The sequence below is a fragment of the Glandiceps talaboti genome, chromosome 20 (assembly GCF_964340395.1).
Source record: "Glandiceps talaboti chromosome 20, keGlaTala1.1, whole genome shotgun sequence".
Taxonomy (NCBI): domain Eukaryota; kingdom Metazoa; phylum Hemichordata; class Enteropneusta; family Spengelidae; genus Glandiceps; species Glandiceps talaboti.
In genome coordinates, this window is record NC_135568.1 from 5,295,330 (window position 1) to 5,400,551 (window position 105,222).

Genomic DNA, 105,222 nt, shown 5'->3' on the forward strand with positions numbered 1-105,222 from the left:
CACTCAATATCTAAACTTGTCACTACACCAACTACTGATAATATTGACGAACTAGTTAACAGCTACAATGTCTTTTTATAAGTAACTGACCAAGTTTTAGTGAATATATATTCGGTTACTCGGTGACAAAAATATCCCAGTTGCTGCTAGTGTAGGTTTAAACAAGGATTGAACCATGCTTGTCAACAGGTGTATAATAGGGGACTTGGTAGGATAGAGATTGCTATGTGAATGCTTTAAATCGATGCACTTACAAAGGTTGCAATAGACTCTATGCCGTTACAAGTTCTAATTGCCAAGGTAATAACTCTAACGTTTTGACCATGATATGTAAAAATTAACACTACCTCGAAGTATCCTTTACTATCTTCTGCAGGGAAGAATCGAATTTAATAAAGATGGTGAGGTCTATGCCGACCACAAAGTACAACAATATCAAGGTACCTAATATTATTACAATCTTAAAGCATTCGAAGACAATCATTTCAATATCGCCGAAAATCTACGGTCCTTGAACCAAATTGAAGTTTTTAGAATGTTATCGTGAAATACACTCGGCTGTCGATGTTTTCAGACAAAAATAACAGGTTCGTGATTTGTATCAAAAAGCTGCCTTACAAGAGTTTTGGTACCACTAGAACGTTCCATGGTCTCATTGAACCTTTACCAAACGCGTGTGGGGTTAAGATCTCATTCGATTGGATGAGTTGATGTGAGGTAATTTGCACAGCACTCGGACGCTCACCATCACAGTCATTTCAGCAAGAGGACGAAGAGAGGAGATGCCAGCGTAGCAAAACTTGATTGGGCAATCCCAGTCACATGACCGTTGCATAGTAACCACAGTCAATTTTATGACATATAAAAATTATCGTATAACTGTCGTCTTAGATCAATAATTCATAACAATGGTAAAGTTTTTAAACGACAACATGGAAGTCATTAAAGTAAGTAAATGTTTACCACATGTAATCGATGCATACTTTTATTTCTTCATAAAGCTGGCGTGAAGATGAGAGTTGGTATTTTTAAATGGGGTGATGGAGTTATAGACCTTGATCCTGAAGTACCCATCATATGGAAAGGTATTTGTTACATTATAATAACAATGATACTAATGTTAGTTTTTTTAAAAATATATGTACTTTCCAATTGTTATGGTTGACAAACAACAGACGTTTAATCTCAGCTTGCGAGGTTACATTTTCGGTGCTAACAACATGTATTGATATATTCCCATCGTTGGTGGGGAGAGGAATGGACTTAAACCTAATCGCTGACAGACGTGTCAAGTTAATGAAGAGACTGCACTATACCAATACAAACGAAATAAAAAAGCTTCTGTTGGGAATTTATGTATACAATTATGTACTGAGTTGACTTCGGTAATTAATCTCTTGGTGTAAACGTAGGTTTGCCAGTTGCCCTGAACTATGCAAGAGTTATTCCGGAGATTACTTCCAACGTGCTCGTGATTTAGCTGCTATTTAGATAGTTTATCGTCTCAAAATCTGCATCGTTAATTGTTACTGCTGCAACTACTGAAGTTGGCAAATTGTTCCAAGTAGCCACTATAGGTGTTTTATATGACAACACGTTAATTATTGAATGTTATAAATTATTTATGTTCTCTATCATTTAGGTGACGGTCCCCCAGTTGATGCCATCAGAACATATTATATCATTACTAAAATAAACTCTTACCTTTACTACCTGATGTCTGTATTTGCAACTGTTGGCATCTCTTGTGGATTGGGATTCTTGGTGTTCAATTACAAGTACCGGAACATACGGTGAATAAATCCATAAATATCTATGACAAAGTAGAAGCAGAAACTAATCTTAGCCACCTCTGACAATTCGATAGCGTATTCATTTAAATTCCTTGTATATGCTCGTGTTCCTCATCCTGCCCAGTGTGTTGATTTCGTACATGTATGAGATACTTAAATTTCTCTTGAAATGGATAGATAGATATATATATAGATAGATAGATAGATAGATAGATAGATAGATAGATAGATAGATAGATAGATAGATAGATACAGGGAGAGAGAGAGACAGACAGACAGACAGACAGGCAGGCAGGCAGGCAGGCAGACAGACAGACAGACAGACAGACAGACAGACAGACAGACAGACAGAATGACAGGGCGGGACAATGAGACAAACAGACAGAGATGGTGACAGAGCAGAGCATCGCTAATCACATTTGTCCTCTTCACTACAGCATCATCAAGATGTCATCACCAAACATCAACAATATAATATTGTGTGGTTGCATTTTGACTTACACTTCCGTCTTCCCTGCGAATGTCAAAGGTTTCAACGTCGACCCTCTTCTGTGCTGTAAGGCTTCGATATATCTACTACTCCTGGGAGTTTCTCTAGCTTATGGAGCTTTGTTTTCGAAGACATGGAGAGTGCACGTCATCTTTACCAATAAGAAACTTCAGAGAAAGGTTAGGATATTTCTTTCGTTTTTCTAGAAAAGAAGAATGAATGCCCCGATAGGCAGGTAAGTCGTACACGCCCTCATTTACATATCATTTACATTCAGGTATGTAGTAATGTTTTCGGTATTGCACAGCAGTGCAAATACCACTAGTATGCGTGCGCACCGGTGCAAGTAATCTCTGGTACAAATGTGATAATGGTTCGCTATGCAGAATTAAAACCTTACGATCTCAGAGTCATTTACTTTAGTTGGTTCATGTTCATGTTTTAACAGAGATGAAGTTTCCCCATGATTTCTTTGCTTTTGATTAATTAATTGATTGTTTGTCTGTTTGTTTTGTTTGTTTGTTTGTTCGCTCTTAATATCAGGTTGTTCAAGACAGTCAACTTTTGATAGGAGTAGTGGTTATTGTTTCCATTGATATCATAACTGTGGCATTGTGGGAAGCACTGGATCCATTGATGATAGTGATTCGGGATGCTAATGAAATTGTAAGTTTTTTAGTATTCAGATTCGAAAAAAATATTGGAGTGAGAGACATAATAGCATGAAATTATTGGACATAAATCTGGTTTCACAGGAAACAAAATAGGAAAAATTTACCAATATATATTCGTGTCGGCAATTCAGAAATAATAACCAATCGAATATAACCAAAAATTCGACTAGTCTGTTTACGGCGCTTACGGGATATTCTGTTGAACAGCTTTTTTTTTTCTGGCCTAATAGGGTTTGACAATTTCAACGCCTAATAGCCCAATCAGCTTGTTCGTCACCATGGGGTATTTAAATGAAAGTATATGAGATGTGTGCAAATGATGTGCGTGCAGTTGAACACGTGCAGTTTAGTTGTGTGTTAACAGCTTTTTGCAATCCTAGCTACAAGCGTAAGGTGTGAGAGATTGTCGATGAACGGACTATACCGTAAGCGCCGTAAACAGGCTAAAATTCGACATCAGGTATCAGTATCATTTAATTGACGTACTAAATTACTGTTTTGTCATTTAAGCCCTTAGAAATAGGAGACAAAGTATTCATAAGCCAGATTGCGTACTGTGAATCACCTAAGATGACGTATTGGCTAGCTATTATATATTCTATGAAGGCCGTAGTACTGTTGTTTGGAGGATTCCTGGCATGGGAAACCAGGAAGGTTGGTCCATTTTATGTTGTTCTGTCCTTTCATTATCAAAGTGTGATAATTACACACAACAACTAGAACTGCACCCCGTTTCATGATCTCATAATTGCCCTATCCAAAGTACACTGCGACACTTGTTACAGTACTGGAATAATCATGCAGTGTAGTTCGTTAAAATTCCATTAATTATACAACATCCACAAGTCAGGTTGAACAAGATCGAACATACAATACAGGTGTTTATACTCTGGTCGTGCCAGAAATACTAAAAGGTTTGTCTGATTCAATATTGGTATATCGACTCGTAGTGACAAGGTCCCCTACCTCAGTCATTTGTATTTTCCTTTGCCGGATGAAGAAAAAATGTTGAGAAAACATATCTAAGTGTACTGTAACTTCAATCCTGATTCCTATATATGAATGTAAAATGTGCATACAGCATTACCAACATGTATGTATTGTAATGTATTGCATTGTATTGTATTGTATTGTATTGTATTGTGTTGTATTGTATTGCATTATGTTATATTACATTATATCATAATATTATATTACATTACATTATATCATAATATTATATTACATTACATTATATTTCACTGCACTGCATTATATTATACTGCATTATATATTTTCGTGGCACAATATACCTCCCGAGCTCTTGTAAAGATTAGGCACCTCCTGTGTTATTTTAGTAGTAGTAGTAGTAGTAGTAGTAGTAGTAGTAGTAGTAGTAGTAGTAGTAGTAGTAGTAGTAGTAAGACGCAATTTTGCAATGAATTGTCACAAGTGCTATGTAACTATTTTCTTATCTCAATATTCCCAGGTATCCATAGCAGTATTAAATGATTCACGGTATATCGGAATGTGTATTTATAACGTTGTGATACTCAGTTGTCTTGGTGCCCCACTAACATACATATTACGCTACGATCCGGTGTTATCGTATGGTATCTCCTCTGCTTTCATACTCTTAGGGACGACGGTTACACAGTGCCTTGTGTGCCTTCCGAAGGTAGGAGTAATTATAAATCAAAATTGTATTACCTATCAGAATTGTGTTCAGTAACATTTTAAAGTTGCAACACTTGTTGGATTTACGTCGACATTTCCTTGTTTGTAAGTGTTATCAATCAAGGTTTCGGTTTATCATGATAGACACAAACTAAAACTACATTGCCGTCATTTTGATATAAGCTATGGATGCCGTTGTTGTACATTCGGAGACTTCCAGTGTTTACACAGTCTTGATTACAGTGTGATTACATCCGAACGACAGGGGCGCCGCGCGCTATCACCCACCTGAGTACTCTACCACATCGAACCCAACAGTTGTAGTAAGCCGAAACCTTGATTGCCACTGTAATAATATCATTGTCATAATTGTCCTGCTGAAGTAGTCCTAAACGGCAACATGAATCGGCTGTCGTATGGGAGATATTTTCTATCCATTCCCTTATTGATTACTTCGTAGATTATGGCATACAGGGCCGGAGAAACTGTTACCCAAGGGACAAACAGCATTAGACCAACACACTTTACAGGGACAGACTGGACTGGTGGGACTATGGCGGGGACACGTTATAGAGGTCAACTGAAGGTCTTGAGCAAAGACAAGGGGACACAAACTGAATGGTAGTCAATATTGTCTTATTTTTAAAAAAAATGATAGTGTATAGTTTGAATTTACTATACTTATGTATCCATCTGTGAAATCTTACCAAGATTATTACATTATGTGAGGGTGAAATACGATTATAGTCGTTAAAAGCATAATATTATACATATAGTAACAACATATATTATTCAGGCATGTCAATGGATTAAAATGTAACAATTGTACTTGTGAATGTTTATTTTGAAAGATGATGACATGTAACAAATTATGTTAATGAGATTTTGTCCAGCCACACGATAAGAGATGTAGTAATGTTATTAAGCTATCTGCCAAGCTAGACAATAAAATGTTCCAATGTTACAAATATTTTTTTGCCTCATATAACGTTTCTACTGAAATGGTTTCAATTGTAAACTTGGTTGAATGCAATGAAATGAATTATTTATTTTGCTTGGATGGTGCTTGATTCTTAGACATCAAGATGATATGAATGACTCATTAACATACGCTTTTTACTGGAGTAGAATATAATTGTAGTATTTTCACTTGAGTAAAACGTATATATACAGGTTGTGCCACTTTAAGGAATGTAAACAACATTACAGTCATTGTAATAAAACGACGAGAAAATATTGCATTAGATGGCTCGTCTATTTTGGCTAATATTTTCCTTTATAGATCAATCTCTTGTGTTAATCACGTGCACCTGAGAACATTTCTACAGATCTTGAGCGAAGAAGTTATTCATATACTCATAAGTGGGTCAAAAAACTACAATAAAATGAACATGCAAACAAACTAATGTAAGGAAAGTATATGCTTCATCATCGTCGGTTTAGGCTAAATAAAGCGTCTTCATCTGTTTGTTAAAGTGTAGCTGAATGGAAGGTAGATAGATAATACATGCTTATTGTGCGAAAACCTATCATTCTAAATGACTTTTCACAAAGACTCACAATATAATAAAACCATGTATGGTTTTTTAAAAGCCACAAGTATTAAAGTTACAGAAAACTTAGCAATAAATGTGATCGAATATGCCCCAATGGGATGCATAACTGTACTTTCTGAAATTGAGTGTCAATCGCCCGCGAGACTATTTTCAAAAAGACACCTTTCCAGACGCATATTGCTCAATTCAGGATAGCACATCCTTCAACGTTTTACAATTGATGTACTCAAATAATAACATATTCTATGCTGAATTTCCTTTGGTGACCTTTTCATTCATTTATCCATTTAATCGCGTTGAGTGCTGCCCTCACAGTCTAAACTGTTACAAATACAAAGTCACACTTTCAGCACATGATCAGTCTCCTTTTGCCAATGGCGAATGGTGCAATACTAATATGATGTTGCTACAATATTCAAACATTTCCGCATTAAATTTTATAAATCTATATTTAAGGAAAAACTCCCTTGTAGCCATTCTTGCGTTCTTGTCGAACGTAACTGCATGATAGTGACACCTCGTTTAACATTAACGGACGCTAAAAATATCAACGTCAGTTAATACTTCCTTGGAATACTGTTTTAACCTCTAAAACATCACACATACACATGGTGCCAGAAGCCTAACCCCTGGAAGTCAACAGGTGTTCATCACCCTTTCCTTTTATCACCGGACATTACACGAACAAAATGATAGTGTTGACGATTAGCCTAGCAAAAGTGAATATCGAACTTCGGCATTCATATTTACTATAATGAATCTGTGATATTAGACTGGTTATACCGAATGCCACAGTGTATAGTCTCTAGATCTGTTACCCTGCCTCACCGTTGATGGCTCACTTAGAGTCTCGATAAGAAAGACGAGACAGTGTGTAGCAGATAGGGTGAATGGCGCATTGGCTAGACGTGAGGTGTGTGTGTGTGTGTCTGTGTGTCTGTGCATGTGTGTATCTATGTGTCTGTCTGTCTGTCTGTCTGTCTGTCTGTCTGTCTGTCTGTCTGTATGTATGTATGTATGTATGTATGTATGTATGTATGTATGTATGTATGTATGTATGTATGTATGTATGTATGTATGTATGTATGTATGTATGTGTCTGTGTAATTTTGTGTGTCATTATGTATGCTCATGTACCTCCTGAAACATGGTTATTTAATCATCAGAATTACATCTCTGTTTGGGAAAGTGTGTGGGAATCGTGTCAGACTAAATTGATTGTATTGAGTACATTTTTAGACATAAAACGATCGGTGGCATTCTTATCATAAACATACCCAGGCTGTTCAACCAGTACCCAATTGAACTATGATGATCAATACTTTGTAATAAAATGTTGCCACTGAGTTTTATCAACAGTTGACAGTTGAAGACTTTCGCTGTACATACAAGATTGAATGCCTTGTTCGTGATAACACAAACATTATACTCACCCTGAGTACACTTGCCTGGTCGAATTGTCATGAATTTATACTAACTTGGTCATGTAATTACACTTAGCTATGAGTTCAGAAAATGCCTCTATCCCACTCTCAAGGCTTGCGATGCACTTTCTATGATTACATAAGACTACTTACCCAGTGTAACATAGCTGATTGTGCACCAACTTATCCTTCAAATGGCGTTGAATAGGAAGTAGTGTCTTGTTGTTTTGAAAGCATCAAGTCGTGTTTCATGGCTAAAATGTATATCCAATTATAGTCTGACGAATTACACAAGGGATCCACATACATTAGCCCGTCCAGAGCTGTAAGTAACGAGGAGATGTGAATTATCACGGTTGGGCAAACTAAAAGGAAGGCTTTGGTAACGATGGTGATGTTATACACAACATTGTGACTCTAAAAAACATACAAAATGCTCAACATGTCTCTTGACTTCAATATATAATTTTTAATAAAAATCAGAACTGAGGATAAGCGAAACACACATCGTTATAGAGCAATTTCAGATACTCACTGCATATATATTTATTGCAAGCCGAGCTGTCCATTCTGTACACAGAGGGCGCACTACTGTTCCATATTAATATCAACTCTATTGCCATATTTATAGGTCGAGTAAGTTCGAATGTAACCTGGGTCGCAAACAAAATAGACAGGGATGACGTCACCACAATGTGATGAGCATTTGCTACATTGTTACCCGGGGGATTTCAAACAAACGACTTTACTTGACCAAGTCCACACCTACGTGCATGACAACTGTTTATGACTGAACACATGTAAGTTCACTGATATCAATATAATTTTACTAAACTGTTATTACCTTTTCCAAAAGTGAAAATGTCGTCTCCTTACTTGCAGTATAAAATCGCTTAAATGCGAATAGGAAATGTGTTATATTTCAATCACTTTATTAGAGAATATATCAATTTGATCGACCCTTTGATATACTTTAGAAATCGGTATAAAATGTCGACTGTGAGTTCAAAGGTAAAATGACGTATTCTACCTCTTCCTACTAGCATCTCTCTCTTTCTCCCCTCCCCCCGGTCGCGACCTGGGTTACAATCGAGCGCAGCCAAATATGTCAACTGTTCGTTTATATGTTGATAATATAATGACAAATGCAACCATTGTAAGAAATTGGCGACCCAATAGGCGATACATGCATCAATTGTTACATGATCTGGAACGGCCTTGGCTGTTGGCATGGTAGTGCACAGACTTTACATGTAAATAGGCCATACATATTAAGCAAATACAGACACACATTTTTTATCGAAAAACTTTTTGTATGAACACTTACAAGTTACAGCCAGGACAGTAGCCTCAGTGACAGCCGAAATGCTGTAGCGGGTTTCTCTGCACGTCATGTAATGAATGCTGCTACCAATGTACCATCAATTATTTTGACTTCCTAGTTCATTTTGTCAATTTCTCTTTCGTCCTCCTGCAGTGTGTAGGTTGCGTTGTCATGTACCGTCTATACCGTACAAAAAAGAGACTTACATTGCTCAGGAACTTCTTGAGTCACGCCGTCTGCTCCCGGCGTCTGCTATCAGAAGACGCCATGTTGAAAGTGTCGTTTACATGGGTGTCAAAAAATCCCCACAATGCATCGCTCATAACAAAGATGGCGCTATTTGCGAAGAGGCTTCCCGATGACCTAATGCATACGCCACTCTCCCTATATGTAGCACCTCTTTGCGGTCGTTATTCCCCCCCCCCCTCTCCTAGAAAAGGAAGAGGTTGAAGGGGTTGGCTTAGGGGAAAATGAAGAGTTGATATGGACAAGGGGAAGACTGATAAATTAAGCGTGCGATTTTGGGGTGGATCTTATTTTGCCCAACTGATTTTTTTTTTTTTTTTTTTGTGGGGGGGGGGGGTCAAGTTCTACAAGTTCACTCACAGTTGGGATATGTAATATTCAATTTCATTGGCAGTTCGGGCATGTAACAACAACAAAAGAATGGTGCAATTTCGAGAGTTACAAGGTATAGGTAGAAATCAATGTTCGTTTCATAGCATGACTAACATGGAGGGCGAGCTAGTAGGAAGAGGAACTGGGGAACGTCAGTGATCACTGTGTGTGACTTCAGTATAATCGCTGTCGCCGAGGAGTGTCTAGGCATGATATTAACGAGTGGTGAAAGCATGGCCAAGCAAGGTAAACAGCGTGCCGGCGGTATTGTTTGCGTGTAAATCCATGAGCGTAACCAACCGTGTGTTTAACTAAGAGGACAATGTGTTTGACGCGACTCTTCGATTGCGTTAACCGAACAGGGCTTACAAACTATCCATAATACAGGATCAGTACAGGATCTCTGTTGAAAACTAATATTATTTACATGTAACACTCAGCTTACAATCCATCTCTACCTTGTAACATTCACGACGTCATATATTTTTTAGTATAAAATTGTGTAATTAGACGGCGTATACAGACGAGACTTGTGCGGGAGTGTTTCGATGGAGCTGAGCTAGTTAAGTTTAACACGACCTTGTCCATTAAAGTCTGCACATCTTTTCTGATGATGATGATGATGATGATGATGATGATGATGATGATGATGATGATGATGATGATGACGACGACGACTTAAAGTTGAACACTAAATGGCGCACACACACACAGATATATATATATATATATATATATATATATATATATATATATATATATATATATATATATATATATACATACATATCTGTGTGTGTGCCATTTAGTGTTCAATTTCAATATATATATTGAAACGGTCCGTAGTGTAAATCCACAATGTAATATCAGACTCGTCTTCTTTCATTTTATGTATATATATATATATATATATATATATATATATATATATATATATATATATATATATATATATATATATAGGGTCAAACAGGTCAAAAAATATCATTTTTGTATGCAGTCATGCTTCATCGAGAAAGTAACTAATATTAATGGGATCTGTCTAGTCGTGGTTTGTCATCGATATACATCGTTACTCAGGGAGGTTTTAAAAGATAACAAGAAATACGTTCAGATCAGTATGAAAGACATTTTAATACAGCACGTGAAAATTACAAATAAGAGTGGCAGACGTGACTTTTTGTCGAAGAAGGTTTTGTTATGGTAGTATCTCAGAAGTGAGAGTGAGCTGGTTTTTTCAGTAGAGCGACTTTTTTGTCGAAGAAGGTTTTGTTATGGTAGTATCCCAAAAGTGAGAGTGAGCTGGTCTTTTCAGTAGATCTTTTTTCTTTTACCCTACAACAAATTTGTTCTGTTAAGTGTTATCAATGTAAGAAGTTGCCTTGCACCGCGCCGTCAATACTATTTTTATGTGATGTCTGGCTACGTAGACTGCTGTACGAGAACTGCAATTTGCATATGACATCATGGTCAGGACTACCATATACGACTAAGCCCTCTTTATCACAGTGCATTTTTTTTCAGCCCCAGAGGCAAGACAGGCTGTCTACTACACATACAGCTTTGGACAGGGTAAAGTGTTGGAGCTCTTCTAATTCTATAACTAGTCAGACTAAATTGAGTACATTGGATAGACCTTATAATCATTAATTATGACGTGATGTTTTCAAAAATACAGGACGCCATTTTCTATTTATTAGAACACAGACTTATTCTAAGTACATTTCAAAGATACGGTAGTCACGAACCAGTGGTGTCCAACAGCCAACTTTGTTATGGTGAGTAAATAATCTTATGTAATCATAGAAACGTATCGTAAAAGTGGGAAAGAAACCTTTTCTGAACTTACAGGTATGCTACTTGGACCAAGTTAGTATGCATTCATGACAATTCAGCAAGGCTGGTAAACTCCGAGATAGTCTAATGTTTGTGTGATCACGAACACGGTGTTCAATCTTGTATATGCAATATGAAATTGTTAAACTGTCAAATTTTGATAAAGCTACATTACACAGACCCAGTTGTGTGTTCACTGGACAGCCAGAGTATGGTTATAATTACTGCAATGGTGGCCATTACTATATAAAGTTGATAACACTTTGATCGATAGTAACGGCTCTGTCAAGCTAAGAATGCCAATGGGTGTTTTATAACTGAAATCTGTCCGATACTCTCAATTTAGTCTTAGTTAGATAGAGGCTTTAGCACACTTGCCCGTTCAAAGCTGTATTAATGATGTCATAATAGACATTGTTATTTTAAGCATTAGAGCTGAATAAGTTGTTTTAGTACCTCTTGTGGGAAGCAAACTCGGTGTCTTGTACAATGGGGTTTTTTTTATTTGCCAAATCATGATCACTATGAATGGATGTGGATTTTGAATTGCAAACTAGGGAGTACATATCTTTCATCACCCAGTAGTGGCAATGCTGCACAGTGCCAACATATCAAATAGTGACGACACCAAACAAGAATGATAGTTTTATGATCTAAAATTGGTAAACTAAGGTGTATACACCCTAACATATCTTATTCATGGTCTCAATAATGTGCGTTACAAATATATCAAAAATCAAGTTAGTGTGTGTTTGATGTCAAGTGAACATGTCGTGCAGCTAAGAGGTAGGGGAATTCATTTTTTTTTTGCTCACTGCTGTGTGCAAATGAATGACTTAACATAGTCTCGATTTGACGCGTATTATTACTTGGTATTATCAGTTATACATTATGTAAACCCTGTAATTCACTTTCAAAAGCACCTAAACCGCCAAACCGTGATGAAAATACTTATTATGGTTCTATGCTGTAAGACCTGTGATGCCGTATGCTACCGTGCATTTGTATTTAAAATAACCACTTTTATTCGTATTCCAGAAGTACATTTCAACAAATATTGAGAAAAAGCAAATGAGGAAATATACGCTAATAGTTTTAATAGAGAAACCAGTAGATTCGTTACTTTTCCTTATACCTGCAAGTAGGGTTACTATACGATGAACGATACGTTATCTTGTTCGACAAGTAGCAATCGACATTGCTCATAATCAGACTAAAACTTCGATCTTGGTTTTGGAAACGCGATTTCGTACTCAGGCTGTATCAATTTGCTAATTACTATCTTAAGGTATGTTGTCCTGTGTTGACCTTGACGCGAAAGTAGACCATTAGTATCTTAACTCGGCCAATGCTTTTACGGTTATGTTAAATATAAGTTATTAAGGATGCTGGCATCAACAAACCATTCTTAATCATGTCAGTGTTGTTCTTTCGCTTTTGCCCCATCATGGATAGATAGTTATTTTAGTAACAGAATAGTGGTGACTGATTTATACATGCATATGAAAAGGAAAACCGTGTAAGGTTAAAACATTGAGGAAGCAATTTCAAAGCTGGATCATTCACATGTCAAGTTCTTAAGGATACTGCAGTTGCAGAAGTGATAATCACAGCATTAGGATAATAGTTTGCCTGCAATTTGCTCATATCATATTCCTAACTCTTTGCTTACGATTGCAATTTATTGGTATGCCGTGATTTCAAGATAACTGCAATCAATTCAGTAATTTAGTGAGTTTGTTTGTTCAATCTCTTCCTACAATTACAGACAGTGCAATATCATTATTACCTGAATAATTGTAAGTTATAAAAACGATTCTGTGTCAAATAACTATGGCAAGATTGTCCAAAAAGACCCATATCTATTGATGCAACCCAATTGGTTCTAGCTTGTTACACAAACCCAGTGTTATATCAGACGATCAAAGATCATTGCGCCAAATTTCTCATGTAAAGTTACTCAAACTTTCCAACAACACCCGTGGCTTCGGTGAAGGTAAGGCCTTTTTATATAATTGAATACAATTATGCTGGAAGCTGCCTTGCAGTTTTATTCCGTTTCTTAAAGAAAATGTCATACAGCCTTATGTGATACGGATTGCTACATCTGCTTAAGGAATACCCTTTGAAAAGGACCACGTTATAACAAGCGTGCAGTTAAATTAGATAATGCTATTGGTCAAATTTTGTATTTTATATAATTGCGTATCTATTCGATGTTATGAACGTCACGAGTACACGTTTCTTTATCAATGTGCTTCGATTAATGATTAATATAAACATAATGTTACAGAGTTATCCTAGTTTGGGATCATACTAAAGCTGCCCTAGTTGAACGGACACGTTAACTGTTTGGCAAGATTTTGTCATTTCGTACCCTGAACAGTATTGAGTGACCCGTGAATGACGTATTTGTGTAGGCGTACACATAATATAGTACAAGAAATCCAATCAAATTAGTTGTTTGGTTCGCAGCAAAGTATCGGCGATCAAAATTCAATATGTTACTGTACTATTCATGAACAGTACAGTATATAATTATTGGTATTTTAAGAATTATATATTATATATATATAATATATATATGTATATGTATATGTATATGTATATATATATATATATATATATATATATATATATATATATATATATATATATATATACATATATATATATATATATATATATATATATATATAATGTGTCTCGTTCAGGTAGTTATATTTTCCGTTGTTTTCCATATGGCCTCGATCTCGATTTTATTGGTTTCGTCTCATTAGATGTAAAGCCATTGCGGATTAGAAGAACGGTTTTCTATTGTCTTTTTAAGTCTCTTCATCAATTATTTTTTGCGAGACTTCACAATATTCGCGATTTTATTACTTTCTCCTCGAATGTGTAAAAAAAAGTTTAGGGTCGGCGTGAAAAACTTCATATAGATGGCTGAACATGTCTTCTCTTTCAAGAGAAGACGAGCGCTTTATCGCAGTGCTCACGAGTACCGATGGGCTGCAGTGTTTCATATGGTTTTTATTTGTCAACTCTGTGAGTGCAAATGTATTTTGCCAATGGATAAATGTGAACGTATTCCAAGGATTTGAAAATGTATTGTAGTGTTGTTCATTCTGCTTCTCAACTAGGTAGACATATCTAGTCACGCATCGCAACAACGAACAAAATTCACATGACGGCCATTAGTTCATTCCACCATCATTGATAGCATTTAAGTATAGACACTGTCGTGAAAGCTCCTCCATACAAAGACGAAACGTCTTTGTAAGTGCTGAACGATGGGAGTAGTATTTTATTGCGCACTTAAAAACTAGAGGCAGCTGTAATTCATAGCTTGAGATTATGTCGTTGTGTATCAATTGAAAACACTATTAACTTAAATTCTGATGACTTTATAGTGGTGTAGATATAATATTGGGTTATATAACGTATCGTCGTAGTTCCAATTTCTGGAAAGGTTAATCGTTCACTGTTTAAATTTCTCAGTGAGGCTTTCAAGCTATCATTAATAGATACACTTGCACCTTGAGATCAGATTTCCTTGAAACCCACTGTAGCTTTAGCTATGCAAGACTTTCCCATGAAGATTATTGCTGTCCTTCTCGTTGAAATATTAACGACACTTGCGGGTTTCACGGTTTTTGTTTAAGAAATTGACGATCTTCTAGATCTATTTTTCAACAAAGGTAACATAGTAGTCGGGGGCCATTTGGGTTGTACAATTTATTTCATTTCATTTCCGATCCGTCTACTTCGGAATTCTTGAACACAGCAACTACAAAGGTTTACTTATTTTTAAGATGCATACAATTATATAGTTTGTATGAAGGTTTTAAAATATATACATTATCCCAGAATCGAATACCTGTAACGTGTAAAAAGGAGATTGCATGTCGTCAAACTATTTGTGCGCTCTTGTTCGTTTTCAAGCTTCTGAACTTAAAAATAGAACAATGTGTGCTTAGTAGTGAAATACAAAGTAAGGTAAGGATTTTATCTACAAGAATGTGCTCACTTTGATTGTAGTAGATTACAAGAATGTACACACTTTGATTGTAGTGTATTACCAGCATGTATACACTTTGATTGTAGTGGATTACAAGAATGTACACACTTTGATTGTAGTGGATTGGTAGAATGTACACACTTTGATCATAGTGGATTACAGGAATGTGCACACTTTGATTGTAGTGGATTACAAGAATGTGCACACTTTGATTGTAGTAGATTGGTAGAATGTAGACACTTTGATTGTAGTGGATGACAAGAATGTACACAGTCTAAGTTTAGGGTATTGCAAGCCTATACTTTGATTTCATACTGCATGTATAAATCAGCATCTGTATGCTATCTAGCGGTAGAATACAAAACAAAAGAAGAGTTTGACAGAGACTGTAGTTCGGGACAGGCGATAAAAGTACTTGTATCTTACATAACTTTTAGATGGGCTATCAGAATTGATCTATGAATCATGCAATATGTTCGAGATGGAATAAATCAAAAACTGCAAAAATATCAGGTAAACAAGTATAAGCTAACCCAACCCACGCTCAAGTACTTCAATTTTGTGTGTTTTCACAGTTATTGTCTTTTCGACATATGATTTACTGTGCAGGTATATACGTAGGTGGTTTATTTACTCAAACGTATAAATGATTCCAAAATAATGATAACAAAAACAAAAGAGAGAAGAAAAATGGGGAGTCAAGAAATAGCTTACAGCTAGTCTAGCCTGACCCCCGACATTGTACATTGTGAATGATAACAATAAGAGGGTTCAGCCATCAAGGGGACTGAAATACATACATAACTGATCTGGGAGAAGAAGAAAAAATATATGTACACACAAAGGTCTCGTTTACTACATGAAAAAGTCTAATACAATAAACGAAAAGTCTATACCTCTGTACGTTTACAATTTAATCACCTCTATTGCTCTATTAAATATCATGCTGCAAAAGTCCGGTTTAATGTGAAAGAGAACCTTCTGCTATTTTAGTTCGTTACCGCCTACCTTTCGCCTGCAGGTCTTAAACCATATTGTCATTCAAGCAATGTGCCTAGTAGAATCTTACGTGTAAAGGTAATACGTAACTTAGACATAACCATTTTTCATTTGAAGCTCGCACCAGATCTCGAAGTCCGGCGATTTTTATTCATCGCTTTGTAAATCATACTATGTTCTCTGTGCAATCTACCTTTTCATCTGCCTGCAGGTTTTTAAACGTATTGTCATTCAAGTAAATGCATTTCCCAAGTTTCTGGTGTAGGTACGTCAAAAGATACAATATCAATGTGTCTTGTAAAGCAAGCATTAGGCAAACGCGTGACCGGCGAACATACATTTTGCCATCCTTCTGAAATCAGTAATCACATGGAGTCACGATTTAGGTCTTTAAACGTGGTTAATCGATGATATTCGAATCAGTGTGCAGAAAAAAATTAGACAATTATGAAATATGGAGAAGAGGGTGGGCGAGGAAATGAGAAGGAGAGAGGATACGAGTATAAAATGACGCAAAGGAGAGTACACTAATGATAACCCAACAGCAATCCCAGGAAATTACTGTATTTATCGGCCACGACTCTATAAATGTCTGAACTAAATAACATCTCACCTTTTTTTCAAACGAACACGACAAGCATCGACCGCACCGTTATTCTGTACTCAGTAAAAGAGTTGACCTTTTCGGGAACAAGCACTACTGGTTCCTTATCAACGAGTTCTTCAGGCGTACCCAGATCGATCCAATACAACTATTGCAATCTGCACTTTCATTCGGAATGTAAAACTACGATATGCTGTTTTAGATATCCTCCGTTTAATAGTTAACAGAGGTTCAGACTACATAAACGCATTTCTTAAATAGAATAGTATTCAGCATACGATTCCACTATAGATCCTCCACATGTACACAGGATCCATGGTTCCACGATGAGTACTCTATTTGAAACGATGCTATAGAAAGTAGCTCTATTCATGAAATATGCTGTTCAACCGGTGAAGAGCATCATAAGATTTCACTTTGTAAATCTTTTGTATCACAAGAAACAGATTGCCTCAAAACTATAGAAATGCGGCCTGATTAAAATAAAATGTGTGAAATTATATGTCGGTTGCAATTGACAGTAAAAAACATTTACAGATTTCTAAGGTTCTGTTAGCAAAGGAGGCCTGACGAAAGATAACAGTTTCTCGCCTTATGAGTCTAAAATTGACTATACCCTATCATATGTAATCACTATAATGATACCTGTACCAACCTCGCTAAATCATGGCATGTAAAGAGCGTGAGAAGATGTTAAAAATCGGGTTATCATGACCTATAGCACTGCCCACATGTTAATTGCGAGTCTGTGTATAATTGTTATCCTTGATGAGCTAAACCTTGGTACAGGATACACAATTCCAGGACAACTAAACATCAATTAGCAAAGTGTTATCCGGTTGAGTTTTCCAAACAAACGTCAAGCTTTTCCTTTGCTTTATATTTACCTGCTATGTCAACATTTCGCCATTTTGGAAGTGCTGCAAGTTTACACATAAGAAAAATGTATGTATGTATGTATGTATGTATATGTATGTATGTATGTATGTATGTATGTATGTATGTATGTGTGTGTGTGTATGTGTGTGTGTGTGTATGTATGTATGTATGTATGTATGTATGTATGTATGTATGTATGTATGTATGTATGTATGTATGCTTGTGTGTGTGTATGTATGTGTGTATGTATGTATGTATGTATGCATGTATGTATGTATGTATGTATGTATGTATGTATGTATGTATGTATGTATGCATGCATGCACGTAAGCACGTACACACGCGTGCATGCATGTTGGTAGCTGTTTGTTTAATGACGACATTTAGAAACACCTAACCTTTCTTCATTACATTCTACAGGACTGCAAATCGCAACTGCATGTTTAAATCTTTGAACGTGAGAACCAATGAAGTTAGTACTGTTTGTGGCTTTACTGTTGACGTGTCGAAGTTGTCGGTCTGATAATGATAAGATACCGTTATATTTGGCCGGACTGTTTCCTATTGAAACACGCAGTTGGAATGGGGGAGAAGGTGGCTTGCCAGCGGCAGAACTTGGATTATTGCACGTTAATGCGAGGGAAGACTTGTTGCCTGGATACGAATTAAAAATGATATGGAAGGACAGTAAGGTATGTTCAGCATTCCATTCGTATTTCTGTATTGTATATACATCTCATACGCATGGATTAAGTTTCAGCTTATATCAACTCGTCAACTCAACATACGTGTGTTGCTGGTATGAAATTCATTGCCACCCACGTGAGAAGATGTTCAAAGGTCCTTACCAGCATAAGCTTTCGAGACATCCTCTGTTACAGTAATGTATGTTCTTACAGGCAGCACTTTAGGCACAGGGTCTTGAAATGTGTGCGTTCGTTAAATCGTATTGTAAAAGGTAAACACATCTACCCGTAACGATGTAGCTAAACATACTAACATTAATCAGACTATTAAACAGGCAAAAATTTAAGTGAAAGTTTGGACATGATCAGAGTCGACTAATTTCTGACTATTTTATGTTTAAGTAGTCGATTATATTCATTACAGATATACAATGCAATCAAGCAAAGGTCATTGAGCATTTTATATTGATGACAGTCATTATCATTAAAGGTAGTATTCTCCCTGGAGGAAGATTTCACTGAATTCGAAAATCAATGTTCTACAATTCTCCCCAAACTTGCCGAAAGAAATTTATTCTCTGTCGTGTGTTCAAAGAAAGGAAATCCGAAATCTTTTATTTTGAGATGGACTCAACACACTATTTGGTAGTCATATTGGATTCTGAAACTCAAGTTTGACATCACATTGACTTCTATTTCAAACATTTGTATGGTGACCCACGATTTTTATAATATTATAACTGAGAAAAGGTTGGAGTTTCTTCATCTGTGCATTTGATGGCACTTGACTAGTCATTGAATATCGGAACCATACTAAACATATATGAATAATAATGAGTCCTGCATTGTGCACTAGATACGAATATACAGTACAAAGTTAATATACAGTACAAAGTTAATAGCAAGTCATTATGATCATAAATAAAAATACTAGAACAATAGTCATTACTTTCATTAGCATAAATCAATACTAAAGTTCCACAATTTATGCAGGAAATGATTGCAGATACAGTATGATTTACATGTTGTGCTTTAGTCATCCACTTAACACCTATAACGCTGTACATCATGTCTAAATGTTTGAACGTTCAAACTGCACAACTTTTTGCCTGAATTTCCTCAGTTACGATAAAGTATATTTCGTCAAATAAACTTTCTTTTCGACTACTTGTATATCACAGTGTAACTCAGGCGATGCAGTTGATGCTATGTATAAAATGCTTTACGAAGAGCCACAAAAGATAATGATCTATGGACCTGGATGTTCTGCTGCCTGCCAGGGTACAGCTGCCTCAAGCCATCACTGGAGCGTTGTACAGGTAAGCTTTTAGACAATGTCTTTTTCATGATTTGTTTTGTATATTTAGTCAAAAAACGATCATTTACACATCTTTTCTATAAAATCTATTTATCTATCAACTGATACAATCTTCAAGAAATGAAAAAAAATTAGTTCACTGCGTTAACTATCAAAGAGTATATGGTTACTAAATTAATATATGATTAATGATGTGATATGATTATGATTAATATGAATTATATATATATACATATATATATATATATATATGTGTGTGTGTGTGTGTGTGTGTGTGTGTGTGTGTGTGTGTACATATACATATACATATATATTGATATATTGATGTCCATTTATCAGTACAACTTTGTATTTTCAACAGATGTCTTCTAGTTGTGCCATCCATTCTTTATCTGATAAGAGCATATATCCTTTGTTTAAAAGAATAAACACGCCTAATACAGCTGAAAACATTGCTAAATTGGCGTTGCTGCAAGTGTTCGGTTGGAAGATAGTGGCCACAATTTATGAAAAACATGACATTTGGGCAGAGGTAATACATAACATTCAGATTATTTCATTTCAATTTTGAGTTTTATTTCATGTTGCATATGTGAAGTATGTATACATACATACATACATACATACATACATACATACATACATACATACATAGATGCATAGATGCATATATATATATATATATATATATTATATATATATATATTATACATATATATATATATATATATATATATATATATATATATATATATATATATATATATATATATATATATATATATATATATATATATGTAGGGTGTCTTTACTGTTTAAGAACCCAAACATCTTGTTCACAATATTAGGTTAATACTGATCTGGTGACCAAAATGGAAGGGGCCAATATTACTGTTCTTACTACAGAAACTTTCCTTGACAACGCTGTGCTTCAAATGGAAAGGATAAAGGTACAACAAACCTCTTTATTTTTGTCAATCCGGTAGAATGCTCTGGGGACAAATTTCCATGGAAACCAGAGTTCTTCAATACTTTCTATTCTTTGCCATGTGAAAGCTTGTTTCGAGTCCATTTGGAATAATAGAAAGTGGAGTTCCACTGTCTTGTTTTCGATACTATACAGTTCACACTGTATTCAGTGGCCATATTGGATTATCAAATAACTAAATTTAGACATCATGTTGACCTCTATTCAAAGCTTGTATGACCATCCATTAGGTACATCAAATGATACAATAGCCTACATTAAAAACCCACCTTGAGAACAAATGAAAGTGTACTCAACCAACATCGCCAATACTAATTGAAATATTGCTATGTTATCACTGCCAAGCCCCTTGAAGCTACGAACACATCTAAGCTCTATATTTTACTTAACAGAAAAAGGGAGCTCGTATTATTATTGGCAATTTTTACAGACAAGGTGGTATCAAGGTTTTTTGTGAGGTACGTATTCAAGTAACATTGGCCTAACCTTTACTTTTCTGAAAACGCAAGCAAATTCGAAGATAAATTCAAAAAAAATTGTTTGTTAGATTGATTTTGGACGAAATGATAATAACCGATACAGAATATAAAGTTATTATAAAAGTTTATCTCTTCATAGCTTTGAATGAGAATTGTCCATTTCATTTCTATCTTACTTATGACCTGTCTGACGCTATGATTTGTGTAATATTTTGAGTAACTTAAAATAATGACGTTCTTTACGGGTTATGCAGGCGAATCATAACGTCACTAATATTAAAAAGTTAACACTACAGTAGAATATTGGAGTGAAAGTTACCATTTACCGCTGGTAAAGACCTCCCACAAATCAAATGATTTAGTGTATCCTTCTGACCTTCGATTCTCTCTGTCTCTGTCTGTCTGTCTGTCTGTCTGTCTGTCTGTCTGTCTGTCTGTCTGTCTCTCTCTCTCTCTCTCTCTCTCTCTCTCTCTCTCTCTCTCTCTCTCTCTCTCTCTCTCTCATAGGCCTATAAATTAAACATGTACGGAGCAAAATACGCTTGGCTAATAGAAGGCTGGTTTGCTCCGAATTGGTTAGAATCAACTTGGTATGATGACATTGTAGACTGTACGCCAGAACAAATATTGGAAGTAACGGAGGTAAGAAAAAATAAATATCAGCGATATTTGTCATTTGAATGTAGAGCACCTTCCCAGGGATTTTACATGAAGGACACTATAACGTTTTGTCTACTATCTATAAGACCCTCAGTGTATAATTACGAATTGGAAATTCATTCCATCAATAATATTCCTAAATCGCAGATTCCATATCCCATAAGGTTTTCATTATGTGTCTTAGTTGAGATGCACTGCAATGCTAATAACATAAACCACTGAAACCCTACAAATATTCAACAAGATGAACACTGAATACTAATTTGTAAGATGCGCATTCTCAATGTTTTTGAATATCAGGTATGTAGAAATTAATGTGGATCTTATACAGTGAATGTCAGAATGAAAGTTTAAGTACTGGATACCTTGTGATTTCACTAAAAACGTAGGTGTTATAGGATCTAATGAAATTCGAAGAAACCCTATAATTGCTTTTGTTTCTTTATCCTCTTTCAGGGTGCGCTATCCGTAGATACTTTCAAAAGACATCCGGATCCAACTAAAAGGGGAATAGCTAACCTGGTGAGATATCCTACAATATATCAAATATATTTTTGTCATTTGCTACACAGATTGTAACTGTTTTGGCAAACATAGTACTTGTATTGTTCAAGTCAATGTTGAAATTGATGGTTTCTTCGGTCACTAAATTTAAAGAGTGCTGGATACTTCCAACCATTTTGATTTTGTGATTAAAAGTGATGTAATTATGTATGGATGTACAAGCAATTAGCTTAATATTCTTTTCACAATTTCACGCGAGCTGGAACTTAACAACCACGTTCCTTTGATACATCTTTTCAAACCATTTGTGTTCATCTAATTCGTAACAAAACGTATTAGTGTATATTGTCAAAGCAGCTGGGTTTGATGTTATCTTTGGCAATTTCTCTTTGGCTCTTGTACGGTACGTTTGGCTTGTGCTCTGCATTTTTAGTACAACGACTAAAATATAGCTATTATACATTACAAGTTATCCTCATTTGAATGCTTTACTATCAACTATTTGCAGACGACAGATGAGTACTTTGAGATATATGACAAATATGTAAATTATACTGGTGAGAGTCGAACGGGCTATTCATCATCCACAAGAGCGTACGATGGCATTTGGGCAATTGCGTTAGCCCTGAATAATACCCATAACACTCTCGAAAAGATGGACAGTAAGTAATTCAATATAAATTACAAAATAGTGTACTTAAAAATACTTGAATAGATGGATAGGGGAAAAATGTTTCTAAAAACTATGAATTATAAGAGGAATAACATATTTCCTTTCACAAACTGTGTTTACAAAAGTGGCATAAACTGAGTTGTTTAACCCCGAGCGGTTTGTAAAACATATTGCTACATAAACCAATGTCTTTTGGCAAGCATGGCGTCATCAGTACATACATTTGATGAATGATAGGGGCTTCTCCAACACTTAGCATCTGTATACTAACCTATGCCATTAAATATTTACCAGGGTTCATTATGAATGTGTGCCAATAGTGAATGATGATTAAGTGTTTTTCAGTAACTACCTTTGGTCATTCAGCATAAGTTGCTTGATGAAAACGTACAAACTCGGCGTGTGTCCCTTTCTTTTGATTTCTTTTCTTCCAGATAACAAACGTCTCGAGAATTTTACGTATGGCGATGATGATATGGCACAGCTAATTCTGCAGAATTTTAATGACTTAACTTTCGACGGGACATCTGTGAGTAACGAAGTTTAAAATCTTTTTTAAAAAAACATCAAAATTTGATTTCAAAGCAGTTTAACTTAAGTTAACAAAGATATTAAGCAACATTTGAACCATGATTGTGCACTCTGTCAACATCAATTATATAGGACTGGTGTAGAATAGACTGGGTTGCCATGTCTATTACTTCAGTCCAATGCGTTACATCCTATGCTCTCCATTGAGTAGTATATAAATGACAATTGTGCAGTTATAGTCCCATACCAGAGATAATAACTGTAAAGTGCTTTGAGCAGTGTCGGCAGAGCTGTATAAATATTTAGCAACTTATTAAAAAGGACAACCACTTCAGCAAATAAAGCCATTTTCGTAAAGCTTGGGTTTTTGAGAATTATTTCATGATTTTATATCACATAAATTTATTGTAATTACCAGGAAATACCAAATGGAATCCTGTTTCACGTTCATTGTTTAGTGACTGTTTCCTGCTCAAGCTAACAAACATACATATGTATTTGATGAACAAAAAATATCCATAAATTATGAATAGTATTATTCATCTATTAAATGTACATGTACATGTCTGCTAACTTCTGTGGCGCAATGCTGGACTACTGCTATAACAATAAATCTAAAGCTAGTTTCAAATTGGTGTCTCATGGCAATGGCACGATCGTTAAGTGATATTAAATCATGGCCATGACTTTCCTGAACCCAGAGGTTATGGCAATCCTTTAATTTCATGGCGTGGCGTTCCCATTCAAAGCATGCACCTTGAAATCTCTTCTGGCCTCTCCTGTAGGGAAGAATCCAGTTTAACAAATATGGTGACGTCTTTGCCGACTACAAAGTACAACAATATCAAGGTACTTTTTTATTGATTCTTCATGTATTTCAATTTCGTTGAAAAACATTTGAACTAAATAGAAAATCTTTTGACCATATTGCATATGCCAGGACATCTTAGATCACTGATTCTACAAAAAACTCGATGAGAATTGAAACATTAACTTAAAAATCAGGCATTCGTATGACTTTGAAATCAAAATATGTGTAGTGTGTTATGTTAAGCGTTCCATGGCTTATTGCTTTCAATTTGTTGCTAAATTCAATATACTTATAATTTTTAATCAAGATACCGTGAAGGTAAGGGTTGGTATATACAAACTGGATAACGGAATTATTGAAATAGATCCTGAATCTCCAATTATATGGAAAGGTGAGTACTACCTTCTTCTCAAAGTTAAAGTACAGACAGAGAGAGAGAGAGAGAGAGAGAGAGAGAGAGAGAGAGAGAGAGAGAGAGAGAGAGAGAGAGAGAGAGAGAGAGAGAGAGAGAGAGAGAGAGAGAGAGAGAGAGAGAGAGAGAGAGAGAGAGAGAGAGAGACGGACGAAAATTTCATGTGCACATGTTATAAATATTTTGTATTCTGCTATCATTTAGGTGGTAGCCCCCCGGTTGATGCCACAAGGACATATTACATCATTGCTAAAGTAGCCCCTTACCTTTACTACATGATGTCTGTATTTGCCATTCTTGGCATCTCCTGTGGATTAGGATTCTTGGTGTTCATGAACAGATACCGGCACAAACGGTAAATAAATACAACAAATATTGTTAGATAATGTAGAAGCAGAAAATAATTTTAGCCAGATTTAATGATTTGAAAGCTTGTGCATTTAAATTCCTTGTGCATGTTAGTGTTTATTATCCTGCCCAGTATGTTAAATTTGTACATACATGACATAATTAAGTACTTTGTGAAACAGAGAGGGAAGGAGAAAAGAGGGATGGAAACAGACTGACAGTCATGGACAGAAAGAGACAGACAGAGACACGGGCAGGCAGGCAGGCAGGCAGGCAGGCAGACAGACAGACAGACAGACAGACAGACAGACAGACAGAGGGACGTACAGAGACAGGGGAGACAGAAAGAAACAGGAGAGCATCGCTAATTTCATGTATTAATTGAGTTTGTCCTCTACACTTCAGCATCATCAAGATGTCATCACCAAACATCAACAATATAATACTGTGTGGTTGTATTTTGACTTACATCTCCATCCTCCCAGCGAATGTCAAAGGTTTCAATGTCAATCCTCTTCATTGTTGCAAGGCTTCGATATACCTACTACTCCTGGGATTTTCTCTCGCGTACGGTGCTTTGTTCTCTAAGACATGGAGGGTGCATGTCATCTTCACCAATAAGAAAGTTCAAAGAAAGGTTAGCATTTGTCTTTAGTTTTCTAGCAGAGAGGAATGAACGTGCAGATTTTCCCCCTACATGTATGTACTTGTATTCGCACCCGCCATCTTGAATTAGCTGATGGTGCATTGTGGGATTGTGAAGATAAACAAGGGTCTAACGTTACGTAGTTGTAAGCAAGTAATCTTGATTTTCTTAACCACGGTTCCGGCAATACCTTGACCTTTGCAGAGGTATATTGTCTCGACAGATTAGGAATTACAGTAAAGTCACATGTACAATCCTATGCGTGTATATAGTGCTTTGCATGCAGTTTGGATGAAATGTTCCCAAGGCCTAACAAAAACAATTGTGTGGTTCCCATGACGCTCAATTTTAGAATAGGTGGGGTGATGAAAAATTTTGTTTTGGCACTGATGTTTTTCATATTCCAGCGTTTACAGAGATGGAGATTTTCTCAAGATTTGTTCGCAGCTAACTCTTTGTTGTTTGTTTGTTTGTTTGTTTGTTTGTTTGTTTGTTTGTTTGTTTGTTAATGACAGGCCATTAAAGATAGCCAACTTTTGATAGGAGTAGTGGTTATAGTTACCATCGATATCATAACTGTGGGATTATGGGAAGTGTTGGATCCATTGATGATAGTGATTCGGGATGCTAATGAAATTGTAAGTTTTTTATTATTCAGATTCGAAAGTCTACATTCTTCAAACAAAATTTGATGCAATATTGTCACTATAGTTAAGTTAGTTACATTTTGGAGTTAATCACAGAAAGAAAGGTATCAATTTCCATGCGAGTCGATGAGTTACTTATTCTTTTCAACTCAGAAATTGTAGTCAATTGAGAATAATTCAACATGCACGTTTGCTAGTTCCACACAAGTTTAAAGATAAGCTTGGTTGACAAAGTTAGCTTTTTCTATAAAGAACATTAAAAGATTTTTTTGAAAATGTTACAATACGTCACCATGGATTCCATATAAAAGTAAATTTACATTTTATTTCTTTTTGCAAATCAAGCCCTTGGAAATAGGAGACAAGGTATTCATTAGCCAGGTTGCGTATTGTGAATCACCTAAGATGACGTATTGGGTAGCTATTATATATTCTATGAAGGCCATAGTACTGTTGTTTGGAGGATTCCTAGCGTGGGAAACCAGGAAGGTTGGTCTTTTTTGTTTTCTCCGTCATTATTATCTAATGTTTGATAATTAAAAAACAATGATTTTACAACTCTGTCTGTACCTGCAACCCGTTTCATGATCGCCGCGATTCAATGAACAGGTGCAGTCAACGAAACCGTTCGGGCATAAAAAATCTTAGTTTTCATGGACTATACTTAAAAGGGTGTATTTTTATATTATTCCATAATGCTCTTTATTCAGCCGGGATGTATACGTACTCGTGACATAAGGTCTATCAGATTTCCTACTCGTCTGTTGACTTGGTGTAAAAAGTCTCATGCGCCATTCATATTTTTCTCCGATGAATGAAGACAATTATTGGGAATGATACATGTATCAAACTGTACTTTTATCTGACTTCCGTCTTGACTTCCGTTACCTCATCACTATAGGAAAAGTCAAATTTACCCACCTTTACACAAGCTTTACCCTACCTGTGACACAGCTAACCACCATCTCTGTCCAGGGGTAGTACGAGACGCAGTACCACTTGTGACTGACTACAACCCCGAGGGGAGAGATCACCGGGGTTAAATTGAGTCAAAGGTGGAACTTGGTCTCCTATCTCACTACTCTGCTCAAGATTTGCCCCGGTGGAAAGATATGGTCAAATATGATTTTTCGCAAAGTGATCACAAATAAAATAAGTATGCAACATTGCCTACATGATCAGTTACAGTATATATAAATTATATTTTGTTGTAGCACGAGACAATGTTCTACAACGCCTATCTGATAATCTGTCACTGTTTTTTATCTCAATATTCCCAGGTATCCATAGCAGTATTAAATGATTCACGGTATATCGGAATGTGTATCTATAACGTTGTGATACTCAGTTGTCTTGGTGCCCCACTAACATACATATTACGCTACGATCCGGTGTTATCGTATGGTATCTCCTCTGCTTTCATACTCTTAGGGACGACGGTTACACAGTGCCTTGTGTGCCTTCCGAAGGTAGGAGTAATTACAATTCAGAATTCCAATACTTATGGAATTTTAAAATGCCGGTCATTTTTAACTGGCTGGGGCCGTCATTTTAGAAAAAAACCTCTCTAGTAGGTTGGGGATCACTTTGGAAAACGACACTTGCATTGAGTTGTCTCTTTAGAGAACAATAAAATAAGTGCATTTGTCAAGTTCGGTGCCGTTAAATGGCAACTTTAATTTGTCCAAAATTGCTACGGGGGATACCGACACTTGTTGGCTTTATATTGCCATATTTTTGTTGTCTGTTATTCAGCTATTAATCATTACTGTTACTAGTAGTTAGATTAGTGCGCAGTGACTGTCGTAAACCCCAACATAAATCGGCTGTCAAATGGGAGATAGGTACCCGACTGTCGACATTATTTGTTTGTTTTTCGCCATGTATACCAATTTCAGTTCTTGCTTGCTTCGTAGATTATGGCGTACGGTGCTGGAGAAACTGTTACCCGAGGGTCAAACAGCATTAGACCAACGCAATCAACGGAACCAGATTGGTGTTGTGAGTCGCAGCCCACGGCAGGGCCGAGTGGTAAAAGTAAACAGAAGATGTGCACAGACAAAGAGACACAAACTGAATGGTAATCTGCTATAAAATGTGATCTTGTTTCATTAAAAGTTAATGTTAAAGTTAATGTTATCTTTGATTTTACTAAAATATATCGTTACAATCGTAGACTACTATAGTGAGTTACAATGCATGAAAGTCAGTTGAATACAAAACGTTGTCTGGCTCAGCAACAGAAACTACTAACATCCGTGCCTTCTCATAGCTGTCACATCAAATATCGTACTATAAGCACTGCGAATTATTGAGTGTTATTATTCAAGTGTTTGGTTTCTTGACTGTCAATCAATCATATGCAAGAATACTCCAGGTAGACTGCGCCTCTGGAACAAATTTGAAAGAAATTTGGCGTCCGCCATTTTGTTTTCAAGGAAACAGATAATCTTTTTCCGGTAGCGGATCCGGAAATATCATTTCACTTTATTCATCGGCCATATTGGATTCTAAAATGGCTCAATTCTGACGTCATTTTGATCTCTAATTCAAAGGTTTTGTACAGTAACCTTTGATTTGATTCCTAAATTTAATAGAGGTGGGTTGGCGTCACGAACACAGTGGCAACAAATTTAAAGTTTAAACTGTATTTCCGGGGCGCAGTTCATGTTAAGAAGTCACTTTTACCAAGCGCAATAAAGACGTCGCAAAGCCGCCAGGCTTTTAAGATTTTAAGATTAAAGTATTAATATTATATGTCAAATATCTTTTAGCGTAATTTTCAGTCATTTACCTTTCTCTTTACGTATATTATTCATTGTGTTCCTCTTCAATTATGTAGCTTTGCCCTTTTGCCAAATTGTTGTCTCTTTGGGTGAAGTTAATGGAACTGTGATATCGTATATGGATTGTTGAAATTAATGGAATAGAAATGAATACTGGCTATGATTTTACAATTTAGGATCATAAGGTACAATGAGTGTTAATTTAACAGTAGTAAGCTTTTGTAGGAGCTACTGATATAACTTTAATTACTAATAAATTTCCATTTCAAAGTTTATTTAAATTAGATGTCGCGGTAATTAATGACTTTTTAAATGAATTCAATTGACTTAGCTATTGTACTTTTATTTGGAATGTAATTTAATGAAACATTTGAGTTGACGTGTTATGTGCATATCTTTAAACCCTATAGTAACTGTTATGTAAAGTCTAATGTTTTATCTTCTATGAATGTATAAAAAGGCAGCATTTCTTGTGATATTTTTGAAGGCATTTTATGCACATATGCATGAGAGAGAGAGAGAGAGACAGACAGACAGACAGACACAGACAGACAGACAGACAGACAGACAGACAGACAGACAGACAGACAGACAGACAGACAGACAGACAGACAGACATACTGGTATGGCTTTAACAAATGTACGGATTTTTTTTCCACATACAGTGCACACGTCAATACAATTATATGAAAAGTCGCATCTTCCTTATCCTTTATGAATCATATTCATAAGAAATTCGTATTGCACAGAGTCTTTGTAAAGTATGAAATTTCGGATCATGGGACATAATTCAGTATATCATCAGCATTTAAGTTAATCTCTGTGAATACCCTTACAGCCTACATTATTAAAATAGGAAAGATGTCACGTCTTCAGTACATAGTCGATCTTAAAAAGGTAGTGATACATGCTATGATATCCTTGGACTTACCTTGATGGTTAACTTTCACTTTTATGGTGTCATGTATTTCGTAAAAAAAAACTTCCTTTAAGGCCGTTCCTATTACCGACCTTATCAGATGTGATTGTGTAGTAACACTTTTTCTTCGCGGGATCAATGTCATTTAAAAGTATTCCCTGGGACGAAAGCGCTATTTTTTGCCATTAAAAGTTAACGATCAATGCATACCGCACATTATGCCAGAAGCCCGACCCCAAGATAGTCTCCACGTGTTCACTCGTCTTTTCCTTTTATCACAGTCATTTAAGAAACCGCTTTCTTTGAAGATTAGCGATCCAAACATTAATTCACCCCTAGCATTTATATTTTTCACAATAAATCTGCAAGTGAATTAAACTTGTTCTGTCAAACGTGCGGCATATGGGGTTTGAGAAACATGGACAAAATCGGCACTGTATTACATTGTTTGTGTGTTACTACCAAACCAGAGTGACTATAGCATTTTAATCAGGCAGCACATCACTTTACTTCTCACACAACAATTTTGTTGCAAATTACATAAAGCAAAACGCACTAATAGCGTGGAAATACATAAAAATGATACGTTGATCTACATTTTATCTCACTGCGAACACAAATTAATCAACATCACTGTCCGATGAGATGAGGAAGATTCAAACACATAACTGTATATCTTTGTGTTCACAGCGAAATAAAATGTGATAAAATTGTATGTGTCTGGGTGCTATCAGCTTATAGCCTCTGTTTTGTAGCAGACAAATTGTTGTGTGAGATGTTTAAATATGGTACCGCCTAATTGAAATTCTACAGTCTTTCTGTTTAAATTGGTAGTGTATTCATCTCAAGAAGACTTGCAATACCCGTGCACTACTGATTCAGAAATATTCTTTAAGTTAATAATCGTCCAGCCAAGGAAAATACGAGTGACCTAAGGGGCCTTGTCCCTTGTCACTTGTATTCAGAATATCATAAATAAACTAAGTGATGACGTAATTTATGATAGGTATCAAGAATTTTCAGGAAATCCCTGCAATCAACTGTTCTGACAATGCCAATTGTACTGTCATAGAAGACATACACCGACATTTTCATTAAAAAATAATTATACTGGGATGAAGTTTTACTGTATTTTCATTTGAGTAAAAGGCTTATAAACTCAACCAGTGTCACTTTAAATAACGGTACGCTGGAAAAAAATATATTATTTACTAAGAAATTGGATTGTATGTGTTATTCCATAACTCGATCGTTATCTTACAAGTCGCATTTCTTGTAGACGTTCCCACGTCTACAATGTGATGAGAGTAGCAGGTAAACTTCCGTGGAATCAAATTTGTCCTCTGCTATATTGCGCCTGTTTTGAACTGGTAGCCATTATTTCCGAATAATTTATCTCAACAATACCTGTATTTAAAAACGACTTCCAAAATAAAGATTTGAATATTGAGAAACAGAAGGCTGAAGATAGGGTAGACGGATGGATGGACAGACAGACAGACAGACAGACAGACAGACAGACAGACAGACAGACAGACAGACAGACAGACATATGCAAGTGAGTCTGAATACCCTGATCACTACCATGGAGCAAGAATAATAATTCGGCGATATATTTCTCAATATAACAACCAAGTAGTATGTTAGGTGAATTAAAATACGTCGCCATAAAAGTGATCAAACTATAGATAGGAACGATGGAGCACTGCTGCATGAGCCGCTTATGAATATTAGTCCTTCAACCCTCGTCTGTTGACAGACTTAAAACTTGGGAATGAACTATGTGACACTGTGTCAAATGAAACCGAGCGACTGTCGACGCCGTCTTCTCTTTGAAATTCTACGATTGTCTGTATTTCGGCGACCCTTTGGTTCGAGATGTAATTCCTCGGAATCGGGCAAAATTGGACGTAAATACAAAAGGTCTCTTTTCTATAATTGTGCGTACGTACGTACGTACATTGGATTGAATTTTCTATGAAGACGATATTATATTTCAGATCCCCGGATAAGTGTTATCATCGCAAAATTACCGTATTTAACATAAGAGTCGTGTCTTTCTATTTAGCAACGTAAATTGCTTAAAATTGATCGATGCCAGTGAATGCATAACAACTCACATTTTTACTTTCAAATAAAGGCAATTAACGTTTGGCAAGGCTCGCCAATTACCCGACTCGCGAAATACGTTTAATGTAATGTGCTTCGGGACTATTTTTCTACACGTTGCCATATGGAAACTTGTTTCTGATACTTTTGAAGTGAAAACTTGAGTCTCGTCTTCAAGAAAATCTATACTTTTATATTTTCCAATAGAGTTAACAATGACCTTTATGTTCAATAAAATGTACCGTGACGGTTGATTTTTCCATTTTATTTTACATATGTAACTGACAATGGGTGTGAGCTTGTGCGAACAAACAGCGAAGACTAAATCTTTAATTTGTGATGCCCATACAACGTTAATAATGACGCTCAATAAGCGAATATCGTTCGTTTAGGACAATCCCCACCCACCCACCCACCCATCCATCCACCCCCACCCCCTCTTCTAAACGAACGTTCACAAGTGCGACATCACACGTTTATATATGATGTAAAAAATGATGAAAATTGTAGCGAAAATTGTAAACATGAAGTTCCAACCTTATGAACCTGTTTACTGAGATGATGGTAAACACATCAAAATACCACCAGAAACCAAGCACTGTATCTCACATTAGAAGTAATTAATTTGTATCACCTTATCAACATCTCAGTAGTAAATACAGAAGCTTTTATCACTGAAGGTGTGAAAGTTTTCGAAACTCAGTTAGGAGTGCGAAAATAAAGTTCAGCAATCGCATTGATGCCAGACCCCCTAACGAAGTTCACTTGTTGAGTTTGTGCAATTGTGTGACATTGTGTGATTATAAACTACGTGTATCTTCAGAGTGGCGTTTATAACAAGTTCAATGTACCGGTACACTGTGACTGAAAATGATCGTGTTCAAGTGCCACTTTACTTGCAGCTCTTGATCTTCGAGTTACACGTATACAGAACTAGCTGAAAATTTCAAAAGCAAAATCATGTCTTGCACAGTGGGTATCCCGGCAGTATTTCTATTAACAAGCGGTATTGCCTTGAACTCCCAGTGGATATTCTGGAGCAGTTACTTTATGTTCATGCTATACCTACAATTATTTAACCCCTTATGGCGTTATTCCTGTTTTTGATAAATTCTCATGAGATAGGTAGACCATCTGAATCTACTAGGATGGTGTCTGTGTGAGGTAAAGCCGTGCAAGCTAAATAACCCCCTTATGTGACTGAATTCTGTGAACCCCACCATTAGTATCTACAGGCTATCTGAGCATTGGAATGAAATGAAAATGCTACGAAGCAGCTCAGTTCCTGAATGCTACATGATACTATTATGAATCAGATGTAAACTAAATGCCTTCCATAAAGGCAAACCTTTAGGTTGTTGCTCATTCACAACATGTCAAAGACATGATATTGTATATCCTTTAAGTCACTACATCAATAAATAAAATGTAGCTTTGGAACTCTGGCTGACACATTACACAAATCCGCTTCTGCAAAAGTTTGGTGGATTTTCAACTCCTCATAACTTTTAGTAGAGTCCACCATTTTAGATACTGTAAAAACGTAAACCTCAACTGACATCTCAAATTTCATGAATTCTTATGTGCTTTAAATGACCATAGTAAAAAATGAGTTTCTTTGTGTACTGGTCCATTCCAGAATTTTCGGTAGAAAGAGGGGTATTTTGACCCGGAAGTTGAAACTGACCTGGTTAGACCGATGATCTTCCCACGCATGCTTTCATAGCAAACAGAAACATATTGGAGTGCAAACACGCATGATCAATGAAGTACAAACAAGATATTCAATTTTGATTGAGAATTAAATAGTGAAGAGATCATATGAATTTATCTCGGCCAATTCTCCAGCATGATGCATACCTACAGATGCGATCTTACAGCCAGCACAGCATGCAATGTGAAGCATTTATAAAACTTTGTGTAGGCTTCACCTTAGCTAGAATTTTAAAGATCTAATTACCAAACATATGCAAGTAACTTGTTAAAACTAAAAGCTACACCAATAATATTACGCTTTCGTATCACAGATATATCTACCAAATTATATTGAATTTGAAGCATGCATTCTTAAGATATAGCCTAATTACCGAAAACCATTAATTACTTAAATTGCTCATTAATATTCATGAAATTGTTACCAAAACTTAATCAGTTCTTGCCATTACCCTACAGAACATGTGCATCAAATTTTGTTTGAATTGAGTGAGCCAGTCGTTTTTGGGAAAATGGTAATACAGACAGACAGACAGACAGACAGACAGAATTGTCGTCCCCAATATATGACCTTCCTTACGGAAAGTAAAAAGGAGCTATCAACAAACTAGGACAGACACAAACTAAAAGTATTGTTGTTACATGCAATAGATTGGGAGATAGTGTGCATTGGTTACGTACATATATAGCTAAAATGATGTTGGCTTCATGTTTCACTCATCGGATATTACATTTTTGACACAAAGATAGACATATTTCAACTCTAGACTAACAATAATACAGTAACAATAAACACAGCAGGATCCTTCACCCAATCATGTTGAACACTGATAAATATTGCTACATCTTTTCACAGAGCAGTGAAAACAGGCTTCTAATGAAAACATTACACATGGACTTGGTGATTTTAATGGCTGCAATGGTTTATTTTCTAACTGATAATCAACATTTCACTACTTCTACATCCCCACTGTGCATGACACCTATGTAACTGTGTCTTCTGCATTAGAAGTTGCATGAGGGTGTGTAGTAGATGTCATGTTGCCTGAGTGAAACACTAAGCCTACATCATTTTAGCTGTAATCATTCTGTGCTGTAATCAAGATAGAATGTGTGGCTTCGAGAGGACTTTGCAATCTGAGTTGTCACCCTACTGCCTGTGCAATAACAACATGTCACACATTATTATTAGTTGGTGTATATCTTTGTTAGCTTATAGTTCACTTTCTGTGGTAATAATTTGTTGATACCTGACTTGTCCATTCCCTGGCATGGCAAGCTAAACTCTTAAAGCAATTTCAAGTCCTTGCCATTTTCTCTCTGATTGACAAAATTAATATCCTAGGTGTAAAATATAGCATCAAAACAGAGCTAAACAAGTGTTGAAGTAGTTCTTAAATTACTTGCTAAATGTGTCCTGATTCAGTACAAGCGAGTTCAGTGGAACACCTCAAATGTACAATATCACATTTTAACACTACAAACTAGTGAAATATTTGATATTTGCCAAAACATGGCAAATCATTTTGGTGACCCTTCATATTTCTGTATTTCTCATTTACCTGAGTGACCCTACACTATGAAATCTTACTGAATTTTATTAAGATGGCACCCTCTATGGCTGGATAAAGCAATTAGGACACAATGCCAAAAAAATGAGAAAAGAATGGTTTCTGGTCAGCACACATATCACTTAAATACCCATGCATCAGGCTTTTTAGTATGTGCATGTCCAGCTCACATACTCTGCAGATCTTTGGGGAAAACAAAAATAACCCTCCCTACTTCAGTGAAGAAAAACTGCAGAACCAATCATGAACAAGCAAATGACATCTGTCCCACATACACACTTGCTCTAAAGTAGTAAATAAAAAGAACAGTAACTGCCATAAATAGTAGATTGAGTGACAGGTTTGTTGAGAATTAAAAAAAAAATTCACATCATTGCACCACTTTAGACAAAATGCCCTGACCAGAAACAATTCTTATTTTTGAAACCAAGTGTGTTTCTGGGAAAATTATTGTTAATTTGATGATTTTCGAGACCTTTAATAAATCACAGTGGATCTTTATGCCTTCTGACTGTAAATTCTATATGGCTTCCAGACTGTTAAAAGTTGGAATAGGACTTTGAAAGCATCACCAACATGTACACACATTTAACTCTAAATGAACAGGTAAACACTATCAAAAGCATTAAAGAAATCCTCAATGTTTTAGGAAAAGCTTTTACTCTTCTGCAATATGATTTGTGAAGGAGTCCCGATTTTTTCATTTTTATCTTGTTTTTTTTTCTTGTTCCTTTTGTACTCATTTTTATCTTGTCTATTTATCTGTAGCTTTACTAAGGAGAAATAGTGTATAGAGACATTGAAATGTTTTACACATATGGCAATAAAGAATCTGAAATTGTGGAATTTTATGTTAACCGACTGTCTGACCAATCATCATTTTAAAAGTGTATATGAAGCATAGGAAGAGATAGGGTCACTCTAACATTGATACCGGTGCAATGTATATATTAACATAGATTTATAGACATCAGCTGTTATGACAAGCTGATACTGGTATACATTAACATAGCTAAATTTATGGCCATCTGCTGTTATAGCAAGTTGATACTGGTATATATTAAAATAGCTAGATTTATGGTCATCTGCTGTTATAGCAAGTTGATACTACAGGGGTGAACAAATCCACTGGTCCTTGGTCCCGAACTAGCGATTTTTTTGGGTGGACCACACAAATCTTACTTTGTTTGGTCCGTGAATATACAGATTCATATGTAAGATTTAATGTTTCACATTAGCGGGATCTGAGACCACTAATTCTTTCAGCAAGACCACTGGATTTTTTAAGGCACTGGTGCGGGGACCACCAGTTCACAAAATGATTTGTTCACCCCTGTTAACTGTTATATATTAACATAGATTTATGGCCATCTGCTGTTATAGCAAGTTGATACTGGTATATATTAACATAGCTAGATTTATGGCCATCTGCTTGCAATACAAAGCAAAATACAGCACAAATCATGCATTTGAGGTACCTCACACGCCTGCTAGAAAACTTATTTCAGTGAACAATGTAAATAAAAAGTTTGCACTTTACTTTATTTAGCTCTTTTCATTTTTTCAAGAACAAAGCTGTGCCACCTTTCTCAAGTGTATACAATACAATGTATTTCAGTATAGTGTCTACAAAGTCAAAAGTACAATATAAAAATTCCACTATGTCAGAAGTATCCTGTCCTCCCTGCTGCTGAATATGATCCGTACTCAACAAAAAAACCACAGATTGGGTGTAACACAGTACAAATAAGGCTACTGATAAAGAGAGACAATATATAAATGAAACATTTTGTCATTAAGCATACACTTCCTATTACTTCGGCTCAAAGGACCCAATGCTAGAGCAGTTTTCTTGCAGCCCATAAAATCATGACTGAATCTCATTCAATACACGTCTTTTCTTATCTTTTTTAATCAGATAGTTATACAAACTCTATTATCAAATCATTCCAAAATTGACCAAGTCTTCCAAATAAATCCTATTCCGTTCTCCACATCTTTCACAGAAATTTCAGTCGCAGTACTTTTCATAATGACCTTGTGAACTTTGACCTGTTGAGAGTACATTGTTTTATGACCTTGTGAACTATGAACTTTGACCTGTCAGTTTCCTTAATTGCCTTCTGTCTCAGCAACCTTAGGTTTCTCCTCCACCTTTGCAGCTGGTGTTTGTACTGCAGGTGGTACAGCTGCTTCCTTTGCGGCCTTGTTAGCTGCCTGATGATAAAAATGCAGAGAAAATACCTAGTGACATGGTGTTCTATCAATCACTTGTCCACCCTTTCTGTGTGATATCAACACTTTGGTTGTCTATACACTATCATGGCCCAGAGAAAACTGACCCCATGCATGTGTATACACTATCAGAATGATAACAATAATAATGTTGGTTTTTATACAGCACTTTCCCACTCTGTCCCCGAAGCACTTTACAATTATTAAATTGGCACAAATCTATAATGCCATATTGGCACAATGGCCTTTACTTCCCCAACTCCCTTGGAAACATACAATCCATTGCAGCCTCTATAAGTGCATAGGATTAAAGCATTCACATTGCAACCTACATCCTACCAGGTCCCCAATTATACAGCTGGGTTGACTGAGGCACTATTGTGGTTCAAATCTTGCCCAAGGACTTTAGCCATTCAGAAACAAACGACAGTGATGGGGCTCGAACCTGCAACTTGTAGATTCAAAGCCGGTCACTCTAACCACTCGCCCATCATGACTCCACAATGCACTGCATTTTGACCCAAACTTAAAAGCCCATTAAGGTGTGAAAATCAGTTGTCAGGTAATGCTACAGAAATAGGACTAACAATTTCTCATCTGAACAGCAAAAAGAACATCCAAATCAAATGTCAGCCCAATCTGCCAAGCAATAGTTAGGGACGATCGCACAATATCACACAAGCTCAACAAACAAACATTGTTCGTTTAGGTCAAAACCCACCCCCTCCCCTAAACGAATATTCACAAGTGCATCACCAAATGTTTATATATGATGCAAACTATGATGAAAACTGTAGCAGTCACACCACTATGATCAAAGTAATGTAAAAACTTGATTGTAAACACATTGAAATATTACAAGATATCCAGCACCATATCTCACATAAGTAGAAAATTTGTCTGAACTTATCAACATCTCAGTAGTAAATACAGAAGCTTTTATCACTGAAGGTGTGAAAGTTTTCGAAATTGGTTAAAAGTGTGAAAATGAAGTTCAGCAATTGCATTGATACCAGACCCCCTCCCCCCTAAACAAAGTTTGCTTATTGAGCTCGCCTGACATTGCACAATTGTTCCTTTATATTCTTGACATATTTTACATGTGTTCAACAAAAATTCACAATCAAAATTTACTTACTTTCTTTTTCTTTTTCTTGGCAGCTTTAGGATTCACAGATGTACTAAGAAGTGCCTAAAGGAATCAAATTTATTGCATGTTAATTTACATATACGGTTTGATTCAGATTATGCAAATTTCATATAATGTGTGGGTGGAGCATAAAACCTATTGGCTGTTGGATTTTGATATATCAGTAATGAAAGAAAATTCAGATTGTAAATTGACTATTGGGTAATCTGACCACATACAAGCTAATTATATATTGTGGGCATTGGGCATTGAGCATTCTACTCTCTCTTATTTTAGTCTAGCACATCTGATTAACTGCTGACAGTCCAGTCATCATCATTTTTGCATGCAGAATCCACCATGTTTTTAGTTCTCAATCAATGTCTGACACCACACTCCACCGTCGCCTAGTCTGAACTTATTACCCTGGTAGTTGAGCCTTCGGTTTTCTAAGATAGACACAAACTAAAACTATTGTCGCAAGATGTTGATACAACAGTTATAAGCTATTGAATGGACATTGGTTTAATTATAGTCTCAGTAGGGAGGCATCTCTGAAAACTAGTTTATTTAGAGTTCCAAGAACTTGCAATGCTGTTTTGGAACTTCCAATGTTTACACTATGTTGACCACAGGGTGATTAGAATTGCACAACTGAGGAACCGCGGTCACCCACTTGTGTAATCTACACCTTATAGAAGAACAATATATTTAGTTTGAGTTTATCTTAGTAAACTGAAGGCTGGATTACCAGTGTCGTATAATACTAACCTTTAGAAGTAAATATGAACTAATCTTATACAAATTTTTCTATGCTAACTATATGTCTGTAGTCAGTCTGAACTCTTACCTTTAGTTCAACATCTTCAACTTTATGTTCTGATTGATAAACCTCTGGATCAAAAGGACTTTCAGTAATTTTTTGAGGCCCGTTTGGCATTAGTAGAACTGTGAATTTCATCTGGGCTACAAATTCACCTATAATACACAACATACAATAAGAAAAATAGGATGATCTCAATAGAACATGTCTTTACAGATTTCTAAGTGTTTCACTTTGTCACAGAGTGTCTTTGGGTCTGCAAAATGCACCTGTGATGCATACACATCAGGGTGAACAAATCCACTGGTCCTGGGTCCGGGGCTAGCGATTCTTTGGGGTGGACCACACAAATTTTACCTTGTCTGGTCCATCGGACCAGTACCTTACTGTTAATAACTATGTTTAAAAAATCGTCTGAATATACAGATTCATAGGCAAAACTTAATGTTTCACATTAGTGGGACCTGGGACCCCTAATTCTTTCAGCGCGACCACTGGATTTTTTAAGGTACTGGTTCGGGGACCACCAGTTCACAAAATGATTTGTTTACCCCTGCACATGAAAAAATTTATTTAATCACAACACTTTTTCATGGATAAATGGATAAGTATTGTAGCCAATGACATTACAATTATGTGGATATCTCATAAATTGAACCAACAGAGAAGTGCCACTTGCGGATGATTTCAAGATAAACTAAGACATACTTTGATGTGTTGATGTTCTGCATTGGTCACATAACTGTATGTGTGGTTTTTGTTTTACTATAAGTTATGGAAAACATTTAACTAGTGCAAAATGAAGGCTGACTAACCTTCTTTTTCCCATAGGACAGGGAATGGATCCACTAACTGATGTTTGACGCATTCTATTACACCTAAACGTGCTTTCTTTTCCTCATCAAAGGCCCTAAAAGTAAAAATCAATTAATCAATCAATTAATACAATATGCGGAAGATGCCTGGCTACACAAGGATGGAGAAGATCTCATCAAACTTTTCCACCATCAAACCATTCTCAAGCTAAATTGTTGTTTGTTTGTTTGTTTGTTGCTTTGACTATATACAGTTTTTGTGATCATTCTGCAGTAAACTGTTTGCTCACATCAGACTGTGGACAAATGGAACCTATTACAAACAAGGAAAATAAACAAATGAATTGGATTAATAACACTTGACTCAGCATGTTGGAAAAGCGGAGACTTGTATTACACACATTGGTTTGATAAGAACAGTTTTATGGCCTCTTTATGTGTACATGAAATGCCAGGGGAACTGGAAATTGTTTGTGTATGTGAACTACTATGTAAAGTGGCCATACAACTGTTTTTATAAAATGATGAAAAGTAATACAAGTCTCTATACTTCCAGCATGCTATGCAAAGTGTTATTAATCCAATTCAGCTGTTTACTTTCCCTGTGTGTAACAGGTTCAATTCATCCACTGTCTGATGTCTGTAATTGTACAAACTAGACAAAAGTGTCCGTACATGTTTACACAAATAGTCATAGGATTTCTGACAAAGGTGGGGTTGATTTTATAGGTGTCAACATTTCTTTATGCTTACAGGACAGGAAAAGTCACCTTCACCTATCTGTATCATGCAACATCTCTAATCTAAATGAAACTGAATGTTCATGGAATCTGGGTTCATAGTTGCTCATGAAAATTCCTACCCCAGAGCCAAAAATTTTCTAGGAAGCAAATTCCACCAACGTCTGTCAACATTGCCAAGGGCGTACACTACAATGTATGGGTGTACTCTAGAATGCAGTTCTCAAATTGCCAATCTGGCTTAGAAGTGGCCTTCTTTACATCGGTGCAAGGCAGTATGGGAAATACACAAAGTTAGGAGCTTAACACTTCCTGATGCATTTCCTCTTTGACTGTATCTTACCTGAGAGTAAAAGGCATGAGATCAAACCTACGTTCCATTTCACTGAAGAATATTCTTGATGATTTCATCCTTAGTTGATAAACTATATCTTTTCTCTTGTAAACTGTTGTACGTGTGTTGCCTTCTTTACCTTTACCTTCACCAGTACTGACAAGCATGTCAATGGCATACACTTCGTGGACTTCAAAGTCACACCTCTCGTGCTCTTTTCTGTCAATAACAAATCAATCACAACATAATGAGCAAACTAAATTAATGGCTTTAACTTCATATTGCACCGAAATTTAATTAGCTCACCAAAGCTTTCGCCAGGTATCCACCATAGCTTCATCAGAGGACGGACATTAAATTTCAGTGCTATACGAAGTTAAATACATTCATTTAGACTGAACTTTTGCACAGATGAGCTTTCATAATAGTGAGCAAAGTTTGATTGCAGACAGTGTCACAGGTAAATCCATTACTGCATACTACAATTACACTGTGTTCCAATTACCCAATTTGCAGTCATTTTGCAAAGTGTGCCACGAGAGGGCGCTCACATAAGGGAAATCGAGGGCTAAAACATGTGAAGTATGCATGTCGTATAATGTTGTTGCATGTTGTATAATAATGCTAATATTATCAAATCATTGAATGCAATTGTTTCATTAAGTACCTACTGGTTTCTTAATTCACATAATTATACTATATATTATGCCTTCCTTTGTTTAGTATTGTTCATTTGTAACATTATGTGTACAAATATAAATAAGTATGTGTATTTGATTATTTATATGTACGCCTTGTAATTACTTACTTCCCGTACTTGACACGACCATGGACTAGATTAGTTTCAAGTGAATTATTTCCATGGTCCTCACCAGAACATTTTCTTTTTGTATTGTTATTATCTTATGTTTCTGGTAGCAATAAATTCAATTCACTACGCCACTGATGATGATCTTACCTCTGTGCTTCGTTCGGGTTTTGAATGATAGATTTGTCACCATCTATAACATTTCTTTTAAGTTGGTGTGACAACATGCCCTCTACTGGTTTGCAGTCAAATGACTCAGTTGCCTTTTGTATAGTATCAGTAACAAGATAATTCTGTAATACAACACAAAGTACAAAATACAAACATTATCATACCATGCACAAGCCAAGTTATTGAACTTGAACAGGAAATACGGAGTATAAACCCTGGTTCTGCGATGCTCAAAATAGTCCAAACATTCCAAAATGGCTTTTCATAAACCATGTTTGGGGAGGTATGATTAAATTATTCCACAATATTTTTCTTCATTCAGCCTGAAAATACTTTTTACTTTAGGTTTTGTCACCACTTATCTGTTGACTCATTGTGACAAGGCCCCTTAGGTCACTCATATTTTCCCTAGCTGAAGGAAGGAAGAATTGAAGACTACTATCAGATATTCATGCAAGTCCTTATATAACTGTGTCCCATTTACTGATGCTGTACAACGATACTGCCATGGTTTCCCTCAAAATAAGGCGACACTATGATGCACACACATCAAAAGTGTCATTACACAATGACTTATCATGTGCAAGTCCTTGTTTAACTATGTCTCATTTAGAAATACTGTATATGTCAACAGATTGGACAGTTCTCAGATAAGTTGACGTTGTGCACTATGCATAAATCAAAATGACCTTTACAAAATAACAATATCAACAATATGTTAATGCACCAACGGTGGCAATATGAATATAAATGGCTTCAATAATCACTAATCACAGAGTGTGCTACTTTAATAACAGGGAAAGGGTAGCCCATAAACTTAGCTCCATGTATCTGATTTGACAATGTCCTTAGTAGAACAACCAAGGCAATATATCACAGTCAGATAACCAAGTCTCTGGAACAGCTGCTCTGGGCTATGAAAAGTGATACTTACTTCATTTCCAGGCTTCACCAGTCTCAGAGCAGCTTCTGCTGCAGTGTGAGCAGCAACTATAACATCAGCCTGACGTCCAGTCACCTTGTTATCTTTTGAGGCACCTACTACAAAGGTGTGTGCTACAACTGCAATAAATCCATCTACATGAGCACCAAGATCTCTTTAAATACAAACAAATAAACAAACAAACAAGTCAATAATCTTTCAAGCTCTCTAAAAACATGTCAAATTAATTTTGCAAATTCAACGCAACTGAAGTGAGATCTAAAGTGCAAATGTTGCAATAATCCAGCAAACTTAGCCTAGACAAGTCATGTGGCGATTTTGATTATTGGGGACATGATAGTCAAAAGACCCAATGGCATGCAATTTCACTCTAGGCTATAGCAAAATATGATAAACCATAAATTACCTGTTATTTACAGGATGGTAAACTTGACAAATTAACCACAAATTCCAAAACATTTTAGTCAATGTCCTCCATCAAAGTAAGTGTGTTATACATTGTAAAACTATTAATACTTCCACCTGTTGCCAAGAGTCTCAATTTTAGCAACAAGTAAAAAAACTTGTACTTTAGGATATATTTCTTGTGAGTCACCACATAGATAAGGATAGGAGAACATCAAATTTTGATGTGTCTTAAGAACTTACTGTACATCAGTGATGCAACCAATTGGCTTAGAGGGCGCACTTGTCACCATACAGTGAGCATAGTGCACCACACAGGAATTGGAGAATTCCAAATTTCAGTGTGTCATAAAAAATTGCTATGTGCATGTGGTGCAATAAATTGGTTTAGTGGGCACACTGTTGGCTTACACTATGACACACATGGTACTTACATTTTCACCATATCTCCATTCTTAAGGGTATAATCTGGGTCAGACTTCAGAGGTGAGAAGTGACAGACACAGTTATTTGTTGATACACATGTAGGAAATGCAATACCTGAAACACAATAAAACCATAATAATCAATGTCTGAAACTACAATTGTATCAGTTGTGTATGTGTGATGAGAGTAAGAAGACACAGCTCTAATTTAACCATAAGATGATTTGTGGTGGTGTGTGTGTGTGTGTGTGTGTGTGTGTGTGTGGGTGGGTGGGTGGGTGGGTGGGGGGGCGACATTTCCCAATACTCGTTTGTTTGACCAGGAAGTATGTGTGCACCAAGTGCCAAGTGTTTTAGTGACACTTCTCTGTCATTTATAAACTGCTTGACTTGGTGCAACATATAAACAAAGTTTTCTGTGAAAGGTGTAGTTGATTATGCAGACTATAAATACAGTTTTGGGAAAAGCAATTCTTAAGTCTCACAACCTGGCAGTCTAAGATTTAAGGACAAGTGTGGGATCCATCAGTACCAATGTAAGTTAAATTTTGTTTTGGCAGAATAAAGAGGACACAAGAAAAATAATGCCACACCATCAATAATCTAAGATGGAATATCTGGCACTTGGTTAAGGAATTTCTGGTACATACTCGTCTGCAGTTCATATAAGACAACAATTCCTCAACTCGAGCAAGATATTCCATGTCAGCCCATTGGTGTGTGGGATTCTATTAATCTCTGCTGTCCATAACTGTGTGTACATGCAAGAGATATGCCCCAGTTACTTGGTTGTGTATGCAGATACATATCGATATAGATAGTAGAGACGAATGCATCTCCATCCACAACTGTTTGTCAATCTCATGAACAATGAACAATTACCTTTTTTTATGTCCTTTTCTTTCTTAAACACACCAGCTGTGTGTTCCAGGATCAGCTTGTCTCCAAGTTCACAGATTTTCAGCGCTGACTGCCCATCTGAACTTTCTTCTATCAACTTCAATAAAATCTCTGGAAGTCAAAACACGGATACATATCATTAGTACTATTACAATGTGAATAGAAATATAATTTTTACATCAACAATGATTTTGTTTGAGCAACAAGAGGGTATGACAATCTGCTCAGAAGGCTGTTTTTGACAGTGAAATGCTTACTAGAATTTGAATGCAGAACTGTTGGAGTGGGATGCAGACTACTGGACTGAGCTAATTAACAAAGAAAAGTGAAGCAAACTTGTAACAGTTTAGTGCTCGATAATCCTAACTGGGGTTTTAACATCGAGCAAAAATGGGAGAGAATTACTAGTATAGTGGATGATTAGTGTAGGTATGATGTGTTTTCCACTCATATACTTTAATCCAATTTGACCATATCTATTGCTGTAGTGGTCTCCCTAGAATTTACCCACATGCTCATACAGAAGACTCACCACATAACTAGCAATATTATAACCAAAAACACCTATGTCAAAGATCAATTTGTGCAAGACTGGCTAGTAGGATTAGCAAAATATCTTAAGAACTTTCCTTCACTTCGTTTAATTCATTTTTTCAATGCTGAAGGTAAATCTTCAGTCTTTATTTCCCATAACTAATGATATTAAATGACATGACAAATATTGATATGGCTGGGTATAGGGTTGGGACAGCTGGCAGTGGTGGTGTGGCAGTTAGCTGCATAACACACTCATGGCGACGTCACATGTGAATGTGTTAAAAATACTGTAGATATCTCTCCATTGGGAGAAAATATCACATTAAAAAGCCCATTAACACCACGCTAAGGTAATCCAATTGTTTGTGTCTGCTAACTTCACACCATATGGCTGGCATGCCAAAGAAGCCCACGTGTTGAACGCAAGGCCCGTTTGTTTTTTCGCAACTTCAAGGTCAGAGAGGGACAGACATAACGGTCTACGGTTAGCAAAATAACACGTTGGTATTAAACTCACTACTGATTTTTTTCGGCGTTTCAGAATATTGAAATGTCACAATACGGGGTTGTGCTTTTCATTTCATTTCACAATACAATGAAATAGCTCATGTGGCGAGACACATGGAAACACATACACTGAATGTGACAGTACAAAGAGCGAGGAAAATTGGACTCTTTTGATTCATAAATATAATAATAATATATCTATAAAAGTATAATATACAAATATATGAATTTGTAATAGCTTACTATTGACCATTTCGCCGACCATTTTGTATTTTGTGACCACAATATCTTGAGCGATCGTGGGTTCTTCATCTTGACTGTCCGCCATGTTTGAAAACACGTGTGGTTCCCGTCGTGCAATGCGCGAATGAGACCCATGGCGCGAAAAACGCATGCATTACTAGTTAACTCAGTCGGTCTGAGAGGACCATATTCACAGTCACTTGTGTAAAATAATATTCTATTCAAGAATGGTCAAAATACAAAGTGATGACTTTATTAGTTATTTACGAATATTAAAATTTTATTTTAAATAAATTCCATCACCGGTGGAAAGCATCCGGAGTCGTCGTAAAACCATAGCCTCTCTTACGGCACCGTCCGAGACCGGCGCACCGCCAAAAGACAGTGCAGTGTCGTGGAAGAAGAGTTAACAGCTCTCGTTTGCAAGAATGTGGAAAAAAACACCCGGGTACGTAATTTTGAATCGGAAATACTACAATAATAAGGCGTAAAAAAAATTGTGGTTCCGATTACATTCAATTTTAAAATAGGTGGAGTGGTAGATTTTTAATTTTATTTCATTGCATATTTTTTTCATGTGTGAGTGTCTAGTTCAGGCTTTCTATTGTTTTCCAAATGGTCTCTGTTGTCTATTTCTTCCTATCAGATGTACAGCCACTACAGATATAGATTGGAAGAATATTTTTATATTGTCTTTTCAAGTTGATGTCAGTTTCCACGCACGTGCCGCGACATCCACTATTTCTTGCGAAACTTCACGATTTTCGCGATTTTGTTACTATTTTTCTCAAATACGTAAAAAAAAGTTTAGGGTCGGCGTGAAAAACTTGGTGGGGTCGGGTAACCGGGACCAAACAACTTTTTTTATTTGAATATGCCTAACATCATTTTTTGTTATTATGACCATCTTTGAATAGATAAGAATATTAGTTCACAAGTGACTGTGGGCCACATTATGAACAAGGAAATATTTTTTCTTGATTAATTATCTACAATAATAATACTTATCTTTCCTACTCACCATCATAATTTTCTTCAAGCCCCCCCCCCCCCAATTATTTCGTGCACGGTTTTCGTATTCAGCAACATAATGCTGGAAACGGCTAGGACTACCATACTTCTATGGACTAGTCAGAAAACAGTTTACACATACGGAAGTTACTTGTACAAGGGGTACGCACATTGGCCAACTTTCTTGGAATTTGATTAAATAACTTTACCTGCTAAACGGTGTCACCTTGCCAGTACTGCAGTGATTGTAAATGGTTGTGAAAGTACAAGTCTATACTTGATTGATTGATTGATTGATTGATTGATTGATTGATTGATTGATTGATTGATTGATTGATTGATTGATTGATTGATTGATTGATTGATTGATTGATTGATTGATTGATTGATTGATTGATTGATTGATTGATTGATTGATTGATTGATTGATTGATTGATTGATTGATTTATCTATTGATTTATTTATTTATAAGTATTGAAAGTGCGTCGTCTCTGAGATATTACTTAGGTCTCATATCACATATCATCTATTATATCATGTATATACCGAAGGAAATAGATAAGAATTTCTGTCAAAGTCATAGTCATAGTGAACTGATAATTATATTGTAAATCATTTAATAATGGATTTAACAGACTTTAAACAAGACAGTTTCATAATATCTGTTAGTTATGTTCGATTCGAAACCGAGGGCAAAGTATCTGATGCGTTTGCCCAAAAGGAAAACTGAGAATATGCGGGCCTGCATGCCAAGTTACGGAACCTGTATTATATCTTCACCAGTCTGTTAGTCACGTCTGTTAGTCACGTCTGTTTTATATTTCTTTGCTTTTTTCTTAGTATATTCTGCAACTACTTTCCCCAACCTGAGGATTGTACAAGATGATTGCAGATTTTATTAAATCATAAATAATCCTAATCAATTTACCTTCTTAATCGACATATTTCTTAATTTAATCATAGACCCTCCAACAACTTGAGTTAGTGTAAATTGGATAAATGGGTCAATACTAGTGAAACGTTGTTGACCGTTGGATTAGCCGGCCCACCAGTTTCTTCCCAATCCCGACATCTCTTCAACGAGGTACCGCCGGTCTTGGACTGTGTGTTGAATTGAACTCACAACGAAACGTTCATATCTGGTTTCAACGAACGCCAAGCTAACGACTTGGTTGATTTTATTACATGACCAATCACCGTCTCCGTCCTTCCTCAATGGGTAAAAACCCAACTTTAAATACATTTCAAATTTTAAATTTATCTCTATTCTTAGAGTATGACGTATTGTTAAGTCTTATGAAAGACATCACGTGAGATTCAATATCTAATCACCTTGTCTAGATTGGTATAAAAAGTTAATATCTCAAAGACCATAAAATGTATAGTTGTACAAATTATAATTTATATTTATAAATTATACTTGTACAGAACAATGAAATCATACGTTGTGGTCACTGGCACTGAGGCCGGCTGGCAGACTGCCAACTTCCGATTTTGACAATATAGAAATATTATCACCGAATGTTATTTCATAAGTAGGCATTGCACGGTCGTTATTCTTCTCCCTGTTGTTGTTTTTGTTAGGTACTATAATGTTGTTTTATTCGTCTCGGTATCATAAACTCGAAATGTGTCAAATACGACTATCGAGCTGTCCTGAATCGTCACCCCATCTCTCACGGTGTACCTCCCTATGATTTAATGGATCGTCCACAGACTTTGTGACCTTTGACCTGAGAAGACTTGTATACAAAAGAAAGAGGCAGTCGTAGTGTGTGTTGTCGGTAGAGAAGTGTGGACGTCTAGTCGCTCTGTTTATTCGTCTGTCGTCTCGATACTATGCTTCCCTTATGATACCTACCGTTACCTTCAGTATCACTTACTATCCTTAGCTCTCCCTAATCCCTCTAAATGTTTGTCTATTGTAAAGATTATCACAATCGTGTCCGCTGTTTTCCGGACGTTGGTCTTCATGATGGCAGTATACCGCGCATTAGACAGGGGATCGAAACTACTAGTACTAGTACCACCCCGAACGAAACGGAACTCCAAGATAGCGTTGAAATGTCACTCGAACCAGCAATCTGGTTTAAGGTAAGAACAAAATTAGCCAAAATTTTAATCATATGCACAATAACTGAACCCAAATTTTGCATTTTGTTGCCTTGTAGGTGTAGTGTAGGTTTGTATACGCTTCACAAGTGTCCAAGGAGAGACTGAGATAGTGAGAGTTAGATGCCAATGCATACAAATCTAGTCCAGGAGTTTAGACCGGAGTCTAATTGTAACCACCGATGATTAGAAATTAGGCCCATGTCTGATATCTGATAGACTAGGCGGTGAAACGTCGTGATAATGGCTGACTCTTTACACATTCTTTTCGAAACAGTGAGACAGAAAAGGCTGTCACTGTCGGTCTGTCAAAAACTGCATTGAAAGACAGCGACTAACAATTGCGCATTTCCGTATAGTATATATAAACTACAAATAATTAGTGGTCTGAGATATAAATCAAGCCAGGTGAAACAGGTCAACCAAAACGTTGAAGTCATCACCCATCCATCACATTGTCCACAATGATGTACACAAATAAATGACGTATTTGTAATAAACAGTTATACATTAAATTGGCTGCATCATCTTTTCAAGGTTCAAACGGACCAGTAACGTTGTTGTTTCTATACATTCGACACACTTTTGTATCCACGTATAAAACGTCATTTTTTGTTACTTTCCACTTTTCTGTGAACATGAATTAGTAAATTAGAACTTTACCTATTCACTATGGTAAAAGACAGGCAAGTTTGGTATATTTTACAGCAAAACATAAACAAACAAATGACACAATTCAATAATACACAACACCACACACACACAAACAAACAAACAACACTAGACTACTCTACACTACACTACACAGCACAACACAACACACACAACACAAAACTACACTACACTACACAACACAACACAACACAACACAACACAACACAACACAACACACCACTACACTACACAGCACAACAACACAACACAACACAACACAACACAACACAACACAACAACATTTACATACAAACTTTATTACAATCCTAGGGGAGGGCAGGGCCATAGTGTAGTACCCCAGAATAAAGGTAAATAGTACACAATACTACTCTTGACAAAAAATGCTAACTGCTCATACATTTAGACTTAATGGGTATGTGAATGGGTCTGCAAATGACATACTTAGTGACCTAGAAAGATACAGTACTTTGTGGTTGTGAAATATACATCAGCGTAAAACATTTCCACCAGCATAGTACAACACAATCAGTGACACTAGTTAAACAAGGCATGTATAGGAATGTAATACAAAAACCAACAAAATAACATTATGAATTGATAATATAGATGATATTTATGCTGTAATGATATGTGAAAGAGATGATTATTGCTAACAGTACTGCTATTGTAGAGACATTTAATATGCACAGACAGTATAAACTATAGACTGACCACTGCAAACCTGGAAATTTTAGCCCAAGACTTATTTTCGTTTCTTTCACTTGAAAACAAATGATCAAAAATAAGTAGTTACTAAAATACCATCTTGTACATGTACACAATGTACCAGTCTGGTAATTCGTAATAATTAGTCATTGAGAAATAGCTAAAGACTGTAAAATTTCAAAATTTTCTAGTAGTGAAAATATCTAGGTTTACAGTATCTATGAAAGTTATCATTTCTGTAAAAACATACATGTACATCTTTGTAACATTGCTTCTCTTTACCAGTATGAAAACAGATATAAATCTCTTTTTTTTTTCTTTTTTCTTTTTTGCAAAGAGTAAAAGAAAAAGGAACAATTGAAAAAAATGGGAATCTAAGTTACACCCAATCACTGAGTTAGCACAGCATGATTTATCGAGGGTCCATTGTATGCAGTTACAGAAGCAGGATGGTACAAACATTATAAACAAATTTAAGGAAGTTGATGTTATCAATTGTTTCTAAAACTCGGAAATAGATATATAGCCACACAAGGACCATGGTTTAGACAGTTGTAAGAGATATAGGGAAGTAAATAGTCTAGTTTCTGATGTTCGTATTCTGATTATACACGAGCGTTATCGTGATACTATGTGTAGTCAGCCCCCGTTGCTCAAGCACAGATATCTGTGCTACCCCCTGTGGCGTTCATATAAACATGATGATGTTATCGCGTCCCCCACATGATTTTAATTTCACTAGATTGCAGGTGGAGTCCTGGTTGGACATTTACATATCAGTCCTAGATCGTAGAAACGTGAGAACGATGACGACAGCCTGACAATTTGTAATGGATTACTACTGACATGCGCCATTTGAGCGTCGCTCACCATGGGGGTTGAACCACATTTAACGCCTTAAGCAATGGGATTGACTAGACGTAGTATGAATATAACACTAGTGTATAATCAGAATACGGGCGTCAGGAACTAGACTAGGAAGTTAAATAATAATACAACCTATTTAGAGGATAAATACTTGTGATATCATATGGGCATGGGTGTTCTCTAATTTGCATACTCTGGGTACAAGCTGTGGGAAATTCCAAAGTAACCAAACTTTGAGGACTCTGTCTATTGAAATTAACTGTTTGAAATGACCACAAGTAATGTATAGACAATATCAATATTGTTACAGCTAGTATAGGGCTCTATAGACTTGGGATAATTAACAAAGTATTGGAATTTCAGTCAAACAATAGAATTCATTAGCCAGGGGATCACCCTTTTGTTTTGATGGTTAAATACAGTGTTCAGTATGAATGTCAAGTACACAATTGGTATTTGAACTTCAAGGTATCTGTGAGGGCATGTTAAAGCGGGGAAAACTTTCTAAATATAAACATGTGCTGACTTGACATACTCCAGAGTAGCATGTACTGTATATTAGGCCTAACTAAAAATTTATGTGGTTCCGATTACGCCCAATTTTAGAATAGGTGAGGTAGGGAGATTTTTTATTTTATTTTTTTTAATGTTTTTTTTTTCATATGTGAGTGTAGTTATGTTTTCCGTTGTTTTCTATATGGTCTATGTGTTACTGGTTTCTTCTCATCAGATGTACAGTCATTACAGATTGAAAGAACAGTTTTGTATTGTCTTTTCAAGTTGATGTCAGTTTCTGTATCCACTATTTCTTGCGAGACTTCACAATTTTCGCGATTTATTTTTTTTGAATACGTAAAAAAAACCAAACAATTTTTTTTATTAGGCTTTATGGTGATGATAGTAATACTAATAATAATAGTTTTTTGTTGGAAGACAATGCCAGTGAACACTAACCTGCAGTTGGCTGTATAAAAACTGAAAGTGAATCATATAATGCACTGTAGCCACCTGAGATTGATTGGAGATATGTGTACATGTATATATTACTCTGTTTGATCGTAAAACATGTACATATACTGGTATAATAATGTAGCATGTTATTAAAGTAAAAAAAGATAAAAAGTCAATCTTTCAAAGCCTAAACACTGCCATAAGTATGCCCTCTAAGCCAATTTGATGTGCCACTAACTGACACAATTTCCACTAACACACCAAAATGTGGTGTTCCCGTATATTTGTATCTGTTACTTTGTGGTGACTCACAAGAAATCCCAGTTTTTCTCATTTTGACTCACAACAATAAAATTTGGCTATCATTAGAGGGCACGCTGACTGCCAATATTAGTGTATAAAGTACACCATCATGAGGGCACCCTCATACACTGGTCTACCCCTTTCAGAGAAGGCTAGTCTGGATGCCAACTGTGGTTTCTAACCACAGTGAGTGAAAGTATAAATCGTAATGACACTGTATAGGAACTAGACTTGAGAAGGCTGGTGAAGGCAGAGCAACATGACATATCTTAGTCTATGTCACTATATCACTATATGTGAGCTGATGATGTATTTACACTCTTCAAGAATCAAATCAAATCTAAGTCTATGCAAGTAAAACCATGTGACCTCTTGTGAAAGACAAACATTTACCTTTTGGGTAAGGAGAATAAATACTGGTTTATATAGTGAGTCACTACATTATGTAGTCTGTAACATTTGACATATCCTACAGTCTATACATGGTAATAGGGGAATACCAATTTTTGATGTGTCACATGACATCTGTCACACTTCATCAGTGGCATGTTAATCTGGGTATAAAGAGGGCCTACACTGTTTATGAGTCGCCTTAGACCAAATAAAAAAAAATAGGGGTGTTTCCGATAACCTGACAGACCCTAGGTTAAGCCACCGACCCTAAACATTATTTACATATAAAAATAGTACATTATGACAATTTACTTCTGTTTCCCTATAGATATTCTTCCCAAAGTTCTTTGGTTACATTATTAAACCACATTTCAGAGAAAAACAATGTAATTTCAGACTATAACAGCACAGTCTGCATTTTGTGTTTGTCTACTTCTGAATCACAAAATTGTCTTCATTTACTTCTTTTACACCTCATCAACTGTAATGGAAGTATTGTAACCAACAACTATCTTGTCTTTGGGTCAAATGTAAACTGAAATAAAATTCCGAGCTACCTACCCTATTTTCTGAAGTCATATTATCAAAAACAAACATTTTTTTTTTTGCGTTATGAAGGATAGGGAAACACCAAATATTTATATATGAAATTTTGCTGTGTCGTTAGTAATAGGTCAAGTGGGTATTACGAGAGCACTCTTTTGATAAACCTGTCGACTCTAAAGTCCACCCACTTCCTCTTTTTATGTTGTGATTCAAAAGGGAACATAGATTGGTTTGTTTGTTTTTGTACTTGCCTGTGAGTGAATCATGGAACGCTGAAAGAGTTTATAACAGTTACATTTCATTTAGACTTCCTTAAGTCTCTAGCTCTGGGCTCTTTCAATCTTTTTGAATAAATAGTGTGTTCTTTTGTGTGGTAGTGACTTGAGTGAGTAATTGCAAACAGTCTGGTGAACACTAAGCCATTGGGAGACTACTTGTAAGGGGGGGGGGGGGGGGGGGAGAAAAGAAGTTTACATTTTCCTTAACATTTTCCTTTACAAAATTTAAAATAAACAAATTCAACACATTGAAGATTATGAGACCAAAAAACAATTTAATAATTTTCAGTGGATAGATTGTTGATTATCTGATTGAAAAAAAAATATTTCTCAAGTTAGAGCTAGAGCTGAAGTAAATTTAGAATCAGCATACATGTATTCATGTGAACATGTACATGTATAGCCTTGAAGGTTATGTCCTCCAGGAGATACTAGTGATGTATTTCCTACCCGTGACCTAATGAATAACTCAATGTTTCAAGGTATATTTTGGTCATGACCAGTCTTTTTTTAAACTTATTTTTATTTTTATTTTGTTTTTAGTAATAATAAAAAATAAAAATAAAAATAAAAAATAAAAAATAAAAACACATCCAGTTTTATATTTGTCCTAGTTAGTCACCGTAAAATTTGAATTTAAACACAGGTTGAAATAAGTCTGATAGTTCTAAATTATCCTGGTATGAAATTAATAATAAAATAATTATAATCTATCCTACTGGACTTGCTGTTGCTATGAAAGGGAACAGTTTCACATACTATCGTGGATGCTTCTGTCATGCCAACTGATGATCTAAATAAGGCAAACTTAAATGGAATTAAAACCACAAAATTAGTCAACTTCTACCACTTCCGCTTCATGATTTCAATTCAATTCAATTCAACGAATTATTGAGCAAAATCAAAACTATTCAGTATTCAACTTTCCCAGTAGTATAATTAATAATAACTTTAAAACCAAACTTTAGTCAAGCTTTTTACATGAGGCCTTTGTAGGAAAACCTTTATTTACAATTAAAAAGTATGTGATATTTATTTATTTATTTAATTTGATACTCTTTGTGTCCTATATGTCAGAGGGCTGGATGTGGCTCTTTTTTTTGTAAATTTTATTTTTAAAAGTATTCAGTGTATTGTATAATTTGATAGGTCCATATAGGACACCTTAATAAACAACAACAACAACAACAACAACAACAACAACAACAACAACATGTGTAATGTATTACTATATATAAAAGAGACACTGTCAGTCAAGGGCATGGCAATGAGGAATAAATACCTGACTTGACCATGAATGCATTGGGCCATTAACTGCTCAAGGATATGCTTCTCTGTTTTAGCAAATTTCAAAAGAATCGTCACACTTGGGCTTTTTTTCGTAGTCTCAATGGACTACCACTTTCAAAAACTGGCAGCCCAAGGATGGTGACCATTAGTCCCATAGTATGTATTCCTAAATTGAGGACTCCATTGGAAATTGTGTGTTAACAAAATATTGTAAGTTTAAGTTCTGTAAATCTTACATCCTCACAAAATTAGCAGTAGCCTGAGTGAGCTAACAGCTGTAAATTATGGTAGCCCTGTCACAGGAATTGGTAGACTGGTGATATGGAACTACCATTACTTTCAAACCCTGATGTATAGTTGTGAGATGATGGAAAAGGACTATTTGCACAGATTAGCTCTCAAGATTAGCACTGTCCTCACAAAAACCAACTGCCGAACAGCACCCCTAGTGGTCAAACCATGTAATCTTTTGTCTTTCCAGTACCTGCCAAATGATACTCTCTATTGTTGACTTATCATAACATACCCTTTTAGTAATATCATATTTTTAATTGTCTTATTTTCCATAGGTACTGATATTAGATTCCATCAGTATTGACTGTGCTAAAAGGAAGATATTATGGACTACGTGTTCCCAGTGTCGTCTGACTGGCCAAGACAGAGAGTGGGGGTTTGTTTATTGTGCCCATGTCAGACAGTGTAAGTTAAAACAAAAACAGCAATTTACATGTATAACCAAGAATATAAAAGATCTATAATGGCTTTCCATGGATATATATTATAGCATATTTTGATAACTTGCCAATATGTCTGATTGTCAGTTACTAATTATATCTCCTTGATTTCAAACTCAGCACAAGAAACTCGTTTCAAATTGATTTATTATAAGATGATTTATGGACTACAAATCGTTTCCTTGTTTGTAAATGACTCATCGCTAAAGATACAAAATATAGTAATTTTGATAGTCTATAGAAACAGTGGATTAAATTACAAATTATCAAAATTACTAAATTTCCAAATTTTAAGGGACGGTCTCAGAATATTCCAAACTTGGGAAGTGAAATCCCCTCATTTAAGGGGAGGAGGACTTATTCCATTTTGATCGCTGGACTCCATTTTCAAACATTACAATGTTTGATTGACATTCCGGATAGCATACACAAAGGGGCTCAGAGATCCGATATCTTTACTGGGGGAGATCTAGACTCGTATGCTATGGAGTTGATGCTCAATTACTGTGAGTCAAAAAAAATGCCAATTGATCCAAATTCATCCACATATGAATCTTTGTTTTGGGTTGAGGAAGATGCTGCCTTGAGGAAAATCATGAAGAATTTCACTTCCTTCAAGCTTATGCAAAGTTCTAAGACAGTCCCTAAGTTGTTGTATTGTAACTAACCCTATAAGTACATGTGTATACATGTATGTCAGCTATATAGTGTGTTGTACATGTACATATATGGTGTCTTGCACTGTCTATGCTTTCCTGGACAGTGAAGGCATAAAGTGTCTTGCACTGAAATGGATATGATCTAATACTGATGACAACAAGGAAATACTCATAATATATATATCAAAACTCATGACAGTGGTTTGAATAACAACCACATGCAAAGATTTTATTTTAACCGGAAACACTAGCCACTTTGACAGAGAATTCACTTGATTTACAGCAAATGGAAAAGAATAACTTAAAGATAAAATGGGTTTCTGAACCTGACTGATGTTGATCAATTGTAACAATACTTAGGGAGCAGTCAATTTTGATTTTTTCTTTATGGTCGTACTCAAATAACAATGAAAATATAATTGTGCTTAAATTTCCCATTTAAAAACTGTCCATTTGTGGTATACCTTATTGTCAAAAGATTTTCAAGGGTATGCCAAAATTGCTAAAAATGTGTACCTCCAGCATTGTTTTAGCCGTGACTTTGGAACTACGGTAACCGTGGTTGGAGGGGGTGGGGGCATGGTCAGGTCGAGTGGGGAACTGGTTGAATTGTAATCGATTTCCATACATTGTTACATAATGTTAGTGAGGAATCCAGGAGACATACCTGGCAAATCCAGGAGAAATACCTGGCAAATCCAAATCCAGGACAAATACTCGTCAAATCCAGGAGGTCGAAATTACCTACTTCCTGGCCCTGTCTTGTCTTGTCATAATAATAAATTTAAAGTCTTTTTAAAAAAAAGACAATTTCTGTTTACTTCACAGTATTTCACACTGATGGTGAATGTTATGATTACGATGCTGACTTGGATGATACATTTGATATTGCTACCACCTTGCTAAATGACAACCCAGATACTTCATCCCTGCTACGACTACTACATTGCTATATCTTGCCTATGATTTCTCTCAACTCTGAAGATCTGAAAGCCGCTGAACAAGCTTTGAAACATCAGGTGAGACTCATCACAATAATTCATTGTTGGACATTTTTGATAATGGTAACGGTATTGATATTTTTAATAACCAAATTGAGGGTGTTTCTCGATTTTGTTTATTTGTTTTCCACTGTTGAAAACATAAGTTTACTGATTAAAATCAGATTTGCTATATTTAGGCAATCACCTGACGTATGAATAAGGAATTGTGAAAAGACAGGACCTGACGTAGTTATGGGAATGTAATTCATGGTGAATTTGATTAGTTGCAATAATATGAAACATGTATGAATTGCGCCCTCTAGTGGTATTCATCTTCATTCACTTGTGATCTTTGAAAGTACACGTTACAAGCAAACATATTTGTTGAGATAAATCTAGTTGATATTTTAAAAATAATTTTGGCACTGTTTTAGTAATTTTCTCTTAAAAACCTATGCATTTGTACTTTTGCATAGAGTTACCCTTTCTTGTGCATGTGAAATAAACTTTTTTTAAAGAGTTTAGCCAAGAATGCTGACAAGAAAGAGGGACAGAGAGAGTGACAGAGAGAGAGACAGAGACAGACAGACAGGCAGACAGACAGACAGACATACATACATACAGACAGACAAGTAAACAGCAGTCAGACAGACTCAGACAATTTTTCAAAAACTCATACTTGTTCTTATGTACAATGCACTTTGAGCTAAGAACAGCGCCCTCATTGGCCAATTTAAAGCACTAAGACTCAAATTTACATACAATGAAGACTGTTTATGTGTTGCACTTTACCACAGCTTTGTTTTAAAACCGCAATCCTATATATAGTGTTGAGTCAATGGCTCAGTAAATATAATTGCATATATTTAATAGTTGTGTACATGTCTATTGTCCATAGCAACCTTGAACACTACTACATACCTTTACAATGAGTAATACTGGCACCTGGCTAATCCATCCCAAATATCACCTCATGGACAGACAATGTACATGTACTTGTAGGTACCCCCTATTTTGCATTTGTTCAAAATTTTCCAATCTGATTTTGGTTTCTTTTGCACAGCCAACATTTCGTTTCAAATTAAAGGTAATAGTAATACAAGCACAGACTGTAAAATGAATTTAGGGTGCAAAAGGTTGTCAGCAAATTATAAATTTGTTGTAAGCTGATAGAAAGTCATATAAAAGCATGACTATAGCCCTGTCCCAATTTAAAGTAAATCTGTGCAGAACCAACACAAACGCAAAACTGAAATGATTCAAACCCACTGTTCAGTTTTCTGGTAGGGACAGAAACTGAATTTTAGTTTGAATCAGTTCAGGTGAGGACAGTTATAATTAAGTAGAAAATAAGAACAAATATTATTTTTTGCTAAGCATTGTTTGCTGGTGCTTACCTCAAATTGAATTTGTCGATCTATATATAATTTTATGATTTTCAAAATAATGTAATACTAAAGATTGTGTTCATTTGTATCGCTATAAATGCCAGCCCACTGTACAGACCTGTCCTACAAACTGCAACAACAAACATGTAGATTATTTTTGACCCAGCATTGTTGCAAGTTCGTACCTCAAATTGAATTATAGTAGACCAGTCTACAAACAACAAAAACGTGTTAGTCATGCAACAATTGTTAATGGTCACAAAGTACCCATTTCCTGAATTCTCTCTCTCTCATAAAATCCTAAACGGAAAGAAACAACAATATATCAGTCTTATTTATAGCTCTTATTCTTAGTATTATTCCGTTCAGTGAACTGGTATGAAATGAACCGTTACATGCCACATCATCTATTATGTTATAATGTGACATATCCCCCAGCTCCCATGATGCAAGAATGTGAGTGTGATGTACTTTGAACCAACATGAAATGAACCAATACATTCTACATTGTAATCCATATCTATTGTGTTATAATATGACTTAGCCCCCCAAAGCTTCCATGATGCGACAATGTGAGTGTGATGTACTTCGAACCCACATGAAATGAACCACCACATGCTACATTGTATCTGTTGCATCTTAATATGATATAGCCCCCCCCCCCCCATCACCCATGATGCATTAGTGCAAGTGTGGTGTACTTTGGACCAACATGAAATGAACCAGTACATGTTATATCCTACCTAAATGTATTGCATTTTAAGAGCTCCCATGATGCATTAGTGTCAGAGTGGTGTACTTTGGGGTTACATGATTGCTTGTGTTCTTTGTGGCCAGAGGGAGTAAAAGTTGCAGCAGAAAACATCACAAATATTTAGTGCAAATACCCAGAGACTTATTGGCCATAATAATTGTAACAGTGGAGAAACAGCCACTAAGTCTTAGAGTATTTGCACTAAGTGATTGTGTTTTCTGTTGCAACTTTCACTCCCTCTGTCCACAGAAAACTTATTCAAAAAGGGTAGCTTAACAAATTTTATGCAGTTTTATTTGATATTATCGTCAATATTTTTCTTCGTTTAGCCAAGGAAAATACAAGTTACCTAAGTGGCCTTGTCACTATGAGTCCCTAGGTGATTAGTGACAAACCTTTAATGTTAGGAGTATTTTCCAGCTGAATGAAGAAAAAAGTTTGAAAATAACGTTATCCCTCCTCAAGCATAATTTATGAAAAATCGGGGAAAAAAAACATCAATTTGGAATGTTTTGACTCATATTTCGAGGACCACATAACCAGTGATATAGACATGGTTGTCATGACATATAAACACCAGGGTAAATAATCCATATTTTCTGTTCAAAGTCAATAACTTGGCTTGTGCATGGTATAATATCACTTGTGAAGAGAGTTGTTTGTTTTCAATGTGATACTAGAATTGTTTTTTATACAAGCATGCACATACATGACCAGTCATTCAACCCTGTGTAATGAGATTAACCCTATCCGATTTCTGTCCTCGAGAGCCCCATTTAACAAACCTCCTCAATATGGTAATTTATCAAAAATAAAATGTACTTTTCATGTTATGTTTATGATGTTATGCAAACAAAAAACAAAGTTGTTATTAGTCGAATGAATAACACGGTTTGTCAAAATGATTTTCCCTGGATGAAGGATGATCATGAATAAACAAGTTTTGTTGATATTGGAACATTTTAACTTGGCAATCATTTCAACAACTTAACTGAAATTGTTGATTTTTGTGATTGGTTTACAAGTCTACCTTTCCAGGTTGTTTCTGCTAATAGTAAGTGGTCACTTGAACATCTACGCAAGTCTTTTGTTTTGTTTGCGTATGCCTGCACATTTTTCCCAAACTTTTAATAACTTAATAAGGACTGTCAATCAAACTCTTATGGTTGAAATACCGTAAATAGCATGGTTCATTTCATTACAGTTCAACGTACTGACTTCACATTCACAAAAAACAAAAACAAGAATAAAATGCTGGTACGTATGTAGCTACTTTTCTCTGATGAATCATACAAAGAGAATATATATCCATTCTTAATGTTAAAGCACTTCCTACTGCAAACATTTCGTGCTAATGAAAATTCTCCTACTGGCAAATGAACAGGAATCTTCAACTACATCCTGTAGAGGATGATTTAGTAGATAAGGTTAACGAACTCTTGCAATTAACGAAAAGAGGAATATCATGTAAAAATTGCATAGTTTCCCATGTCGTCTAACATGTACATGTAATTTTTGTTTGGGGACCCTAGTAAATTGATAGGGGAAATCATCGATTTTATCTATTACTATCTTTAAAAACACTTTATTTCCACCAATGCAGGGCATTTTTCCCAATAATTAAGCCACTTATAATCTTCAAAAATCAAAGAAGGGCACCTGCAACTCAAGGGTCAAGGTCAGGTGATGCTTGTAATACCGTGGCTTAACTTAAGCCTGTATTGAAATCCAGGTACCACAATTAGATCTGAACTAATATCTAATCAATTGCTCTGTGTCTCATTGCCAATATTGTTATCTATCCACAAAGTTTCACGGAAACCCATAATAGTTAAGGCATCCTGCTAACTTGCAGACTGACAAACATCCAGACACAGACAGAACACTGACAGACAGACATACATACATGCACACACACACACACACACACACACACACACACACACACACACACACATATATACATACATACAGACAGACAGACAGACAGACATGCATGCATGCATGCATACATACATACATACATACAGACCGACAGACAGACAGACACAGAGACAGGCAGGTGTGTAGGCAGGCAGACAGACACACAGACAGACAGACAGACAGGCAGGCAGGAAAGCAGGCACACTGACAGGCAGGTAGGCAGACAGACAGACAGACAGACAAACAAACAAACAGACAGACATGCAGGAATTGAAATGAAATCCCCATCTCCATCTACCTCTTGTTCAATAACAGAGGCAAAAATACTAAGTTCTACTTGTCTATTAGCCTCAAATATTCTTCAGGTGATGAAAACAAGCGAAACAGATTTTCTTGTGATAATTTTATTTTCGAAGTACAGTATGTGTTTACATTTCAATATGTGTTTATAGTCAGTGTGTGTTTATATTTTCCAATTCTATGTATGAATCACAGTCTATTTTCATAATATCATAACAATGCATGCGGTGAGCCCAAAAGAATGTGCGTGGTAGCTTTATATTGAACGGACAATACCATGTGTGTTTACATTTTTTTTTTCAATTTTCATGTATGGATTACATGCTATTTTCATAAAACCTAAGAATGTATGCGGTAATCCCAATGGAATGTACGCGGTAGTCTTTGTGGACTTTACACAGAAGTAGACGGACTGATGTGACATTGATTTATAAATGTATTGATCATTACTCAGGACAACCTAGAGTACCATCGGTAGTTCACCTTTAGCACAGAGATATACTTCAAAACAAATCCAGCTAAAGTGATCGCTACTGTAGCATCATCACTTCATCTAATAGTTCAATGTTCTGGCTGTGGAGTAAACAAAAATATGATCCGTGATGTATAATTGATGGCTGTGTTCAGAGCTTAATGACCCCCTCCCCTCCCCTTCCACCAGCTACCTTTGGCATTGTTAGTCAAAATGTACAAAGTAGCTATTGTTTCTTATAGATTTTGCTTACCCAAACTCAATAGACAAAATAAGCAATTACACTAGAAAAAGAGAGCATGTTTATTTAGATATATATATATATATATATATATATATATATATATATATATATATATATATATATATATATATATAATTTGGGATTGATCAGGTCTATGATTGTTATCTGTAACTATTTCCAATAATCCATAGTGCCTCCCTCCCCTCCCCTTCCCAGCTGTTCTGTCCCCTCCCCATAGGATCAGTGAGAGATCTAATAACCACCGTTACCTCAATGTCATCATTTCATATTCAGCACCACAACAGATTACAGATTAGTGAAAACTTGTCTAAACAGAATAATACCTAGGTGATGTACACATCCAGGCTGTACAGAACCAAAATAAATAGTTAAGTGTTTAATAGCAATGAATAGTACAATATATTATGTCTACAGAATGAACATTAAAACAAATATGTACTAAAAAGTTACGGCTACTGTAGGCTACAGTAGCTGTGGTTATGCAAAGGGAAATTTCACATGTTCTGTGTGTTGTGTTCATGTGTCATTGACCAGATTAGATTGTAACGCTCTGTTAACTCACAGGAAAGGTTTATTTTTACAGTTAGATTGTCTTAAAACGACAAATATAAGAACTCACAGGAAAGAGATGTTTTTACAGGTAACATATCTAGAACTGTTAGAAATGATGGCTACACAAGCAAACAGCCCTTGAGCTGTCAGAACTTACACAAATGTCTGACAGACTGTTTCCGTCTTGACTAGTTCCTACCAGTGAAAACAGGCCTCTGAATTGTCCGAACTTTTTTAAGTATCGGGACATGACAGCACAGTTAATGGATTAAGAGTTGAACTCAACAGGGAAACTTAAGAATCGGATTCAGGTATTCAAAACAACTTAGTGTATTGATAAATAAACAAGTCTACAGTAAATATAAACAAAGCTTGAGGTTATTTTACAGTGTAGATTACCACATTGTTCAGAGAATCAAACAATTTAGATTAGTGTTCGGACAATCAATAAATTCAGAAAAGAGATAGTACATATAAACAAAAAAGTTCTGATTACTGAAGAATGGATTGCTCAGCTGTTCAGATTAACAAATAATGCAGTCAACATAATTTGAAATTAACTGAAAAGTTCAGTTTAACAAATAAAAAGGTTACTAAGCAATTAAGCTAACCTAACATTTGAAATAATCAAAATGTTCAGATAACCAAATAATTCAGATAATGGAACAATCAGATTACTAAACAGTTTACATAATCAAACAGTTCATATTACCAAAGAATTCAGATTACTTCATCATAACATTATTAACGAACAATTCAGGTAATCATAGTGAGGGAAATCAAATTCTTTTGATACCCAGTTTCAGAATATCAAATTGTCCGGATTAAGAAGAGATGAGATGAGATGAGATGAGAGGAGATGGGATGGGATGGGATGGGATACAATAAGATAAGATAAGATAAGATAATACTTCATTAGTCCCTTTAATGGAAATTTGAATACCTGCCACAAACAGATATAAAACAAACAGACTCAAGAAATAATAAACTCAAAACAATTGAACAGTATATCAAAATATTTCAATCGTGAAATACAATGTAGTAAAACAGTTATATGAGTATTGAGAAATTTCAAAATTATTTCTTTTCACTTGTTATAACTCTTAAAACTATGGAAGCAAGTATTACATAGTTTCTTTGTGATTCCTGTTTCCTTAGAAATCATTGAGCTTTGTAGAAAAGGTTTCCTATATGCATACCTTTCTTTTGTAATTGCAGTTGGTAAAAAAATGTGTTTCCTTCCTAAACCTGTACTATTTATTGGTTTTGTGTTCATAACAAAAACTGTGTGTGATATATCCAATCAAATTGATTTCCGGGTTCAGTACCCAAAAATCAGCTCTCCCAGTGAGTCATGATTTCAGTTTACTGCTACACTACTTATAGATAAAATAGACCAAAAAATATTGACATTTTGCAATGTCTGGTATCTTAACAATTTTGTCAGAAATCATTGAGTATTAATAACTATTATAGAAAAGGTTTCCTTGACAAATACCTTTCTTTTGTAATAAAAGTTGGTAAAAAAATGTGCTTCCTTCCTAAACTCATACTCTAATTCTCAGATTTATAGTTTGGTTTAGTTTGTGTTCATAATAACCATTGTGTGTGATATATCCGATCAAATTGATTTCAGGGTTCAGCACCCAAAAATCAGCTCTCCCCAGTTCTCTGACAATTTCAACCTGTTGCTACACTACTTATACTAATTATGGATAAAATAGAGTTTAAAAAATTGACATTTACAATATCTGGTAATTTAACAATTTTCTCAGAAATCATTGAGTAATATATAAAAGGTTTCCTTTACAAATACATTTCTTTTGTAATTACAGTTGGTAAAAATGTGTTTCCTTTCAAAATTTGTACTCTTGTATGTAATTCTCAGAGGTGCGCTTTAAGTTATAGCTTGGCTTTGTATTCATAATAACACTGTGTTTTTACGCATGGTTAGGTACATTTACTATGCAGAGAAAGTGTGTGTGTGTGGATATAGGGGATTATAATAGATAAGACCTTACCTAGAAATAAATGCAGGACAGGAAACAGACAGAGATACATGAGGAAAAGGGAAATAGATATGGACTGATATATTACATGGTTTATATTCGGTCATGACATGTTCAAGGCTTGTTGACAGAAATTTTTATATGATTAAATTACATGTGTTTTTGCCAAGGTTTGATATTTTACAATAACAGACGACGGAAATCACATTTAAAAATTAAAATGTAGATTTCATGCCTTGTACCATGATATTGGTGGGTAACCTTGGTAACAGTGGACTGAAATCATATCTAAAAATTAAATGTAGATTTCATCTGTACCATGATATTGGTGGGTAACCCTGGTAACAGTGGAGGGAAATCATATAAAATGTAGATTCCATACTTTGTACCATGATATTGGTGGGTAACCTTGGTAACAGTGGAGGGAAATCATAAAATATTTGATATCTTGTACTGTAATTTTGCCACAGAGCTCAGTAGATTTTACCGATTTCATACCACCCTTAACAAAATTAGTGTGTTTGTGGAACTTGTGAAAAACAAACACATCTGTAGTTAGTGAACAAAATAGTAGTATAGTGAGAAATGGGAAGTGTAATTCAGTACATTGTAAACCACATTTTGTTTTACATTCCGGTAGTCCTTTTCCGGGAAAACAGAAATATAAAAAAAAGGAAATAGAATAACTAGTTGTGTTACAGTAGTGAGCATGAGTGCCATGCAACAACTCATTTTGACCACGTAGTAAAACCACAGCCTCTTTAAGGCACCATCCAAGACGCACCACCACCCATTTATTTCACAGTGTCGCGGAAGAAACAACAGCTTTGGTTCGTGAGAATGAATTTTGATAACACGTTGTTAACTCGTTATTAATGTTCTGAGTTGTGGTGAAAGCTATCGTCAGTCCAACTACAATATTGATGTACCAGAGAGGACACATGGACTTGAAAATAATTGTAATGGGTTTGAAAGGAAAACAAGTCCGTTTGTCTTTGGTTTAAAATAGTTTTTTTTTTCTGATGTTTCGGCCATACACGGATGGCCTTCTTCAGGGAACATATACAAGAAATTGTTTGTGGATAAGGCTATTATAGTATAGAATAAATAGTTGTGTGGTGAGCAAAAAAAAATAAAAAATAAATAGTTGTGTTGAGTTGTGTTGTGTTGTGATTCTTAACACAATCGGACTTGTTTTCCTTTCAAACCCATTAATACTCTATCTGATCCAATTAATGAACTTTGGTAAATTATCTGTTTCTTTTAACACTTAGTTGTGTGTGGGTATTGACACTAGATGTTATCTCACTGCACACTGATGTAATTACTTGCCGCACCCCCTCATCTCTGTAATACAGTGCAAATAGGGGAGTGATATCAATGCGGGCTACTTTTAAAGTGTGGGCCACAAAGATATATAGATAATACCTTATTTAGACCTAAATGCCAGACAGGAAACCGATGGGGAGATATGAGAAAAAGGGAAACCGATATGGGCATTGACGCAATACATTGTTCAGGTCACTGACAGTTTGTTTTTTTTGCCTTTTGATAGAAATTGATATATTAAGATGTAATTTTAGTGTTTTTTAGTTCGGTTTGGGAACTCTGTTAACAGAGGAAATCAGGTAAAACATACAGAAATTTCAATATCTTCATATGATAATTTAGCTAAAAAACCACAGTAGAATATATGGGAAACTCAGGCAGATTTTTACCTGTCGCGAAAGACGAATACAAAACAGAATACTTAAAAATTTACCACTCTTAAAGCTACATGAGCTGTAACTGGAATGTCTTTTTTAAAACTGTTTTGTTAGATATAGTAACTTAATTGAAATGTTGTACACCGTACACAGTATTGAATCACCTGTATGTAAACACATTTGTCTTGCAGTACACATAGTATGGTGTGATATATCCACTCAAAATTGAGACTTATAGAAATGGTTACCTTTACAAATACATCTCTTTTGTAATTGCAGTCGGTAAAAAATGTGTTTCCTTTCAAAATGTGTACTCTTTCATTTAATTCTCAGAAAAGTTTGGCTTTAAGTTCATAACAAAAACTGTGTGTGTGATATATCCAATCAAAATTAATTTTGTGGTCAGTACTCAAAAATCAGTTCTTTCAATGAGTCGTGATTTCAACTTTAATATTACGCCACTACTTACCGGAGTAAATTAGACCCTAATTAACATGTACAGTGTCTAATTATTGGTACTTTAACAATTTCAGTAAACATACATGTATTGTTGGTTTATATCTGATTGAAAAAATAATACTCCTGTTATAGTGAGTGCAGGTTTAATGAAATCACTGTATTTTACAGAACTTTGACAAAAAAACACAATAATTAATGATAGAAAAGGGAAATGTAAAAAATGTAACTATTGTTAAAATTGGACAGGTTGATGGGTTGTCGGTGGCCGAGTTGTTAAACCACTTGCCTCTTACCACTGTGGTCAGGGTTCAAACCCATTCAGGGTTCGATTAAATTTACCACACTGTAAGTAAGAAGAGTGTCGTTCAGTTTGACTCTACTGAACAACGCAGGTTTTCCCCGGGTACTCCGGTTTCCTCCTCCATTAACACTGAACCCATGAGGTATGGCCCTCACTGGACTCCGGTTTCCTCCTGCATTAACATTGGAGCCATGAGGGATAGTCCTCACTTTGACTTCTTGGGAGGCAAGTGTTGATATACTTAAAGAACTATCCAGTATAAATAAAAGACTATTATTAGTTGATTACTCCTGTTCCAGAAAAGTAAAATGAAATAAAATAAAATGCTGTGCAGTGAGCATGAGTGCCAAATCTGTGTATTCCGCTAACTGTGGCTTCCATTACTGTCATCTTCTCACAAGATATGGAAGTCACAGTTAGTGAAGTAAAACAGGCTAATTACTGCCGTGTAATAACTAAATTGTGATAATACATCATTAACAATCTGATCCAATTAATGAACTTTGGTCAATTATCTGTTTGCCATATCACTCCTTTGTGCTAAGATGTTGACTAGACATAATCACAACTGATGTAATTACTTACCACACCCCATCATCTCTGTTAATTATTTCTAATAGGGAAGTGATGAGGGGTGCTAATGTTAAAGTATAATGCCTTGCCCACAAAGATAAAAGATAATGAATTGCTGGTAAATGGGCACAGCAAATGACAAGGGTCAAACTAATCTTTCTACATTCACGCAAGCCCTGATGAGCATATTTGTTCCACTACGGCAGCCTTTAGTAGTCTAGAGCCGTCCTTTGAAGATCGCCTTCTCAGCAGACCTTCAAATTCAAAACCATGTGTAGCCTAGTAGTCTAGACTAAGCCATAAATCCGATGCCATGTGTGTGCCATTGCTGTAAACAGGACTGTGGTTTTACATCAGTGGCCTTTCTTTACAAACCAAATACAATATCAGGTAGATATACTCCACAAAGTTTTCATGTAATGACCAGATTATTTCATCCTCAATGTTGTTCTCATTTCTGTCAATCAGCTGTTCAATTTTGTGTTGTGCTTATGAGAATTGAAATAATGTTTGAGAATAAAGTCAGTAAATACTTTAATACTGGGTGTATACCTCTAGCGGTACAGATATTTATCAATGAGAATCAAGATTCCTTATCGGACCACACCTGTATTTATATTATTGTTTATATGACCAACCCATTCATTTAAGGCCCTTGTGGGATTAAGAGTGGATTAAAATTTGGTGAAAAAATCAGTTTTTGGGCAAACCCATAGAAATATTAGGTCCTTATATCCCAATTAATCCTTATGGATCCACTGATGAGATAATACTAATGCCAGAATTTGTGATTATATCACGGGCCTCTTTGTGCCTCATGGACTGATTAGTTTTAATAGTTGCAGTAGAAAATCAGTCCAGTCTTTGTCATATGATATGGAAGCTAGTTTCTGGTTTAGTTTAGTTATATATACATTTGTAATTGTTGTGGCTCCACTGATAAGGTACAGTAATACTAATGTGAGAGCTTGGGATTGAATCACAGGCCTTTAAGAAAAGGCCAAATAAGCTAAAAAAATTGTGAGTCAATGATATTGATTTTGAGGTGCAATTTGTAATTTTATGAAACACTATTACTGTAGTATTCATAGATCCATGTATACAAAGATCTGTGTACAGACTACTGAAAAAAGCTATATGTTTTTGGAACAGGCTTGCATGTGTGAGTGACTTTCTAAGCTGAAAGAATAAGGCGATTTATCGCATGGTTTAATTTACACCATATGTGTAATCTTTTTCAGGTGTTCAGTGTTTGGATAAATGTTTCAGATTTTGTAATATAGGAAGAGGGTAGAATTTTGTAAGATTTACACTTGACATTGGAGTCACATGTTGTGTGACTGAAATACAAATTTAGTAGCATTGTCTTGTGTCTAGTAACTGGCTTGATGTCCATGTGTAAACATTTTAGATAAACCATGACCATTTAGTTGTTTTTTTAACAAATTGTAAATTGTGAAATGATAATACCATTCCCAGTTGGTCAACTACTAAGGGCTCCTAACTTTTATTGAGGTAAGCATATGGTCTATCTTCCACATGGCTGTGACATGGTAAATATCAAGTCTAGTTTTGTAAGGGAAGGTTTGATCATGCACACTTCAGAAAGTCGAATAACAAAAGTAATTGGGAAAAAAAGGAAAAAAAAATTGTGGACAAATAGTTCCAGTTTACAGTTACTAGGTCTATAACTATTAAACAGGATCTAGGCAAGCTAACGTGTAGCTTTTGTCAAAATTATTTATCTGGTGTTGAGTGATGCAGACAAAGGGCACAATGTGCATAAAAGCTTGTAATATAGACTGTGCCAGTGTAAATTGTAAGATTTGAAGGACAAATAAAAAAAACCCTGGATACCTAAAGTTTACTGAAAGTTTGGAAGGGATATAAAAAAAAATGAGCTTAGATATTAGAACAGGTTTGGAAGAAAAAGTATTAAGAAAATACAACTTTAAACTTAGGGTTTACAGTGAGTTTGGACCGGAAAATAAAATTACAACCTTGCAAACTCAGAGTTTGTCGTATTTTTTGGTGGGAGAAAATAAAAATGAATACTTGCTTTTGAGTTTGCTGTAAGTTTTGAAGAAAAAATAATCAAACCAATGCTGCAAACTTAGAACTGTAACTTGGAGGGGGAAAATAAGAAAAACATTTTTGTGAACTTGGAAGTAGCCTGTTTACTGTAAGTCGAGATACATCATTAGCTGATCTTAGCCTTGGAGAATACAAGGGCTTGGAGATAGGATCAGCTAACAATGTGTGTTGACAGTGCCGTAAACAGACTAGTTTAGAAAGGAAAATAAAGAAAACAGTTTTGCGAACTTAGAGTTTACCGCAGTTTACCAGGGAAAATAAAAAAACAACCTTGTGTATTTAGATTTTGTCCACTTAGCACTAAAAACTACCCTCAAACCACAACACTCAAGTTGTAGTTTTTGTGCGAATACTGCGGTCTTGATGTCAGGGGAGACAAACTTGAGTCAACATCACTCATGGCGTGTAGTTCACAGACAATGTGATTGTTTTTCACGCATATTTGTTATTATTCAGGTATGCTGTCTCCACCCAACACACAATGTCATTCTTGACCCGTACCCAACCACATATTATTTGTTTTCACTCTTTTCAAAATGTTTATATGTCTGCCAGCTTTTTTTCCCTTCAAAAGATATTGTTTACCGTGTTACTACTGTTTTCAAAATGAGCTACTATTGCAAAGTAACCTTAAGTTGGAGAGGGTAGGTTGTTGAACTTGTGAGAAAAACTCCAACTGAAATACTGCGTTTTTATCTGCGAAAAATTTACTCTAGGAAATTTTTTTGTACTATGTACTTTTGAACTTGACCTCAACACTTAATAGCCAATGCCGTCATAACAACCAAATATTGACTTGTGAATCATTTCCGATTACCCCTCATTTTTGCGGTTTCACCTACAATAGAATGGTAACACCCAATAAGGATGACATCATCCCACTTTGGGAGGGAACCGTGAATTAATCGTAAGTAGGTTGTTTGCTGGTTGAATTGACTTTGTCTTCTGAGTACCTGTGCATATTTCCCATAGTATCACAGTAACGGTGAAACTACCTTACAATGCTCTCTTGGCGTCCCATTACAACAATGGTCCAACCCATTTTTAGCAAAAACCAAAATACCCAAACTTACGTATTAACTCTGAATAAATCTAGCAATACTCACTTTTTACTAACAAACTACACGTGTGTTTAATTTTTGAAAAGAGCATGAACAGTTTTACTAACAATCGAGAACAAAAAATTATGCAACAAACATACCCCTCATTCCTGACCTGACACCCCATGATAAGAATGGAATTGTCCTAACTGTAGAACTTTTGAATGGAGTGACCTGATGAGGTCATGCTACAAGTATTTAAGAGCCATGCTTATTCTCTGCGTGTTCTATTATTGACTCTATTGGAACAGATCCACTCCATCGAAGTATTGGATCAAAGACTAAATGGACAAATTAACCAGATGACAAAAATGAAAGAGTATTTACTACAGAAAGCTAAAGAATTCACCTCCTTCCTCAAAGGGGTAAGTTGCTTTTGTTTTTTATTTATCTTAATTTATAGGAACAATGGAATTTCGGTTAGTGCATTTTGTTTGAATTTTTCATGGTTCTTCTTTTTCATGGTTGTTCTCAAATCAGAGCTTAGTGGTTTGTGTTTATAGTTTTGTAAATGTCTGTGCAATGGATGTGAATGATTGAATGGTGAATTTTTAGTTTGAAGTTCTATAGTGATATAAAGGTCAGTGGTCAATTCTCTGACTGTGTGCGTATATCTAACGGTATGTAGTATAGATAGGTACATACAATACTAGTCAGTAGACTAAGTAGGAATAAATGGTTATAGATCAAAGATACCTTGACTTGGCTCAGTATAGAAGTATGCCTAGTATGTCTCTTGAGTTAAGTAGAACTATAAGGATGAAGTACAAATTTAACACTCATACATACATACATACATACATACATACATACATACATACATACATACATACATACATACATACACACACACAAACACACACACACACACACACACACACACACATACATACATACATACATACATACATACATACATACATACATACAGAGAGAGAGAATGTGATGACAGACAGACAGACAGACAAAATAACATACACACACACACACATTATATCACAAGATGAGAGAATGTGATGATGAAGGAAATGGCGACATAGCACGACCTTATGATTTAGAGAGAGACTTCTTTGAGTGTGTGAAAATCTGCTATGGGAATTCATCCAATAGAAAATTATCAAGCAACAATTAATAACATGTCAACACACACAACGAAGTAAAATTAACAAATTCCAGTCATTCTCCACACTGAACTATGGCTGGTGATAAACTTCTCATAATCATTGGGCGATCAATAAATCCCACTGCTGTTCAACAAGGAACCAAACTATTTTAATCAACAAAATAACACAAACATTGTTATTTCTAATTGCTCTGGAGAGACACACAGTTGTTCCTTACCATCTGTATTGGCACACTGACTGATTATTTTGAGCGTTATGGCTTTATAGCAAACTGTCAAAATTTCATGAAAATTTTTTTTTTCGTTCGGTTTAAGTTCCATTTGTGTGGAAGCCTGTTAAGGTGTGAAACTACGAAAAGGTAGTCAAAATTTAAGCTGATTTTGCACTCTCACGCCTAGACTGTAAGATATGTTGTGACATTCCACGCTCACCGGCCTCCTCTCACCAAATCCTGCAGAAAATTTCCTCAACAAAAAGTTTGGGGTAAATTTCTCTAATTTATGATTGTAAAACATAAGTAGACTGAGTTGTAAAGTTGATTTTCAAATTTTTCTGTGCATAAATTTTCTTTTTGATTAAATGAGAAAAAAATTACATTTAGAACCTGAGACTTGAGAAACTTTGCTCACACTTGTTTTGCCAAGTTTTTTGTGAACTTTGAGACAATTTTAGACAACATTATTAGAAATTGTAATTATAAATATTGATGATCTGTATTTTTATGAATTTGGCTATTTTTGTAAATTTGTTGATTGCTTTTTGGTGAATTTCGTGTGATTTTTGCAGACAATTTTGGATGAAAATATTGAAATTGTTACTGCTGATATTTTTGTTCCAGTTTTTGGTAAATTTGGCAATTTTTTGTGTCTGAATTTTGCGGGTTTTTAGGGGTGAATTTCCAAATGATTTTGGATAGAAATTTTGAAATTTGTTGCTGCAGATACATTCATACCAAAAATGTTCATTACAGGCTTTTCTTCGAAAAAAAAGAAGAATTTTTGATTTGTTTGAAAAGTGCGGTCTGCTGCTCATGTATGGTAGTCTGCTCAGTATGCCAACAATGCACAGCTGATTGCAAACAACATAGTGCACATAGCTCAGGGTTCCTGACGCCACTGCTGCCCAATAATAGCAATTGGTAATATTACCACTCCTTCAAATTTGAAAGCTTTTTTCTCTTTATCCCTAATACACCGATACAAAAAATGTTTGCACCTTTGAAACTATGGCGTGTCGAATGAGGAATACTAGTCTGTAGATTCCAAGCGTGCTGGAATTCACACCTGATAACAACAATGTGATTTTGTGCCAAAAGAGTGTGTCCGTACCTCGACCGTCTACATGCAGGTATGCATTTTGGCTGCACAGACAATAAAGTAATGGACCCACCTCAAGGAGAAGCTTACGATTGAATGATCCAATAAACAATAAAAATATGGTAGTTTCAAACCGAAAAGATCGTAATCAGAAGTACCTTTTGTAAGAATAATACCACCAAATTGCCTAGGATTTGAGTAACTTTGTCTCCTTGAGCATTTGAATTGCCCAACAAACAAGGTCCTTCAATGTTGAGATTTTACAAAAAATACCCAGGAAATACCTAACCCCTACATGCAAAGATCTACCAGCTTATATAATTTGTGAAATTTCAAATCATTGCGATCTAAATTTTGAAAGAAGTTGTGTCCCTAAACTGTATTTTTAATACCTTTTTATTCTTTTTTCTACCAGATTGGTAAGTTTTTCGCAATCGCTGTAATCGATAGTACCTCCACATTGTATAGATCGGTGATAATACTAAGCCTTTATTCAGCTTTTTAAGCCTTTTAGCTTTTCAGAACTTGTTAATTTTATGATCAGTTGATGTCCATAATGCATCATCAGGAATTTGCATTGTGCACTTTATTGTCATAGATCTGTCAACCCTGCCCTTGGTAAAGAAATAGAATTCCACACCCCATGTGGTGTGTACTGTCACAATTGTGAATTCAAGTCACCGTTTTGGATGTCACACTTTGTCCCGACACGATCTAGGAATGTCAGGTTTCTATAGAGGCTACTGGATAGAATGATCGGCATGGAATCAGCAAGTTACTTGTGCAGGCCTTCCTGCTGTCATTTGTGTCAGATTAGCTGACGTCCTCAGCAAGATGTGAACCACAATTGTTCTTCAGTCAACCCAGCTGTATAAATGGGGACCTGGTAGGTCAGAGGTTGCTTTGTGAAGGATTTAACGCTATGCACTGACAGAGGCAGGAGGAATTGTTTACACCCCAGGAGGTTAAGGAACGTAAATATGGGCTTCGGGATATTATACCTGGTAGGTCTGTGCAGAGGGCAATATTCGATAATTGCATGTACATGTACCATGGTATGGTCACGACATTCGTTGTTGAGAGGTGCGTTTAAAAATGTCGTACCATCATTACCATCAAAGGAGAGCATAACTAAAGGTGATTCATCAAAGGCTAGGCCATTATTGTGAGCCAGTGAGTCTGAGTAATTTCACCGCTTGCACAAAAAGGGAAATCCTTCCATTGTGTGGTGGTGGTTTGTACAACGATAGGTTAGGCTAAGATGTCAGAAGGCTAAAAGAAAATATGTGAACAGTTTTACCCAGGGTAGGTTCAAACAAAGCTAGTCCCCCCATACCAGGGGTGAATTGGTGTAGACAATTGCACAAATTCTAGCCGGCTAATTGTGTTCCATGTGAACGTCGCTTGATTTGACACTTCCCGTGTGGTTTCTCATTGTTCATGTCACTCAGTTCCAGCACCAGTAATAATAGTGTAGTATTGATGTATATTGCCATAGAAACTGCACAAGTCGGAGACCGCAATATAAAAACTTCAAGTCACTATTATATTTTAATGGAGAAAATGCTTTGTATGATTTCTGAAGCCTACATAGCCTGAAGTACATGTACCTCAGAAGCTGGCCGACCACAATCAGTGGTCTTCTTTGTTATCATCCATGGCTCAGCACTCTCCTGCTAGCAAGACCAGTTGATATTGCTTATAAAACTTTCTATTTTTCCCCCCAAAGTTATTCTTGTAATATCTGATAACACTCGGCACAATGTAAACGTGATCCACAATCAAACAAACTGATTCATTAAAACTTTAAAATCGTTTTATCCAAATTTTCTGTCAATATCTGATGATAGATTTTGTTGAGCCTCTCACATATCGTAATCAACTTTAAGGTTCTAACACCTTCACCCCAAAAAGTAAAAAATAATAGTACTTCAATATCTGATGAAAGACGCCATTGAGACGTTCACTCCACGTAGGAAATATTTTCTGCAGTCAAGGCCAACTGATGTTTGAAAACTTTTTATCTTTTTTTTCATAAAAAAATCTTTTAATATCTGAAGACAGATATGATTGTTAGGACTCTCACTCAGCACATCAGCGTGCTGGGTTGGTGCCAGTTTATTCGTATTCACCAACATTCTCATTTCTGTTGAGCCATCAGCTGCCGAATTCAATCATTAATCATGTACTATTTGCACAGTTCGAGTGTCCAGAGGACAATTGTGTTCGAATGCTTACATCTCGTTCTGTCAGAATAGAAGATCGGAAATTCGCAGCTGTGCAAAGTTACACCCCATCAGATGCTCACAGGTGTTAGAAGAAGTCAGGCTGTTGATATTTCCCCGTGCTTTCGTACATGTATATTAGAGTTGTAGGCCAACAAAACGGTATCAAGTGTGTAATACAAAGCATGAAAGGTCAAGTAATGTCGTATTTCTTAGTATCATTAATAACAAGATCGACTACTAGTTCCCAGTGTAGTGACACTTCTTTTGATAGTCTCTCAACAAAATGAAGAAACATCAAATTCACAACAGAAAGACTACATTCTCATCACTGAAAGGCCTCTTAAGAGATGATTGATCAAAGGATTCAGAGACGACGTGGAAACAGTTGCAGTTGCGAGAGTTTGAATTGGGGGAGAATTCAAGATGGAAGTAGATTTTAGAAGTGTGTAAAACTTCTGTTTAGCCCTACTTGTGCAATGCTTACTCCTCTGACATTGTTGGTAAATGTTTAACCCAAGGATGTGGATTAAGTTAAAAATAAATCGATTGAACGAGAAGTACAAATTCTATATTTATTTTGAAAATATTTATTCAAGCTCACTAAGCAGTGATAATGACAACTTTTAGAATCATTAGCTGAGAGCATGTGAAAGCTGGAGTGAGGGAATGCAGTATCATGAGTATTCAATGTATAGAGGCCATATCGACATAAATGCAGGAGTACTTTTGTTGAACAGGTGAAGATATCTACCTTTGTCTCAAAATATTTGTGTCAGAATTATGGTTGAGTTGAGATGTCATTTAAGTCATTTAAGTATTTATGTACAAGAAATTGAGAAAAAATTTTGCTTTGATAAAAAAAATGTAGACATTTCATGTGCCTGCATGGTTTCCTTTGAGGGAACTCTTACCTTGGAACATGTAAACAACATGAGCTATGTACTGATGTAGTCAACAAGCTGGGTGTAAATACCTGCTGAAAGTTTCATCAAATCAGAGCAAATAAATGTGAAGTGTTTGTGTAATAATGACAATGTTCTCAGTAGGCTACTCTTACCCTAAGAAGTGTATTTGTAAACCTCACAGATTTGACCTTTGACCTGTGTGTTAGCAACAATTGGTTATTTTACTTAAAGTGGTTGCACTAAGCCTGTAAGTATGTGTAGGCTTCTAAGTAACCGATTATTCACTCTATGTTTTCCCGCCAAAAGTCCTCATCAAAAAATTTTTGTAATTTTATTGGAAATTCAAAATATATTTTAGAGCCATGTGATTTATACTATTCCCCTCTTTACATATCTGCTGCAATTTTTGAAGAAAAATCGAAAAAATTTCAATTTTTGAAGAAAATCTCCAAAACTCTGCAATGTCAGCCGTCAAGGTACTTGATATGTATCTAGTATCCAAAGTTCAATACTGTCAATAAACTCTTATTGACCTGAAGTGCAGTTTGTAGGTCGTAGGTGGATGCCTGGTGTTGTCGTTGGCAACTAGCCATAACAGTAATGTAAATCTTTGTTGTGGTCACTGTTGTATACCGTGGGACACTTTATCTTGTATGATTTTATTGTCTCTAATTATAATTATCAGATATGTAGCTTGGCTTTTATGTGCAGTGATATATAGTGACATAACATAAAGTTATTGAATGCATTTTTATGGGGTTTTTTAAAATTAAAAAAATGTAATTGAGCTAAAAAGTGTGAAATAGAAAAGGTAGAGATCATGTAAATGAAAGCTTTCATAGTAGATATTATCAGTGAATTTATAAATTTGGAACGAGGTGATGACAAACTTATAAAGGAATTGTTCAGAGGAACACAACTATGTTTGGTTGAATTTGCAAAAAATCTGAAATTTGTGGGAAATTTCTGAGTATATATTCTCTGATTAGATTATAATGTATCTGTGTACGACCATGCCCAGCCATGTATGACAAATGCCCTTTGAGTCTGTAGATCGTGAGAAGGTTAGATCGACATCAAAAGTCATTTAAATACTATCTGTGTATGTGTATATCGCACTACAGACTGCACAAAAACAACTGAAAGATTATCCTTAATAAGGTATTTTTGGTATTTTTCATGGGGGGGGGGGGGGGCAGAAGGTGGGTTGTTAAATACACATAAAACTTGTAAAAGGAACAAACTTTTTGTCAGTAGGAGAGAAAAAAAAGGTTGATCGTGTGCACATGTGTAGTCAAGCATAAAATTGATGGTATTGTGAATGTTCCCTTGCTCCTACAACAAAACATGTTTGTGGCTGGGATGTAAATGGAGTTGATATCATTGAAAAGTTTAGCATACAATCTCTGTCAAACCACACTCTCAACTCTACCATATATACATTCAGTGGTCAGTCATGCATTACATACTTGTTGATGACATCTTTGTCGTTCCCATGGGAATGCCAGTAGAAGAAATTTTCACTTTTTTCCAAAATTTTCAAAAAAAAATGTTTTGGTTAGCCATGTCTTTTTAGAACTGTTTTTTGTTGTATAAAGTAAAAGCTGTCAGAAATTTCCATAAGTTGTCTTTGAAGAGGAAATCAGTTGTTGAAAGGAGCAAATTCTCATGAGGTCCTTGGCTTCTGTAAGGTTGCCTGCAGGGATAGTATTCACAAGCTGTTGATTCGCATTACACTGTCAAACTTACGCTACCGTCCTTGTAACCATTTGATGGTAATTTGCCAACGCAATCTTGAAATTCCTACTTTCTTGTATAGATGGTAGCTGTGTTTATCAGCCGATCTGTTTTTGTAGTATTTGATCATAGAAAACATTCTTGCCACTCAGTAGATTTTATACAACTAGTCATGCCAGTACTTCAAAGCTGTCATCTTCAAACTATTGTATCTTTTGTTGATGATTTGAAGTACGTACAAGATGTGAGCTGTGGAGAAAAACATGTTTTGTTCCTTGTTTTCATGTTTTGATCATTTTACTCACTGTATTTCAAAACATTCATTAAATTCATCCGAGTGTGGCTGAATTAGTTGGGTGTTTTATGATTGGATGATGATGATGATGATGATGATGATGATGATGATGATGATGATGATGATGATGATGATGATGATGATGATGATGGTGATGATGATGATGGTGATGATGATGATGGTGGTGAAGGTGATGGTGATGATGTTGGTGATGGTGATGGTGGTGGTGGTGATGATGATGATGATGATGATGATGATGGTGGTGGTGGTGGTGGTGGTGAAGGTGGTGGTGGTGGTGGTGGTGGTGGTGATAGTGGTGGTGGTGGTGGTGATGGTGATAATAAATGATGGTGGTGGTGGGGATGATGATGATGATGATAGTGATAATGATGATGGTGGTGACGATGACGACAACAATGACAATGACGACAACAATGACGACGACAATGACGACGACAATTGATATTGATGGTACTCATGTCATTACCCTGTATCTGATATTGCACATATTAGGTTTTTATTCAGCTATCTCAAATCCTTTAATCAATACACTGATTTCTGATTCAGTGAAACTAACAAAAACTTGTTTTTATTTTACAGAAAGATGATGTGGCGTATAAAACCAACAGGGAGTTCCTGAAAGTACTGCTAAGTTTTCTACCAAAGATTGAAGATGAAAACAGAGAAGAGGTAGGGAATAGCAATATTCTGTTACTGTTGACATGAAAACGTGTCTGGCAATATTTTCCATAATTCATGGCTACAGACTGAATGACTCAGTAATGAGAAATGCAAATTACAACAGCAAATCATATACAGTAATCTTATTTCGGGCTCAGGGGCTGTGTCTTCTATGAAGACTTGTTCACTACTTCTTATTGATAACAAACATGAACTGACACATTTTGGAGCAGAATTGAAATTGTGAAAAAATGGCATTTTAATACAGAGGAAATTTTTGCCAGATTTAGACTTGCTTCATTCTTCAAGTTCAAGTTATGCCATTTTCAAGTCTTTTTGTCCAGAAACAATCCCTGTACACAGTCGGTGGACAGATACACTACAAGCTCAAAAAAAACACTACAGGCTCAAAAAAATTTATGTAAAACATGTACAGGTAATTGAGACTGAATTGTCAATATACATAAATTCTGAAATTATTTTCTTTATCTTTCATGTGACAGTTAATCAACTGCCAAGACAAAGTACAAGACGCAAAACGTGAGATCGAAAAATGTGATGAAAATGCAGCGCTACATCTTGACAATGCCAGACATCAACGAGATGAAGCTCACAAAGATCTGCAAGAAATCTTGACATTCAGGGAATGTATTACTAACCTTGTCTTGATTGAGAGAGATGATTGGTATGAAGTAAGTCAAATTTATCCCTTTTCTTATAGAATTAGATTTTGTAGTACACCTGATGATATTGATATGTGAGAGCGCCCTCAACCACTATACAGAGGCAATCATTACGGTTGTTAGTTCTCAAATTTAAAAATGTTGCACACTATGAATAGCACCTCAATCACCACTCTGAGGCATTCATTACTTTCAATGCTAGGTTGTTGCAAAATTTTGAAATATTTTGTACCCTGTAAAGCATAGTGCCGTTGTAAACTAATACAATTGCTAGTTTGTTGATAAATTTAGAAATGTGTACATTATGTAAAAGCACTCTAAACCAGTCTGCCATGAGGCATGGGTCACTGCAAGTGTATTGCAAAATCCACTAATATTATGCAGTACATACAGTACCTTCTATCATTACACTGTGACATGGTTGTTCACTGTAAACTGTTTTGGACAAAATTTGAAGCAATCCTAAGAATTTGTCGATGAATCATTTCCAGCTCAAGTCTCCAGAGGAAGATTATTTAACTTGTCAAGATGAGTTGGAAGATTTGAAAAATGAGGCTCAGTTGACAGCAGAGAAAAAGAAGCGAGCTGTGAGTGTGAGAGAGGCTCTGAGTGACGCAATAGTTGATCTCAGACAAGGCAAAGAAACTGTTGGCTTAGATTTCAGTTTATTGAATGGAGAGCGGGCCACTGATGGTAAGTTTGAGTTTTAGGTGTGCATCAAAATCAGGCTACATGGAACTTGAAGCATGTTTTGAAATGTTTCTGTATTGTATAATTTACTGTCTTTTTTTGATAGTATAAATCTTTACAATACAAAATGTTATCTTTTTTAAAAGGTGATTTCAGATTATCTTTCAAGTTTCTTATAGTCAATATCGTAAACAAACATGAACAAAGACACAAACATTATTTTGTTACCGTGGTATTTTGACAAGACAATAAGTTTTACCTGTATGCTACATTTTTTTTTTTGTCTATTTTCTTTCAGTATTAAAGAGAAGTAGTGTACCTAACATGTGGCAGTCACTCTCCGAAAGAATTGGGGTGGTAAGTGTATTTAAATGTATCTTGTCCAAATGTAAAATCTGCGAGTTGTAGGGAAGAAAGTTTGCCTTGATCATTCCATCACTTTATTAGCAGGTGTATATATATCCTTCGCATAACTGCACTGTGTAAAATCACTTGTACATGTGACCACTAGAGGGGGCAGTTTACATTTATTGTAAACGTGGCCATAGGGGGCGCTGTTTAGTTACGTTTATCAATGGTATCACAAGAAGACTTGAATTTGTTATGCTTCACATGTCTCTTTCGTACATACAGTAATCTACTTCATCTCGGAGAAAACATAATTATTTTTGTTGTCATTTTCACTTCTTCCTGTAAGTCTCAAAAGGTGACTACCAAATTGAAATCATAACACTGAAATCATGTCTTTATTTGTAGATGGCAAATTCAGAAAGTAATCCTCTTGGTCAGCTGCACATCAGATTCTGCAATCATGTTATCACCTTGTGTAAAGAGTCCATGGAGGAAGAACTCCTTAAAACAACATCTTTGGATAACTTCAGTGCTACATTACAGGTAAGTTAGATTGTTAAAATTTAAGTTAATAGACCTTTCCAAAATCAGCCATGGTGGCGCTCTACTTCCTGTCTGTGTGTACCTTGGGGGTATACAATGTATAGGTTACTTAGTAAATCATAGAGCACTGCTGCTTTCCTTGATGTCTGAACTATCCACAATATGAAAAACATCCCTGATTTACACTTCTACAGAATACCAAGGAACAAAAGCTCTTTAGAAACAACGGTACAATGAGGTGATGATACCAGTTTTTATATAATTATATTTATGTAACTTTTTTTCATTAACAGTTAAAGTCATCTCCTGGAAGTTCTGTTTCATCTATGGATCAACAGACACCGAGTAAAAAAGCCAGGAAGACCACTTCTCAAAAAACTCATGACAGTGACAAAAATTCAGAACTGAAAGAACACAACAAAAATCCATTAAAAGAAGTCACAGAGCAGCTATCAGTGGAGATTCAGGATCATTTTAAAAACGTATGGACATTTTTCTAGTATGCACTTTTTTACTCCATTACTGTCTTCCAATAGGAAGCTTGCGAAACCACCATCTTGAATATCCTGTTGCATCTTGGGAAATATGATAAATATGAATCCATCAGTATTGTAAACAATCTTGTCACATTGTTTGTAAACAAATAATGTAGTCATGGTTACCCTGACCATTATAGGAGGTTTATGCTATTGATAGCTTCAGATTAGGTACCAAGATAACTACAGATAATCCCATAGTCCTTTGCAACTGAGCATGCTCAGTCTTGATTGCAATACCCCTATTAGTACATTGATGGCATATGATGCGAGTAAGTAATAACGCAATTGTCACAGTTTTCAGAAGGTATAGGTATGGGTAGCTGTGGATGAAAAGTACTTTCACTTGAAATTTATTTTCCTGAGAAAAAAAATTCACCAGTAATTTACTCCTTTATGAAAGATATCATGGTAACTGAGTGAAAAAAAAAGGATTTTTACTTTCATTCTGTTTCTGAAAAAAAAAGGCCTGAAATTAAAAGCTAAATAAAAATTGTACTATTTGACAGTAATAATAACTGTATATATCACAATTTGTTTTCACAGGTGACAAACTTGATACAGAGAGAAGAAAATAATTTTGATACAATGTTTGAGAGAAAGATTTGGAGATGTTATGAACCCTATTTCTATGAGAGAACAATGGATGACTTGGTACATCTCTACGAAGTAAGTTATTTACTTAGCAATTGTTTGACATGTAAAATGATAACATGTTATGTAAGATGGCCACCAGTGGCAATGTCATTTTCCAATATGCTGCTGTTGGTCCAAGTTGTTCTCCAAGAACAAGCTGGTACAAATTAAGTTCAGAGTCCTGTAACTTGTATTTTCAGTGTGACTGTTTGATCACATTATTGAATACAAATGTTAAATTTGAATGTGTCTATATATACCTCAGATGCACCTTATAAGGGGTATGTGTTATATGGAGGCTAACAGTTAATCCAATGAGAAATAAGAAGATATATTGACTGCAAAACGCAGAGAGAGAGAGAGAGAGAGAGAGAGAGAGAGAGAGAGAGAGAGAGAGAGAGAGAGAGAGAGAGAGAGAGAGAGAGAGAGAGAGAGAGAGAGAGAGAGAGAGAGAGAGAGAGAGACAGAGAGAGACAGAGAGAGACAGAGAGAGGCAGGCAGGCAGGCAGAGAGACAGACGTACGTATGTACGTACGTACGTACATACATACATACATACATACATACATACATACATACATACATACATACATTGGACCATCAGTTTTCTAATACCTACAGTAGTCAACATGTTGTTTTTTATTTTATCTTTCAGCGAGCAAATGTACTTGACCAATGCAATCTTCGAAAGAACCTGCCATCAATAACTCTCAAAGAATTAGAAATTAATGAAGAGTGGATCCTAGAACTATTATCACATCCATTGGTGCTAGAAGATGGTGGATTTGTAGATGTCTCAAGTAGTCTTGCCAGTGCTCCCCACAGTTTGCAGTCACAGGAGAATATGCAGAGCACACCAACTCAATCTGATTACATGCAAACTGTTAAACTGCAAACTGAGCATGTGCAGAGTGACACTATACAAACTGAGCATGTGCAAAGTACAAGTATGGAAACAGAGCATGTGCAGTGTCCTAATAAACAAACTGAGCATGAGCAGACTGCATCATTACAATGTGTGGAGACTCAACCATTAGACTCTGTGCGTGTGCAAGAACGCAAAAACAGTTCTGAACATTGCATCTTGCGAACAAGAAAAACAACAGCAACTATGGAGAACAGTGACTGTATTAGCACTTCATCAGAAGAAGGTGTGTCATCATCTTCATCTACTGATTGGCATACTGTCCCAGTGTGTTTGACAGACATTAGCCACTTTGCCTCAATTGTGGAGAGGAAGGCGGACACACTTGACCGACAGAAACGAGGACAGAGGCAGATCTCATTACATTTGCCCGATGATGATGAGACAGATTTTTCAAAGGAGCTTCTTGAGAAAATTCAAACAAGTGTTGCAGGTGATGAAAATGGTGCTAATGATGTTGTGTTTACAGATGATGCTGTATCACAGGATAAAAGTGAGAACCTTTGTCTTAGGCAACAGAAGAACCAGAAATGTGTCTCTGATGACATTCTTAGTAATAACTCTTGCATAGAGGAACAAAACAGAAACAGTAACGATAATTTTGAAGTTTTCACCATCGAAACAGATGAGGACAATGATTCACTGTACTCTCAAGAAACAAATAGTTCCTCGCAGGATACGACAGCATCTCCACTTGAGAGTAGTGAGGAGGTTTTCTGGGCACTTCCAGAAAGTGAAGAAAACTCAGTAGGCCGCACAAGGCCTTGGACTTACACACACAATGCCCAAGATTCGTCCATTTTTAGTCAGCCAGCTCATTGCCTTCGTCAACAAAATAAATCTTTTGTTGAAAACTTCAGACAAACATTTAAATGTATCAGCAATATAACAAGTGAGTCGTCGTTGATGAAAAAACTTCAGTGGATGACAAAATGCCTACAGCAGCTGAATTCAACCATGGCGGAAATCTTTAACCAAAAATGTGCAGGTATGTAATATCATATCGTGACCCAAGTTCTGAAGAAAACATTTTTGTTAGTATTATATGGTTTTAGTTATAGCGTGTTCCTATAGTAGCGACTATAAGTATTTCTAGTCATGTGGGATGTCACTGTTAAAGTGGCCATATGGATGAGGATTGGGTATTTTTTTTGTTGGATTTTTAATTTGCAAAACAGTTTTATCATGGCTTCGTACATGTAAAATCAATGTGAAACAACATAGACTAAGTTTGTGATTGTAACTCAATTCAGTGCAAAAAGTTCAAAAGTGTGTAAAAAAAGTTTGTTATTGTACATACAATAACAAAGATTTTTACATATTTATCAATCTCCTGCAATATATTGAGTTACAACTAAGTATTTTGGATATGTTGTTTCATATTGATATTTCAAGTAGGAAGCCATGATAGCATCGTTTTATAAATTAAATATCCAAAATAATTACCCAATCCTCATCCATATGGCCACTTTAATGATGACCTCTTGACCTTTCTTCTATTCTGTGTCGTGATGCAGATCAGCACAGTGCCAAATGTAATTTAAATGAACTATCTATCGTAAATATTCTTATTGGGTGATAACCCAGTGTATGGAGTATGCTGTAATACATGTCTTGAGTGCAAATTGGTGAAGGGATGAGAAAACTCCTTGTCCAGGAACCTCGGTTGTATCCATGTATGGAACAGAATACCACGTTAAAGATTCAGTGCATGTGTTTCCTTAGGCCAATAATCTGAATATCTCAAGAGAGAATTTTTGGATGAACACAGCTATTTTGTTTTGATATTATATTTCTCCTAATTATTTGTTTTGTTATTTGACCTTTTACAGATAACCCCAAGTTCAAGGCTGTCACTGGTGATGACTTACCAACAATTCTGATTCTTCTGTTAATACACGGCACCCCTGAAGATATTGCCTCCCTTCTTCCACAGTTACAACTTATGTATGACTTGGTAGCACCATTTGTGGAGAACGGTTGTCATGGTTACTCCTTGACTCAGTTTCAAGTCGTCTACGGGTTTCTGTTGAAAAAGATGAAGCAGGGTATGAAGCTACATAGAGTCTCGTACACTACATCAGTTTAGATAACAAGGGATTGCAAGATTCACAAAGAAATCTAGGAGATCTCGGATGTGGTTGGATCCATGCGTAAACTTCAACATACCGAGGGTTGTGACTTTCACTATAGTTGCAATTGATCGTGCCTATGTATAAAATAACTACAACTTTTCGGAGGTTGTGACACTCCACACCTTCAATGATTTAGTCCATGTGTATACTTCAACTCATTGATGGTTGCAACTTACACTGTGTTGCAGATGATGGAATCTGTGACTTACATGAAGCCTAAGATAATTGGTTCAAATATGATTGGTTCAAATGTGAACTTCAAGTAAGATGATTGGTTCAAATGTGAACTTCAACTAAGATGATTGGTTCAAATGTGAACTTCAACTAAGATGATTGGTTGAAATGTAAACTTTATAACTTATTGATGATTGCAACTTTTTGCATGATTTTCATAAAACATGTAGTAACAGTCGATGAAAGAAAATTATAAATCATTTTCAGCCAATGAGCAACTGTCTGATATCACTGACAGCCACCATCTTAAATTCGAAATGCTTATGAAGCAGATCCCTTGGATTCTGCATGGATGTCTGTTAGAAGTCCCAATCAGTCTAGGCAAATGAGAATCAACAAGTTGTAACACCAGGATGTTGACCTTACAGATCAGAAATACCAGGATGTTGACCTTATATTTCAATAATACCAGGATGTTGACCTTACAAGTCAAAACCAGATTAGATACTTGTAACAGTTCCAGTATTTTCCCAAAGCTAGTTCTTTAAGTTTATATGTGCTTTCTAAGATTTTGCTAATCATGCTTTTTAAGATTAGCAATTTAAAAACTATTAAAGACCAAAAATGACTTTGGCATACTGTGCTTTCTCGAAAACTGCGTCGCAATTTCAGAATTATACAAAAATACTATGCAACAATTTTTCTGAAACAGATTTTAGTGTAAAATACTTTTGTATATTTCCTATTGATATATTTTATACAGATCTTTAACAGAAATTTGTAAAAACTTGGATGAATCTTAGCAAAATGACCAATTTGGTATTTAGAGTTAGATTATGAAACCTTGCAAAGAAACTAATGAGAAAGTATATTTTCAATTTCACAGATTATAGGTACATTGTTTTTACATTTCATGTCAAAAAAATGTTGTAATATTGCTCACAAATCACTTCTGCATCCATTCCATGAAAATTTCTAAAAGTTAAACTGTTTTGTTAGACTGTAAGATATGCTGTGTTGTTCCGCCCTCACTGGCCTCCTCTGACTGGTGTGTGAGGGCGCCCTATAATGGCATACCCTACAGACTACTTTTGTGTGCTTAGAACTGTTAAGAAGAAGATAATGGATTAAAGTCTTTGAATATCCTGGCAAAACTGCTGAATTAATATGTAAATATATGTATGACCAGCCTTCCTTATATGACAGGTCCATTAATATGTTAATTATGTATGACCAGCCTTCCTTATATGGAAGGTTTCTATTCAAGATTTTAATACATATGCAAATTTATTTTATATTGTTTTTACAAAAATGTGAAAGTGTGAAATTATTATTTGTTGTGCTGTTTTGAATTGCTTTAGTGTCAACTGTATCATTCGTGAATGCCAAACCAGGTCAGATGTTTATGCAGTTTGATTTACATTTTTTGTTGTTTTTTTGCTGAAAGTGTTCAAATTTTCAGATATTTTGTATCGACAGAAAACGGTCATTCATATTAAACTGTATGATATACTCTGTCAGTGGCAGCATTGTCAAGTGATGTAGAATTCTATTACGCTATGTTAACTTGATATAATATTGTGTTTTCCTCCTAACTATGCATAATATTTGCAAGACAAATTGACCCAAAGTTGTACATTTATATAAATATTTGCTACATACTGCTGCCCTCCTGTGTATACATATTTCATTTCTGAGAAAAATTTTCTGACTTTGAAGTGTTTTTTTTTATGAGTGTTATTTAAATATTCAGTGATCGTGTGTACTTTGTTTTGAATTGTGCATTTGAAAACAAAACCACCTATAACAATGCAGTATTGATATGATTTCTTGTTCATTTTTTTCCATGTCTTAATATACACTTATTACCTGGCTATAAAGACACAAGTAGATGTATGTTACCCTGAGGACTGTTATGTAGCAACGATTCCCCCAAGACTTAAAAACTGAGACAATAATTGCTACATATTAGCATGAGGTGTAATATGCTGTCAACTAGTGCCCGAATAAGGCAAGACAATAAGTGTTTTATAACACATCACATTCTCAGGCATATATTCTTTCCATAGTCAAAGCAAATACCCAATGACTTTCCGACTGCTACATGAATATTGCCCTAGGGAGAATAGAACATGACTACTGCCCCTATATGCAAATTTTAGGTCACTATGGGTCAGTAGTCCATACCACATGATACCGTCTAAGCCAATCACTGAAGGTTATATGAAAATGATGTGTTATAAAACTGTATAAGATACTAAATTCTCCTGTACAGTTAAAACTTTGAAAGCAGATAATACTTTATTTTTCATATAAATCTTTGCAGTGGCAATTTTCTAATCTATTTTGATATAAATCATGTCGGAGGAAGTCAATTATGTATTTTATACAGAACTTGTACAGATATTTGTGCTTTTCAGAGATTTTTAATGTGTTTTGTTATCAATTGTGCATGGAGGGTTTAATGACAATGTATATTCGAGACAATGATCTGTAAATATTGCAAGGTCTGATGATATGAAAATAAAGACGTTATTAAGAGTGGTTGACTGTACTCAAGTTATAGTATAGCTCATCTATAGTGTGTGTGTGTATGTCTGTGTGTGTATGTATGTGTGCGTGTTTCTGTGTGTCTGTTTAACCATGCGTACATGTGTCCATGGCTGCATGTCTGTGGTGCGAACTGATTCCCTTAATTTTCTGTTTCATCGCCTCATGAATAAAACAAAAATCAGAATTCTTTATCAAACTTGTCACAACGCGATTAGAGATCGATGCGTGAAGGTGCCTCATGATCACGGCCAACCATAAAGACAAATTGTTTTTTTTTAAGTCTATGAAGAAATGGGCTTTCATGATGTATCTCGCAGATATATTTTTATATTTATCTTAAATTATCCAAAATCCCTTCTAAAATATTATTTACTTGGGCCATGGGCACAGTGAAAACGAATTATCACTTAACAGGTGAGAAATGTCATTTCTTTGTATTGCTAATAGCAACAGGTGATCCCAGAATCAACCCATTCCGGCCTGGGTCTGTATGGTACGCCGTAATAGGGTGCCCTCAAGCATCGCTCTCTTAAATGGTTCAAGAATTCTGATTTTTTTTATTCATGAGGCGATGAAACATAAAATTACGGGAATCAGTTCGCACCACGGGCAAGATATAAGCCTAGAGGTAATGGGTATGGTTCCGATGTGTTCATAGGGGGCTTATAAGCTCTGCAATCGTCTCTGGTAGTTTGCAAAGGTTTCTATTGTTCAAACATACGCCGAAAGTTACCGAGACAACCGTGATTTGCTCTTCGGGAACCATCGGTCTTTGCTTCTTTGTTTGACGTCGCTGTATAAAGCAAAGGCCGATAGTTCCCGAAGAGCAAATCACGGTTTTCTCGGTAACTTTCGGCGTATGTTTGAACAATAGAAACCTTTGCAAACTACCAGAGACGATTGCAGAGCTTATAAGCCCCCTATGAACACATCGGAACCATACCCATTACCTCTAGGCTTATATCTTGCCCGTGGTGCGAACTGATTCCCGTAATTTTATGTTTCATCGCCTCATGAATAAAAAAAATCAAAATTCTTAAACCATTTAAGAGAGCGATGCTTGAGGGCACCCTATTACGGCGTACCATACAGACCCAGGCCGGAATGGGTTGATTCTGGGATCACCTGTTGCTATTAGCAATACAAAGAAATGACATTTCTCACCTGTTAAGTGATAATTCGTTTTCACTGTGCCCATGGCCCAAGTATACGTATAAGAGAAGTTTTTAATGCAGAAACATAAAATTTAGGAGGGATTTTTGATAATTTAAGATAAATATGTATCTGCGATGGGAAATTATTCAATGAAATACAAATATGAATATAGAGTAGATGGCAGTATACATCATGAAAGCCCCGTTTCTTCACAGACGTAAAAAAAAATTGTCTTTACATATGGTTGGCCGTGATGAGGCGCCCTCATACATCGATCTCTTATCGCGTTGTGACAAGTCTGTTAAAGAATTCTGATTTTTTTTATTCATGAGGCGATGAAACAGAAAATTACGGGAATCAGTTGTCACCACAGGTAAGATAGAAGCCTAGAGGTAATGGGTATAGTTCCGATGTGTTCATAGGGGGCTTATAAGCACTGTAATCGTCTCTGGAAGTTTGCAAGGCTTTCTTTTGTTCTAACTTACGCCGAAAGTTACCGAGAAAACCGTGATTTGCTCTTCGGGAACTATCGGCCTTTGCTTTACACAGCGACGTCAAACAAAGAAGCAAAGACCGATGGTTCCCGAAGAGCAAATCACGGTTTTCTCGGTAACCGTAGTATTTCGGCGTATGTTTGAACAATAGAAACCTTTGCAAACTACCAGAGACGATTGCAGAGCTTATAAGCCCCCTATGAACACATCGGAACCATACCCATTACCTCTAGGCTTATATCTTGCCCGTGGTGCGAACTGATTCCCGTAATTTTATGTTTCATCGCCTCATGAATAAAAAAAATCAGAATTCTTAAACCATTTAAGAGAGCGATGCTTGAGGGCACCCTATTACGGCGTACCATACAGATCCAGGCCGGAATGGGTTGATTCTGGGATCACCTGTTGCTATTAGCAATACAAAGAAATGACATTTCTCACCTGTTAAGTGATAATTCGTTTTCACTGTGCCCATGGCCCAAGTATACGTATAAGAGAAGTTTTTAATGCAGAAACATAAAATTTAGGAGGGATTTTTGATAATTTAAGATAAATATGTATCTGCGATGGGAAATTATTCAATGAAATACAAATATGAATATAGAGTAGATGGCAGTATACATCATGAAAGCCCCGTTTCTTCACAGACGTAAAAAAAAATTATCTTTACATATGGTTGGCCGTGATGAGACGCCCTCATACATCGATCTCTTATCGCGTTGTGACAAGTCTGTTAAAGAATTCTGATTTTTTTTATTCATGAGGCGATGAAACAGAAAATTACGGGAATCAGTTATCACCACAGGTAAGATAGAAGCCTAGAGGTAATGGGTATAGTTCCGATGTGTTCATAGGGGGCTTATAAGCACTGTAATCGTCTCTGGAAGTTTGCAAGGCTTTCTTTTGTTCTAACTTACGCCGAAAGTTACCGAGAAAACCGTGATTTGCTCTTCGGGAACTATCGGCCTTTGCTTTACACAGCGACGTCAAACAAAGAAGCAAAGACCGATGGTTCCCGAAGAGCAAATCACGGTTTTCTCGGTAACTTTCGGCGTATGTTTGAACAATAGAAACCTTTGCAGCTACCAGAGACGATTGCAGAGCTTATAAGCCCCCTATGAACACATCGGAACCATACCCATTACCTCTAGGCTTATATCTTGCCCGTGGTGCGAACTGATTCCCGTAATTTTATGTTTCATCGCCTCATGAATAAAAAAAATCAGAATTCTTAAACCATTTAAGAGAGCGATGCTTGAGGGCACCCTATTACGGCGTACCATACAGACCCAGGCCGGAATGGGTTGATTCTGGGATCACCTGTTGCTATTAGCAATACAAAGAAATGACATTTCTCACCTGTTAAGTGATAATTCGTTTTCACTGTGCCCATGGCCCAAGTATACGTATAAGAGAAGTTTTTAATGCAGAAACATAAAATTTAGGAGGGATTTTTGATAATTTAAGATAAATATGTATCTGCGATGGGAAATTATTCAATGAAATACAAATATGAATATAGAGTAGATGGCAGTATACATCATGAAAGCCCCGTTTCTTCACAGACGTAAAAAAAAATTGTCTTTACATATGGTTGGCCGTGATGAGACGCCCTCATACATCGATCTCTTATCGCGTTGTGACAAGTCTGTTAAAGAATTCTGATTTTTTTTATTCATGAGGCGATGAAACAGAAAATTACGGGAATCAGTTATCACCACAGGTAAGATAGAAGCCTAGAGGTAATGGGTATAGTTCCGATGTGTTCATAGGGGGCTTATAAGCACTGTAATCGTCTCTGGAAGTTTGCAAGGCTTTCTTTTGTTCTAACTTACGCCGAAAGTTACCGAGAAAACCGTGATTTGCTCTTCGGGAACTATCGGCCTTTGCTTTACACAGCGACGTCAAACAAAGAAGCAAAGACCGATGGTTCCCGAAGAGCAAATCACGGTTTTCTCGGTAACTTTCGGCGTATGTTTGAACAATAGAAACCTTTGCAAACTACCAGAGACGATTGCAGAGCTTATAAGCCCCCTATGAACACATCGGAACCATACCCATTACCTCTAGGCTTATATCTTGCCCGTGGTGCGAACTGATTCCCGTAATTTTATGTTTCATCGCCTCATGAATAAAAAAAATCAGAATTCTTAAACCATTTAAGAGAGCGATGCTTGAGGGCACCCTATTACGGCGTACCATACAGACCCAGGCCGGAATGGGTTGATTCTGGGATCACCTGTTGCTATTAGCAATACAAAGAAATGACATTTCTCACCTGTTAAGTGATAATTCGTTTTCACTGTGCCCATGGCCCAAGTATACGTATAAGAGAAGTTTTTAATGCAGAAACATAAAATTTAGGAGGGATTTTTGATAATTTAAGATAAATATGTATCTGCGATGGGAAATTATTCAATGAAATACAAATATGAATATAGAGTAGATGGCAGTATACATCATGAAAGCCCCGTTTCTTCACAGACGTAAAAAAAAATTGTCTTTACATATGGTTGGCCGTGATGAGGCGCCCTCATACATCGATCTCTTATCGCGTTGTGACAAGTCTGTTAAAGAATTCTGATTTTTTTTATTCATGAGGCGATGAAACAGAAAATTACGGGAATCAGTTGTCACCACAGGTAAGATAGAAGCCTAGAGGTAATAGGTATAGTTCCGATGTGTTCATAGGGGGCTTATAAGCACTGTAATCTTCTCTGGAAGTTTGCAAGGCTTTCTTTTGTTCTAACTTACGCCGAAAGTTACCGAGAAAACCGTGATTTGCTCTTCGGGAACTATCGGCCTTTGCTTTACACAGCGACGTCAAACAAAGAAGCAAAGACCGATGGTTCCCGAAGAGCAAATCACGGTTTTCTCGGTAACTTTCGGCGTATGTTTGAACAATAGAAACCTTTGCAAACTACCAGAGACGATTGCAGAGCTTATAAGCCCCCTATGAACACATCGGAACCATACCCATTACCTCTAGGCTTATATCTTGCCCGTGGTGCGAACTGATTCCCGTAATTTTATGTTTCATCGCCTCATGAATAAAAAAAATCAGAATTCTTAAACCATTTAAGAGAGCGATGCTTGAGGGCACCCTATTACGGCGTACCATACAGACCCAGGCCGGAATGGGTTGATTCTGGGATCACCTGTTGCTATTAGCAATACAAAGAAATGACATTTCCCACCTGTTAAGTGATAATTCGTTTTCACTGTGCCCATGGCCCAAGTATACGTATAAGAGAAGTTTTTAATGCAGAAACATAAAATTTAGGAGGGATTTTTGATAATTTAAGATAAATATGTATCTGCGATGGGAAATTATTCAATGAAATACAAATATGAATATAGAGTAGATGGCAGTATACATCATGAAAGCCCCGTTTCTTCACAGACGTAAAAAAAAATTGTCTTTACATATGGTTGGCCGTGATGAGACGCCCTCATACATCGATCTCTTATCGCGTTGTGACAAGTCTGTTAAAGAATTCTGATTTTTTTTATTCATGAGGCGATGAAACAGAAAATTACGGGAATCAGTTATCACCACAGGTAAGATAGAAGCCTAGAGGTAATGGGTATAGTTCCGATGTGTTCATAGGGGGCTTATAAGCACTGTAATCGTCTCTGGAAGTTTGCAAGGCTTTCTTTTGTTCTAACTTACGCCGAAAGTTACCGAGAAAACCGTGATTTGCTCTTCGGGAACTATCGGCCTTTGCTTTACACAGCGACGTCAAACAAAGAAGCAAAGACCGATGGTTCCCGAAGAGCAAATCACGGTTTTCTCGGTAACTTTCGGCGTATGTTTGAACAATAGAAACCTTTGCAAACTACCAGAGACGATTGCAGAGCTTATAAGCCCCCTATGAACACATCGGAACCATACCCATTACCTCTAGGCTTATATCTTGCCCGTGGTGCGAACTGATTCCCGTAATTTTATGTTTCATCGCCTCATGAATAAAAAAAATCAGAATTCTTAAACCATTTAGAGAGCGATGCTTGAGGGCACCCTATTACGGCGTACCATACAGACCCAGGCCGGGATGGGTTGATTCTGGGATCACCTGTTGCTATTAGCAATACAAAGAAATGACATTTCTCACCTGTTAAGTGATAATTCGTTTTCACTGTGCCCATGGCCCAAGTATACGTATAAGAGAAGTTTTTAATGCAGAAACATAAAATTTAGGAGGGATTTTTGATAATTTAAGATAAATATGTATCTGCGATGGGAAATTATTCAATGAAATACAAATATGAATATAAAGTAGATGGCAGTATACATCATGAAAGCCCCGTTTCTTCACAGACGTAAAAAAAAAAATTGTCTTTACATATGGTTGGCCGTGATGAGGCGCCCTCATACATCGATCTCTTATCGCGTTGTGACAAGTCTGTTAAAGAATTCTGATTTTTTTTATTCATGAGGCGATGAAACAGAAAATTACGGGAATCAGTTATCACCACAGGTAAGATAGAAGCCTAGAGGTAATGGGTATAGTTCCGATGTGTTCATAGGGGGCTTATAAGCACTGTAATCTTCTCTGGAAGTTTGCAAGGCTTTCTTTTGTTCTAACTTACGCCGAAAGTTACCGAGAAAACCGTGATTTGCTCTTCGGGAACTATCGGCCTTTGCTTTACACAGCGACGTCAAACAAAGAAGCAAAGACCGATGGTTCCCGAAGAGCAAATCACGGTTTTCTCGGTAACTTTCGGCGTATGTTTGAACAATAGAAACCTTTGCAAACTACCAGAGACGATTGCAGAGCTTATAAGCCCCCTATGAACACATCGGAACCATACCCATTACCTCTAGGCTTATATCTTGCCCGTGGTGCGAACTGATTCCCGTAATTTTATGTTTCATCGCCTCATGAATAAAAAAAATCAGAATTCTTAAACCATTTAAGAGAGCGATGCTTGAGGGCACCCTATTACGGCGTACCATACAGACCCAGGCCGGAATGGGTTGATTCTGGGATCACCTGTTGCTATTAGCAATACAAAGAAATGACATTTCTCACCTGTTAAGTGATAATTCGGTTTCACTGTGCCCATGGCCCAAGTATACGTATAAGAGAAGATTTTAATGCAGAAACATAAAATTTAGGAGGGATTTTTGATAATTTAAGATAAATATGTATCTGCGATGGGAAATTATTCAATGAAATACAAATATGAATATAGAGTAGATGGCAGTATACATCATGAAAGCCCCGTTTCTTCACAGACTTAAAAAAAAATTGTCTTTACATATGGTTGGCCGTGATGAGGCGCCCTCATACATCGATCTCTTATCGCGTTGTGACAAGTATGTTAAAGAATTCTGATTTTTTTTATTCATGAGGCGATGAAACAGAAAATTACGGGAATCAGTTGTCACCACAGGTAAGATAGAAGCCTAGAGGTAATGGGTATAGTTCCGATGTGTTCATAGGGGGCTTATAAGCACTGTAATCGTCTCTGGAAGTTTGCAAGGCTTTCTTTTGTTCTAACTTACGCCGAAAGTTACCGAGAAAACCGTGATTTGCTCTTCGGGAACTATCGGCCTTTGCTTTACACAGCGACGTCAAACAAAGAAGCAAAGACCGATGGTTCCCGAAGAGCAAATCACGGTTTTCTCGGTAACTTTCGGCGTATGTTTGAACAATAGAAACCTTTGCAAACTACCAGAGACGATTGCAGAGCTTATAAGCCCCTATGAACACATCGGAACCATACCCATTACCTCTAGGCTTATATCTTGCCCGTGGTGCGAACTGATTCCCGTAATTTTATGTTTCATCGCCTCATGAATAAAAAAAATCAGAATTCTTAAACCATTTAAGAGAGCGATGCTTGAGGGCACCCTATTACGGCGTACCATACAGACCCAGGCCGGAATGGGTTGATTCTGGGATCACCTGTTGCTATTAGCAATACAAAGAAATGACATTTCTCACCTGTTAAGTGATAATTCGTTTTCACTGTGCCCATGGCCCAAGTATACGTATAAGAGAAGTTTTTAATGCAGAAACATAAAATTTAGGAGGGATTTTTGATAATTTAAGATAAATATGTATCTGCGATGGGAAATTATTCAATGAAATACAAATATGAATATAGAGTAGATGGCAGTATACATCATGAAAGCCCCGTTTCTTCACAGACGTAAAAAAAAATTGTCTTTACATATGGTTGGCCGTGATGAGGCGCCCTCATACATCGATCTCTTATCGCGTTGTGACAAGTCTGTTAAAGAATTCTGATTTTTTTTATTCATGAGGCGATGAAACAGAAAATTACGGGAATCAGTTGTCACCACAGGTAAGATAGAAGCCTAGAGGTAATGGGTATAGTTCCGATGTGTTCATAGGGGGCTTATAAGCACTGTAATCGTCTCTGGAAGTTTGCAAGGCTTTCTTTTGTTCTAACTTACGCCGAAAGTTACCGAGAAAACCGTGATTTGCTCTTCGGGAACTATCGGCCTTTGCTTTACACAGCGACGTCAAACAAAGAAGCAAAGACCGATGGTTCCCGAAGAGCAAATCACGGTTTTCTCGGTAACTTTCGGCGTATGTTTGAACAATAGAAACCTTTGCAAACTACCAGAGATGATTGCAGAGCTTATAAGCCCCCTATGAACACATCGGAACCATACCCATTACCTCTAGGCTTATATCTTGCCCGTGGTGCGAACTGATTCCCGTAATTTTATGTTTCATCGCCTCATGAATAAAAAAAATCAGAATTCTTAAACCATTTAAGAGAGCGATGCTTGAGGGCACCCTATTACGGCGTACCATACAGACCCAGGCCGGAATGGGTTGATTCTGGGATCACCTGTTGCTATTAGCAATACAAAGAAATGACATTTCTCACCTGTTAAGTGATAATTCGTTTTCACTGTGCCCATGGCCCAAGTATACGTATAAGAGAAGTTTTTAATGCAGAAACATAAAATTTAGGAGGGATTTTTGATAATTTAAGATAAATATGTATCTGCGATGGGAAATTATTCAATGAAATACAAATATGAATATAGAGTAGATGGCAGTATACATCATGAAAGCCCCGTTTCTTCACAGACGTAAAAAAAAATTGTCTTTACATATGGTTGGCCGTGATGAGGCGCCCTCATACATCGATCTCTTATCGCGTTGTGACAAGTCTGTTAAAGAATTCTGATTTTTTTTATTCATGAGGCGATGAAACAGAAAATTACGGGAATCAGTTGTCACCACAGGTAAGATAGAAGCCTAGAGGTAATGGGTATAGTTCCGATGTGTTCATAGGGGGCTTATAAGCACTGTAATCGTCTCTGGAAGTTTGCAAGGCTTTCTTTTGTTCTAACTTACGCCGAAAGTTACCGAGAAAACCGTGATTTGCTCTTCGGGAACTATCGGCCTTTGCTTTACACAGCGACGTCAAACAAAGAAGCAAAGACCGATGGTTCCCGAAGAGCAAATCACGGTTTTCTCGGTAACTTTCGGCGTATGTTTGAACAATAGAAACCTTTGCAAACTACCAGAGACGATTGCAGAGCTTATAAGCCCCCTATGAACACATCGGAACCATATCCATTACCTCTAGGCTTATATCTTGCCCGTGGTGCGAACTGATTCCCGTAATTTTATGTTTCATCGCCTCATGAATAAAAAAAATCAGAATTCTTAAACCATTTAAGAGAGCTATGCTTGAGGGCACCCTATTACGGCGTACCATACAGACCCAGGTCGGAATGGGTTGATTCTGGGATCACCTGTTGCTATTAGCAATACAAAGAAATGACATTTCTCACCTGTTAAGTGATAATTCGTTTTCACTGTGCCCATGGCCCAAGTATACGTATAAGAGAAGTTTTTAATGCAGAAACATAAAATTTAGGAGGGATTTTTGATAATTTAAGATAAATATGTATCTGCGATGGGAAATTATTCAATGAAATACAAATATGAATATAGAGTAGATGGCAGTATACATCATGAAAGCCCCGTTTCTTCACAGACGTAAAAAAAAATTGTCTTTACATATGGTTGGCCGTGATGAGGCGCCCTCATACATCGATCTCTTATCGCGTTGTGACAAGTCTGTTAAAGAATTCTGATTTTTTTTATTCATGAGGCGATGAAACAGAAAATTACGGGAATCAGTTATCACCACAGGTAAGATAGAAGCCTAGAGGTAATGGGTATAGTTCCGATGTGTTCATAGGGGGCTTATAAGCACTGTAATCGTCTCTGGAAGTTTGCAAGGCTTTCTTTTGTTCTAACTTACGCCGAAAGTTACCGAGAAAACCGTGATTTGCTCTTCGGGAACTATCGGCCTTTGCTTTATACAGCGACGTCAAACAAAGAAGCAAAGACCGATGGTTCCCGAAGAGCAAATCACGGTTTTCTCGGTAACTTTCGGCGTATGTTTGAACAATAGAAACCTTTGCAAACTACCAGAGACGATTGCAGAGCTTATAAGCCCCCTATGAACACATCGGAACCATACCCATTACCTCTAGGCTTATATCTTGCCCGTGGTGCGAACTGATTCCCGTAATTTTATGTTTCATCGCCTCATGAATAAAAAAAATCAGAATTCTTAAACCATTTAAGAGAGCTATGCTTGAGGGCACCCTATTACGGCGTACCATACAGACCCAGGTCGGAATGGGTTGATTCTGGGATCACCTGTTGCTATTAGCAATACAAAGAAATGACATTTCTCACCTGTTAAGTGATAATTCGTTTTCACTGTGCCCATGGCCCAAGTATACGTATAAGAGAAGTTTTTAATGCAGAAACATAAAATTTAGGAGGGATTTTTGATAATTTAAGATAAATATGTATCTGCGATGGGAAATTATTCAATGAAATACAAATATGAATATAGAGTAGATGGCAGTATACATCATGAAAGCCCCGTTTCTTCACAGACGTAAAAAAAAATTGTCTTTACATATGGTTGGCCGTGATGAGGCGCCCTCATACATCGATCTCTTATCGCGTTGTGACAAGTCTGTTAAAGAATTCTGATTTTTTTAATTCATGAGGCGATGAAACAGAAAATTACGGGAATCAGTTATCACCACAGGTAAGATAGAAGCCTAGAGGTAATGGGTATAGTTCCGATGTGTTCATAGGGGGCTTATAAGCACTGTAATCGTCTCTGGAAGTTTGCAAGGCTTTCTTTTGTTCTAACTTACGCCGAAAGTTACCGAGAAAACCGTGATTTGCTCTTCGGGAACTATCGGCCTTTGCTTTATACAGCGACGTCAAACAAAGAAGCAAAGACCGATGGTTCCCGAAGAGCAAATCACGGTTTTCTCGGTAACTTTCGGCGTATGTTTGAACAATAGAAACCTTTGCAAACTACCAGAGACGATTGCAGAGCTTATAAGCCCCCTATGAACACATCGGAACCATACCCATTACCTCTAGGCTTATATCTTGCCCGTGGTGCGAACTGATTCCCGTAATTTTATGTTTCATCGCCTCATGAATAAAAAAAATCAGAATTCTTAAACCATTTAGAGAGCGATGCTTGAGGGCACCCTATTACGGCGTACCATACAGACCCAGGCCGGAATGGGTTGATTCTGGGATCACCTGTTGCTATTAGCAATACAAAGAAATGACATTTCTCACCTGTTAAGTGATAATTCGTTTTCACTGTGCCCATGGCCCAAGTATACGTATAAGAGAAGATTTTAATGCAGAAACATAAAATTTAGGAGGGATTTTTGATAATTTAAGATAAATATGTATCTGCGATGGGAAATTATTCAATGAAATACAAATATGAATATAGAGTAGATGGCAGTATACATCATGAAAGCCCCGTTTCTTCACAGACTTAAAAAAAAATTGTCTTTACATATGGTTGGCCGTGATGAGGCGCCCTCATACATCGATCTCTTATCGCGTTGTGACAAGTCTGTTAAAGAATTCTGATTTTTTTTATTCATAAGGCGATGAAACAGAAAATTACGGGAATCAGTTGTCACCACAGGTAAGATAGAAGCCTAGAGGTAATGGGTATAGTTCCGATGTGTTCATAGGGGGCTTATAAGCACTGTAATCGTCTCTGGAAGTTTGCAAGGCTTTCTTTTGTTCTAACTTACGCCGAAAGTTACCGAGAAAACCGTGATTTGCTCTTCGGGAACTATCGGCCTTTGCTTTATACAGCGACGTCAAACAAAGAAGCAAAGACCGATGGTTCCCGAAGAGCAAATCACGGTTTTCTCGGTAACTTTCGGCGTATGTTTGAACAATAGAAACCTTTGCAAACTACCAGAGACGATTGCAGAGCTTATAAGCCCCCTATGAACACATCGGAACCATACCCATTACCTCTAGGCTTATATCTTGCCCGTGGTGCGAACTGATTCCCGTAATTTTATGTTTCATCGCCTCATGAATAAAAAAAATCAGAATTCTTAAACCATTTAAGAGAGCTATGCTTGAGGGCACCCTATTACGGCGTACCATACAGACCCAGGTCGGAATGGGTTGATTCTGGGATCACCTGTTGCTATTAGCAATACAAAGAAATGACATTTCTCACCTGTTAAGTGATAATTCGTTTTCACTGTGCCCATGGCCCAAGTATACGTATAAGAGAAGTTTTTAATGCAGAAACATAAAATTTAGGAGGGATTTTTGATAATTTAAGATAAATATGTATCTGCGATGGGAAATTATTCAATGAAATACAAATATGAATATAGAGTAGATGGCAGTATACATCATGAAAGCCCCGTTTCTTCACAGACGTAAAAAAAAATTGTCTTTACATATGGTTGGCCGTGATGAGGCGCCCTCATACATCGATCTCTTATCGCGTTGTGACAAGTCTGTTAAAGAATTCTGATTTTTTTTATTCATGAGGCGATGAAACAGAAAATTACGGGAATCAGTTATCACCACAGGTAAGATAGAAGCCTAGAGGTAATGGGTATAGTTCCGATGTGTTCATAGGGGGCTTATAAGCACTGTAATCGTCTCTGGAAGTTTGCAAGGCTTTCTTTTGTTCTAACTTACGCCGAAAGTTACCGAGAAAACCGTGATTTGCTCTTCGGGAACTATCGGCCTTTGCTTTATACAGCGACGTCAAACAAAGAAGCAAAGACCGATGGTTCCCGAAGAGCAAATCACGGTTTTCTCGGTAACTTTCGGCGTATGTTTGAACAATAGAAACCTTTGCAAACTACCAGAGACGATTGCAGAGCTTATAAGCCCCCTATGAACACATCGGAACCATACCCATTACCTCTAGGCTTATATCTTGCCCGTGGTGCGAACTGATTCCCGTAATTTTATGTTTCATCGCCTCATGAATAAAAAAAATCAGAATTCTTAAACCATTTAGAGAGCGATGCTTGAGGGCACCCTATTACGGCGTACCATACAGACCCAGGCCGGAATGGGTTGATTCTGGGATCACCTGTTGCTATTAGCAATACAAAGAAATGACATTTCTCACCTGTTAAGTGATAATTCGTTTTCACTGTGCCCATGGCCCAAGTATACGTATAAGAGAAGATTTTAATGCAGAAACATAAAATTTAGGAGGGATTTTTGATAATTTAAGATAAATATGTATCTGCGATGGGAAATTATTCAATGAAATACAAATATGAATATAGAGTAGATGGCAGTATACATCATGAAAGCCCCGTTTCTTCACAGACTTAAAAAAAAATTGTCTTTACATATGGTTGGCCGTGATGAGGCGCCCTCATACATCGATCTCTTATCGCGTTGTGACAAGTCTGTTAAAGAATTCTGATTTTTTTTATTCATAAGGCGATGAAACAGAAAATTACGGGAATCAGTTGTCACCACAGGTAAGATAGAAGCCTAGAGGTAATGGGTATAGTTCCGATGTGTTCATAGGGGGCTTATAAGCACTGTAATCGTCTCTGGAAGTTTGCAAGGCTTTCTTTTGTTCTAACTTACGCCGAAAGTTACCGAGAAAACCGTGATTTGCTCTTCGGGAACTATCGGCCTTTGCTTTACACAGCGACGTCAAACAAAGAAGCAAAGACCGATGGTTCCCGAAGAGCAAATCACGGTTTTCTCGGTAACTTTCGGCGTATGTTTGAACAATAGAAACCTTTGCAAACTACCAGAGACGATTGCAGAGCTTATAAGCCCCCTATGAACACATCGGAACCATACCCATTACCTCTAGGCTTATATCTTGCCCGTGGTGCGAACTGATTCCCGTAATTTTATGTTTCATCGCCTCATGAATGAAAAAAATCAGAATTCTTAAACCATTTAGAGAGCGATGCTTGAGGGCACCCTATTACGGCGTACCATACAGACCCAGGCCGGAATGGGTTGATTCTGGGATCACCTGTTGCTATTAGCAATACAAAGAAATGACATTTCTCACCTGTTAAGTGATAATTCGTTTTCACTGTGCCCATGGCCCAAGTATACGTATAAGAGAAGTTTTTAATGCAGAAACATAAAATTTAGGAGGGATTTTTGATAATTTAAGATAAATATGTATCTGCGATGGGAAATTATTCAATGAAATACAAATATGAATATAGAGTAGATGGCAGTATACATCATGAAAGCCCCGTTTCTTCACAGACGTAAAAAAAAATTGTCTTTACATATGGTTGGCCGTGATGAGGCGCCCTCATACATCGATCTCTTATCGCGTTGTGACAAGTCTGTTAAAGAATTCTGATTTTTTTTATTCATGAGGCGATGAAACAGAAAATTACGGGAATCAGTTATCACCACAGGTAAGATAGAAGCCTAGAGGTAATGGGTATAGTTCCGATGTGTTCATAGGGGGCTTATAAGCACTGTAATCGTCTCTGGAAGTTTGCAAGGCTTTCTTTTGTTCTAACTTACGCCGAAAGTTACCGAGAAAACCGTGATTTGCTCTTCGGGAACTATCGGCCTTTGCTTTACACAGCGACGTCAAACAAAGAAGCAAAGACCGATGGTTCCCGAAGAGCAAATCACGGTTTTCTCGGTAACTTTCGGCGTATGTTTGAACAATAGAAACCTTTGCAAACTACCAGAGACGATTGCAGAGCTTATAAGCCCCCTATGAACACATCGGAACCATACCCATTACCTCTAGGCTTATATCTTGCCCGTGGTGCGAACTGATTCCCGTAATTTTATGTTTCATCGCCTCATGAATAAAAAAAATCAGAATTCTTAAACCATTTAAGAGAGCGATGCTTGAGGGCACCCTATTACGGCGTACCATACAGACCCAGGCCGGAATGGGTTGATTCTGGGATCACCTGTTGCTATTAGCAATACAAAGAAATGACATTTCTCACCTGTTAAGTGATAATTCGTTTTCACTGTGCCCATGGCCCAAGTATACGTATAAGAGAAGTTTTTAATGCAGAAACATAAAATTTAGGAGGGATTTTTGATAATTTAAGATAAATATGTATCTGCGATGGGAAATTATTCAATGAAATATAAATATGAATATAAAGTAGATGGCAGTATACATCATGAAAGCCCCGTTTCTTCACAGACGTAAAAAAAAATTGTCTTTACATATGGTTGGCCGTGATGAGGCGCCCTCACTCGATCTCTTATCGCGTTGTGACAAGTCTGTTAAAGAATTCTGATTTTTTTTATTCATGAGGCGATGAAACAGAAAATTACGGGAATCAGTTATCACCACAGGTAAGATAGAAGCCTAGAGGTAATGGGTATAGTTCCGATGTGTTCATAGGGGGCTTATAAGCACTGTAATCGTCTCTGGAAGTTTGCAAGGCTTTCTTTTGTTCTAACTTACGCCGAAAGTTACCGAGAAAACCGTGATTTGCTCTTCGGGAACTATCGGCCTTTGCTTTATACAGCGACGTCAAACAAAGAAGCAAAGACCGATGGTTCCCGAAGAGCAAATCACGGTTTTCTCGGTAACTTTCGGCGTATGTTTGAACAATAGAAACCTTTGCAAACTACCAGAGACGATTGCAGAGCTTATAA

General features: G+C 36.3%; 4 protein-coding genes across 4 annotated transcripts in view; 3 read left to right on the forward strand and 1 right to left on the reverse strand.

The window, feature by feature from the left end:
* Positions 1–5,238, forward strand: part of LOC144450998 (gamma-aminobutyric acid type B receptor subunit 2-like) — an 8,040-nt gene extending 2,802 nt beyond the window's left edge. The window contains exons 5-12 of the mRNA XM_078141756.1: positions 377–440; positions 1,002–1,085; positions 1,643–1,793; positions 2,231–2,462; positions 2,827–2,949; positions 3,468–3,611; positions 4,426–4,614; positions 5,074–5,238. Of these exons, the coding sequence (XP_077997882.1) occupies positions 377–440; positions 1,002–1,085; positions 1,643–1,793; positions 2,231–2,462; positions 2,827–2,949; positions 3,468–3,611; positions 4,426–4,614; positions 5,074–5,238 (1,152 nt within the window). The remainder of the gene's footprint in view (positions 1–376; positions 441–1,001; positions 1,086–1,642; positions 1,794–2,230; positions 2,463–2,826; positions 2,950–3,467; positions 3,612–4,425; positions 4,615–5,073) is intronic.
* Positions 5,239–18,338: 13,100 nt separating this feature from the next.
* Positions 18,339–28,658, forward strand: LOC144450999 (gamma-aminobutyric acid type B receptor subunit 1-like). Its single transcript, XM_078141757.1, has 15 exons — positions 18,339–18,563; positions 19,739–19,876; positions 20,724–20,825; positions 21,256–21,321; positions 22,459–22,524; positions 23,015–23,168; positions 23,614–23,708; positions 24,496–24,559; positions 24,829–24,912; positions 25,138–25,288; positions 25,687–25,918; positions 26,443–26,565; positions 26,920–27,063; positions 27,855–28,043; positions 28,491–28,658. Exons 1-15 carry the CDS (start codon positions 18,339–18,341, stop codon positions 28,656–28,658), a joined length of 2,001 nt encoding a protein of 666 aa, XP_077997883.1.
* An 8,483-nt stretch (positions 28,659–37,141) lies between these two features.
* LOC144450444 (proliferation-associated protein 2G4-like) lies at positions 37,142–46,791 on the reverse strand. The gene is made up of 10 exons (XM_078141045.1): positions 46,688–46,791; positions 45,383–45,511; positions 44,510–44,615; positions 43,662–43,824; positions 42,707–42,849; positions 41,758–41,967; positions 40,675–40,769; positions 39,887–40,014; positions 39,046–39,099; positions 37,142–37,889 (listed from the first exon to the last, which is right to left on the reverse strand). The coding sequence occupies exons 1-10, from the start codon at positions 46,770–46,772 to the stop codon at positions 37,785–37,787; spliced, it is 1,218 nt and encodes a 405-aa protein (XP_077997171.1). The 5' UTR covers positions 46,773–46,791; the 3' UTR covers positions 37,142–37,784.
* Positions 46,792–49,477: 2,686 nt separating this feature from the next.
* Positions 49,478–89,590, forward strand: LOC144450473 (uncharacterized). The gene is made up of 13 exons (XM_078141088.1): positions 49,478–49,793; positions 56,389–56,518; positions 58,041–58,231; positions 72,343–72,456; positions 80,297–80,386; positions 80,881–81,069; positions 81,552–81,753; positions 82,049–82,107; positions 82,507–82,644; positions 82,938–83,126; positions 83,727–83,849; positions 84,472–85,729; positions 86,574–89,590. Exons 1-13 carry the CDS (start codon positions 49,611–49,613, stop codon positions 86,828–86,830), a joined length of 3,123 nt encoding a protein of 1,040 aa, XP_077997214.1. The 5' UTR covers positions 49,478–49,610; the 3' UTR covers positions 86,831–89,590.
* The last annotated feature ends 15,632 nt before the right edge of the window (positions 89,591–105,222 follow it).

Bases quoted from the DNA above. Each gene is read 5' to 3' on its own strand.
- LOC144450999 (XM_078141757.1), top strand. From the start codon at position 18,339: ATGAAGTTAGTACTGTTTGTGGCTTTACTGTTGACGTGTCGAAGTTGT. The intron at 19,877-20,723 runs GTAAGCTTTTAG...TCACAATATTAG, and splicing joins ATCACTGGAGCGTTGTACAG to GTTAATACTGATCTGGTGAC. The intron at 25,919-26,442 runs GTTAGCATTTGT...TGTTAATGACAG, and splicing joins ATAAGAAAGTTCAAAGAAAG to GCCATTAAAGATAGCCAACT.
- LOC144450444 (XM_078141045.1), bottom strand. From the start codon at position 46,772: ATGGCGGACAGTCAAGATGAAGAACCCACGATCGCTCAAGATATTGTG. The intron at 40,015-40,674 runs GTTAGTCAGCCT...TGTGTATTATAG, and splicing joins TGTCCTATGGGAAAAAGAAG to GTGAATTTGTAGCCCAGATG. The intron at 39,100-39,886 runs GTAAGAGTTCAG...TGATTCCTTTAG, and splicing joins TTGAAGATGTTGAACTAAAG to GCACTTCTTAGTACATCTGT.
- LOC144450473 (XM_078141088.1), top strand. From the start codon at position 49,611: ATGTTTGTCTATTGTAAAGATTATCACAATCGTGTCCGCTGTTTTCCG. The intron at 80,387-80,880 runs GTAGGGAATAGC...TTCATGTGACAG, and splicing joins AAGATGAAAACAGAGAAGAG to TTAATCAACTGCCAAGACAA. The intron at 82,108-82,506 runs GTAAGTGTATTT...CTTTATTTGTAG, and splicing joins TCTCCGAAAGAATTGGGGTG to ATGGCAAATTCAGAAAGTAA.